Raw genomic sequence first — 120,009 nt, forward strand, 5'->3', positions numbered from 1 at the left:
GCAGGCAAATGTAGTCATAATATTTTATTTACATTACACTATAATATAGATATTTATAAACACATAACTCCACTCCTATGCCTAAACCTAATCAATAATATATCAACAATATAAGCAACTAAAAGTATGAAATATGTAAAAAACAGATACAGTTGAGGGCTTTTCACATTTGAAAACGTTAATTTTAGAATAAATTCTAAACCCCGGGTAAACAGAATCCTGGTTTATCCTGTTTCATGTTTCACAGTGTTCATACTTCACCCTGGGTGAATAAGTACTATAGGCCTAATCCTGGGCATTCATGTTCCGATGTTTCACACTGTACATTCATAAACCCCAGGTTAACAATCTTATTTGTATATTTGCGGTGTCAATAATGTCTCCAGTTACACATGTAACCTCGGTTCCCTGAGATGAAGGGAATGAGACATTGTGGTAAATGCTTTTGGGGAATTCCTTCTCCGACAACCTAGTTGAAGCCCTTGTATAATAATGGCAATCTTATGATTGGCAATGGTGTTTGAGCCTTGGCCCTTTAGGAGCGCAGTTTGCCTATATAAGCAGGTACGAAATTTCTTCCGAATTGTCTGACTGAAGGACAAGAACGCATCGCTCGTACCTAGAAACTCCGAAGTAGTAGTGCGGCCAGGTTTCGCAATGTCTCGTTCCCTTCATCTCAGGGAACTGAGGGAACATGTGAAACCAGAGACGTTCCCTATCGATTCAGTTCACTCAACATTGCGGTAAACACTTTTGGGGAACCATCACGCCACACTACATGATGTCATACCCCGAGAGATACACCAGGCATATCTTAAAGTGTATGAGTTAATGAATAACCCCACATGGTGAAAACCAAATGGAAGTTAATCTCAGCCTGGGAATCTATATGAACCATATAAATACACACACAATCTAAATTTAACCAAAGGTACGGAAAGGAAATGTATTCCTTATTGAAAGTGCTTGTGACTTCTAAGAGGGGTAATTTCAACAACAGCCTATATCAAATCAAATCAATCAAATCAAATCACTTTTATTGTCACACAGCCATATACACAAGTGCAATGGTGTGTGAAATTCTTGGGTGCAGTTCCGATCAACATAGCAGTCGTGACAGTGATGAGACATATACCAATTTACAATAACACCAAATTAACACAGCACAATTTAAAGTCTAATATACAAATAATTACACACAACACAATATACAAATAATAACATACACTGTACAGTATACAATACACACAATATAGATACACATTATTCAATAAAAAAAGTATATATTAGTAGTATATATAGAATGTACAGTAGGTTGTATAGTACTGTATTGACATTCAGGCTGACGGTTGATAGTAAGTTGTTAAGAGAGAATATAATATAATAATATAATTTATGACAGTCCGGTGTGAGATATAAGAGTAAGAGTAATAAAGTGCAGTGCTGATGTATTTTGATCGTGGGAGATCAAGAGTTCAAAAGTCTGATTGCTTGGGGGAAGAAGCTGTCATGGAGACGGCTGGTGCGGGTCCTGATGCTGCGATACCGCCTGCCTGATGGTAGCAGTGAGAACAGCCCATGGCTCGGGTGGCTGGAGTCTCTGATGATCCTCCGAGCTTTTTTCACACACCGCCTGGTATATATGTCCTGGAGGGAGGGAAGCTCACCTCCGATGATGTGTCTGGCAGTTCGCACCACCCTTTGCAGGGCTTTGCGGTTGTGGGCTGTGCTATTGCCGTACCAGGCGGAGATGCAGCCAGTCAGGATGCTCTCTACAGTGCAGGTGTAGAATCGTGTGAGGATGTGGCGGTTCATTCCAAACTTCCTCAGCCATCTCAGGAAGAAGAGGCGCTGATGAGCCTTCTTCACAACGACTTCAGTGTGGATGGACCATGTGAGCTCCTCAGTGATGTGGACACCCAGGAACTTGAAGCTGCTGACTCTCTCCACTGGTGCTCCATTGATGGTGATGGGACTGTGTTCTCTGTCTTTTCTTCTGAAGTCCACCACAAGCTCCTTTGTCTTACTGACGTTGAGGAAGAGGTTGTGCTCCTGACACCAGTGTGTCAGAGTGTGCACCTCCTCTTTGTAGGCTGTTTCATCACTGTCAGTGATCAGACCTACCACCGTCGTGTCATCAGCAAACTTAATGATGGCATTGGAGCTGTGTGTTGCCACACAGTCATGCGTGTACAAGGAATACAAGAGTGGGCTGAGAACACAGCCCTGTGGGGCTCCAGTGTTGAGAGTCAGTGATGAGGAGATGATGTTGCTGCCTATTCTAATCACCTGGTGTCTGCTTGACAGGAAGTCCAGGATCCAGCTGCACAACGAGCTGTTTAAGCCCAGAGCCCGGAGTTTCTCATCTAGCTTGGAGGGCACTATGGTGTTGAATGCTGAGCTGTAGTCTACAAACAGCATTCTTACATAAGTGTTCTTTTTTTCCAGGTGGGAGAGAGCAGTGTGTATTGTAGATGCAATGGCATCATCAGTGGAGCGGTTGTTGCGGTAAGCAAACTGCAATGGGTCTAGAGAGAGAGACAGCACAGAGCAGATGTAATCTCTAATTAGTCTCTCAAAGCATTTGCTGATGATGGGGGTCAGAGCAACAGGACGCCAGTCATTTAAGCAAGTTATTTTTGATCGCTTTGGAAAAGGCACAATGGTGGATGTTTTAAAGCATGTGGGGACTACAGACAAAGAGAGGGAAAGGTTGAAAATGTCCGTAAAAACACCAGCCAGCTGGTTCGCACACGCTCTGATGACGCGGCCCAGAATGCCGTCTGGGCCCGCGGCTTTGCGGATATTCACCCGTCGGAGGGATCGGGTTACATCCGCTACAGAGACAAAGAGTGAACTAACCTCTGTAGCTTCGACCGCGAGAGCTCTCTCCACGAGGGCAGTGTTATTTCCCTCAAAACGAGCATAAAAAGTATTTAGCTCATCCGGGAGAGAGGCAGCAGTGTTCATGGCGGAGTTTTTATTCCCTTTAAAGTCCGTGATGATGTTAATTCCCTGCCACATGCTTCTAGAGTTGGTGGTGTTAAACTGTCCTTCAATCTTGTTCCTGTACTGGCGTTTTGCTGTTTTCAGAGGGCATAACTGGCTTGTTTATGCTCCTCCGCGTTCCCGGAATTGAAAGCGGAGGTCCGCACGTTAAGTGCCGCGCGAACATCACTATTTATCCATGGCTTCTGGTTCGGATAGATCCGTGTTGTTCTGGTCGGAATGACGTCCTCCACGCACTTTCTGATGAAACACATTGCGCTATCAGCGTAAAGCTCGATGTCGTCATCAGAGGCGGACCGGAACATCTCCCAGTCCGTGTGATCAAAACAGTCCTGTAGTGTAGAGTCTGATTGGTCCGACCAGCACTGGATCGTTCTGAGGGTGGGTGCATCCTGTTTCAGTTTCTGCCTGTAAGCGGGCAGAAGCAGAATGGAAGAGTGGTCCGATTTGCAAAATGGTGGGCGGGGGAGGGATTTGTAGCCATCCCGGAAGGGAGAGTAGCAATGGTCCAAAACCCGGTCCCCTCGTGTGTTGAAACTAATGTGCTGGTGGTATTTTGGTGCAACTGATTTGAAACTGGCTTTATTAAAGTCCCCGGTCACAATGAACGCGGCCTCAGGGTGTGCGGTTTCCTGCTCACTTATACTCCCATACAGTTCCTTGAGTGCCCGGTCTGTGTCGGCTTGTGGCGGGATGTACACAGCAGTGATAATAACCGCTGTGAATTCCCCCGGTAGCCAGAATGGTCGACACAGAAGCATGAGAAATTCCAGATCAGGAGAGCAGAAAGACTTGATAGAATGTACGTTCCTCTGATCACACCAGGATTTGTTGATCATAAAACATACACCACCACCTCTGCTTTTACCCGAGAGGTCTTTCGCTCTGCCCGCTCGGTGCACGGAGAACCCCTCGGGAGTCTGGAATCCCCGCAGACATCCAAGTTTCCGTAAGGCAGATAATGCAGCAGTCCCTCGTCTGTCGTTGGAAAGAGATCCGCGCTTTCAGCTCGCAGAGCTTTGCACGGCGTCTTACTCTGATGAGAACGCCGGCTCTGTTTCCCCTTTTCCTCCTGCGTTTCCGCGTCCGGACTGCCCAGACAAAGGGCTCCACTTGCGTGTTTGTAAACAGTGGGTCGGCATTGAGGAATTTGAAGTCCGGTTTACGGTGTGAAATTGCTGAACCAATGTCCAAAAGTGTTCGTCTGTCGTAGACAATAAGGCAGACAACATCCAAGACAAAAAACATAAGAATTGTGAACAAAACAAACAAAATAATGCCATGTTGTGTCGGAGCTCGCAATGCAGCAGCCATACTCGGCGCCATCTTGAGGGCACAAAAGGTATAGAGGTGGCTGTACCAAAATATACATATATCTGGTAGCCTGCCTGTAATAAAAGGGCCTGGGCTCACCTGCTGAATTTTGTCATAAGCGCTCTGGACAGAGAGGACTTTGGAAGAGATGGATGCCACGTAGTGTTTGTGACGACCAACCTGCTGCAAAGCATATGTCTTGCAAGGACACACCATTTCTCTATGCCCATGAAGAGGCCATGCCTCTAGTTGAATGCGCTTTCACACCAACAGGGCAACTCACGCCCTGTGATTCATAAGTGAGGGCACTCGCATCAACAATCCAATGAGAGAACCTTTGCTTGGAGATGGACATGCCTTTTGTGCATCCTCCATAACAAACAAAGAGCAGATCCGACAGCCTAAACTGGCGGGTGAGCTCCACATACATGTGTAATGCCCACACAGGGCATAAACAAATGCACTGACTGCTCCTCATCCGAATTAAACGATGGGGGAGAGAAGGCTTGTAAGTGGACCACCAGAGCCCCGAAGGGTGTGGATAGAACCTTAGGCACATAGCCTTTCAGGGTTGACGGTGGCTTTTGAAAGACCCAGCCCAAATACCAGGCATGAGCTGTCGACTGACAGCACCTGCATATCACCCACTTGTTTAACTGAGGCCAGAGCCAGTAGGAGTGCGGTCTTAAAGAACGCACACACAACTCAACAATTTCCAATGGTTCGAACGGGGGGGCTCATGAGCTCCTTCAGCACCAGGTTTAAATCCCTAGCGGTGATTGTAGAAGGGCGAGGGGGTTTAGGCGCCTCGCTTCCTTGAGGAGCTGAAAATTAGAACAGGTCTGCCCATGGAGGAGCTAGTCTCCAGGGCATGGGATGCCAACATAGTTGCTACCTAAGCGTTGATGTGGTGAGATCCGTGTCCAGCCGCTCTTGGAAGAACGCGAGGATCTCAGCTATGGAGCTGTTCACTGATTCTTCACCACGTGAAGAGCACCAATTTGTAAACACACGCCACTTAGCGCATAGAGGCGTCTTGCGGACAGCGCTGTAGCTTGCAGAATGGCATTCACCCCAGCGGAGCACATGATTTATGTAAGCTACCACTGTCATGTTGTCCTATCGAATCAGAATGTGGTGATTCGCTACCTCGGAATGCAAAGCTTTCAAGGCTAAGAGACAGCTAGTATTTCCACACGACTGAAGTGCTAGGTGCCGAAGGCTGGTCACCCGTCGCACAGTGCGCCTTAGCCTACACTGAACGCACCCATGATTACCACCTTTTGCCAGTTATGTCAATGCACATGTGCCCCTGGCGCCAGGCATGCCGACAGCGTTGGAAATATCTCATGTAAAAGACCTAACAGTGCGATGATGGATACTTTTTGCCCAGTCTGACAGCCTGGAGTAGTACATTTCTGTGCTCACACAACAGAGCCTCTGATCGGGCTAATAATAGCCCATCTTAGAATTAGTTCAAAATGCGTACGCCGCTCAGGTTCAATGGAGCAAGCGCTGCATCAGTACACTTCGAGAGTGTGGAGAACCAAGGAAAGGACTCTGAATTAATAAGCTGTTCCCTCTAATGCAATTCTCAAAACAGCCTGAGACAAGGTGCAAATCGTACATGAAAGTACATGTGCGTCCTTTAGATCAATTGACGCAAATCAGCATGAGGGTGGATGCGCAGTAAGATCTGTTTCTGAAATACCATTTTGAATGGGCTCTTTGCGAGTGCACGAAGCGTCTTGATCCTAAAATGGGCCGAAGCCCGCCGTCTCACTCCAGAACGGAAGACATCGAGTGTAGAACCATTGTGTGTGCCGCAGTTCGGAACAATCTCTATCGCGTTCTCTGCAAGGAGATTGTGAGTTCCATAGATGACCGAATGCCGTAAGCGAGATAACGGGTACGTCGGCTCACTCCCTAGAGGAGATAGATCGCCGCTTGCCACCAGGAAGTGGTTGTGCACAGAGTGAGTGGATAAAAGAAGCATGAAGGGCTTCTTGTGTATGCACCTCATGCAGTGCAATGAGCGCTTTTCTCTTTGAGAACAGCCTTTATTTAAATACAAAAAACAGAAGCAACATTCTGTGTAATATCCCAATCCCGACAAACTCCGGCGGGGAGGCGGAGAGAAATGAGAATTTTTGTGTGTCTCATGAAGGCATCATGAGCGATTTTCTCTTTTTTGTAAGAACCTTTGTGTATCATCCGGTGAGAAGCGTGTAGATGTCTCGCTGAGGTGAAGAACCCGAAGCCGGTGGCAAGGTGGAGAAACTAGAGGGTGGCGGGTGAATCTTTCGCTGCAGGCGCTGAGAGTCCAGACTGATCTCACTGTGAGATCGGAAAGAGTAGGTGGACTTTTCTGTGATCTAAAATCAGCATATACTAACCAAAATTCGGAACACTGCCCCATGTGGCCAAAGCGGTAAGTGTTCTTGGGCGTATGGTCACATGGGAGTGCCATTTTCTGGGTGTAATGTCCGCGAAGTGAGTTGTTTTCTGCTGTATCGGCACATATGAGGAATGCCTGTTTTACCCAACCCAACCCAAACCTATCCCTAACCTTAACCATTAGTGTATGAAAAATGTAATGTTAGGTGTGAAAATGCAATGTCCGCAGCACCGCCGTCACTGATAATGCGAACGTGATTACTCCCTGGTCACAACAGGATTCGATCCACAGTGTTCCCCGATGACGTGACGTGCATCCAGATATGACACGCTTCTGGGTGTGGCACGGGGAAAGTATTTGAGCTGGAGCCTTTGCAGACATGTCTGTGAGGACATGACGGCGGTCCATGAGTCGGCATAATGCCACCGATCCAAGTGTATCGGAACTATCGGAAACAACATGCCGAACTCCTGTGAGATTATATTGGAGAGTCAGTAGAAGAATGTCCTGATGCGTCTGCAGGGAAGTCCCGTCCGCTGGAGGGTATCCGTCGATAGAGATTAGAGGGCTGATCAAGATGAGATTATTGTCATACTCAAGACGAGACGATGTCGGTCTTGAAGGAAGAAAATTCTGAAGAAATGGTGATTTTGCACCGGCTTATATAAGGCAAATGTGCGCCTAAAAGGGTGGGGCTCAAACAGCATTGCCAATCATAAGATTACCATTATTATACAAGGGCTTCAACTAGGTCGTCAGAGAAGGAATTCCCCAAAAGCATTTACCGTAATGTTGAGTGAACTGAATCGATAGGGAACAATGATTGGACGAATACAGCTGCTCTTCTGTGGAAATGTCGCCAAGCAAATCAGCTCAGTTTGTCTTTCGTCTTCTGAAATCTGCCACGAAAACACATAATACTGTCACTTTATCACAGCAGTTATCGCGTTTGCCATCACACTTTACCAGTTTCCCTTAGATGGAGAATGAAAACAGCGTGTGAAATTTCAGCAACTGTACAAAGTGCATGAATATTAAATTAGGTAAGTACTGAGGCTTTATATGATTAGTTGTGCTGCTAAACAACTTTCTGAAACTTTCTAACACCACATCCTTTCACACTCCAGAGCAGGGTTTCATAACCCTGGGTAAAAAGCTGTGCAAACCCCCTTTCAAAAGTGGGGTTAAAAGGGAGTTTAAATAGAGTTTATATTGACGATAACCCGGATAACAGTGGTGTTTGAAATACATTTGCGATGCCGTTTGTCTCGTATTTTGGCGTCACACATCCATATTGCTGAGAATGTTTCACAAATCAAGAGAAATTGACCTGAAACACACACATCTTTCACGCGAGTTGTGTGAGATATTGGCTGTTGCTTTACATACAAATCTGAATTTAAACTATCCAGAACTTGTAAAATTAAGTTACTGATAAACAAAGAGCAATTTGAAATTTTATCACCAGTGTACTGAAATGTTTTTTGCCCTCTTTTTGACATTACCATTATAAACATTAAGCTCATTATAATATTTACCATTGTTTGATCTCTTAGAGAAGCATAACACCTATCATTTTAGAATAAATAAGCAGAGATCAAAATTATCAATAACATTTATTCAGCTCTATTAAGCTTTAATCAGGCAGCAGTTTAGAGAGGGACATCTAACAAAACTATAAAGAAAAGCTCTCTTGCAGGAGAAGCAGAATAATTTGGAGCATTTTGATCTACTCTCTCAGTTATTGAGCCTAGAGTAAAATTTGAGTTTCGCTAGAGGGTCAACAGCACAAGTACTTTGAAGTATTGAGAACTAGTACAGAAAAAATATATCAAAAGAAGAAGTCTAAGACAGTCTACATCACATCTGTTTAGAAAAAATGAAATGCAAGTTTATTATAATCTCAAACATGGTTGAAAATGAAATTTTTTTTTTTTTTATAACCCAAATTGCTAATTGCCTCATCTCACTTGATGTTTCTTATTTCTTCTTCTTCTTAAGTGTTTGCTCTCGTACTGTAATAGATTGTGATTGACTGTTTTTGCAGTGTGTTTTGGCTAATATGGTATGAATGTCTATGAAGGCAGTCAGAGATCAAGGTCATGTACTGTACAAAGTTTTATGGAATTTGATGGTATTTCCAGGTTTTTCACGATGTTTTACAATGCATCCAAACACATTTTAGATTCTTGTAATCAGACTACCTTTACTGACTTTCAAATAAGTTAATTACGTTTAAGTACATTACTGCACTATAAACTGTTTCATCTTCATTTTGATCCTCCATCCTGGCAGACATAGAAATAATAAATAACAACAGTGATAAAACCAAAGGCATTATAATCACATAGGTTAAATGTGTGATTTCTTTTATGTTTTCACATTCACTATCAAAAATTACTTCCATGATTCCCATACTTTTTGACCAATCAATTTTCATGAATTTTCCATGACATTTCCAATAATTTGTGACTACTAAATAAGGACTTTGTTTGTTTTGTTTTTTAATTAAAAGTTTAGGCCTATTCGCTTATCAATCATTCCGAGCAACTTGAGAACCGGTTTGACCAATTCATTGATTAGAACTGCCTCAAAAGAATAATTCACTCACAATTCAGACATCACTAATGCTTGCAAGTTTTACTGTCCACAAGAGCAAAATTTAACAGATAAGCCTGGAATTATTTTAATTTTTTTATTGTCTGATATTTTCAGGTTTTCCATGACCGTGGAACACTGGACTAGTACATGTGGTAAAACATCTCCATAACTACAGGTCAGGTTACAAGATGCACTTATGAAGAAATATGTGGCTACAGCGTTTTGTGTTTTGAACACTCACTCGTTTTGGTTCTTTGGGTTTGATGTTGACGGACATGTATTGTACTTCTTCATCCTGCAGTACGTCCTCTGCTTTCTTCAGGCATGTGTGGTCTATGTGAGTGACTGTGCCAGTCTAAAAGCAAAGCATCAAATTTAATATTAAATACAGTTTGTAATAAAACATGTTTTAATGTATAACTTAAATGTTTTCTTCCTCTTTTAACTGACTTAATGCCTTATGTACATCATTTACTGTACAATTACAACTTTCTGAATATCTTCATGAGAGGAAATGCCATGAGTTAATATTCATTAATATTCAGTCTATTAATCAATGCAGTTGTTTGGAGAGATACAGTATGTAATGATGCGTTAAGGATAAAATCTGGGGTCGGTCTCCTTCCTCTGGTTTTTCTTGATTTTTTGCTTTCCTACTAATTAAAAGCAAAAATTATATTTAGGCATAATTATAAATAGCACAATTTGTAGATAGTGCATAAAATATATTTGATGATTCAAGGAAAGATGTTTGATTCAGAGAGAATATTTGCAGATTTAAAAAGTTTGAGTTTTATTGTTATTTAGCAGAGGTATTTTATTTGAAGCAGTTTATTTTACAGAAATCACAATGATGATAGGGATCCTACAGTAACTTCTCTCCCTACAAGCAGTCAACTCTGTATCACAAGCCTTAAAGGAGCTGTAAGCGATTTTTTCATAGAAAAGTATGCAAAAAGTTTTACTACTCCCTGAAAGATATCATTGAAATAAGTGTTATATCTCACCTGTCTCTGTGTCAGCTGTAAACAGCAAACAAAAATGTGTCCACGGCCTGCGGTCTCTGATGCTTTCTGCCTGTCAATCATTTTGTAAGTTCTCATATTATTGTAGTTGCAGCGAATTCTTGAGGTTTAATGCCATTTTATGCCATGTTGTTCATAACAGTTGTCAGTTGAGGGGACTATTTGGCTGCAAATGTTTTTGAGAAGCGCTTCTGTCAATCTCATATCTCAGTAAAGCTCATCTGGTATCTTTGGAGCAAACGGCTAAAATCACTTACACCACCACAACCCAAGGCTGTAACCACAATATACATTGAGGGGGACAAGTCCCCTCCAATGATCAGATATGGCCAGATTGTGCCCCCCCCCCCATAACTGATATCCTTGTTGCTGTTCTGCTGCAGTCCATTATGCACCGCTGTCTAATTGTCATTAAGTTGTTGCAGGAATAACATAATGGTTTAAAAAAAAAAAAAAGTTACGTTTTTAGCATGCACATTAGTCCAACACCGCTCGTCAATGTCACTGAGATTTTTAAGAAAAATGAATTCAAACTTAAACTGAGCGGGAACCTCGTGGATTATGCCAGCGCCATGCAGCACGCACGCATCACTGTCAGAGTGTTAGTGTCATGTAAGATGTCATTATATAATTAAACATGCAATATTTGCCCACTATTTTATGACTGAAATGTTGTACCAACCAACTGTAATTTCCAATGGTGCAAACTATTCACCATTTGGCGAAATTTGCCATTTTAAATTAAAAATATGTCATGTACAGGGCCGTTTCTAGGCATAGGTGAAATAGGCGGTCGCCTAAGGTGCCATCAGCAGGGGGTGGATGGGTGGGTGTCAACGTGTAAGCCACCCTCCCCAGGACCGACGAGATCACCAATGATGAGTGCGCTCTTGTAGACAGGAGTGCCAATAACAAAATCGCAAGAAACGGCGCTGGTCATGTACAGTACGTGATTCGGATGTTATTCATAATTTTGAATGTGAAAACATTAAACGAGCAGTTTTCAGCATATCAGGCTTAAGATAAAGAGCAAATGTGTGTATATTGTAAAGGAATTGAATGAATGTGGGTATCTGGTAAGTTTCTGAAGGACATTTTTAGAAAATTCCCTTTCATTCAACATGGTAAGACCCGTCACTTGTGGCAAGGACAGTGTCATAAATTTTTAATGCAAATTGTAACGGACTTCACAGTAGGAGGGAAGGATGACACAGGGAACCGTACTTGTGAATATCCCCACGCACACACTTCACCCTCACCCTTTTGGTTGTGCCCAAAGTCTCATATTGAACCAAGCGTTGGTGGATAGTGGTTTGATTACAACCCGTGTCCACCAAAGCAGTACCCCCCTTGACTCTTACCGGTATCCGGTACGCTCCAGGCCATTTGGGGGCAGCCTGCGGAGTGTCGGGGATCCAGATCCCCAGCTCCATCACAGGGCATTGATCCCGGAAGTGTCCCAGATCCCCACAACTCCAGCAGACTGACCCAGGTGCCATGCCTGCACCTGTGTCAGCGGACACCTCCACCTGAGGGGGAGAGCGGCGGGGCACTGTAGATGCTGGGGTGGTGCAAACCCCCGCACACGGGGTACTGGCTGGCGGGACTCCTCACCTCCGTGGGGCAGGAACGGGCTCTGGGGAGAGAGCAGAGTGAGAGAGAAGAGGGGAGGGGTAGAGAACGGGAAAAACATAGGGGGAGGGGAGAGAGAGTGGGAGAGCTCTTCCGCCCTAGGGTACGGCGCCATATGGTCCTCCGCCAATCGTACAGCCTCCTCCAGCGATGCCGGGCAGTGGCACTGGACCCCCTCCGCTGTTCCTTGCGGTAGTTGATGGACGAGCTGCTCCAGTACCACCTGGTCGATCACTCCCTCGATGTCGCGATCCCCTGCCAGCAGCCATCTCCGGCAGGCGTCTCGGAGTCATTGGGTGAAGGCAAACGGGCGGCCGGTCCTCTCCAACTTCATAGAATGGAAGAGCTGGCAATGTTGCTCTAGACTGCGGCCAACCCGCTGCAGGATGGTCTTCTTCAGATTTTCGTAGGCCAGCAGGTTAGCCGCCAGCAGTTGTTGCACTGTGAGCTAGGATTCCCCGGACAACAACGGGAGAATTGGTCACGCGGCCAGCCTCAGATCTCAGCAGTGCGCTCGTAGAGCTTGAGGAAAGCTTCTGGGTGATCTTCCCCCCCCCCATCTTCAAGAGCATGGGCGGGGGCATGGGGCTGTGTCCTGGCTGAGAAGGCTCCGGATCGCATGCCAGTCCTCTGCTTGAGCCCGAAGGATCTCGAAGAACCGGCGGTCTTGATCTTGCCAGAGCTCAAGCAGGGATTGTTGGTGGGACTGGTGTAGGCCAGCGAGGGACTTGAGGATCACTGCCAATGGGGAGGACTCCACGGGGCGTACTTCCTCCGACTTTATCCCGGGTTTCGGCACCAGTGTAATGGACTTCACAGTAGGAGGGAAGGAGGACACAGGGAACCGGGTTTCTCCAGTCACAGGTAAGTCTTTTTAACGGTCAACTTTCCTGGGCTTACAGCTTCACAATAACTCCTCAGCGGGACTCTCGATCTCTGATTCTCTCTCTTCGGATGGATACTCGACCATGCCCCCGCTGCCACATAAATATAATTAGGTAATAATTTAAAATCAATTTAAGATTTTCTAAATAATTTCTTTGTCTTTAATTCTGAATTTTGTACATCATCCCCTAAGAGTCTTTTAAAAGAGATTTGAGTTTTTATTATGCGTATGAGCAACCAGATATAGGAATAGTTTACCTAAAAATTAACTTTTACTCACCCTTATGTTGTTCAAAGCCCACATGCTGTTACTTTTTCTTGGAACATAAAAATAGATATTTTAAGCAGCTCTGTTCCATAGAATAACAGTTTATAGTGAGCAGGAGCTGTTAAGCTTCATAAAGGGCAAATACTATAAAGCTTAATTAAAGGTTCAGTATAAAGACATCATAACATTAGTCCATATGTGTAATGAGTCAACGGAGTTGAGATCCATGTGCAGCTTTTAATAACAATAAACGCAGTAATACAGACAGGTAGAGGTAAATCACCAGGCAGTCCAGAGGGATAATCAATAACCAGGTAAGAGGTCTGGGCAGGCAGCAGACAATCACAGGTTAAATCAAGATAAACAAGGCAGTAATAGTAGGCAGGCAGCAACGGATCAAAAACAGGGTAAACAGTCCAGGATAATACACAGGAAACGCAACAAACTCAGAAAACATTCAGAAATGACAACCTGGGCAAAACAAGACTTAACAATGACAGTGAGTGAGAGTGAGACTTAAATAGCTGAGTGAATTGGAAACAGGTGAACAGGTAATCATTGACAGGTATGGGGATTATGGGAAATGGAGTCCAGAGAGTTAAAGTCAATCTCCAGGTGATGGAGCCCTCTGGTGGTGAGTGGGAGGAACAACAAAGGCGGGATTCATGACAATATGACACATGCATTATATTCCAAGCTTTCTGGGGCCACGCAACAGCTTTGTGTTGTATGGACTACTTTTATGGTATATTAATTAGTGCTCAATATGAACTGTTTTTGTATATAAAAGAGCAGTGTAAATTCTTGAAGAAAAGATTGTGTTAAGATTGTACTGGGGGAAAAAACACAATGAGGGACAACTTGAGGGCAGTAAATAATTTTGTGTATTTCTTTTTGCTAGACAGCTGACAGTCATGTAATTTTACAGATACATCAGTGATGAAAAGAAATTCAAATTGTATTTGTCTTTTCTTTGAAACAGCACAAAAAAAGAAAAAAAAAGAAAAAAGAAAGAAAAGATGGCTGAAACAGGCAAATTTATAGCAATGTAGACTTCTGTGTGAAAAAAAATATATATACAATTTTGGGCCTTTATCACATTTAAAGCCTTTATTCAGAAAATTACTGCATTCAGAGCCTCCACCACAACCACATTACTTTAAAACTCATATTAAGACTCTTACAGTATTTCAGGGCTCTTCAACTACTTTCTTGCGGGGTCCAGATTATCCAGATGAAAACTTGGCGGGGGCCAACATTTTCCCCATATTTATCTTAGCTAACACTTTCATCGCAAGTAACATGTTACTTAAAAAAAAAACATAATAACGTTTATTTATTCATATTAAATTAGTCACAGGGTATACTGTATATTGAATTATATTTTTTAAGGTCTGGCCAGCTTTTTGTGTAGATAATCATAGGGAAAAGAAACAAACTGAGTTGATGCTGTTCGTGATTGAGAGGACTGACTCACAGCTGTATAAAACCAAATATAATCAGTATATTTGCAGGTTCATTTTCACGTTATCATTTTTTCCCAAGCCCTTCAGACCCTGAACAGATGAGACAGGATCGTTTGACACTTCAGAAATTGGTGAATAAAAGCAAACTTTTCAGCGTATTTCCTTTGAACGTTCAGTTTTCATAATCGATTGCTTTTGTTGCCTGAAATGTGCAGTGATAATTTTTTACATCTGAAGATTTGACCGCACTCCAACAACTAAGCAATTTTATATAAATACATTTGATTGAAAACGACGCTATAAAATGCTCACATAAACGGTGTGATCCATGTAAAGCAAAGCAGTGTAACTAAACTATCGCCAGAAAAGCTTAAACGCGCGGTCTGGTTTGCACAACTGCCGACGGCTGGATGCTGTTGCATGTGCCAATGAGCGTTGTTAAACTCACCGCTGATTGCTGGGGCTCGCGCCTAAGAACGCCGAGTTTTGTACAGAGAGCGCTCTGGCATTTCAGATGGCGAGACAGCTTGATCAAAAATCAGTCAGTGAATATTACCGCTGTCATGATGAAACGAGTGAAGCTAAAGACACACCAATAATCCAAAATGTTGTGGGCTCAGAGCAATATTGTTATTGAAAGCAAAATAAGACAGCATTTACTCTAGTGGTTCTCAACCTTTTTGACTCCAAGGCCCCCAGTTGTGGGAGAATATATTCGAAGATAAAAAATAAAATGATGTTAATGTGTTCATAATATGTTTACCAGTTGAGCATACCTTCAACATTAAGTCTAAATTCTTCAGTTAGAGTTGTTTTATAGTTTCTTATAGAACAGGAGTAATTCCCAGAGTCTTAAGAAGTTAAACTGCTGAAGGTGAGGATGGGATCTGATTGCTGTATCGGCTCACCATTCTCAAACCACTGAACTTCAGTTAAGTTATCAGAGCAGTTGACTGTTCATGTCAAATTCAAAGATTCTCCAATATTTGTGGTTCCATTTTCTTTTGACCTGGTCATGGACACTTTGAAATCGAGGAAACACCAAGAGCGATACCACATGGAAAACAAATGGGATGTTTCTTTTCAACCCAGTCTCATGAAAATCCATAGATTTTTTATGAGTTGGCTATTTCGTATGATTTCGTACGATTACATCACGTGCAAATGCCTGGATGTCTTAGTATGAACTAAGAAAGCACGAGTTTCGCGCATGAGGCGTTAAGGACATGCTTATTAATATTATGCCCTTACCCAAACCCCTTATCTAAACCTAACTGATCAGTAGAGTGTGTAAACATGATAATTAGCTGTTGTGTGTGACAGAAGCAAGTAATTGTCCGGTATTAGATGGAAACGATGTCCAGCGACATCAATGGCTGTAGTGAAAGTCGTACGAATTCATACGAGTGCAGTCGTACAATATCATACGAATTAGCCAAATTTATAAAAGTCGTATAAATCCTTATGATTTTGCCATGGGAGTGTGTAGTTCTTATATTAAAAACAAATGCATTAAAATGTAGAGCTATTTTTGAGGAGTAAACCTTTTGTAGAGAAATTTACCTTTACTGCAATATTCACTCCATGTTCTCCTGTCCAACAGCATTTTTCAAAATTGGTAATACATCTGAATTTATACACTTCAGCACTTGTAAAATTAATATTACTGATCAACAAAGAGCAATTTGAAGTTTTATCACCAGTGTACTGAAGGTTTTCTGCATTTCTTCACTATTATAAACATACTGCCCATTTAGATATTTGTCACTGTTTGTTCTCATTGAGCATCACAACACCTGTATTACTGTTATCTGTTTGTCTTGTGGATTTGTAAAAGTACAGAGAATAGTGACATTGGATCCCCTCACAACACAGATTGGATCAGGATACTCCACATTCCAGACAGTACTGAGAACACCTGGAGAGCACAGTAAGTGTTATTGTAATTACTGATCTTCCATGACTTCGATAGATGACATATTTCCTATAGTACTCATTATAATGTATATACTATACTGTGTATATTATCAATGAGCAGAGATCAAAATGATTATTTTCAAATATTCAGCTCATTCACACTCTATTTTAAACCACACAATAGTTTAGAAAAGGAATGGACATCAGACAAACTAAAAAGAAGAGAAAATCCCTTCTTACCAGGCAGGAGCAGAATGATATTCTGTTGCATTGTAATACACCCGCAGTTATTTAACTTGTAATCGATGTTTCAGTGTTGTTAAAAAGGGCACAAGTATTCTGATGTGATAATGAGAACTAAGTTCATTACATGACAAATAAACAAATAAAAAGAATAAGTCAGAAGATGTTACTTCCATCTGTTTCTATGTTATATACTTTATTTTGTACTATGAAGTGAAAATGAGAACTAGTACAAAACAACATTTTAAAAGCAGTCTCTTTTAATATTCTATGTGTTTCTTTTATATATATATATATATATGTTGTTGCTCTGGGAAATCCACACATCATTTAAGGCAAAGGTTATAAAGCTATTTTATTCTTGTAGAAATAATTACATTATTTTAGTGTAAAAGTTTCTTTGAAGATTTTTCCATAAGAGTCATCCAGGTTGAGTCATCCTTATGGAATTTCAATTTACTTAAATGTGACCTGAAAAATATTTAGAGATGAAAATAATACCCTGATTGAAAGAATACCCATATGACCTCATCTTCAATAATTAATATAATTAAATAAACAAATAATAAATTAAACAATGTGTCAATAAGCATGTTTTTTGTTTGTTTCCAGAATGTCTATTAATTAGATCATTTTAATTAAATTAATTAATTTCTTCCACTTTATCATTTACAAATTATCTTTTATGAAATGTATTAGATTGAATTTACCCCTGTTGTTAAACTGTTCTGTGATCTTGGATTGTATCTTGGGTTTGCTCACATCTCTCATTTACTGCCTGAAAACTTTGACCCCAAAAAACATGTTGTCCTTAAAATGTTTTTGGACATCAAAGTATTTGGACACTTAAAGCTGAAGTATGTAATTACTGTGACACTTGCACTCCTGAATGGAATTGCAAAAATAAACAATGTTTTCAAAACAGCTTTTTGAATACACCCCTCAACTGCCGTTAAGCGAACAAACAAATAGCCCCGCCTCCAGTTAATGCCATTGGTTGAGTAATGTCGTTGGGGCGGGTCTAAACGGGTCTCTCAAAACAAACGCAGGAATTTTTATAGCTCCACAGAGACACAATGTTTGCAGTTTTTGAGAAAATTAGCCTATAAATGGCTTGCTTACTTGTATCTGCATATTAAAGGTGCTGTAAGCGATTTTTCATGGAAAGGTATGCAAACAATTTTACTACTCCCTGAAAGATATTAATGAAATAAGTGTCCTGAGATATCTCACCAGTATCCGTGACATCTCTAGACACTGTAAACAGCAAGCAAATATGTGTCTACGGTCTGTGGACAATGACGCTTTCTGCCTGTCAATCATTTTGCACCTTCACATAGTATTGAAATTGCAGCGAATTATTGAGGCATAATGCCACTTTTATGCCATGCTGCTCATAATAGTTGTCAGTTGAGGGCGCAATTTTGCTGCAGTTGTTTTTGGCAACAGTTTCTGCTTGTGTCGGTCTCCATAAAGCTCATTTGTTATCTTTGGAGTGCAGAGTTTTGGTAAAAGGGGGTGTGGCTAATCCAACAGCACAGTTTGTGGAAATTACAGAATGGCTAAAATCGCGTACAGCAACTTTAAGCTGGGATAAGGAGAAAGTATTTTAAAACTGCAAAAGTTACATACTTCAGCTTTAAGTCACAGTTTAAATGTATGAATGTCATTGCATTAGAAAACAAACTATTAAAGTAAGTGTCATATGCAAACAAATGATGTTAGAGCTTTTCTCAGAACTAACTTCACTCTTTTGAGCCTTTTTTCAAGGACTTTTAAAGCTGAAGTGTGTAAATGTTTTGGTGTTAAAATACTTGATCCTATCGCAGCATAATATGCAGAGACAACTATAAGTAAGCCATACTATAAGTAAACTATAAGTACTCTGTTTGTTTTGAGTGCCCCATCCAGCCTGACACGACACAACAACACTGACTGAACCAGTGTTGTGAGTTGGGACTATCTGTTTGTGCAATCATAAAACAGCTTTTATAAGTTACTGATACTGTATGATTGGAGTCTTCATCTCATGTGAGTGGTCATGATTTTATCAAAATTATAATTTATTTTTTTGAAGCAAAACTATTATTATTATTTTTTTTATGAGGAAAACATTACTAAGTGCACCTTTAACTAGTGATTTTTAGTGGATGTATGAAGCCAGTACCCCTCAGGTATGCACAGGTGTTCTAGTAGAGTAATCACAGGTGTAATTTTGTCACATTAACTAACTATGTTTAATGTTTAACATACAAACAGTGTCCGAGTATTTTTGGTCTGCATTTTGAAAAGTATACTGTATGTAAATATTTTTTTTTTTTTTTGTGAAATGTGGTGGTTGTGCTGTATTTCTTTAAAATAAATGCCACCTAGTTTTATATTTTAAGTGTGGCTTGAGTGTCCAAACCCCTTTTGGGGCCACTGTACATATACTGGATCTTCTCTGTTGAATATGAATCTTTCCATTGGTCACTGTACTATAGACATGTTTCACTGATGCTCCGTCCTGGTAGACCGATAAATAAAAGATTAAAAAAAAAACCCTCATAAGGCATTAAAATCACACAAATGTGAAATTAATTTTTCACATTCACTATCAAAGTTATTTCCTAGTAAGCATACTGTATAACTGTAGTCAAATGTGGCGAAACCTCTCCATAATTACTGGTTAGATTACAAGATGTATAATATGATATATACTGTATATTATATGTGGCAACATACTTAAATATTATATGTGGCTACAGTGTTTTGAGTTTTGAACACTCGCTCTTGTGCTGGTCCTTTAGGTTTGATGTTGACAGACGCATATTGTATTTCTTTATCCTGCTGCACATCCTCTGTTCTCTGTAGGTTTGTGTGGTCTTTGTGAGTGACTGTGTCAATCTAAAGCAAACATATAGCACAGATATTAAGCACTTGTATATGCTGTCTTAACAAATAATGGTCACATATAACAGTCATCTTTCTTCCTCTCGTTAGAAATACTGATGTAATACCTAGTTAATAATTCCAGTTATTTTTAATGTAGATTTTCTGAATAATTGCATGAGGAAATGGAATTAATAAAGAAAATTAAATCTATAAATCAATGCAGTTCAAGACATTTTTTGATGTGTTTGCCATTTTTACTCCCTACAATTGAGACATAAATATAGAACATATAACTACATAAAACACTAAGCCTTGATGATGATGTAAAATAAGTTCTACAAAGAGATCTATTTTGCAGTGTTTTTTGCAGAGTGTTGCAATGAGAATTTGTTAAGGATCAAACCTGGGTTCTGTCTCCTTCCTTTGGTTGTCCTTGATTTTTTGTTTTCCTACTCATTAAAAGATAGAGCTATACACTGCCAGCAGTTTGGAAGTTTGGAATAATGTCCAGATTTTGCTCTTATGGAAATACATTTTTATTCACCAAAGTGGCATTCAACTGATCACAATGTATAGTCAGGACATTAATAATGTGAAAAATTACTATTACAATTTTTTTTCAGAACTTCTTAAACTACTTCAAAGAGTTCTCATCAAAAAATCCTCCACGTACAGCAATGACAGCTATCCAGATCCAGATAATCAGGTGACATTTCACCCCACATTTCCTGTAGCACTTGCCATAGATGTGGCTGTCTTGTTGGGCACTTCTCATGCACCTTACAGTCTAGCTGATCCAACAAAATCTCAATGGGGTTAAGATCCATAACACTCTTTTCCAATTATCTGCTGTCCAATGTCTGTGTTTCTTTGCCCATTCTAACCTTTTCTTTTTCTGTTTCAAAAGTGTCTTTTTCTTTACAATTCTTCCCATAAAGCCTGCAACCCTGAGTCTTCTCTTTACTGTTGTACATGAAACTGGTGTTGAGCGGGTAGAATTCAATGAAGCTGTCAGCTGAGGACATGTGAGGCATCTATTTCTCAAACTAGAGACTCTGATGTACTTATCCTCTTGTTTAGTTGTACATCTGGCCTTCCACATCTCTTTCTGTCCTTGTTAGAGCCAGTTGTCCTTTGTCTTTGAAGACTGTAGTGTACACCTTTGTATGAAAGTTTTTTGGCAATTTCAAGCATTGTATAGCCTTCATTCCTCAAAACAATGACTGACTGACGAGTTTCTAGAGAAAGCTGTTTCTTTTTTGCCATTTTTGACCTAATATTGACCTTAAGACATGCCAGTATATTGCATACTGTGGCAACTCTAAAACAAACACAAAGACAATGTTAAGCTTCATTTAATGAACCAAATAGCTTTCAGCAGTGTTTGATATAATGGCAAGTGATTTTCTAGTACCAAATTAACAATTTAGCATGATTACTCAAGGATAAGGTGTTGAAGTGATGGCTGCTGGAAATGGGGCCTGTCTAGATTTGATCAAAAATGACTTTTTTTTTTTTTTCAAATAGTGATGATGCTGTTTTTAACATCAGTAATGTCCTGACTATACTTTGTGATCAGCTTAATGCCACTTTGGTGAATTAAAGTACCAATATCCTTCTGAAACAGCAAAATCTGTACATTATTCCAAATTTTTGTCCGACAGTGTATTTACAGTAGGTTATTAACTGCAGAATTTATTAATTATTATTTATTTACAATTTATTAATGTTATAAATATATAACTGAATACATAAATAATAACAATACTATAAATGTTTAATACAAAAACATTTTTGTTGGTTAAACAACTTACAGACCAAACCACTTAAACTATCTGGTCTCCACCACCAACACAACATAATTTTCTCTCTCCTCCAGCTACACAAAATGCAAAACTACACACTCCCTAAACCAGTTTACTGTAAGATGATTTCTGTATTTCGCCAGAGCTCTTAGGTTGTATCTAAATCCATTAGTATTGTCAGCTATAAACAAAACAAGAACTGAAGAAAGAACCCACCTTGTTATGAGTATCACAGCTGCAATGATGAAAAGTGAGAATTAAGACACATCGATAATCATGAATGTTGTGGGCCCAGATTAATCTATTTAGGACCACAAAAAATTGCATTTACTCTGAAGAATGTACAACAGATCATACATCTGTCAAATATGAATGTAATTGCATTGATATGATTGATTATAATATTTACCAATGTAACATACAGTACCTTCAATATAAAGTCTGAATTCTTCAGCTGTAGTTGTTTTAAAGTTTCTAAAAGAACAGGAGTACTTTGAATTGACATGCTGAAGGTGAAGATGGAGTCCGAGTAGAAAGAAAGAAAGAGATGCATTTGAATATGTGTTGAATAGCTAGCTTTTTTATGTTATTCATTTAAGTTATTATACCAGTTATAGTGTTACTGATACAATCTAGTATTTGTTATATTAGGGGGTCCTTTTCTGAGTTAGCCGCTGTCAAAAGGTTGAAAAATGAAAACTACATTTCCCAGAATCAGAATCCAAATCATGACGTCACTTCCTGAAACAGCTATCGCTTCCTGTATGGGTGTAAATGGATACATGATACAGTCGTTTAAGGCAGTAAAATTCAAAACAGTACGCCAACACTTATCTTTCCAGGTGCTTGAACGCTATAATACTATTTTACATTAGTCGGCTCAGCTAAATCGGCGGCTGCGATGGAGGCCGTGCCGCGAATGCCGATGATCTGGCTGGATCTGAAAGAGGCTGGAGAGTTTCAGTTCAGCCCGACTGTCAAACAGGTGAGGTATCAGACAGGCCTGATTGAGCCAAACACTACTGTCATTTATACAATACATAGTGAAAATATACAAAATAAGACGTTTTTATTGTAGATTATCTGCTTTAAAATCCAGTTTTAGTCCTTGATGTTGTTTATGCCTAATTAACTGGCCTGATTCTATTATTCTTGAACAAAAGTGGGTGGAAACCTTCATGAAACCGTTGTAAACAAGATGCACTTTTACCTTATTATGTTAAATATCTTGTTCATAATTGTCCGGACTAAACACGACTCTCGACTCTTTTGATGTCAAGTAGGAGTCGACCTTCATATACATTTGTCTAGCCAATATAACTTGACAAATCATGACCTTAAAGGGATAGTTGACCTGTGGAACACAAAAAGACATGAGGCAAACTGTTAGGAACTGACAGCCTCAGCCTTGGTCAGCATTCAGTTTCATTGCTTTTATTTTCCATACAATGAAAGTGAATGGTGACTTGGACTGTCATTCAGCCTAACATCTCCTTTTGTGTTTTACGGAAGGAAGAAAAGTCATACAGTTTGGAACCACATGAGGGTGAGAAATGATGACAGAGGCTTCTCTAACCCTAACCCCCATCTCTTTTAAGATCTGAAAAACATACCTGTGTTTATTTGGTCACCTACTAACCTAAAAACTAGCTATTTATGGGTTTCATCGTCACTCTGCTAGATAATAACAGCTGCAGTGAGTCATGGTTGCATGTCTTTTGCTTATTATGATTATTTGTTCCTATGCAATTGCCACAGTCCCTTTGTAAATATTGTTTACTCTATTCCTCCTGTTCTGTATTGAATTACATCTTTAGAGTAGGACATAAAACATATTTCCGTTTCCCCAAAATCCTCCAGGAAGTCAGGTATTTTTTCAGTTTGCCTCATGCTAGTTATCAGATCCATCACTAACAAACTAGGCCATAGGGAAAAAACCTTATTAAAAGGTGTTTGTTTATTTTATAGCCTATTAGGTAATTATGGTTAAAGTGTTGCCTGTAAACAAGACTGAAATTAATCTAATAATGTTTTGAGAGGGACATCTGCTATTGATTGATTGTTGGCTCCGTCATAGAGCTTGAATTTTTAATTTGCATTGTCTTGAATAATCATGTTAGTTTCAATCACCATTGTGTAAATCCAATGTATTCATTTTTGTGCTGAGCGTAAACTCCCTGAAATTATGCCTTGCTTTTTCCCTTTTCTCAGTTCATATTGAAAAACTATGGGGAAGATCCTGACAATTACAATGAGCAGTTAAAGAAACTGGAGCTATTGCGACAGGTGAGTCTTGAGTCGCATGAGCCTAAGCCCTGACTTCATTTACATTTATTTACACTACATTTAGATTAATGCATTTGGAAAATGCTTGACTCTGTAGATTCAAGGTAAATGTTTAATCAGTATGGGTGTTCTCTGGGAATCAAACCCATGACCATGCCAAGATTAAATTTGCAGGTATTTTTTTTTTTTTACATTTAATGCACTAATTTTGGGAGGAAATCTGTGGAATTCTCCAGAATGGATTTAAACGTGGTAAAATGATCATGCAATGAAAAGATGACCTTGGCATTGCTAGCACAATGCTTTACCAGTTGAGTGACAGGTAGATCATTCTTATCCTCATTCTACTTCTAGAGTGCTGTGAACGTCACACGAGACTTTGAAGGATGCAGTACCTTACGGAAGTACTTCGGGCAGTTGCACTATCTGCAGAGTCGCGTGCCTCTTGGATCGGGGCAGGACGCTGCTGTCCCTGTCTCCTGGTGAGGGCTCCAAACTCACCTACAAGATCCTTTCATGTACTTGCTTTCATTGAAATTCATTCTATTTTAACAACTTCCCCTATCATTTCTTTTTCTTTAATAAATAGGACAGAGATATTTTCTGGGAAGACAGTGACTCATGATGACATTTGCTATGAGCAAGCCTGCATCCTTTATAATTTGGGTGAGTTAGTACTAAATGGGCTGCATTGTCATTGATTGAAATAGCTGCTGTGTTGTTGAGAGAGTATTGTTCTAGATCAGGCTTGTTTCCTAATTCAAGTCATGATTCTCATGCCGTAGGAGCACTGCATTCAATGCTGGGAGCCATGGACAACAGGGTGTCCGAAGAGGTGAGCTGAAATGAGAAGACGAACCAATTGAAACCTCATGTGATTTAATGCTATGTTCACATCATGTCGGAATATTTGTGATTTTGAGTCCACCCTTATTTCGTTTGAAGTGTGAAAACTAATTTTTTAGTTTCCTACGTCATTGTTCCAAAGTACATGGTTATGGAGAGCGTTTTCGTAAGTCTCTGTTTTCTGTGGAGGAAACACCTTTCCAGTATGGATGAGAGGCGTAAATGTATCAAAATCAGTGAGTTTTCAAACAAAAGTGTATTAGTGTGGAGGTGGCTTGAGATAAGATTCAGAGATTCTAATCAGAGCTGTTCGTGTCCTCTGAGAAATTATTTGTTTCTATTTTAACACTCATAACCACAAAATGAAAACCCTATTTAGCCGTATCCAATATAATCAAATTAGACTGTATGATTAAGAAATTATCAATAGTTAGATTATAGTAAATATCAATAGTAATGTTATAGCAAGGATCAAACATAATTATGTAGAGGTAGCTACCAATGAAGTACCTTATCTGCTTTGGCTTGTTTTTACATGATGTGACAAATGTCAAGTGGGAGAAGTCAGAATTTTCATAGATTTCAAACCAGTTTGTAAATGTTCCAACAAATTTCCACTTTCTCAAGTTCAAAAAAGTGTTTTTTTTTCTAGTCAGGAACTTATAATTACAGTAATTCAGACAACTTTTCTCTAGGTTGCCAACTCTGACTTTTTCCCTCATTGTTTAGGGAATGAAAGTATCTTGCACACACTTCCAATGCTCAGCTGGAGCATTTAACTACCTGAGAGATCACTTCAGCCACAACTTCAGTGTGGACATGAGCCACCAGATCCTTAATCTCAACATCAACCTCATGCTGGTATAATTTCTGTTTGTCTCATATACACTCATATGAAGACTCATATTCATTTTTTCACATGTACTCCACTATGATTATGGCTAAAGTAAAAGTTCCAAATGTTCTTTTCAGGGTCAGGCTCAAGAGTGCCTGTTGGAAAAATCTATGTTAGACAACAGGAAGAGCTTCCTTGTTGCTCGCATAAGTGCACAGGTAAACCAACTTTTTTATTTCGTTTATTGTCAAAACATCCTGCTGGAAGTATGGTCGCTAGTTTACCATTTAGTATTACCACTAAACTTTAAATATAAATCATTTACAAGCAATCTTGACAGGTTTTCACATATTTCAAGGTGATGGTTTGAAGGTGTGCTCTAGACTAGCACGCCCATGGCTATATATGCCTTAATTGCTTGCAGAATGATGATAATATCTGATCGCATCTTCGCTGCCGCCTTCTCAGGTAGTGGACTATTACAAAGAGGCATGCAGAGCTCTGGAGAACTCTGAAACTGCCTCAATGTTGGGAAAGATACAGAAAGACTGGAAGAAATTAGTGCAAATGAAGATTTACTACTTTGCTGCAATTGCACATGTGAGTGATCTTATTAAAGCTGAGCTTGGATCAACAACAAAGCATGTTGGTCTCCTTAGTTTTTGACTTTGTTCAAAGCCATTCATACGAAATCCTCTTTCTATCAACAGTTGCACATGGGAAAACAGGCTGAAGAGCAGCAAAAGTATGGAGAGAGGGTAAAACCTTGTGTTTCCTGTTTTTTTCTCTTTCATTTCAGTTAGTGGCCATCTGTGGTCTTTGACATATTGAACTAGCTTCGACCTTACCTTTTGTGATTTAAAGAGTCATAGGCTTTCTAGGAATAGCAGTGAGACTAATGTTTCTTCTAGCTTCCATGTCTGGTTGAAACCACAGACTGTGATATTAAAACTAATCTGAGGATGAAATTGACCAGAAAGAACCAGGTGGTTTGCAAACCTTTGCATCTAATGTAACATTTTTAATCATTTTTTCAACAGGTTGCTTACCTACAAAGCTCAATAGACAAACTCAATGAGGCCATTAAGTTGGCTAAGAGTCAGCCAGACAGTGTACAGGAAGCCCTTAGATTCACCATGGATGTCATTGGGGGAAAGTAAGTGAACATAATGTATATGATAGTTTATAAATATGGTTAGTATCCATATTTTGACTTTATGACATTTCCTTACCTTAAGTCATTATTCCCCTTTAAAAACAACAAAAAAAAAGTTCCAGTAAACATTTGTCACTTCTCATTTTAGATTTAATTCTGCCAAGAAAGACAATGACTTCATTTACCATGAATCTGTGCCATCTTTGGATACGTTGACCTCAGTGAAAGGTATTTTGACCTCCATACATTGTAGTACGTGATAATTGCTGGGAGATGTCATTGAAAAGATTCTTGACTCTCTCCTGCTTAACAGGTGCCCCATTGGTCAAAGCCCTGCCTGTGAACCCAACAGACCCTAGTGTCACTGGCCCAGACATTTTTGCGAAGCTGGTGCCCATGGCTGCCCATGAGGCCTCCTCTCTGTACAGGTTTGTTTCAAGTTCTGTCTATTCTTACACATTTTACGTACAAAAACCTAAAAAATAAATAAAAAAAGATAAAGTTTGCCTGAAATAAAACCCTTCAACACATATTTTGTGTCACTCTCAGTTTCCATTCTGATGATTGTTAGTTCCCTTGTGTTATATTTTAATGGCAATTTTCATATTTTTTCTGTCAAATTTAAAGTGAAGAGAAGGCCAAGCTGTTACGGGATGTCATGGCAAAAATAGACAGCAAGAATGAGACACTAGAGTAAGTGCAATCAGCTTAACATATTTAATATATGTACACATAGACCGTATGTATCTAGATGTCTCAGATGTAATGTTCCTATAGACAGTTTATGGACTCTCTCGGTCTGGACCCAGACTCAGTGGATAACATGGAGATGTATAATAACATTCCCTCTGTGCTTATGGAAAAATGTGCAGCGTTGAGCGTCAGACCTGATACTGTGAAAAACCTCATCCAGTCAATGCAGGGTATGTGGCGTCACTTTACAGACCACTGGAACTGTACTTTTTTTTTTTTAAAGCTAGTTTATTTTATATCAGTAATTAAAGCTTTGATTCTTACATCAAATTGCGCCTCTCTATCATAAAATTGAGTTTGAACTATTAAAAAACCTCTTCAAGAAAGTCTGTAATTCAGCTCCACATACTGTTAAAATCTAATTTCAAATGGTGTGAATCTCTCCCCTCTTCCTTTGTCCTCAGTCCTGTCAGGTGTATTCACTGATGTAGAAGCCTCTTTACGGGAGATTCGGGATGTTTTGAATGATGATGAAGCAGGGGAGCGAAGCCTGGAGGAGGCTGCCGGAAAGCAGGCTGTACCCGAATGGCCCTCAACCCTGGCTGAGCTGCGAAGGGACCTGGAGAAGTATTTGGAAGCTCACGAGAAAGCCAGCTTCACCAACACAGAACTTCATCGGGCCATGAATCTGCACATCAGCAATCTGAGACTCCTTGGTGGACCGCTGGACACTCTTAGAGAGGCATTGCCAAGGCCTCAACTTAGTGAGGGTGGGTGTTTTGTGATGTCATAAGGTTCAAGGTTCACTTATTGTAATTTAGCATTTAGACAAATTTACAAAGGAGAAGTATTGTTTTACCAAGGAGGCCAAGGTTTGCAACACATGAACCTTGTAGAGTACAGGTAGCTGTTGAACACACTGAAAATCATGTTATATATATTTATGAGAGATATCATTTTCATTATTTTCAGATGAGGTGGCAGGCCTCCAGACTATGAAGAGGATTCTGGCTAAAGTGCAAGAGATGCGGGACCAACGAAGCTCCCTGGAGAAGCAGCTAAGGGACCTCATCCAGCAGGACGACATCACTACTGCTCTGGTCACAACTGAACGCACTGACATGAAGGTGTGTGCCTTGAATGACTATGTTTTAAGGAGACTGTATCAGAAATCTGGAACTGTGTATTATAGTTTAATGTTAATTGATCACTCACTCACTTCCTTGTAGAAACTGTTTGAGGAGCAGCTAAAGAAATACGAGCAGGTCAAAGTATACATTGATCAAAACCTGGCAGCTCAGGAGAATATCCTGAAGGCACTGACAGAGGCTAATGTCCAGTATGCCACAGTGCGTAAAGGCCTGGCAGAAACTGAACACAAGTAAGACTCGAGTGATATAATTTAAGTGTTGAACTTTATCATGAGCGATCAAGTTGCTTTCCATTAGAGAAACACCTCTAATGAATATAATTGGTGTCTGTTAACTTTTTTAGATGGAACAGCACTGTACAGATGCTTGTGGCCTCCTATGAGGCATATGAAGACCTTATGAAGAAATCTCAAGAGGGTAAAGAGTTTTATGAAGATTTGGAAGCCAAAGCCTCTCGCTTACTGGAAAGAGCCAAAACAGTTTGCAAGGCCCGAAAGGAGGAGAGACAAGTTATTACGGAAAAGTAACTAGTTTTTCACCAATCAAATCATGTTACTCATTCATATATTTCTATTCCACATAAACTGTAAAACTTGGAGTGTTCTTCTTTCATACTTGATTAATGCATACTAATTGAATTGCACAGCTCTTCTAATTTAACTCGGCTTACTGTCTGACAGAGAACAAAAAAAAAAGGCTCCCCAAAGACCCACTGCTCCCAAGCCACCCCAGAAGAAAGGCCAAAGTGTGGATCCTGCCAATTTAGATGACCCTGAACTTGCCCAGCTAACTGCTGCTATCCTAGCCCTTGGTGGGGATCTACCTGAAGAGCTACGCAGCATGCCTCCTGAATTTACCATTTCACATTCTAGTCATCCTCCTTCACTTTCCAGGGCCACTGCTAGCTCTGTTCTGAACTGGCCTGGAGCTGGCTCATCTTTAATCTACGAATCACCCAGATTTCCCCCAAATTTTCCCCCTCCTGAAGTTCTTGCTCAAATCTCCCACTTCCCATCACGTCACCTGTCTCAGACTTTTAGTCATAATCTTCCCCAACCTCCTCTGCCTCGGCAGCAGTTCCCACAGCTGCCCAATCCACAGTTGCTCAACCCTCAGGTTCTTCCGCCACAGCCTGTGCCCGGGTACTACCCTCCAACATCACAGAACCAATCTGGCCCACCCAGTACTCTTGTCCGACCTTCCACCACTACGGTGGATAGTGTGCAGACACCTATTCCTAGCTACAGTCCTGCATCTGCCCAGGCAGTTATGCCTTCCCCTGCCCAACACCAGCCTGTGCCTTCCCCTACCCCACACCAGCCCATGCCTCCCCCTGCCTCGCACCAACTGGTTCCACCTCCCATGCAATCAGTATATACAGCTGCACGTCATATGACACCCCATGTTCAGTACATGCAACAGCCTGGTGTTCCCATCAGCCAACCTCCACAGGCAATTCCGACCCCTCAGCAACAGCCCCAACTTCATTCTCAGCAGCTATTTGCTCAGCAAAGTGGTCAAAGCCATTCACAGCCATATTATCCAACTGTACCAGCTCAACAGCAAATGCCCAGACCATTGACTGGGCCTCAGCCTTCACAGCAAACACAGCCTCAATTCCCTCACTACATAGCCCAAACAAGACAACCTGGACCACCAAACTTTCAGCAACCTTTAATCCAAGGACAGTTTGCATCCAATATGCACTCTGCTTCAGCTGGCCATGTGCAGCCCCATCAGGGTTATCCCCCCGTCTCGTTTTTGCAGAATACCCAACCACCACAAATTAACACTGTCACCCTGGGTCAAATGCCTCATCACGGCTTACCTCCCCAAATGCCACCATCTTCCCAGCCAGTGCCCCCTGGGTCAATGCCACACTTACCCCACGTCAATCCGCAAATACCTTCGTCCTCTCAGCCAGTGCCTCCTGTGTCAATGCCACACTTAGCCCATGTCAATCAACAAATTCCCTCTGCTTCCCAGCCTCAAACACTCCCTGTCAATCAGCAGTTTCCCCGTGCTCCTCACCCTCAAATACCCCCATCTTCTCATCATTTTGCCTCTGCACCAAATATGCAAGTACCTCCTGCTTCAAAACATATGCCTCCTCCCCACCAGCCACAAATGCTTCCACCATCCACTCACATGTCACCCCCTTCTCATCCACAAATGCCCCCAGTCTCCCAATCACTGTCTCACTGCTCCCAATCCCAAGTACTCCCTGCTAATCAGTCTAACCTTCAACCTGCATATTCAGCAGTTCCTCCTATGGCTACTGTTCAAATTCAACCTCTGATACCCCATGCCCCACTCTCATCACAGGTACATATGCACCCCAGTACACTTTCTTCACAGCACCAAAACTACCCCCATCCTCACACCATTCCCCAGCAGTGTCCTCCAGCACTCCCCCACAATATCTACAAACCTCAGCAGACCATTCCTCCTGGCTCTGCAGCTATGAGTTATATAGGAGGTGTCCTTATGGTTCCCAACCAATCTGTGGCCTCTCCACAGCCTCAATCCCAGCCACCCACTTCACAGCCTTTAGCCCCACAACAGCTACCCCCGGGAGGCCCTGTATCTTATGCTATTCCACAAGGTGGGAACATACCAACTGGAACAATGCAGCATCCCTCAGCAGCTGTCACCCCAGGGCCCCAGTCTCTTTCTCAAAGCATGATCCCTCCATCCTCAGGAGCACCAGGGGCCCCACAGCCCCTAGTGCTGCCTTCTGCCCCATCACCTTCTCCCTCTCCTGGCCCTCCATCACTAAGTATGGTCACCCAGAGACCATCTCCTACTCTCACTCCAGTTGGAGGAACAGCTCTACCGCAGACCTCAGGAAAAGTCCCAACCCCCACTGGTCCCATGCCTCCACCTGACCCCACCCTATTTCAGCGCCAGAACTCTAGTACTGATGACTTGCTATCCTCCAGCCCAGAGAGCCAGCATGGAGGCACCAAGGACACTGCCAATGTCTTACTACCCACCAAAGCTGATCCTCAAGAAGAGCATCACAGAAAAAAAGCAGAGAGTGTGAGACTTATCCAGGGTGACCCTTACCAAGCACCAGAGAGGGTCTCAAAGCTCAGCACAGAGCTGGGGCAATTTCGGTCAACAGTCCAATCTTTGGAGCGTCCATCAGGGCAGGGAGGTCTGTCGGAACTTGACGCTCGATGGAAAAAACTGCAGGAGCAGCAGGAGAAGGATACTCGGCAACTCTCTATCGCCATTGCTCGCTGCTATACCATGAAGAACCGCCATCAGGATGTGATGCCTTATGACTCCAATCGAGTTGTTTTGCGTTCCGGTAAAGATGACTATATTAACGCTAGCTTCATTGAAGACCTGTCTCCATACTGCCCCCGCCTCATTGCAACACAGGCCCCTCTTACTGGCACTGCAGCCGACTTCTGGCTAATGGTTTATGAGCAAAAGGTGTCTGTAATTGTCATGCTTGTGTCAGAGCAAGAGTTGGAAAAGGTAAATATGATACCGTGACCTATTGCAGGATGAATCTTGCTAGCTTTTGAAACCATTTATAGTAATCTGCAGTGTTTTATTTTATTCTCAGCAAAAGGTGTTGCTGTACTTTCCATCGGAGAGGGGGCAACAGCTTGCCCAGGGACCAATCACTCTAACACTGACCACCCAGAAGAGTACTCCCACCCATGTAGAGCGTATGATAGGACTACAGTATCGGGACCAGAGTCTGAGACGCACTGTCATTCACCTACAGTTTACTTCTTGGCCTGAATTGTAAGTAATCATTCTTCATATATATTCAGATTCAGTACATTAAAAATGGCTACCCCTCAAAAGACTTCTAACTCATTTTGGTTGATTTTTTCCAAAAAGGGGTCTTCCAGAGAGCAAAAGCAATCTTATCCGTTTCTTCCAAGAAGTCCATGGACATTACCTACTTCAACGCCCACTACACACTCCAGTTGTAGTGCATTGCAGGTACCATATTTTTATATTCATGAATGACATTTTAGAAGACTAACATAAACAAACTGATAATGACAAGAAAGTAGACAGGAGGCATATGTACCATCTTTGTCTTTGTTTCAGCTCTGGTGTTGGTCGTACTGGTGCCTTCTGCCTTCTTTATGCAGCACTTCAAGAAATTGAGGCTGGCAATGGTATACCAGACCTGATCCAGCTGGTGAGGAAGATGAGGCAGCAGAGGAAGAACATGCTGCAAGAAAAAGTAATTCTTACTCTTTGTGAGCTATTGCATCTAGTCTCCGTCTGACAGAATATAACGGAACTTCTTTAAAAAAATCTCCACAGCTTCACCTCAAATTCTGCTATGAAGCCGTACTAAAACACACAGAACAGGTTCTGCAGCGCCATGGCATCATAACTTCCCCTTGCACCAAGACCCCAAACAGCACTGTAGTGAAGGTGACCTTTTTCTTATCTTTTTTAAAAATATAACAACACTGTTACTGTCTAACAAATGTTCTGTTTCTTTCTAGTCATACTCCCGACAGGAATCTACAGACATTGTTCTTGGTGCAGACATGCCTATTAGCTCCATACAGGCCACCGTAGCTAAACTAAGCATTCGACCACCGAGTGTTGACCACGAACATGAGCCCACCCAAGACCAGATGCCCTCTGCTTCTGAAGTGCCAAGCATATGGGACCGAGAACCTACAGATATGTCACTTCAACCTTCTCAGGACCCTCTTTCTTATGAGACTATGCCTGACTCCATCAGTTCTCCCCTCTCTTGCACCTCCTCTCCAGGCAAGACACTGTCACCTCCCAGTGATCAAGGGAATGGGTTCACTGGGTCCACACCTGCCTCCCCCATCTTAAATCACCATCCGTCTACTGAAGCAGCACCTCCTGCCCCCTCTTCGCCCACTTCTTCATCTCTGGACCTGCTGGCTTCTCTCACACCTGAAGCCTTCACGCTCGACAGCAGCCATCGAGGCAAGCCGCGGATCAACAAACAGAGCTTCCTTCATCCACAGGAGGGCAAAGGCCTTCAGGGGCCTCCAGAGGGCGACGATCCGCTTAGTAGCTTGGATCCTCTCTGGACACTCAACAAAAGCTGAAACAACACAACTTTATCTTTTTTCCAGCAGGCATTCCTCTGTGAGCTCTTTCTAAACCCTGTCCAAACTACTCCATTTTTATGCTTCTTTGTCTTCATCATTTTGTGTTAGTCTGTCTTCTTGTGTCCTGATAAGTCTTTTCAGATTCTTTCAGTGCTTTTCCGGCCTTGATCCTGCTGTTTCAGGTTACGTTCTGTAAATCCAGTCGTCACTCAGCATGCTCTCCTAATGCCATGGTTTTTGTGATTGCCTGTAAGGTGCCTGAGGTTTGGTTCTTCTTTAGTGGGCCTATGCTCTTTTAAACCAAAAATGCTGAGAATGAATACAGAGTGATAAAAACTGATAGACATCCATATTATTGTTGCTCTGTCATTATCTGCTCGCCCTTTGCCCACAGTGTCGCACTGTGGGTTGTATATTATTAGTCACTGCACTTGTCTTGAATCTACAGTGATCTGCAATTTGTATGTAGGGACAAATCAAAGCTGGTGATGAAAATACTACTTGATATGACTTGATGTACTCGTTATACTTAAAACACTTACATTTCTGAATAGTCACTTCAGAAATCATAGCATTTTTATGAGTTGATTCTAACTTGCCATTCTTTGAACACTGTAAATAAATCTTAAAAGTCAGTATACTGTAGCCTTTTTGTGTTTGTTCTTCAAATGGAGAAATATGAAAACTAGTTCTATGACTTTTATTATCTGTATCATGCTGTCGATTACCAGAGAAAATTTTGACTTATAAAAACAAAAATCATGTTTACAATAAAGCACCTACTGTGGAAGTCTATTCCCGAAATATTTCTTTAATTAGAGATGAAGGAATTAGACAAGAAAACAGAGAAGGTATCAAAGCCCTTTTATTTGCAAATTAGTACAAATGTTTTTTCATGTGTTAAAAATAGAACAGAGCATTAGTTACATCCTCTACTGTCTGCTTACACTGTATAGTGTATTTGAGAAAGATGGAGAAGAGGGCAGAGCAGGCCCAAAAAATGTCACAAAAAATATTTACACCCAGTCATTCTCTGCCCCCTCCCAATCTTAATAAACAGTCCAACATTCAGGCATTTCACGTCACATAAAACATCATCCACTCCATTTCTACATCAGCAGCAATAATTTGTAAGATACAGCAAGATGAGAGCAGTATTCTACTTTAATACTGCACACATCAAATCATTTCTAGGAACGTGCTCTTCTGGGAAGGGAGAGAGAGAGAGCGAGAGAGTAGTGAAATGAACACAATGGTGCTATTTCACTCCTCTCAATATACAAATGGCTGGCTTGTATTTGACAGTACCCCTGCCAACAAGGAAGTGATGTTTTTCAACGATTGGAAATGATTATAATCCATTGTCCTGTCCCAATACTTTGTGATCATGTGGTTAATGATTAATCTCATCTGATGCACTAAGAGCAAGGTGGTAAAAATATTAGTTATGCTCCAACCACTCACAAAATTAGTTCTGTACTATTACAAGCTGCTATCCATACATGTGTTCTGTATGGTTCTTTAGTGACAACTGTTCACACAATATCACTTCATGAAAATAATTGCTTTTGACCATTTTTCTTGTTTTTAAACAACATTTGATTGTTGTTGCTCTACCTGTTTGTCAGAAAATCAACAGGAAGGTTCAGCCATATCAATGCCACAATTATCGCATACCCAATGAAAATCATATGCAGAAGGATACATGAAGCAAAACCCTCAACAAAACAAAAGACCAAAAGTATTACATGGTTTTAAGAATGTAGTTTATGAATTTAACTTATTAAACACCAGTTCTAATCAGCATTATCTAACATTTACATTAATAGAACATGACTAATAATTGACTCAAGTCTTTTAAAGCCATTTGCATTTCTATTTATTTAAGTTGACATAACCCACATAAACAGAAAAATGGCTAGAAGATGATTTTCCTTGTTTCCCCGAGCGATCGCAAATCTTTTACAGTTTTGCAGCCAATAGTAGTAATTTGCTAAATAATCGTCAAAATAAAAACTGCAGGGGAAATTAAGAGTCCAGTTATTAAAAATAATAATCATCCTATGAAACCCATAATGTTTTAAGAGTGTTGCTCCAATGTGGTGTTGTGAAGTGCAACACAAACCACCTAAAACTGCATTTTGTCAGAATACAAAATAAACCATGTTTATATTAGTATCTCAGTGCTTTTTAATGTTTATTTAAATTTCAGTTCTAACATGTATTTGTCCTGTCCCAGTACTAGCATATCCATAATAATATATTTTTTTAATTGATATTATTTTAAACACAGGCCAGACCAAATGCCTGCATTTGTGTGGGTACTGCAAGGCTGGATTTGATTAATTCGTTTTTCACCATATATGCCCATACAGAGCCACAAAAAATACATTAACAACTAATGGTCAACATAATCTCAGTGAAACCTGTAAACCACTCATGACTCTACAACATAAAGACATTTAATGACAGAAAAATAAGGAAATATACACATAAATTTATTTTAAAAGCAGCCCTATCCACCACTCTCCTGCACAAAGGGGAATCTAGCCACTGCTGCATTTAGATTAAAATTACTTTGGGGTGATTTGTAATGATGGCTGGAATACAGGTTGAAATTAACAGTATTAAAGTTCATTAGGATTTCAGTCCAGGAAACAGACATAACATCATGGCATGGGCTGTATCAAGGATAATTTCTCCCATATGTTTAAGGCAGGATTGGAATGACAACTATTGCCCTCTCTTTTCAATGGGTACCCATCTTGCTGCCCTATGAAGGGAACATAAGACAATGGCAAAACTTGCCTCCTGTCTGTCAGTTACTGACTTAATCAATTTAATCATATTGTTAAGGTGTAAGTTAGTCAAAGCTTTTTAATTTGTATATTAAAATTTATGACAACGTCTCCATTTTAACTTATCTATAAGTCAAGTTTCATACAAATTGTTAAAAATTTTGACTAATAAATAATTGATTTTAATATTAAAAACCGACCCCCCCACCCCAGAGATTCAGATGCCTACAGTATGCATTTCTGACAATCTGGCAAACACAACCACTCACAGAAATGTGTAAATCTCACGAACCAATGTCCTTGTCATATTTCACGCCAAAGTCAAAAAAATAAAAAAATAAAATAAAATAATATATATATATAAATCTCTTTTTAGGACTATTAAAATTGTTTCATTGTGACATTCTTTTTACAGTGAAGCCCCATTTACAATTACTGAAATGCAAAACAAAAACTCATTCTCATTACTGTAATACATTAATGAAAATCATCCTGTCTAGACACAATGATTTAAAAAAAAATAAGCATAAAGTACATTCAGTACAACAAATACTACAATGATGTATACTTACAAATGTACTTAAATGCAGTTTCAAATGTAAATTATTGTATTGAGAATATTTATTGTGCATTACTGTAGGCTACAATTGTGGCATTGTTTTGTCATGAAAACAATGTCACAATGCAAAATATCTTAAACGTCCCTAAAAATATACTTCATTTCTTAATGCAACATATAATTTCTAATGTTTTCATTTGAATATGGGGTGAAATATGACCCGGACTGTTTCCATAAGATTCACGTAAACACTAATTTAAACACAGTTGCACCCAAAGCAGCACTCAATTTCTTTCAGCAGTTTTGCTAAGAAAAATCTATGCTTTTTGTTCATCACAACAACCTTTCTGTTACTCCTCTCCCTTTACCCTGCACACACATTATTGTGAACTCTATTCTGAACCTCTAGCTGTCACACAGTCACGAGTTACCGAGCTTGACAGCACTGCAAACTCACTGTGAGATTGCTATCTCACTCACTCACTCACTCACACCTTACAACCTTTCACAGCCAGCAGGTTTTGTACTACTCTCAAGTAACTGTGTTGAGAGTAAAACTTTCAGAACATTCTGTATGACTGTGCCATGTTCTATTAAAAGTACAAAATGCTCTGATGGAGCAACAGAGGTCTGTTAAACAACAAAAGATCCAATCAATGCTTGACTCTTCAGATGAGACAGAAGACCTCAACAGTAACCGCTCTCTCACTACCAAGTAGAGAGGACACCAGAAACGACAAAAATAGCCGTTCACGTCTGCAACGAACCTGCCGTGATACAGGTTAAAGGGCGAGTGCTTACGTGCAGACCATTCTTTAATTTTTTCAAAGAGCTAAATCTGTGGGCTGGTGTGTATATGTGCATGTCTGTGTGTTTTCAGTCCAGTTTCTCCAGAACAGAGGGCACGTAGACCAGGCTGAGCTCACTACCAAAGTCACAGACTATGGCGGCATTGTCCAGAACCAGAAGCTGCCTGACACTCTGGCCCTCGCTGCTTTGGCCCAGGTACACCGTCTGCAGCAAGTCCCCATAATTCAGGTCCCAGAACGACACACATCCTTGGCCTCCCGTCACCAGCAAGCTTTCAGAGATCACCCCCAGACTGGCCCCACATCCTACCTCCTGAGACACGGAGAAAAGAGAAAGTGTTTATTGGATAGATAACCACACGATGGACTACTATTTCATCAGCTTTTCTTCTTTTTATCTCTTCTCCCAAGAGGAAGAAGCTCAACTGTAGCTTGCCAAGCTACAATTAATTTATCATTTAAAGTTGTTCAACTAGAGTCAAGATAACCTTTTAACCAACAAAACCACATAACCAAAAATCAGCTACACTACAAACTACTAACAAAATGTAGCTATATTGTAAATACAGTGAATCTATTTAATGGGGCAATATTGTTTAATTATATAACTGTTATTTATAAATTTCTTAAATCAGCTAGTTTAATTAAGGTGACATCATCACACTTTAACACATAAAATGTACGATAATTATTAGTGACTGACCGTTATTTCGACCAGGCTGATTACTTAGCCAATATGCACGATATATTGGCGACATATCTACACTTGTGCTCAAAAGTTTGCATACCCTGGCAGAAATTGTGAAAGTTTGGCATTGATTTTGAAAATATGACTGATCATGCAAAAATTACTATAAATAAAATACTTTTATTTAAGGATAATGATCATATGAAGCCATTTATTATCACATAGTTGTTTGGCTCCCTTTTAAATCATAATGATAACAGAAATCACCCAAATGGCCCTGATCAAAAGTTTACATACCCTTGAATGTTTGGCCTTGTTACAGACACACAAGGTGACACACACAGGTTTAAATGGCAATTAAAGGTTAATTTCCCACACCTGTGGCTTTTTAAATTGCAATTAGTGTCTGTGTATAAATAGTCAGTGAGTTTGTTAGCTCTCATGTGGATGCACTGAGCAGGCTAGATACTGAGCCATGGGGAGCAGAAAATAACTGCCAAAAGACCTGTGTAACAAGGTAATGGAACTTTATAAAGATGGAAAAGGATATCCAAAGCCTTGAAAATGCCAGTCAGTACTGTTCAATCACTTATTAAGAAGTGGAAAATTCGGGGATCTCTTGATACCAAGCCAAGGTCAGGTAGACCAAGAAAGATTTCAGCCACAACTGCCAGAAGAATTGTTCAGGATACAAAGAAAAACCCACAGGTAACCTCAGGAGAAATACATGCTGATCTGGAAAAAGACGGTGTGGTTGTTTCAAGGAGCACAATATGACGATACTTGAACAAAAATTAGCTGCATAGTCGAGTTGCAAGAAAGAAGCCTTTACCACGCCAATGCCACAAAAAAGCCCGGTTACAATATGTCCGACAACACCTTAACACGCCTCACAGCTTCTGGCACATTGTAATTTGGAGTGACTAGACCAAAATAGAGCTTTATGGTCACAACCATTAGCGCTATGTTTGGAGAGGGGTCAACAAGGCCTATAGTGAAAAGAATACCATTCCCACTGTGAAGCATGTTGGTGGCTCACTGATGTTTTGGGGGTGTGTGAGCTCTAAAGGCATGGGGAATCTTGTGAAAATTGAAGGCAAGATGAATGCAGCATGTTATCAGAAAATATTGGCAGACAGTTTCCATTCTTCTGAACGAAAGCTGCGCATGGGACGCTCTTGGACTTTCCAGCACGACAATGACCCTAAGCACAAGGCCAGGTTGACCCTCCAGTGGTTACAGCAGAAAAAGGTGAAGGTTCTTGAGTGGCCATCACAGTCTCCTGACCTTAATATCGTCGAGCCACTCTGGGGAGATCTCAAACGTGTGGTTCATGCAAGACAACCAAAGACTCTGCATTACCTGGAGGCATTTTGCCAAGACGAATGGGCAGCTATACCACCTGCAAGAATTTGGGGCCTCATAGACAACTATTACAAAAGACTGCATGCTGTCATTGATGCTAAAGGGGGCAATACACAGTATTAAGAACTAAGGGTATGCAGACTTTTGAACAGGGGTCATTTCATTTTTTTCTTTGTTGCCATGTTCTGTTTTATGATTGTGCCATTCTGTTATAACCTACAGTTGAATATGAATCCCATAACAAATAAAAGAAATGCGTTTTGCCTGCTCACTCATGTTTTCTTTAAAAATGGTAAATATATTACCAATTCTCCAAGGGTATGCATACTTTTGAGCACAACTGTATATATAACTGGGAAAATCAAAATATTAATAATAGTGCCGATAATTTAATTACCTTTGATATTTTCACAGATAATTTGTGAAGGTTTATTTTAGGGATGTGCAAGACTAGTTGCCTAAATGGTTCTAATGCTGCTAGTTGACACTGGAAATATAAGTCGGTCAATATTTTTCCCCATTATTATACTGTTCAGCTTTTTATACATTTACTTTTGGCTTTATATTATTACAAAGGCTGCACTTAAATTACTGTCATGCTAATGTTACACATTTTAAATATAATTGATAATACAAATATTATAAAAAGAAAAAAAAAAAAAAAAAAAGAGGATATCTGAAGCAGATGTATACAAGTTTTAATTTCACCGCATGCTGCGCATGCTTCCTCCCCCTCTTAGGAAGGTATGTCCTCTTGCAAGACCAGCAAAGTACCAATGGAAATCACTTTAGTGGTGGTACGGGAAGCGGATTTCCGAAATGTTGGCTTGCAAGTCGCTATGGATGTTTTCACATTTGAGTCTTTGAATCTGTGCATGCATGCAAGTTATTTTCCTGTCGAGCTGGCTTTTTCAAGCGCAGGATAATCAACTCAGGTGAGTCAGGTCCCGTCTTTCACTGTACCTTGTTGACATGTTAATTTTGTTAATCAAAACGCTTTTGAGTAAGTAGCCTAGAAAATGACTATTTTAGGCTAGGTATGCATTTTTTTTACCCTGCTGATCAAAAAGGCTATTTAGAACGATGTGCCGACTGCTTAATTGGTTAAACTCTTTTAACATGTAATGTTTAGAACTGTGGGATTGCAAATTTAAATGTCACTATAAGATCAGGTGGTCTACTGTCTTACATATAACATCACATGAAAAACTAAAGTGGCAGACATTGTATTGGGCTTCGAAGGTATTTGGTATCATGATTCTTTGAGATCGTCTGCACATGGGTGCATCCTGTTTGTCCACTTGAACAAGCATATATGTGAATGAAAACTAGTTTCTTATGTAACTAAGGCTATCACCTTTGGATGTGATGACCCTAGGTGCCCTGGCCCTATTCTGTAAATTAGTGGGCATTGTTCTTGATTCAATCAATGTCTGAGTCAAATGTAACTGCATTGCCATAGGTGTGGACCCTTGATTATTTCTATGATAATTAAGTTGTCTGAGTGATGTAGTTATGCTAATTGTATTAGGGCTAGTAGAATTCAGAGTCTTCACCCACTGGATGCTTTGTAACCACCTGGAAGTACTGCCTCCTGAATGCCTATAAAATACAATGTATGCCTCCCTAAGTTCGACTTGATGACTGCAGCGTGAGACAGCACGTTCTGACGTGTAGACTGATGCTCCTGATCTTCTACAACAAAGAATCCTGCTGAAGCTTTTCCTCTCTGAGAGTTTCCAACAGAACAATACATTAGGTTTATTGTACATTTCTCAGATGCTTATTTTTTTCAATCCTAGCCATCAAAACTCTTATTGGTTAACGTACTTAACCGAACAGCTGTCATATTAGATCACAGACTAATGCACATCATGAAATACATGCAACTTTTCAGCACATTTGCTCTCTCTCGTAGATTTGGCTTACCTATGAATTATTTTCAATAATGTCCTGACTGTTTTAATATGTTACTTTTACTTGGTGATTTACGTTTAGAACAGGCAGTTAGGGTTACTATATTGCTCTATTACTTGATGATAATGCAAGTCAAGCATGTCTCAGATAAATGCCCTTTATCAGCAGAATTTAACATCAGATTTGGCTGTTGGAAGCGTTTTAAATGGGTTGCATAAACACCCAAGTTTTTTGACGTTTTTTGAGGGTTTCTTTATTTTAAGACTAGTCGACTCCAAAATTTTAATTTAAACGTAATTAGTCATTCCGCACATCACTAAATTATTTGCTTGCGGCTGAGAATCTCTGACTGCCTACGGCTTCTTTCCTTAAGGCAGGGACTTGAGGAGTCTCAAGCGATGTGTGAGTGAGAGAGCCATGCTTATGTCATTTTGTGAGGATTATTTTAATTTAACTCAAATGACTAAAGACACTAGTTTGTGAATGAAACATATGGTGCTTGTTGTATTTTACGAGTTGAGACTTTTCTAACGTTATGACTCATGACTATTCAATCTGTATGATGCTTTTACCTATTCCCATTATGATTATTGGGATCACATTTCATATATTGTGTAATGGAACCATCACAGATAAACACTGTAACAAGCGTCTGTAAATGAGACACGCATGAGCACAATGCTCGCACATACATAACACACTCAAACCACTGCTGCACCCACAGTCTGGCTTCTTGCATAAATATTACACCATGTATACCGAGATTAGGGTTTGTACTGTGTTTTGTTGTCTAATGTTCATTACATGGTGTTTATCACCTCATTTGGGGTTAATGCATTATTACATCTGTTAGAAGTTCTTTATTCTCTCTTTGTGAGCGAGTCATCAGGATAACCATAAACACTCATATAAATGGGCACCATACAATTTATGCAAGTGTATTGTCATTTATTTCTCATTAAAATCAGCATACATCTGTAATATAGGCACATTTCTAGTTAATGTTACATCCGCCAGACCTTAAATAGCAGCAAATCTAAATACCAAGCTTTTACGTGTCACCTATTTTTCAAATGAGAAGCTTTTAAGGAATTAGCTAGCAGTTCCAGGTTAAAGGATAAAAATTAAAATGTAATTGAAAAGAATATATGTATCGTTATCAATATCGGCCACAATGAGCTGTAAATTATCGGTTATCGATATCGGCCCAGAAATTTCATATCGGTCCATCCCTACCAATATTTGTCCATTTTGACATTATTGGCATCGGCCGATAACAGTGTCCACTTAGGTGATAAATTGACCAGTTGTCCCTTGTGTCAGTTCCAAAATATACTGACTGCCTTGTCAATGGAAAATAAACTATTTCTGTTTTAATTTAGTTTGTTTTTTGTGAATTTTAAGTGTTATTTTAATTTCATGTGTGCCTCTCCTTTGCTGTCATTAAATTGTATTATATTACTTTATGCATTTTATCAGTCACCCTGGTGTCTCTGTATCTGTATCTGTATTGGCATCGACCATTGAAATACACATAACTGAATTGAAAACACAGTGATAAACAACAATATTTCACACACCTGTTGTATGGAGTACAGTTTTATGCCTGTGCTACGGTCCCAAATGCAAATGAGGTCATCCAACCCACTGCTTATGATACAGGAAGTTGTGCAAACCAATGAGGTGACATCACCACGATGACCATACACGTGGCTCACCCGGCTGCCTGTTAGGACATCCCACACACAGATGGCACCATCTTGGCCACCACTGGCTAGAACCATGGTCTACAACACAGCAAAGAAGAACATAAAATTATCTTTATGTTTTGAAGCAACATTATTCTTTGGACTATAAAGTGTTGAGCAGATGGGGAAAAGTACCATGGTAGGGTAACAAAATCAGAAACAAAAGTAATGTTTGTATGATGCGTTTTAATTTAATAATAAAAAACAAAAAAGCCAGAATTGAACAAGGTGTATGTGTGTGGTAGAGGTGTAATACTGACCTGGTCTATGTAAATTGCAGTAATGCCACCTGAGTGGCCCTGCAGGGTGAAAAGACAGCAAGAGTCCTCCAAACGATACACCTTCAAGAGAAAAAAAAACCACAATAAACACCAGACTTAAAGGTGCACTTAGTAAGATTTTAGCTGGCTTTTACTTGTCCCATTGGTCTCAGTAATACTTGTGGTTTTAGACTCTATGCTGACCCCCATTGTCCTGGATACTGGAAATTTGTTTATTAAATGGTGCCATTTTGCACAAAAGATTTTAGTTTATCTTCTATTTTGTTACTTTAAGTCTATATTTTTCTCCGTCTTGTAATACACACATCACTATTATGGACATTCTTGGATTTAATCCAAACTGCTGACCACCGTATGCTCACTCTTGGAGTTTGATATTTTATTTTGTTTACATGTACTTTTATGTTTGAGCATTGCCTGAAAGCACTTTATAAAGTAAACTTGTTCTTATAGTCATTATTAGTGAAAGTAACTCAGTCATTTGCATGACACAGTATCATGTGCTGTCAACATGGCAGTGCCCATGAGGGGGCAACCCGCACCATGTACAATTAAACGGCTTTATTTCATTACTGATATGACTGGAGTTTTATTCTCATGCAAGTGTACATCAGTTTCAACATATTTCTAAATAATGCTATTCAGGTCTGTGTATAAAACTTTTTAATAAGCAAAAACTTACTTAGTGCACCTTTATGAATGAGTTAATAAGAGTGCAAGAGTAAAAGTAAAAATGCCATTTAAAATCGATTATGTATGCAACTGTAGAAAGCCATTTGTTTTTGTGATTCAAACTTCATTGAAAAAAAAATCAACTTTGATTGATTTAAAAACAAAACGGTCACGTAATAAGCTGCCCACTATCCTGAAACAAGATCTACCAAATGGGAATCGTGGCATGTTGGGTTGTGGTGAGTTTTTGCAGGCTAGCAGAGGTTGACTAAGAAACACTGGCATGGAAGTTAATATGTGATGTTGTAGCATTAAAGCATAGAACACAGTAGTGGTATTTTCTGGCAAGAAAAGATGCTAAAACCCAGACAATTACATCATTCTCCCAGTATACAGTGCTGTGTACACAGGCACTTGTTTTTCCTCATTTTTGTGTACTGTTTTGCTTTGAATCAAATGTTGTAGTGTTGCGATCCATCTTGGAGCTGGTTGGTTTTGTTCAAGGCTTACAATTTTTTGGAAACAGGGATAAACACTTTGTGCTCATTGGATGTGTGTGTGTGATGTCTCTTACCCTGACTGTATGGTCCTGGCTGCCGGTGACCACCCTGCCAACAGCAGCTTTGAGCACAGTGATGGGTTTCTGGTGGGCACACTGCACAGAACGTGTCAGCTGACAGCTGATCACATCCTCACTGCTGTAGCAGGGGGAGGGGGGTAGACTGCCCCGGCCTGGAGGCCCTAACACACAAAATATGGGAAACACTTAAAATCTTCACTTGGACCTGAACTCTTTGTGTAACTGTGTACCATAAAAATTTGCTTAGTTCACAAATATTTTGCTAGACCCACCACGATACTGTAGCAACCCAAGAGGCTTGCTGATCTCCACCGTGAAGAAATCCAATGAACCATTCAAACGGGCCGCCACAATTCTGTAATTTAAAACAACACTGTCTGAGGCTGAGACTAGCAGAAGACAAAAAAATATGTTGGGTGGTTGGGGTGTAAAACTGGTGTGTGAGTTAGAATCCTCAACTGCTGCAAGTGACTGTACACCCAAAAATGAAAATTGTCATAATTTACTTATTTTCATGTTGTTAGGCAGAATGTTATCCCCAGTCACCAATCACTTTCAATGCATCTTTTTTTCATAGAATGAAAGTGCATGGTGACTGAGGCTGTCAGTCCCTAACATTCTGCCTAACATCTCCTTTCCTTGATTTACGGAAGTCATACAGGTTTGGAATGACATGAGGTTAAGTTTGGGTAAACTATCCCTTTAAGGTTGTTGTGAAATGCACCTGTTGTTAAGGAAAGCCAAGGCAGTGATTCCTGATACTCCATCTTCATTACTGCACCGTAATGATCCCTCTACTGCATCCCACAACTGATAGAACAGAGAGAGAAAGTGAAGGTAATGACATGAATAGCTCAAGATTGTCTTATTATAAAAACCCTCTTTCTTATCTATAGCTCACCTCCAGTTTGCCACTGCTCTGGCCTGTGGCAATGAGGTTGCCCCTCAGCTCCATGGCCCACACTGAGCTGTCCCAGTCTCCACTGCTCTGCGGGGGGAGCTCTGGTGGCAGGATGGGCTGGTCTCTCAGGCTTTGTCGTCTTTGCCGAGAAGCCGGGGGAGAAGGTGGGAAAGCCAGTGTGGGTGAGGTCTCATGCTCCTGGTACGCCTTCTCCACCAGTTCCCCGAAGTCAAAACCAGAGCTGCTCACAGACTGAGATGGGGGCAATGGGCCGAAGTTGGTGTCAATGAGTGGGGTTAGGTCCGGCTGGTCCCCAAATAGGGCAGGGCGTGTAGTGGTGGTCCTCCTCCTTATTGGGAAAATATCAACATCTGGCCCAGATTCCCGAAACTCCGCCCCCAGGAGACCATCAGCTTCACAAGTACTCAAGTGATCCCAGCCATCACGGTGCTCCCAGCAACCACTGCTGCTACTGTTTCTGCGCAGACTGAAAATGGATGAAAAAAGATGAAACATATAATCTCGGGTAGAATATACTTACACTTTATAATATACTACTGTTTTTTGGCCAGTGAAACAAACAACTGGCAAATTACTTAATGCTGATACATTTTTTTGGTACTAAGATGCACTATTAATTATGGTGCCACAAAGAGATAATGGTATGCAGTGAATGTAGGATGGCATAATTAAGTTAATCCATTTCCTTACCTGTTGTTGGGTATAACAGTAAGACAGTCTCCTGTCTGTGCATCCCAAACACGAATCTGTCCCACCAGACAACAGCTGGCCAGCAGCATGCCATCACTGGCCAGACACTCGATGTCCTATGGAGAGATTCCAGAGGTTGTCTGTATTTCTCAGAGCGCATTTATCTTTGCAGTAATTATGGAAACATTTCAGTGTGCGTCAACTTGATTCTCACCATGTTGTGGCCTCTCAGCAGCAGGGGGGAAATTTCGCTGATAGGAGGCGAGTAGCCGTACTCGTCGCAGGGCAGATCTCCACGGCGACGACGCCCATGAGGTACCCCGTTCTGCCCGTAGTTTCGAGGGCAGAGTACTCGATATAGACAGAAGAGTAATAGCACTAACACCACACCGGCGAAAAGTCCAAGAGCCGCCACCCTGCACAAAGACGAACACACATGAAAACCAATTATATTAGTAAAATTCTTCAGATTCAGAAGAATTAGAAAAACTGTATGAACGGTCACCCTCTAGAGTTGATGATAGGAACTGCATGCTCCCATTGCTTAAAGAAATAGTTTACCCAAAAATGATCATTTACTCATCTTTATGCCCTCTCAAACTCATATGACTGGCTTTATTCCGTGGAACACAAACAAAGATATTTTGATGGAGATATGATGAATTTATATCAGTACAATGCAAGTCAATGGGGTCCAAAAAGGACACAAAGGCATCATCAAGGTAATCCATAAGCATGAGGTTTAATCAATGTCTTCTGAAGTGATACGATCCGTTTTGGGTGAGAAACGGACCAAAATATAACTCCTTTTTCACTGTAAATCTTGAAATCTGCAGTCAATCATGATTTGAAGCTCATATTTCTTCAGAAGACATGGACTAAAATCACTTGAGTTGTATGGATTACCATTATGCTGCCATTTTGTCCTTTTTAGATCTTGAAAGTGATGGACCCCAATAACTTGCATTGAATTGTATGGACAAAAACACATCATATCTCCATCAAAATATCTTAGTTTTGTGTTCCGCAGAAGAGTCATCCAAGTTTGAGACAGCATGAAGGGGAGTAAATGATAAGAGACTTCTCATTTTTGGGTGAATTATTCCTTTAAAGGTGCAATGTCTAATTTCTGCACTATTACTGGCACCAAACAGAATTGCAGTTTGTAAGATGCCTAACACTGGAACACTTGCTCAACCAATGGTGTGAGTTAGGGGCAGGACAACCTGTTTATCTGAACCAATACGTCTAGAATACCTATAGAGAGAGCTGTCCATTAACTTTCCCGTTCAGTATTTAGTAAACATTATTTCTGGAATTCCATTTGGTGTCACTAGTGGCACAGAAATTGCACGCTTCACCTTTGATTAATTTGGCAATCAATCAATATAAAGCTTGCACATGAGAACATGCAACTACCAAACAAGTCCATCTTGAAATTCCAGTCCTCCCACCTCCACAAATTGTGACTCAAGTGAACATTACATGTAGAAAGTTGAATTATGTCTGAGCATGTTCACTCATTCTAGATCAATCTTTACATAGTAAATGAAGCACAGAAAACATGACCAGTGTCAAGAATGTAAGATCTGAAACTCCAGGCAAGCATTACTAGGAAGAGCCAGGTTTTAGAATGAGTTGACCTACATCAATGATGTGTATCTAATGACCATGAATGTCACATAGATAAGCCTGACAGACCTTGGAACAATGACCTTGAACACCACAATCACACCACACAAAAGTGCGTTTATGAGAGACTATTATTCATTTCTGCAATCACATCAGTGTGACATATAATGAGAAATGAATGAGAGCTCTGTTTTTTAATCAATGGCAATTGTGTATATTTGGCTAATTGCCAAATAACATGGTCATAAACATAATTCAACATCAAGATTCTAGGTAAAACTGGACATGAATGTCTGAGGGAAAGTGTATATTTTAGTTGCCATAACTGCTCACCATTTCTTTGAAGCTTTTCACCAGTTTCAACCACATTTTAGCTTTATTGTTCACAAATGATGGTCCTGTGGTATGACAAATTTGTAAAAAATCAAATATGCATGCTACGGCACAGGATACTACTGACGTAGCTTGAAATTTCATGTCAACTACTCATATACCATGTATAGATGAATGAAAGACATAAAGTGCCCTTTTAGTTAAAAGAATATTTTGACTGGGAGGACTAAAAGTTCTTGACATTTGTTCACAATAAGACCACAAAGGGGAGCGGTGAAACATTTCCGATAAAAGTAATTGAGCAACTAGATCTTGACAATGAATGACTACTGTTCTATACTGTCTGTTCCATAAATAGAAGGAAAGAATAGAACAAAAGGAGTTAATCATCACAGCCCTTGAGTTACCCCCCAAACAGAGTAGGAGTTTTATTCAATAGAGTGGAATCTATTCTATTACTTATTCTCATACGACTGGAATTTGTTTTTACAACTTTGTCGCCAAACGGCACCACGTTAACACTTCTACATCTTCCGAAGAGTAGTGATTGCCCATGCAAAACTTGCCGCCACAATTCTAGGGTGTTGTGATTGTTGCCAGGGCATTTGCAATGCAGTGTTACTAGGGCACTCTGGGTAGCTGCTAGGTTGTTGCTTACTGGCCCAAAAAAGCCCACTATGATATTCTGGTACCAAGATATAGAGCAACCAGGAGTGCCTTGCTCTGTGGTACAATGGTGATAATTCATGAATTGCTTCTTGTAAAGTTCAAACCTGCAACCATTTGGTTACAAGACCAGATCTTACTACTACTACTACTATGTCAAGATTCTCACATTTGGAGAATTCCCAAATAGCAATTGCTGAGCCTCGAGCTGGCTGAACCACATTCTTTTTTCACAAGGTGTCAGTTTGTAAAAGGAGGTATGGATGCCCATAAAAGCTTCAGTGTAATACTGACTTGTAGAGTGTGAGATCTGTCTGCAGATCGGAGGTGTTAAGGCTGGGGGGAGGAGGGTGGTGTGTATCCTGTGGGTGGCGTGTGTCTATGGCCTCCTGCGGGCTGAGATGCAGCGTGACGGGGATGACTGGCAGGATGCTGATGTACCTGAGGGCATCAGAGGGGCATACACTTTAGCATTCAATATAAAGACATTATAAACAAGTACACTTTTTTCCAATTACTAATGAGCAGCCTCCATTGGCGAACGAAGGCTGTTCAAAAAGGTCCCCAAGGTACCTCGTTTTGGCCAAATAATGCAACATCCTATGTATCCTTTGAGCTCAGAGCAAAACCAAGAACAAAGGATTTTAAATATACCTTTATTTCATTTAACGCTAATGTAACTTTTTCCAGTGTTAAAATACTTCCATCTATCCCAGCTTAAATGTCAACAATACTATAATTAAGCCATTTATAGTCTAATCTTCTCTAAAACTGTAAATACTGTGTCTCTGTGGCACTATATAAATTCCTGTGTTTGTTTTGAGAAACTCGCTACGACCCACCCCAACATCCTTACTCGACAAATGGCGTGTTGGGGGCAGGACTATCTGAACAACTGAGGACAAGGGGCATATTCGGAGACCAGTTTTGAAAACTGTTTATTTTTGCAATTCCATTCTGTGGCTCTAGTGTCGCAGAAATTACATACTTCAGCTTTCATACTGAAAAGTATAGATACAAAGCAGCTACATCTGATTAAAATTGTTCTATTTTACTCAATATTTGTGTGTGTTATGTATTTTTATGCTTATTAAAGCATTGCGTTATTAGCTTTCCAAATCAGTCACTTATGAGGCTCCAAGTTAGGATGCTGCCTAAGCGGTGATTCACACCAATCGCGTCCAAGTGGTAAAAAAGCTAGAAGCAGCACAACGATTCGAATAGAACACAGGTGACTCGAAACGCAAAGTTCTTTTAAACTTGACACGGTATCAAAAAGTGTTGGGCTTCTGATGCTGGAAAAACAGCGAAAAGCTATGCAACTGCAAAAACATCCATCTAGCACGTTTTTAAATAGAAAAACAATTGTACAACAGCGTATACGGATGCAAAAACGTGTTCAATGTGAACATATTAGAAGGCAGCTGCTTGTGTATGCAGTAGACAGTGATGCAGCTCACTAGATATTGGAATGTGAACCCTTGGTTTATCATAAGGAGAGAGAAAAAAAGTTGCGTACCTCTTAGCCAGAGTGATATTGTAATAGCTAAACAGTGAGGGCCAGTGTCGGAAAGAAAGCCGCCTCCACAGCTCCTCATCCTCAGAGCCCCATGTGATGGGTGGGCTGGACACAGGTGCAGCTCCTGGATGGGGTGAACGGTGACCCTGGGATTGGTTCTCAGGTAAAGGGGTGGGCTCAGGGGCAGGAAGCACACTCAGTGTGCTGGTTGGGTCTCCACCAGGGAATACTGGAGCTACACCCAGATGAGGAAGCCCCGCCTCCCCAAGAGGGCTCTGTTCTGACACCTGGGCAGCAAGGAAAGTCCTCAAACCAGCAGGATCCGTGTAGACCAAAATCCCGATCCAGATCACAGTTCCTACCTAGCAAATAGCACAGAAAACATTTAAATATACAATATTTAAAATGCAATATTTCGAAAACATGCAATAAATACGCAATGTGCCATCTTTACCATAATGATTCGTTGTGCCAGGCGAGTACGGGCTAAGAAGTACACCACCCTAAGCCTCTTGGGCAAGCGGAGGTTCCTGAAGGCTGGAGCCTGCAGGGTGATCGTGTGGGGGGAGGGACGAGGTGGGGGAGGCGTCTCCCGAGGACGTAAGGGGCCTGGTTTAGGAGGTGGCATCCCCGCTTCAGCCGGGAGACGCCTGTTCAGATCAGCCAACTGTTTGTGTGGAGACGTGCAAATAAAGTTTTTCAAATCAAGATACTCATATGAAGTAACTCATGATTCATGTGTTTCTCATGAATTCCAAAATGACCCTAGTATGGGTGGTTCTCACCTCCATGCGGCGGATATCAATAGACAGCACAGTTGTGAAGAAAAACATCTGGAGGAAGAAATCAGACACCAGACCAACCACAGCAAACAGACAGAACTCCTACACAGATGTCAACACACAGATAAAAGGGGAAAAGTGTAAGGTTGTTGGCCATTACATGACTACCACCAAAAGAAACTGCAGATCATTTTTCTTTTCTATAGCAGTTTTACCTGAATTGCTGGTACTAAAGTAAAGTATCCAATGAGAATGATGCCTAGCTCAGTGGCCATATTCTTCATGATGGACCAGCTCTCATTGCTTAGACCTTAAAACAGAATCAAAACATCTGATAATAAAAACTAAACAGACCTTTGAAGAAAAAAAGAAAACATCTCGGTTATGTATGTAACCTTGTTTCCCTGAGATGAAGGGAACAAGACATTGCGTCACTGAGCTGATGCTATGGGGAGTGTCCTTCTACACGACTTAGTTTAAACCCTTCTACAATAACACCAGGATTGGCTACACTATATGACATAACCCTCCCAGAGAGGAAACATGATGCCGCAGTCCCGGATGGAGACCGACATGAATATGCCGCAAGTGAATGTCTTGTAAGGACACATCGTTCGTCCATGCCCATGAAGAGGCCATGCCTCTAGTTGAGTGTGCTTTAACACCAATTGGGCAATTTGCACCCTGTGACTCGTAAACCAGGGCGATCACATCAACGATCCAGTGAGAAAGTCGTTGCTTGGAGACTGACATTCCTTTCGTGCGCCCTCCATAGTACACAAAGAGCTGGTCAGATAGTCTGAACTGGCAAGTACACTCAATGTATGTGTGTAGCGCTCGCACAGGGCATAACAAATGCATGGCCTGTTCCTAATCCGAATTAAATGGAGGAAGGAAAAAGGCTTGAAGGTGAACCACCTGCACTCTGAAGGGCGTGGTTAGAACCTTAGGCACATAGCATTTTCTGGGTTTGACTTTGGCTTTTGAAAGATCCGGACCAAACTCCAGACATGAATTGTCGACTGACAGAGCTTGTAAATCACAGACCCGTTTTACTGAGGCCAGAGCCAGCAGTAATGCAGTCCTAATAGAAAGCCCATGCAATTCAACAGAGTCCAGAGGCTGGAAGGGGAGCCCCGAGCACTTTTAGGACCAAAGCTAGGTCCCAAGTTGGAACTTTAGCTGGGCGAGGGGGATTTAGCCGTCTCGCACCCCTAAGGAACTTTATGATTAAATCATGTTTGCCTACAGAGGTGACGGCTTCAGGTGCATGATACGCAGCTATAGTTGCCACATAAACATTGAGCGTTGATGGAGTGAGCCCTGCGTCCAATCGCTCTTGAAGAAATGTAAGAATTTCAGGTATGGGGCAGTTCACTGGGTCTTTGCCATGTGAAAAGCCCCAATTAGTGAACACATTCCATTTCAGTGCATAAAGACGTTTCGTAGAGAGCGCCCTAGCCTGTAAAATGGTGTTCATAACTGACACATGCAGGTTCCACAGCTTGGGCTGGGGATGCCAAATTGTGCCCTGTGTTTGAGAGAGGAGATCAGTGGTATTTTCCATGGAGGACTGTCCAAAATCTCTATCATTTCCTGACTGATTGGGCCACTTTGGTGCAACCAATAGAATCTTTTCCTTGTAGTCTTGGACTCTGCATATGACAAGAGCGAAGGAGGCACACCGGGGGAAATGCATATTTGCGTTTCGCAGGCCATTTGTGGGCCATTGTGTCCACTCCTAGCGGAGCTTGGGACTTGGAGTACCAGAGGGGACAGTGGGCGTTCTCTGCGGAGTCAAATAGATCAATCTCTGCTTTGCCGAATATTTCCCAAAATCCTCAGGACAGTCTGAGGATGAAGTCTCCATTCGCCCGGCATCGCCCCTTGGCAAGACAATAGGTCCGCACCTTAATTCAGATGGCCTGGGACATATGTCGCCTTCAGGGAGAGGAGATGACATTCACTCCACAGGAGGAGGTGACGTGTCAGTCTCATCAGTGGCAGGGAATGAATTCCTCCTCATGTTGTCTGAGTGAATCAGAACATGATAATTTGCCACTTCAGACTGAAAAGCCTTCAAGGCTAGAAAAACAGCCGACAGGTCTAGGCAGTTAATGAACAACACACTCTTCACACCTGTCCAGGTGCCGAAAGCAGGGCGTCCATCGCACACCACCCCCCAACCACTGTTGGAAGTGTCTGTGGTCACCACATTCCACCTGAAAATCTGCCCCAGCATGACACATTGCTGGTAGAAGGCAGGAGCTGTCCAAGGTGTTAGAGCAGCTAGACAGTGGCAAGGTATGGTGATGCACATGCACCCTTGGTGCCAAGCATTTCGTGGCACACAGTGCTTGAGCCAGCACTGAAGAGGTCTCATGTGTAAGAGACCTAATGGAATGACGCCAGATTCCGCCGCCATAAGTCCCAATGCTTTTTGAAACCGCTTCAGTAGAAGTGTCCTCCCCAGTTGAAATGAGACAAACAATAAAGAATGGCCTGAACGTGCTCACTCATGAGATTAGAGACGGACTTCCAAAAAGGAGATTTGTTGGCTGGGGGAGAGTGTGCTCTTCGCCCAGTTGACATAGAGGCCCAAGCTGTTTAGATGTCGGAGAAACAGGTCCCGGTGCTGGCATAATAGAGCCTCTGATTGGGCTAGTAATAGCCAATCGTCCAGGTAGTTCAAAATGCGCACGCCGCTCAGTTTCAGAGGGGCGAGTACCGCATTGATGCACTTTGTGAACGTGTGAGGAGCCAGGGACAATCCGAAGTGCAGGACTTTGAATTGATATGCAGTTCTCTCGAACGCGAATCTCAAAAACATCCTGTGATGTTGTACAATTTGAACATGAAAGTACGTATCTTTCAGATCTATTGACGCAAACCAATCGTGTGGGTGGACGTGCGATAAGATCCATTCTGAGTAATTATTTTGAACGGGCACTTCGCAAGTGTGCTATTCAAATGTCTCGGATCTAAAATTGCAGAAGCCCGCCATCTTTTTTGGGACAAGAAAATAGCAGCTGTAAAATTCTTTGTGGGCTTGACAATTTGGAACAACCTCTATCGCGTTCTTTGTGAAAAGATTGTGTATTTAAGCTCGTAACAACGCCGCGTCTTTGGACGGGACTGTGGACGACAGAACACCGTTGAAATGGGGCCTCAGACGTGAAAATTGGATCATATAACCAGTGTTGGGTGTAACGCAATAAAAGTAACATGCGTCATGTAATCAGATTACTTTTTCTGAGTAACAAGTAATGCAATATTTTTTATTTTAGACCGTAATATCCGAGTTACTTTTAAATAAAGTAACGCGTTGCTTTTGTACACCTCTACTGTCCCTAGAAATCAAGAGTAAAAGTGTGCAAACTTAGGGGAGGAGACGTAGTGCATGATTGGCAATGTTGTTCTATAGAGTGTGAGGCCAGAGACTATTTAGCAGATAGAGATGAGTCACTTCTATTTAAATGAATGGGAGAAATTGGAACGCCCAACCAAGAAGCTCTAGCACCCAACGGTCAATGGATGTAGAAAGGAAGTCCTGCCTTGCAGGTAAAAGAGTCAATCACTTTTTAGATACTGACATCGCCTGTCAATCAACTCGCTAACGCGCATGCGCATTTCGTGTTTTATATTAACATGAGGTCAACATTTGGTTGAGTGAAACACGGTTGATTCATGTGTTCATACACACTGCATTAAAATAAAAAATAAAAATTTAGAAGACTAGTCTTCCACTGGCCACAACATGATACACAGGGTGAAATACTCTCTCAATTCACTGACAACTCCCTGTAACTGGGAGAATGGGATGTGAAAAGCTGAATCTGGATCAGTGACTCCAAGCAATGTTCTACATCAATTGTGTACGCAGAGAAAATGTCCTAGTTTCTAAAAAGATTCTAAATTTTGTTTTATAATAAACAAGTAATTTGATTCATGAAACAAACTGTTTTTGTGACATTTTGGTAGCATTAAAAACGATTCCATTCAAGTTGTATCAATATGCGCCTTTGAAGTTGGGGCACCGTGGATCAACCCAAAATAAGCGTGCACTGAGATGACTTCAGTGAAAAATATTAATTTATTCATCAGACTTATTCCTTGAACATGTTAGACTGACATTCTCCACTGAATTTTATCCTGACTTCTGAAGAACATCTGAAGTTGACTGACTCTGGCATTGTCGATGGGCACCGCATATGATGACATATACAGTTGTGCTCAAAAGTTTGCATACCCTGGCAGAAATTGTGAAATTTTGGCATTGATTTTGAAAATATGACTGATCATGCAAAAAACTGTCTTTTATTTAAGTGCTCCTTGAAACAACCACACCATCTTTTTCCAGAGCAGCCTGTATTTCTCCTGAGGTTACCTGTGGGTTTTTCTTTGTATCCCGAACAATTCTTCTGGCAGTCGTGGCTGAAATCTTTCTTGGTCTACCTGACCTTGGTTTGGTATCAAGAGATCCCCGAATTTTCCATTTCTTAATAAGTGATTGAACGGTACTGACTGGCATTTTCAAGGCTTTGGATAACTTTTTATATCCTTTTCCATCTTTATAAAGTTCCATTACCTTGTTATGCAGGTCTTTTGACAGTTCTTTTCTGCTCCCCATGGCTCAGTATCTAGCCTGCTCAGTGCATCCACGTGAGAGCTAACAAACTCATTGACTATTTATACACAGACACTAACTGCAATTTAAAAAGCCAAAGGTGTGGGAAATTAACCTTTAATTGCCATTTAAACCTGTGCACTTCACCTTGTGTGTCTGTAACAAGGCCAAACATTCATGGGTATGTAAACTTTTGATCAGGGCCATTTGGGTGATTCCTGTTATCATTATGATTTAAAAAGGAGCCAAACAACTATGTGATAATAAATGGCTTCATATGATCACTATCCTTAAATAAAAGACTATAAAATAAATAAAATAATTTAAATTAAATTAAATAAAATTTGCTTGATCAGTCATATTTTCAAAATCAATGCCAAAATTTCACAATTTCTGCCAGGGTATGCAAATATTTGAGCACAACTGTATATATATATATATATATATATATATATATATATATATATATATATATATATATACGTATACACTCACACACACACACAATATTACAATAGCTTATAAGGATACAAAACACCTGCCGAAGCGCTGCGGGGAATCAGGATGCTGAAGCGGTCTGTTCACCAGCGAAGCCTCAAGTGGTGAGGCGGAGTAAACATTCGCCAGAATGTCTTCTCATTACCATGAAGATCCTGCCCGCTGACTCATGTATGTCGACGGCGAAGTAGTAGAGGCTTCTAGACAAGAGATGAATCGCTGTCTTGAAGGAATACAATTCTGAGGAATGGTGTTTGCGCAACTGCTTTTATTCCAGACAGCTTCGCACCTAAAAGGGTGGGGCTTAAACACCATAGACAATCCTGCCGTTATTGTAGAAGGATTTCAACTAGGTCATGTAGAAGGACACTCCCCATAGCGTCAGCTTAGTGATGCAATGTTAAGTGAACTGAATCATAAGGGAACACATCTGAAGTTGGCGTGAACGAAAATAAGGCGATGGGGGAGGGAAGTACTGTCGTAAGATTGTAGACGTGATGTTACATTTTCACATCCCATGCTTTCCAAAGTTTCTGGTCCACTGTAATGCCAACATTATAGAATTTCATGAGAACAGATTAGACACACACAAAATTGCTGAAATTAAATGGACACTTATTTTGCTCAAAATTTTATCTTATTTTATAATTTTAGATTTTAGAATCGACACAAGGGGGAACTAACATTTCTGTTAATCGGCAGAACAGGTATTATTATGTGGCGATGCCAATAATCTCAAAATGGCCAAATATCTACCAATTAAATTTTCTCTGGTCTATTGGTCCATTGCTACATAACAGGTATGACATAATGACCACTGTTCTTTCCTCAGTCTCATTTTCATTCACGCTTTTTAAAATTAAATGTGGCGTCTACCTTGACAAAAGGCCGTACAAAACACTAGGTCACAAAACTATAATGAACTCATTGTGACAATGTAGAGGACTGCCTCAATCTCTGACCTTGAGCAATGCGCAGCTTGACTTCAAGGTCGACAGGAGTTGACACAACAGACTTGGTGAGGACAAGGACATTCTCCAAACCAATTACCACCACTAGGTATGGGAAGATCTCTCTGCAAACAAGCAGTAGATAAAACAAATAAATATTTATGAGTCATAAGAAACAGAAGACACCAATATGGCCAGAAGATCTAAAAATGTTTTAATAAATGCTTCATATAAAAATTACACAAATTTGTAAATAACTGAATGAACATGAGGACGAATTTAAAGGCTTGCTCTAGAGAGAATAAATAATCCATTTATCAGGGGAATGAAAAAAAATTCTCTAGGTGATCTGAAAGAATGTCATTTGCTGAGACCTGACCTTCTGAAGGTCTGCTGTAAATTGGATCAATATGGTGTATGCTTTTGGCCCAGATTTTGTGTATGTGTTGATTGTAGCTTGACCCAGTGATCCAAGCCTAAATTTGTTTGGACAGACTTAGCTCACATCACTATGACTGTAAATATACTGTATGTGCAACCTTATAGGATGCTGGAGAACGTCCCTGCCAATGCAAACACAAATTCCTCTATAAACCGTAGCAGTTCCTACGACACTCTGCCATTATTATCAGTTACACATCAACCTGCCACCCAGATAATACATTAAAATTTTGATAGGAAAAAAAGTCAAATAGTAAGGGCAACTAGTTTATCTAGATTTACACACACACACACACACATGTGTGTGTGTGTGTGTGTAAATCTAGATAAACTAGTATATTTTATTATAATTTTTTTAATTTTGATATTTTTAGTTGAGCTGCTTTAATTAGCGCACTGACAGCTTGCAGTGCTTTAGCTGTTAGACAGTTTGCACTGTAAAGTCATTGGTTGCACTTTTAAATCCCCCTTAAAGTACTGAAACTCCTTGCAATGTTTTTGAGTGTCCCTCCACTAACAATGAGTTAAGATGCTGTGCAAAGTTAAAAATATTCCAACTTGTCTTCATTTCCCTATACTCAGATGTGCTCAATCTAGCCCCCTAAGAAACTTGCTGATTGGAGTGAGGTGAACTAGAAACCATCCTAATTATACAGGGATGGGCATCCATAAGACAAATTAGTCGATCAATTGTTCGGGCAACCCAGTGTCTAGTTAAATTTGCAAATATATAGCTTTGCATATCCCTAATCAGGTCTGTACCTGTCGTATACTAGAGCACAGGACAATTCTCAAGGTGTCAATGTATGAAGGTAAGTATTGGCTAAGCTCTTACCCTCCATTAAGTGTGGGCGTCAAGCCAAACAAGGTGCAGAGTCCCACGGACATGAGCAGAGAGCTGAGAACCGTAACCACAGCAGCCAGAGCCAAGCCCCATTTGGACTTCACCATGTCGATCTTTCCTGTAAAGTGGGAAAGAGGGATCAAGGGAGAGTTATGAGAAGAATTAAGGCCAAAACATACTCTACACAAGAACATAAATGCAGATGTTCATGCTTGGCCACCTTATTGCCAACGTGCGTTCCGGTTGAAAATGCTTAACATGCGCTCTTACGTTACTGTGGCAATATGTGTTACCTTCAAACGAGTCTGGTAAGTTGCTATAAATATATTGACTTTAACTTGTTCAGCAATATTCGCTTCAAACTGTTGTCCCACCATGACAGTGGTTGACTTGAAAGAGAAAACTCACCGTAGAAGCGGAATGTTCACACTAATTTCGCTTTACCGCCCCTTGAGGCAACACTGAGAATGCTATGCGTAGTTGCGTTGTTTTATCAATTGTGGTCGGACACATTTCAGAACGCAATGACACATGAAATCGAGCTTGTGTCACAAGTGTTCACATGCTTGTGTAGAGTATATTTTGGCCCTTAAGTTTTGCCAAAAGCATTTTACAAGAACAATCCCCATGTGAGTGTGTGTGTGTGTGTGTGAGTATCAAAGAATGAATTCTTGATTGCTGTCAGCGCTACAGTAGTTCCACAATAATTATGATCAATCATGCCATTCCCATTAAGCAAAAAACCTGAATGGATACAGATATCTTGATCATAAAAGTAGCAGTGGTTTCCAAATGGTGGGTTGCGACCCAAAAATGGGGTTCTGAGATTGTTGCAGAAAGAAGAGGGGAAAACTATGCTATAATTAACCGCAAATAACCCTTTAATATATGCATGAAGTATTGCTAAAATATGCTTATCAACTTCTAAAAAAAACACTCATATCTTCATATACCCAAACAAAATTAAGGTTGTGCTTCCAATCAGGTATCATGGCATGCCCTCATTGAAAGTCATTAACAAAACTATGCAAGGTAAAAGACAATACAACCAGGCTACAACCTCCTTGGGGTTTACAGTATCTCGCCATCTTTGCAGATGTTGTGTGATAGCTAAAGCTAAAAGATGCTTATTTTTTTTTTTTTTTTTTATACATTCTCTAAGTACTTTAACAAAGTACACTTTTTATGACACAATAATATTCTAACATAAAAATCTAACATCTTTTATCAGGGCAGAGCAGGAAGGTGTTTTTTTTTGTTTCCAATTGAGCAAAATCAATCTACGTGCTAGGAGTGTGACAAATGCATGCACATTATATAGATCTTTTGACAATTCCACAGTAATTTCTGACACCGAAAATAGCTAAGATTGTGTCTGGGTCTAGTGGTTTTCCCAACACCTCTGATAATAATTGGAAGACTGAAATCCAATAATTACAAATATTAACACTTCCAGAACATATGTCCCAATGAGCATCAATCACATAGTTGGTCCACAGATGAAAACCTCTTAAAGAGCTTTAGTTCAGACAGATGGAGTCTATGTAAGATCTTGACTTGTATTAACCCATGTCTAATACACGGTGAAGAAGAGTGATGAACCTGTTCTTGTGCTCCATCCCACTGCCAATCTGTGACATCTATTCCAAGGTCCTCTTGCCATGCCACCCTTACATGCTCTAATGAAACCACACTCCAACTGTGATAATTTATTATATAAGCTTATATTTATATGATGTAAGCTGGGATACACTGGAAGAGAAATAAAAATTTGGTAAAAATATTCATTTCACTGTGTTAATACGGCCTGCTAAAGAAATGGGAAGATTGGACAACTTCTTAAAAATGTGTTAGGTATGTTCGTCCAGCCTCAGAAAATTATCTTTAAAAAGCATAGAGAAACATTTAGTTATAGTGATCCCTGAGTATTTGAAAGAGTTTGTTACTTTAAAAGGGAGAGAGGAAAGAGTTTCAAGTTGGGCCTTGGGATTGATCGGAAATATAACGCTCTTAGAAAAAGGAATCTTATCCTGAAATTTTCCCAAATTAATCTAAGATTGACATAATGGTTGGTACTGATTTTAAAGGGTTGGAGATGTATACTAACAAGTCATCAGAATATAACAATACTTTGTGTTCTTTTCCCCCTCTCAATATCCCGCTATAGGTTGCAGATGTACGTAGAGAAATTGCTAAGGTTTCTATGGCGCAAATAGAAGGGGTGAAAGAGCACAACCCTGTCTCGTAGAGCGACTAATTGAAAATAACTAGAATTGTTACTGTTTGTTTGTATAGGAGCTTGGGGGTGGACATATAGTAGTTTAATTAGTGAAATGAAATTAGGACCAAATCCAAATTTTGCCAGTGGTATAGAGGTAATCCCACTCAACCCTGTCAAAGTCCTTTTCTGCATCCATAGAAATAAGTACCTCGGGTTGACTGGGGTTGGGATTTGGTGTATAGATAATATTTAATAATCTTCTAATATTAAAAAAAGAGGCGGCGACATTTGATCCATAGAGATCACAGACGGAAGAACATTTTCAAGACGAGTGGCCAAAACCATGACCAGTATCTTGTTATCAATGTCAAGAAGACTGATAGGTCTGTACGAACTAGGGTCTAAAGGATCTTTACCTATCTTGTGTATTAAGGAAATATTTGCCTGGTAAAATGTTGGTGGTTGGCAGCCTTTTTCAAGTGATTCATTAAAAACCTCTAAAAGCAGTGATGAGATTTGGTCACTAAAGGTCTTAAAATCTGATGCAAAACCATCCGGACCTGGGGCTTTAGAACATTGCATACTGCGTATCGCCTGATTTATTTCAGTAATAGTTAGCGGTTGTTCCAAAAAATCCTTATCTTCCATATTTATGGACAGAATATTAAGTGTTTCAAAAAACGGCTCCATACATGACGGGTTATTAGTCGATTCTGAGGAATATAATTTGATATAAAAAATACATGTATATAATTTATTTCTTGTGGGTCAGAAGTAATTTGTCCCATCTCTTTCCTAATTTTCGCTATCAGTCTTGATGCTGCTGCTTCTTTAATTTGCCGAGCAAGGAGTTTATCAACTCTTTCTCCAAGTTCACAGTATGTAGCTCTCACCCGAGTCAGAAGACCAGTCGTCTCTGAGGTAGAAATTCTGATTAAGGTTAATTCCGAATAAGAGTGATGGAATGGTGCTAAAAGTAATATTTTCATTGATTTGGGAAGGCAAATCTCCATGGGTCTATTATTTTAAAGGTTTTCAGAAATGCTTGTAGCAATTTGGCTGATTTAGATAGGGCCACTGTTCTGTTTGAAGATCTATCCAAGGATGGGTCTAATACAATGTTTAAATCACCCCCCATTATCAATTGGTGAGTGTCTGGATTAGGCAGGATGTTCAAAATTGATCATATAAATTGTTCATCATCTACATTGGCAGCATAAATATTAACTAATAATATTGGTGTGTTATAGAGTTTTCCTGCTACTATAATATAACGGCCCTTGGAGTCAGGAATAATTTTGCAGTAAATTGTATATTTTTCTTTGAGTACAGCTGTACCTCTAGATTTAAAATTGAATGGAAGATTTGTTCCACCCACCTTCCACTTAACCGACCCTGGTCTTTGTTCTTCATACAGTACTGTGCAAAAATTTTAGGCACTTGTGAAAAATGTTGCATAGTGAGAATGTCTTCAAAAATAATGCCATAAATAGTTTTCATTTATCAGTTAACATCATACAAAGTCCAGTAAACATAAAGCTAAATCAATATTTGGTGTGACCACCTTTGCCTTCAAAACAGCACCAATTCTCCTAGGTACACCTGGACACAGTTTTTCTTGGTTGTTGGTAGATAGGATGTTCCAAGCTTCTTGGAGATTTCGCCACAGTTCTTCTATCTATTTAGGCTGTCTCAATTGCTTCTGTCTCTTCATGTAATCCCAGACTGACTCGATGTTCAGTGGGGGGCTCAGTAGAAGCAATGCCATCTGTTGCAGGGCTCTCTGTTCTTCTATTCAATTAGCAAAAAGAATGGTTGGGAGTCTAAAATGTATATTTCCTATTGACACTAAAACTGAAGAAAGAAATAACCATCTTAAGAAAAATAAAAAATTTGTAAAACATCTTATGTGCTTAAGACTTTTGCAAAAAGGCAACGTGTAAACAAGCAAATTCAGTGTCTCTTGTAAAAAGGCAATATCTGCTCCTAGTCTCCCAAGATGAGCTAGTACATTACCCTGCTTTATAGCTCCATTAAGCTCTTTATAGTTCCATGAGATAAACTGAACTCAATTTTATTTTTTTTACAGCGTTTACTTTCCTGTTAGCCAATGGCCAGAGACTCAAGAAATTACAGTGAAGAGCAGATCTTGGAGAAAAGAAAAGCCAAAACTTGCTTTTCCTAACAACCTCGAACAACTTGAACAATAACCCCATCAGTCTCCCTCTGATTGAAAATTACACCAAAAAAACCAGAACAAATAGAGAAAACCCTTTTTGCCCATCATACATTCAAAAAGATGAGTAACAACACTTGACTTACCACTTAGCTCCTTTCTAAAAACATAAAAAGAAAGTCTGCTCTTTAGACCTATTTATACTCTTATTTCTTTTGTTTGACTTTAAAGGAGACACTATGCAAAATCCACTTTTTTTTTTACATAATTATGTGTCACCTAGTGTGTGTAGACAACCAGAAAATATGGTAAAAGACCATCCCCTCGTTTCTTTCCTTTCCCCATCAATAAAAATACAGTGTCTCCGAACGAGCCGTTCAGGTTTGCAGCCCCTTATGACGTCAAAAGGGGAAAGGTACCGCCCACGGCTGGCAAAGAGATCCGCCCGAGTAGCTTAGATCCGCCCTCATTAAAACCTTAGCGAGCAGCGCGCAGTCCGCCATATTTATCTCCTCGCTAGAGCTCGGACTGCTTAATCAACGATGGTCAACACAAGGCTGGACTTGCTTTAAAGCTAAGGATCAAGGATGGATCGATACCCACTCTCCGTGACTTCAGATTGGCAAGTCGTAAGTTTTGCACTTTATACTTTTTTAATGTTTGCAATTTGGCTTTCTGAATTTGCTTGTTTGCATGTTGCATGAAAAACGCTTGTTGTGAAAACATTGTGCTTTGTGTAATGTAGCAACTAGTCCCTAACTACGTTATTCCATAACAATGAAGCTGTAGCTCTGTTTCGGTTACATTATAAACTGATTGGCATCCTCCACAGTCCCGCTTGAGTGGTCATGCAATGAAGATTTTCCATGTAATAAAACTGGTTATTTCAAAAACGATTATGAAACGATAGTGGTATCTTCAACAACTATAGCTGTTTTTCATATTTCATAACTCTACCTTTGTTATGCGCAATACAGTAAGATGATTGACAGTGTGTTCTCCGTGTTATTTGCATTGTTGTCGACGGGGTATCCATGGCACCAGCAGGAAAGGCACAGCCCACTTCCAGAAAGGAGTGTGGGGAGCAGCAGCTCCTTTGCATTTAAAGCTACAGACACTAAAACAGCCCGTTTGGAACAGGGCTACAAAACAGGGGTATAAAGGCATGGTAGTATAAACGATCTGTGAGGTATTTTGAGCTGAAACTTGACAGAAACATTCTGGGGACACCTGAGACTTATATTACATTGTGTAAAAAGGGATATAATATGTCCCCTTTAACATAATTCAGTGCTTGAGTTACAGTTCTTTTCACGAGGATCTCGAATAATATTTACTTAGTCACTGAATAATAAGAATCCAGAAATAAATTTTCTTTGCATTTAAGAGTCCTTGCACAAATGCTGAAAATGAAATTAGGCATCAGGTCTCAACTTACCAGTTAGTCTGGGTGTTTTTAAACCTGATCACTCGGTTTAGACTATACAGTTAAGCGATCTAGGATTGAGTTTTCTTCTCAATACATTTGTCAGCTTCTCAAGGGTGTTCAAACATGTACCTGAGTCCATCTACAGTGATTGCCAGTTTGGCTGGATAGAACAAACTGTAGTTTATCCCGGTGATAGCTTGGCCTTCACTGGGTTGAACATGTAGTTTTCCATCAGGCAAGATGTGCACGGGGGATCCATTGTAGTAGAGATGGCCTTTATTTTATCACACATTATAGATTTTTGCATATATACAGTGAAATTCTTTTTTTTTCGCATATCCCAGCTAAGCTGGGGTATTCCTGGATAGTTTCAGGATTTTGTCTTTGTCGGAGTAGTAATGAAAACAAGCAACTTGCTCTGGGCCTCTCTCCCAGTTTCGGCTTTGGCGCATGAGTTCTGTGCATGCAATCAACAATCATAAGGGAATCTCCCAGGCCTTCGGCTTCAAATAGCTCCAATAGGAGGTCTTTGATTAATCGAACCGGGCTCCCCATTCCTTCTGGGACCCCTACGAATCTCAAATTCTGCCTCCGACTAAGATTCTCCAAATCCATAAATGTTTCATGCATTTTCTTGTGTTCTTTGGCCATGGTATCGGAAGAATGTTCTAGTGCTGCCACCTGGTCCATCATGTCGCTCAGCGTTTCCCCATCTCCATGCACTCGCTTGTTGACTCGGCTTGCACTTTGTGTAAGGCGGCCAGTTCAGGGAAAATTTACTCTCAAAGCGAGCGTGTGTCTGCTTTCATCGCTTCTCGATTCTTTTGTATCTCCAAATGTAGATTTTCAATTTGCGACTTAATATCCTTTATCACGGCCTCTCTGTGTGTATGGACTTCCGTTCTGAGTGTGCTCAGTGAAATGGGTGAGTCCGCCTCATGCGTGTGTTCGTCCATTTTTCTCTCATTGCTTTCTGCCTTCGTATTACGCTGGATTGTCGATTTGAACTTTTTTTGCACGAGTTCTGTTTCTGTTTTTGGATGATTGGTCTAAAGAGCAATAATCACTTATTTGCTAGAGGAGCTCCCTTCTCTGCTGCTTACTCAATGCGGGCGGAAGCGGAAGTCCTCCATTTCACTGTATTTTTAAACTGACCCACCTCTATGGTACATTACTAGGGATGCACGATATAACAGGGAAAATCTAAATATTATCGCGCCGATAATGGAATTACTGCCGATATTTTCACTTATAATTTGTTACGGTTTATTTGCTTGTGGCTGAGAACATCTGACTGCCTGTGGCTTCTTTCCTTCAGGCAGGGACAGTAGATATCTATACATACTTATATTTGTGCACACAGTGTGAGTATTCTGATCTTATTATTTCCATGCACATTTTCCATCTCCATATAAATTCTCCAAACCATATTAAGTTGAATGCTTATTGGATTCAATCAATTTCAGGTGATATGTATTTGTGTAATGAGGGAGGGTGTGGTGAAAGTGACTAACACCTTTATATCAAGGTGTGCATAATTATTAGGCAGCTCCAATTAGCCTATCAGAAGCTAACTGGCTAATTACCTAAAGGCTTGACATAATTTTCTGGAAATTTCTAAGATGCTTAAAGGCACAGTTAACTTAGTGTATGTAAACTTCTGACCCACTGGAATTGTGATTGTTTCACTTTTAATTGACTATCTGTCTATAAACAATTGTTGGAAAAATTACTCATGTCATGCACAAAGTAGATGTCCTAAACGACTTAGTCCAAAAAGATAGTTTGCTAATATGATATCTGTGAAGTGGTTAAATTAGTTTTAATGACTTCAACCCAAGTGTATGTAAACTTCTGACTTCAACTGTATCTTATTTGTAGGGCTGCCCCCTAATAGTCGACCAAACCTTAGTCGATGAGAAGAGTCTTGATTGACCAAGTTTTGATTGGTCGGTTGGTCGCAGAAAAAAAAACTCCACAGGAAACCGACGAACACTGGTATTACCGCTGGTTGGACGCTAGGTGGTACTATGGGGTAATTTTCGTTAAGCAGGATTAGGGTTAAGCCAACACAAAAGCCATTTTTATTTATTTTAACTAAAAATTCAAATGAAACTGGAAAAAAATTAAGTGCAATTAAAATGTGTGTAAAATTTTTGAAAGATGGCTTTACAACAGTTGTGAAGGGCAACATCTCTTTGGAAACTAACCTACTTCTATCCGGTTGGGTATTGTCCGGGAAAATACATAATGTGTGTGAATAAATTAGTTTTGTTCCCTCCTTCACGATATAGACAGACAGATAGATAGATAGATAGATATCGCAATATCCAATTACATCGGCAACACCCGGACTGAGGGATTGGTGAATATTCTTGATTTAGTGATTTTTGCATTGAAAATGTAATTTATTTAAAAAACGAAAAACATATCAAATACATTTCTAAATTAAAATTGCACTCCGAACGAAACGAAAATGCAATTGAAACAATGAAGTGATCGAAAAAATTATACAAGTAACCACCTTTCCATTTACCGTCAGGCAAGTATCCGCCTAAACATGCAGGCGGAAAATTACTTGCACAAATTGAAGGCATAAAAACAATTATAAATGTAAAAATAATAATTATGATGATGATAATAATCACTGAAATATAAATCATGGTTCGAGGTGAACGTGTTTTTTGTATTATTGTATTATTTTACAGGCTGCAGAGTTGTGGTCACAATGAACTGCTCTGTGGAAATAAAATGAACTGAACTCAAAACACCTCCTGAGCTGAGACGTCTGAGGTCATTTGCAGCACATATGGACAATACTGTTCTTGCAAAAAAAAATTCAGAAGATAGAAACAAAGAAAGAGTGAGAACCTTTTACATGCGCGTGTTCCACGAAACTGCACGCCTCCATACAAACAGCATGTCATACATGCGTATTGATGGCTTTTCTGTCATCTGTTCTCAATAATAGGCTATAATAAAGTGTGTTCTTCAAGTGCGTGTCTGTGTGTCTACGGGCAAATTATTTGTAATATTAATTTTATAATAATAATAGCCTAATAATAATAATTTAATACATTAATGGGAAAACGAGCCAAATATCATCTTGACATCTCAAAGGCATCCGCTATTGGTGATCACTCTGACCATCGTCGATCCCCGAGTTCATCGTCTGTCGAAACAACCCTAATGTGCATTCATCTCTATAAATTAAAAATGTTCAGACAGTCTCCTTGCTGGTTTTTCTGACACATTCAGAATAATTACCACTTTTGCCGGTGTTGCTGCGGCTCGCTTTGTGCGTGAGCTTGTAAAATGTATATTTTAAAGGCTTATTACGATTTAGTATTTCTCTGTAATGTAGAACTGTGTTGGCAATGTTACTTATAACATTAATATAATAATTAAATTAATATCATAAACGTGCAACAAATAGTCGACTAATGGCTTAAACTAAGGCCTACTAGTCAACTTGGAAAATCTTTGGTTGGGGGTATCCCTACTTATTAGCAGGGGCGGTTCTTGGGGGGGAGGGGGGGGGCTAAATTGGAGTGGTAGAATGGTAAGAGTGGTATTTTCGTTTTCCATCCCACTGAGAGTTCAGTGAACCCACATCATAATGAATAGACCAAACAAATCATATTTAAACACAACATCAATGCATTATGACTTTTAAGTTCAATATTTATTAAACATTCACTTATGGTTCATAAGAGATCGTCTGATGTAGCCTAACATTAATTTTTTACAAGTATTTTACTGCATTAGTCATTCTAAAGAACAGCATGGCAACATGGCTTAAACTGTGCTAAAACGTCACTGGTTTCCAAGTGTTCAATGCAACTGCCTTGCATGTTCTGTCTTAAACACTTGTTAAAAAAACATTTACACATTCTAAAGACTGTAAATTGTATGCATAACTTACACTTTAATTGAATTAATGAATGAATACTTGGACATCTCCGATGTTTTAGTGCTGTGGGTGGAATTTTCAGACGGTCCCTTACAAGCGCTTGTTAATGACAGCCTATCGGAACATTTTTAGGCATAATTCTCCAGCTACAACAAGTGTTGACTGTTTGAGTTCAATGTTTTATGCCTGTATGATACAGTCATATGTTCTTTAACCTAATTGTTCTAATAATATCGTTGTAAAATTGTCGGCTCCAGAGAGCGCAGGTAGGAGAAATTGAATGTCAAACAAATAACGAGCCAACAACATCTGGGGATAAGGTAGAAGTTCAGCGTTAATTTTGCATCTTTGGACCTGCCAGCTCCAGTTTGAGTTCTACCTGATGTGGATTATACATATACACGCAATTTCCTACGTTATTACCACGAAATCCGATCTGGATTTGATTTTCTGCCTTATGAAATGCACCTGAGCCCAACTCATTAGAGATTGCTCTTACTTGGCACGCATTCATTATAAAATATTTTTTGTACGTGTATCTGTCGGGTTTTCACTTTTGGAACAACATACAGTGCACACTTATGTTATTAATAATGAGTTTTTTTTCCCACTGTCTTTAATGTTTTGTATTGTACAGTGCAGAAACAAGACAAATGTAGTGCAACAAGTTTGAAAAACAAACAATGAAGCGACACTGATTTGGCACGCAGGAACAGATGTGAAGAAACTGGTATGAAGAAACAGCAGCTAGTGTTAGCTGCTGTTTCTTCATACCGGTTTCTTCACATCTGTTCCTGCGTGCCAATTCATCAGTGTCGCTTCATTGTTTGGTGACCATTTACAAGACCTGTACATGCTGATTATAGCCTACTGACTAAATTCTAACCTAAAATCTTGATGTACATTCATTTTTTACAAGTATTTTACTGCATTAGTCATTCTAAAGAACAGCATGGCAACATGGCTTAAAGTTTGTGGGTAAAACCAGAATGGCAGGGTGTATTGACTTATTGAAACATTCTTCATGAGCCTGTTTGTTTACACCGATCAGCCACAACATTAAAACCACCTGCCTAATATTGTGTAGGTCCCCCTCGTGCCACCAAAACAGCGTGAATCCGCATCTCAGAATAGCATACGGAGATGCTATACTTCTCACCACAATTGTACAGAGCGGTTATTTCAGTTACCGTAGACTTTGTCAGTTCAACAAGTCTGGCCGTTTTCTGTTGACTTCTCTCATCAACAAGGCATTTCCATCAGCAGAACTGCCCCTCACTGGATGTTTTTTGTTTTTGGCACCATTCTGAGCAAATTCTAGAGACTGTTGTGTGTGAAAATCACAGGAGATCAGCAGTTACAGAAATACTCAAACCAGCCCATCTGGCACCAACAATCATCCATGCGATTATCTAATTAGCCAATCCTGTGGCACCAGTGCAGTGCATAAAATCATGCAGATATGGGTCAGGAGCTTCAGTTAATGTTCACATCAGCCATCAGAATGGGGAAAAAATTTGATCAGTGATTTGGATCGTGGCATGATTGTTGGTGCCAGATGGGCTGGTTTGAGTATTTCTGTAACTGCTGATCTCCATCAAACACTAGCTTTCTCTAGTCTGTACTGTAGGTGCCCAAATCATGCAGTCAGATTGACCACATATTTGGGAAGAGATGATTTCACGCTGTGGTAAACACAATTCAAGGTCCAAATCAAAGAAAAACTAGAAGCAACAAGAACAAATAACACAGGAAGAAGAAACAGAAAGTTTTGGTGGGGATGTTGCTTACGTGTTGAGAAGTAGATATAAGCGAAGAGGATGATGTAGGTGGTGACTAGAGGGATGAGCTCAGCAATGCCGATTTCCTCTTTGAAATGGACATGCACCATGTGGTCCTCACGTAGACTGCAGTTCACTGAAGGGTGAATCTGTTTAAGATGGGCTCGGAGGCTGGCTACAAACCTGCCCATGCCAAAAACACAAACAAGATGCTTGACATTTGTTGGAAGCAACAATGTTTTTGTTGCTACATAACAATATTTAAAAGAAAAATATATTTTTATATTTTCTAAGAAAATGTGAGTTATGCTTTGTTGTGCAAATGTTGCCACCACAATGCTGGGATGTTCTGGGTTGTCAAAGTGTTGTTATGCGGTTACTATGAAGTTCTGGGTGGTTGCTTAATGGTTACTTATTAGCTGAAATCAAAGGATTCCACCCCCAAGTCTATGTGATATTCTGGTCTATTGTTTTTTGTGTGCTAATTTTATCATCAGCCAGGCAATAATAAGTCCAATCGCTTAGACAAGTAATTTAGGGCTGTCACGATTACTCGATTAAAAAAAAATGAGACAAATCGAAAATAAGGTGGAAGTGATGCAGTACACGGATGAGGGTCCGAAAACATAAGAGGTGCAGCTGTGTGAGTGCACTTCACTTTAGATTTGAAAAACAATGCAGGACCTGAAAAACCATAACATCACTCAAAAATAAAACTTTTCACAGATGATGCGCAAGAGAAGGCGAGCCATACATTTTGGTGCGGGACACGCTAAACTCAGCAATAAACACATTGGAATGCACTCTAAACCTATTTATCTACACAATCATTTGCAATATAGGCTTTTATGACATATCATGAAATAATGTAATGACAAAGATGTCTATTGGACTTGATTAAATTTACACATGCAGTAACGGATGCACAAACACTTATTTTCTGCAAATTGTAATTTGTGTTCCTTTCTGTGTAAATGAATTAGTATTTGAATGTAAATGTGATCTTCCTCCTCATGTAAATAAGATATTTATAAAGATTATATTTGTAATAGTTCGCAAAGCCCCACTTCTGATAAATGTTATAGTTTATGGCCATTATCAGAGGTAAAACTTAATGTGGGAACCCAGAGAACTTTATTTACTGAAGAAAGCTGCAGTTCAGTATGCTGTCAGTCAAAGCTCAACGTGAACCGTTAAAGCCACACAGCTGCGTGTCTCGCACCCCGCAGATGCAATTTTAAACGAGCTTTCCTGAGAGAGCAATGGCTAGTCTCCAAATGTGAAATTATTAACAATGTTTAATTAATATGGCACTGAATGTCCAGATGAGTAAGGGTATTTTACGTGGGACGTGGCAGTGGACAAGCTTGTGCAATATGTATAGTACGTAACGTGCAACAATGCCAGCAACTGCAGCTCAACGTAAGAGAGTAAAAACATCTCTCTCAATGACGTGATTACTGTAAATAGTGTATTTCATGTTGCATGTGTGATAGTTTCAAATAAAATAGCTTTTATCTCCATTAAATAGTTTAACCATGAATAGAACTCATCCTCAATAAACAAGATTGGTGGGCAGATGTGTCTGAAAAAATAACATTTTATTTCCATGGCCTGTTTTACCATATTTAAAGGTGCAATATGTAACAATTTTCATGTAATATTCACCTATTTTTTTTTGCCAATGTGTGAACAGCTTGTACCGCAACTTAAAAAATGAGCCCTTCCCAGACTTCCTAGATTGCCTATTAAAGCCTGTAGACTGATTTTCATACGAAGGGAGCGAGTCACTTTTGCCGGGAAAATCCAAAGGATGTGACGTTTATGTGTGCTCCCGAGAGCCTTGCCTCAGACAGTAATAGCTTCTCTTCCGCTATTCAACAGTGACAACAAACTGCAACACTAGGTAATGTTATCTTAGAGATGGAATCCAGCAAACGTCCGGCTCCTAGCACAACACCTACTCCTACACAAACTCAGAGTAAGCCAAAAAACAAACAAAAAAACATTTATCTACTGAATCCCATCTGGATAAGTGGAAACGTGATCGTGGTCGAGCGAAAACTAGAGTGAACATCGGCAGGGCATTTGATTACTGGAGGGAACTTCGTTCGGTTTTGGGTATCAAAACCGACCCTGAATTGGCGTTCTTCTTATTGGACAGGTAAGCTTATGTAACTGCAAAGCATGTTAAATATAGTGCCATAAGGATTGATCTGTGTAATTTTAGCTAACTTGATCTTGCCTGCTAACGCTGATGAATTGTAAGCTACCTTACTTCATAACTTTCAAATAATTTCAACGATATTCTCTTTATACTAAAAGTCAGGTATACAGGATAAATTTAAGCAAATACGCTGGTTTCTTGATCACTGTACAACATATGACATACAAAACATACAATAGTGCAACATAACTGCAGTGCAACAGTTAACTGTCTGGTATAGTTCGGTAGTGTGTAGCTGTATGTGTGTATCATTATGCTAATGTTAGCTGATAAGTAGTTTTAGTTTAGTCTCAAAGTTTGTAGTAAAACAATCATAACTGTGCAATTTTAATCATGCTACCTCATCTGTCAGCATGATGCTGGTGAATCACATTCAGCCTCTTTGTACGTTACATCATTGTTTTGGATGCTCGCTCGTGTCCCTATGGAGTGTGTGCACGAGCAACAGGTAGCTGGCTGCAGTTCACTTAACGGCCACAGGTGTAATAACAAGGGTTTCTGAATCTTACATACTGCAACTTTAATTTTTAAACTGAAATGGGTAGACAGTGTTTAAAAACAAAAACAAAAACAAAAGAAAAGGTGGGCACACCTGTAGTAGCCAATCTCTGTCAGCTTAAATTATATTGGCTAAATCTTTTTTATTTTATAGATCTGTTTTAGATAGGCTTTTGAAATGGTTTGCACAATTGTTTTGATGTTGTTATTCAATCATAGAGTGCATCAAAACTTAGACTAATGAACGCAATTTATCTAAACGCGAACCTTGCTTCATAGGTGCTTAGTGCAATCGTGATGGTGTATGTCACCACTCTCTTCTTGCTGTACAAGCTTACACCCGTCTGCTTCCCAGGGACACCAAAGAGCAAGTCTGAAAGGAACAAAGCAATGATAGGGTGAGTGTACATGTCCTCAATAAAGAGCAGGTCAAAATTAAATGTGTTTAATGGGATAGTTCACCCAGAAATTAAATGTCTCATCATAATCTCACACTCATGTTGTCTGACCTGTATGGCTTTCTTCAGTGAAACACAAAAAGAGAAGTGAGGCAGTATGTTCGTATCAGTCACTCTCATTGCGTCGCATTTTTTTTTTTTTTTCCATACAATCAGAGGTAACAGTGACTGAGGCTAATTCAGATGTCAGAATTTTCATTTTTGGGTGAACTATCCCTTTAAGGCATTTCTTGCATTTTACCTCTCAGGGTGGCTGAAGTATGAAGGCCTTTGGGTTCATGTTGGTGGACTGTCTTCAGGAGGTCTGGATCTGCATCAAACAGGTCACGCCGATTCTGCCAGTAGTTGCCAGGGGAGACCAGCAGGCAGCCGTGCTCAGGAAGAATAGCCTGCATGCGCCGTAACCCTGGCAACAGGTCCGACACCTTCAAACACAGAGCCTCCAAACTTCTAAAGATGTGGAAAGAGGGTGGAGGGGGAGGGTAGGGTGGAGGAGGAGAAAAGAAAGAGGTTTTGAGAAATGTATGATAACAAGAAGCAAGAGGGTGTAACAAAATTATTCCAAGTCCCACACTGTAAAAATTTCAACCCACTGAAATTTAAAACTTTAGTTTTATTCTTACAACCTGCTGTGATAAGTTGACTGCACTTTATCAGTCACTTTACATTTAAAGATAGTTAATAAAAAAATGAAAACTCCAAACCGGTATGACCTTCTTTCTTCTCTTAAACACAATAAGAGATGTTAGGCAGATTGTTAGCCTCAAGTCACCATTCACTTTGATTGTATAGAAAATAAATGATGAAATGAAAAGTGACTGAGGCTAACAATGCCTGACATCTCCATTTGTGTTCCATGAAAGAAAAATGTCAAACAAGCATGGAAAAGCTTTGAAGGATTAGTAAATAATGACAGAATTTTTATTGCAATTATTAAAGTTAATTTTTTTGGTGAACTATCCCTTTAATTACTGATGAAGAAAATTGATTAGAAACTCTGAAAACTCATAAAAATTTTGTATACATGACAAAAATTACTGTTACAAGTTAAAACAAGAGAAAAATAGTTTTGTGATAACATAGAAAAACAAAAAGAAAAACAACCAAACAAGCTAAAGCGAAGCTGTCAAGTGAAAAATTTCTACCTGTCTGTGTAAACATGATTTCTGATCTCCTCCAGAAGACTGAAAACACGGCCGAGGGGAGAGCGGAACACATCCACAGGAACCAGACTGTTGTCCCACGGCGAGACTGCTGCCTTCACCAACACCTGCTGGATGTAGGCCACTGGAGGACCCTGATACTGCAAAAAGAGCAGCAATTTGACAGCTTTTGCAAGCACCCTAATCATAGTCTACAGAAATGCTGCATGTTTTAATATAAGCATGACCGTGTGCCGAGGTAAACACATTCTACATTGTCTACCAAACAAGCATTCAATCTTACCCAATCAGGTCGCTCTGACAGGTCAACCTGAGACTCATGGGATGGGACTGAATAATCCCGTACTCCAGTGGTGAACTCTACAGGCCCTGTTCCTGGCAGAGGCAGCTTCAGCAGAGGATAACTGTTTAAAAAAAAAAAAAGAAAAAAAAAAATTACAGATGAAAGTATGAGGCTAAATATTTATATTTTCTCTGAAATGGCTTAAAAGGGATATTCTTTTCAAATCAGGGAGACATTATTTTTGACAGCTACTATTGTCAAGATTCAAAATGTTGAATGCAAGAAGTAAAATACAATAAAACAAAATCTTGTTTTAAAAATAAAGACATGTTTTCACACTGCTTTTACTAAATGAACATAAGGAAGAATGATAGTTAACCATTTACATAGTAATAAAGACCAGCATTTAAAGGGGACATGTCATGAGGAATCACATTTTCCTTGATATTTTGACATGTCTACTATAGTTCTGTGAAACTTCCTGATTTCTTCTATTTTTGTGTATTTTTCATACTAAATTGTTTTAGATCTTCAAACAAGATATAACATAAAACAAAGGCAACTTGAGTGAACACAAAATACAGTTTTCAAATATTTCTTTTCTTTTTTTTTTTTTTAAGCAAAAAAAGTTCGCCAACACATCACCTATGTGAAAAACTAACTGCCCCCTTAACTTAATAGCTGGTTGTGCCCCTTTTAGCAGCAACAACTGCAACCAAACGCTTCCGATGATGAGATCAGTCTCTCACAACGCTGTGGTGGAATTTTGACCCACTCTTCTTTACAGAACTGCTTTAGTTCAGCTGCACTGGAGGGTTTTTGAGCATGAACTGCCCGTTTAAGGTCCTGCCACAGCATCTCAATTAGGTTCTAGTCAGCACTTTGACTAGGCCACTCAAAAACTTCAATTTAGCTTCATTTGAGCCATTCAGAGGTGGACTTACTCCTATGCTTTGGATCATTGGTTTGCTGCATAATGCAGTTGCGCTTGTGCTTCAAATCACAGACTGATGACTGGAAGTTCTCCTACAGGATTTTCTGGTAGAGAGCAGAATTCATGTTTCCCTCAGTTATTGCATGTCGCCCCAGCCCTGAAGCAGCAAAGCATCCCCACACCATCACACTACCACCACCATGCTTGACTGTAGGTATGATGTTCTTTTTGTGGAATTCTGTGTTTGATTTACGCCAGATGTAACGGGACCCCTGTCTTTCAAACAGTTCCACTTTTGACTCATCAGTCCACAGAACATTCTCCCAAAAGGTTTGAGGATCATCACGGTGTGTTTTGGGAAAATTCAGACAATCCTTAATGCTCTTCTGGGTTAGGGTGGTTTTTGCCTCACCATACTTCCATGGATGGCATTTTTGGCCAGTGTCTTTCTGATAGTGGAGTCATGAACAGTGACCTTTATTGATGCGGGAGGGGCCTGCAGTTCCTTGGATGTTGTCCTTGGCTTTTTTGTGACTTCCTGGATGAGTCTTCACTGTGCTCTTGGAAGAATTTTGGAAGGTCGGCCACTTCTGGGAAGGTTCACTACTGTGCTAAGTTTTCTCTATTTGGAGATATTTGCTCTCACTGTGGTTCTTTGGAGTCCCAGAGCCTTTGAGATAGCTTTGTTACCCTTCCAAGACTGATGTATTTCAATAACCTTTTTCCTCATCATTTCAAGAATTTCTTTCAACCTTGGCATAGTCTGCTACTGACCTTTTAGCCAACTTCATGCTTCTGAAAAAGTTATATTTAGCTGATTGACCAGGGCTGGCACTAACCAAGCCTGGGTGTGTCTAGTCCAGCTGAACCCCATTATGAATGCAGTTTCATAGATTTGGGGATTTAGTAACTAAGGGCAAATAATTTTTCACACAGGCCCAGTTGGTATTGGATAGCTTTTTTGCTTCAATAAATAACATTATTATTTAAAACTGTATTTTGTGTTTACACAGATGTATTATGTTAGATTGTTTGAATTTTTGAAACAAATTAGTATGAGATATACACAAAAACAGAAGAAATCAAGATTGGGGCAAATACTTTTTCACAGCACTGTATAAAATATTTCTACTATAAAAACATACTGTAAATTTCAGAACTCAAAAATGAATCCCCAATCCAATAAAAGCATTTATTGAAACCAAGCTGCAAAAACACCTTGTTCTCTACTTCCACTGCTTCCCCATGTCACTAGGGGGCTCAATAATTAATGACCACTTCTACAGCACAAAAACATCAACACACTTTAAATCATCACACCCTTAGCCCCGCCCACTGCCGCTCCATTCGAGCGAGAGCAGGACAGACAGGCCAATTGTGGCCTACTAAATATCCCTGAACACCAAAAGAGACCCATCTGGACTATTTTAAATTATTTCTGTATATAAACATGCACTAGACAGACGTCTTTGACCATTATCATATATCTCGCAACGCTTTTAAAAGACACAGTGTCAAGTTACAACTCTGGAAAGGAGACATCACTCTGTTTAATTCAGCTGCTCTACCTCTTGCTGTTTTGAGCACAAACGTGTCCTGGATGTGTTCTTTCACCCTATTTTTAATTGTTGGTGTATGAAAACATGCACAATATGTGCATCTTTGACCTTTTTGATGTGCGCCTCAGTGCAGGATAAGTTCACCGTGCTTTGGACTATGTATGTGTACATATCAGAGTGGATTGCTTGTGAACCAGTCACAATATGATTCAAGCTTAGCAAAGGAACTGTTATTGAAGGATGGAGCAGTTAAAAACACTATTGGATCCAATCGTTTGGCTGTCAACAGACGAGAGGACTCACTTTTTTATATGACAAATAGACCATACAAGTGCTGTAACAAATCAGATTAGAAAGAAGAGGGTGGGGAGGTGGGAAGTGTGCAATGTGTTCTTTTGCATTTTTTACAGACAGTAAACACCCACACAGGTGCAGTAGTAAAATGTGGTAAACTGCACCACGAGGGAGCACAGATCAATATGACTAAGTTGTCATCTGCTCTTTCATCAGGCTAGCCAGGTTTAAGAGGGCTAAGGTTAGATGAATATAGTTTTTTACATTTTCTGAAGAAAATATGAATGCTTGCCCGGTTGCTAAGTTGTTATTGCTATGCGGTTTCTAGTTCAGAGAGGTTCTACTGGCTTAAACTGTTCTACTCTGTGGACCTGCCTGCGGGTCCAAAAGGGGGCGCTATGTCGTGAAAAAAGTTTACGCTTAAAATGTTTAAGTCTCCGAAAACATAAGTCAAGCATATGTGGTATTGTTTAAAAGCTTAGAATCTGAACTTTTCATAGATAACCATCACTTCTGCATTTGTTACATAAAATAATAAAAGGCCTGAAAACATTCATGTTTTCTGAAAAAATTAGACCAATTTTTGACAGCTCCACAGTATGTGTAAATAGTTTTTAAATTTGAGTGTGAAAAATGTCAGGCTGCAGCTCAAAAATGGCCCAGAGTTGAAGAGGTTAAGTAAAAAAACAAAACACTTGCAAATCTCTATGTATAATATTCTGCTCTCAAGATATAACTCAAGAGCCTCCTTCATTGTAAGTGAGTGGGATTTTTGTTGTTGTTGCAAGGTTTTGTATTAGTGTGGTTAGAATGACCATTCACAATAACCTAGTTTCCATCCACTTTTTTTGCTGTTTTGTTATCGACAAAGTGAAAAGGAGTTAAAACAGAATTTGCCGTCTTCTGCTTGTTTCCATTCAAATAGCCTTTTATCGATAAAAATGGTATGCGTGACGATTTCATGCTTAAAAAAAAAGAAAAAACAACACTTTGTCGCATACGTTTTGGTTTATCGCAAAAGAAATCTAACCGTAAGCCGTTTCTATACAGAAATGTGCGTATATCGCTAATTGTGTACCTTTCGCCTCCAAGATGTCCCTAATTTTTTTCCCCCCGAAGTCTTTGTAAAATGGAGAGAGTATTGAGACAATTCATTAAAATTAGCCAGTTTACTGTCATTTTAATTTCACAAATAAATGCAAATCACAAGACGAGGAATTGCAATCAAAAGGGAGCAGTTGCCCTTCTGATAGGACTGTAATATTGGTCCCGATGTTGTGCCTATCGCAGGTTGCCACCGGTTCCGACCCGAAAGCGAATCGCCATAGCCCTGTTCAAGCTGGCAGCCTGCACCAAGTAGTGGGGGAAACTTTTGGTCTTAGTATAAGGACCATCCATCGATGTGTATATGCTGTGTGCACAGCTATTAAAGAAAAACTGATGCGGTGTAATATCAGGGTTTATATATATGATACATTCCTGATATTCAATATGCTATTTTGAACAATCATCTTATCTAAAGCATTGCCATCACAACTGCATAATGTCCCGCATATTTGTCCAGCAACTTTTAACGACCAACTGAACTTGATTGTCATCTAAAATGTATTTTTGCGTCATAATGCATTTTACATTTTCTGAAGAAGCTCAGCAAATGCGATCCGACGTAACGAGGGTTAGATTTAAAATATTTAAAAGGTTCAAAAGCTAGTTTTCTAAAAGTGAACTGCATTGGACAAATAGTTCTGATCGTTTATAGTACTGAAAAAAAGTGTAGAACATTCTAAGAATGTCATTCAGCCGACTTTTTTCATCTACAGAACAGGGTAAGGCTAATTTAAGTTTGTGTAAAGAAAAGTATATAGGCCTAACAATATTATTTTTTGGTTTGGTCATTTTTTATTTAATGCTTTATTCGTTTGGCAATTTGTTTTATTTAATAGAGGGAATTTTGCCAGCATTTTTTCTAAAGCTAAACAATAATTTTATAGAATCGGGCTATGTTAGTGTTCCAAAAAGCACATTGACATTAATTTAAAACATTTGTGCACAGAAATTATGTTTTTTGTATTGTGGGCTAATTCCATGACTGCCATCTATTATTTTGAATGGTGTGGAAAAGCAACTTTAATAAATAAACGGATGACTACCGCGATTACATTAATCGCAAAGATTGACCATTCATTTGTTCTCCATGCTACTTGTCGATGACAGGTGCATGATACGAGATATTTGTGTTGGCACTCCTGTTAAGTGTCATGACGCAGATGTGTTTGCAGCATCGGATCTGTGCAGGTATGCCATTACGACCAATCCATAAAAGTGCGCGTAATGCTTAATGTACAATAAATTATCTTTCAAGGACGTATACCTTGTTGTCATGATTAACACAGGCTAACGATTGGGGCAAATTCTGTCAAGTAACACTACATTTTTGCGATACGGCCAATTTTCTTGCCAAAAAGTGTTTCCAAACAAGTTTTTCATGACATTTGAAGTATCGACATAGAGTTTATGCGATAGAGTTAAATGGAAAAATATTATGTCGACACTTTTATCGATAATTTGCATTTGATGCGCTACACCTTTTGTCGCAAAAAACCCTTGGATGGAAATATAGTTAATGTAACACAGCAAAACCTTCCAGATAGATGATCTGAACCGACCCTGCTCCTAACGAAAGGAAATCTGTCAATCTTCTTCCCTTTAAAGTGCTTTAAAATTCACGAATAACCCCCAACCAAGCCACCAGGTCGACAGTATGTGTTGACGCAGAAAGAGGAGCACAGTCTAATTAAATTGAGGAAAAAAAAAAAAACACGACACTGTTGACATCAGGGAAACAGAAAGCTGTTATGCAAACTACATTACATGTGGAATAACCGAATGTGCTTAAAAGGTAAACACACTGCCACAGAACACATGATTCCTTCCTGAACAGGGCTCAACCTCTTTCATACTTTTGAGAAAAGTCAATTTTATTGACAAAACATTTGAGCAAACAAAATATTCCTTTGTAGCTTGTGTCACCCGCATGAGTCCCACAGCTCAATGTTTCGGATCAATCCTACAAGCAGCTGGAGACACTAGGCTGTTCTCCGAGAGAAATTCAATTTCAATTTTTAAAAGTACTTTATTAGCATGATTGTGTTTACATACAATATTGCCAAAGCATTACTATACAAAACAGATAATGACAAGACAAAAAATAATAAAACAGTAACAAATAATAATAAAAATAGAATTAAAATAAGGTGCCAGGCAATGAATAGAATAAAATAAAACATACACTATACAATATAAAATAAGTATTTAACAAGACATTATGAACATAAAAAAAATAAAAAAATACTGTGACCGAAGTACATTAAGGCAGTGATTGGTTTCTGAGGGTTTGCAGCTCAAAAATGAATTTTGCTGCAACTGATGCATGATTGTCCTCCCCCAGTAAAACCTGCAATTGATCTGAAACTCTCTCGCACTCACACTTTACTGCTGGTATTTTGTCCTTTAAGTGAAGCACTAGGCTCTATAAAAATGGCTCTATTCATATATTCAATTAACATTTTGCTGACAGAATAAGAGTAGGTGATCAGGCATGAGAAAAAAGTTCTTCCCTCATTGTGTTCTAGTTAGTTTGTGTTTGTGATCCACATAGTCCTCCTGGCATGGGAGCTTCATGACTAATCTTGCCTTCGAATCGAACTGTGAAGAGCAACCCACTACAAGCCAACTTCATTCCTCTGTTGCCCTCTCTCATTCTTTCAGATTCACACCCCAAAACACCCACACATGAAACCATTCTCCTTTACTGTAATTAATTTGTAAAAATAAGCTCCATTTTCTTACCCTGGTGAGCCCATATAGTATTTCAACAATGAGAGCATTTATCTGAGCTGTGGGCCTAGTGGCAAGTGTGGCATTAATGTGGCAACAGCAAGTTAAAATCTAGCTTGCAACATTTTCCAACCCCTTATTTTCTGTGCTCTCTCCATTATTTTATCAATAGAGTGCAACAGTGCCCGCCCACTTTTTCAACCGTTTTGGTTGCGGTTACATATTTTTCCATAGCGATTTCATAAAATCCAAACCAACTAGCTCCGAGGTGAATCACAACATTACAAACTTCGATTTGAAGCAAAAAAAAAAACACATTTGAAATCACACAAAAAGACAAAGGAACAATCCTGTGTACTTAATGTCTTTAATGAGGGAGTCCCACGAAGCATTGCAAATGATCTAATTGAATTAAAAATGACGGAAAACTAAAAAACTTTTGATTTAAAGTTGTTTATAAAAAAGAAACAATACTGTATATTTTAAGCTTATTACAAAATACACAGATACATACAAATGTATAAGCTGTTTGAGAGCAGTGGCGTGTGGTGGACTTTTGAAATGTTATTAACGTGTTAACTTCGACAGCACTAATCACAATAGATTACGTAGAAAGTAGACCTATTTAAATCATATATTTTTATAAAGTCACATACTTGCACATACACTCACTGAGCACTTTATTAGGAACACTATAGTCCTAATAAAGGGACCAATGTGGTCTTCTGCTGTTGTAGCCCATCCGCCTCAAGGTTTGACGTGTTGTGCATTCTGAGATGCTATTCTGCTCACTACAATTGTACAGAGTGGTTATCTGAGTTACTGTAGCCTTTCTGTCAGCTCAAACCAGTTTGGCCATTCTCCGTTGATCTCTCTCATCAACAAGGTGTTTCCATACGCAGAACTGCCGCTCACTGGATGTTTTTGTTTTTGGCACCATTCTGAATAAACTCTAGAGACTGTTGTGCATGAAAATCCCAGGAGATCAGCAGTTACAGAAATACTCAAATCAGCCCGTCTGGCACCAACAATCATGCCACGGTCAGAACACATTTTTTCCCTTTCTGATGGTTGATGTGAACATTAACTGAAGCTCCTGACCCATATCTGCTTATTTTATGCATTGCACTGCTGCCACACGATTGGCATATTAGAAAATGTCATGAATATGTAGGTATAAAGGTGGTCGTACTAAAGTGCTCAGTGCAACAAAATATATTTCAAAATAGTACAAAAATGGCTCTATTCATATACATGTAAAACATTTCTTATCAAAGTGGAATTTAAATAGGATATGTTGCCTAGATATATAGCCAAATATGTGAACTATAGTTTTATATAGTATATGTTGAGTTCATTGCCATATATCAGATTCCTGTAAGGGAAGGCATATGAAATACCTTTTATCTTACACTAAAATAAGTGTAAGTGTATACAATAATTATATTTTTGGTATGTTAATATTAACAGACTATATTAAATCAAGTCAGAAAACACCACTGTTTTTGAGTGTATGGAGACTGACTCTGTTGCCTCATTGACAATGTGTCACCGGAGTAGGTGGTCATTGCAGAGCTCTTTTGGCACTCTTTGTTTGCCGCAATTCTCTGATTGGTGGATCTTTCTCTGCAGGATTATGGGTAGCTTAGTTATTCACCAAATTCACCAGATTTAAATGTAATCGTTTAAAATCAATTACCCTATGGAAAAAATTAATGGCATTTTTACATCCGGAACCAGACAGTCGTGCTCTATAAAAGTGGCAAAACCATGACAGCAGACTCACCAGCAGGTCAGAATGCTGGCAGAGGTAAAGAGAATGATGGGGACCGGGTAGGAGGCACATAGCAGGCCGTGCCGGTAGAAGGCGGCTGAGATGTTCTGCCGAAGTCGCTCTCTCACCATCATCCTGGGGTGAGGGGTCAGCTGATGGCCATCGAGTCTGCGTGTGCGGCCAGGGTGAGGGCACCGGCGGGCATCCAGGGATCTGTGTAAACATAGCAGGTACACGTGTAAGCATTGCCCTCTGTAGTCAACTGAAGTGATTGCCGGACAACAAGGCTCCTTCAAGCTGTGACCTATTTGTTAGTGCATGCGAGTCAGATTTGTTGAGCTGTGTTGCATCTGTGAGAGATGCAGGTTCAAATTCGTCCCTCTCAGCAGAACCAAAGTGGCTTAAAGCCCCCATAAAATGGTCGTTTGTGAAGCAAAATCTCTCCATAAAGTTTTAAATCCAAGTCACACTGATATCTGCAAGCCATTCATGTATTTATATGTGAAATTTGATAGTTATGAAACATTTTTGCAATCTGAAAATGATCACTCTCTGAGAACATTCTGGTTATAAAGAGGACACTTGGTTGGGAACAAGGACTGTATCAAGAGATGAAGAAACATCTAACTAAACTACCTTGCTGATAACATTAGTTCATCCTTAACAAAACCTAATTTACTCAAGTTAACCCTTTGCCTACAGGAGAGAATATTGGACTTTTACACTTTGAAAGCAGAGGGTTCAAGATTTTTTTTTTTTGGTTTACTGTAGGTCTATGGCTTACAAAGAGCTTTTTTAGCCAACTAGTGCCCTTGTGACTACATCATTCCTCCCAGGAATTTACCTCCTGAGAGCCTACAGTTTACACATTTCTATAAATATTCCAAAAACATGACACACACAAGCAGCCTCACAGAGAACGATACACAAATACACCCAAGTTTGTGGACAACTTGCATTATGGCATGATGCAAGAGATTTTGTAAAAACAGACTGAAAGAAGGGAACTACAGTGTGGCAATCACTTTGCAGAAGAAAGAAATTAACTGATTTTATTCAAAGTCATTCAAAAGACACCTTGTAAAAGCAATCAGATGGTCGACTAGTTGCCCAGGTATTGGATCCATTTGGGGTTATTTTACCAATGAATTGTCCAAACTAAATTTGGGGTTGTCAAGCTCCAAAAAGGACAAAAAAGCACAATGAAAATGGTCCATATGGCTTGTGCCCTATATTTCAAGTCTCCTGAAGCCACATGATAGCATTTTGTGAGGAACAGGTCGAAATTTGAGTCAGTATTCAATAAAAATTTTCCCCTCATCACAGCTCTCAATTCTCCATTATGTATATTTAAATGGTGCATCAAGATGTGTCGAGTTCTGATGTCAACGACGCCAAAAGCATGTGCATGTGTAATAACCAATCACAAAGTAGCCCATTCCATTTTTTTCATTGTATGGAAAAGAGCAGTGTAACCATTCTGCTAAACTTCTCTTTTTGTACTCCACGGAAGAGCCAATCAGACCCAGGGTCTCTCTCTTTAACACTACACATTCTCAAACTCCCTCCCTCGTTCTATTACGGAGTCTGAGAGGCTTACAAAAGAACAGAGTCCAGAGACACTGTTCAAAGATTGAACATCCAGGCAAATACTACCATGGAAATGGGCCAATGATGAAAAACACAAACAGACTTTAAATTCTTGAGAGATTGTGCATGCATGGGCTGGCAAACACATGCGACAGGACCAGTTTGCACAAAGTAACATTGTTTGACAGTATGGTGATAGCCTGACACCTGATAACTCTTTCATGCGTGCTGGACTATAAATTTTTTAATGCAAAGTTATTGCTTGGACAGGACCAAGGATTAAAGATAACATAGATCCCAGAAGCTACCAATTAAAAACTAAAGCCCTTTTCACACTTCAAAAGCCACTGGAAATTGTCATTAGCCAGGAAAATATTATGTCAGTACAATATCCTTAATGTAATTGTACATAAATTTCACCACACTGTGAACATAATATTCATTTTGCAAAAAAATTAAAAATAACAAAAATATAGCAATTCTTTCAAATCAAACATTGCACTTACAAATACACTTTTTCATATTGCTCTCCAAAATTAAGGCATATAAAAACAAGAAATGTGACTATAAAAATCACTATTAGGTCTATGTAGTGCATCAAACCTAAGATCAGGTTTATGGCACTTCCACTGAAGCTGCAAGCTGTCAAGCTTCAACAACCTTCTTTTAACTGGCTTTATCTCAGCATCGGAATGTCCCACTGTAAATTATCCACTTGTAAATCTACTGCAAAAAACCTGCAGAGATATTTGAGAGTTTAGTTGGGTCCCTGTTTAGAGTCACTATAAAAAAAGAAAATGTCTTAAATCAATATGAAAGAATATAAGAGTCCAAAAATGTCAAATTGTAAAGCCATTTTCTCAAAATATATTTCAGTAAAACAGGAGATAAAGTTAACGCAAATGGAACTAGGTCTTTTGAACTAATTTGACAGGTAATTCTTTACAAATGTATAATTTTAGGCAAAAATATGAAACAGAAAAAAAATTAATAAAAATAAAATATATCCTCATGAGACCCCGCGTACACATACGTGGATGTTGTATTTTGGCTTTGCTATACACAACGCGTAATTTCATTTCGTTTAAACCAACTGATCTCAGTTCTGGAGACTCAGTAAAGGGTTAAACTTTTGACGTACGGAGTCATGTGACAAAACAACATGAAGTCGATCACAGAGTAGTTTGTCTTTGGGAGAAACGGCAATAAAACTACATCTGGTAAGAAACCTAATTAAGTTTTTACATTGAAACCTGTTTGAATCAAAAGATTAGAGTCTCTAGTTTCATCCGATATGCCATTTTGAAAATGTTAGCGATTTATCACGAAATCCTGATAAACACAATGTACAGTATAGTGTACAACAGCACAAGGCTTTCATTAGAAATACTATATTTAATGTGCAATACAGAAAAATGCTGCTTTCAGAGGCTTTATATGGAGTTAGGATGAAAATACAGTACCTTTCGCACTGCTCTGAGACCAGTGCAGACAAACAGCACATTGGAGGTTAAGTCATTCACTAAATAGGGAGCATCCTATATCTTTCCTATTAAGCCAAGAGCATTCAATCCAAACTTCCCATCAAAAGCTCAGTTTCAGGCTGCAGATTATGTTTGAACCAGTCAACATGTTTGGCAGACATGGGACAATGGTAATCAGTACTTCGATTCAGAATTTATAATGTATAATTTTAATTTAACATGGTTGGCAGTAATTGGTCGATACTGGCCATTGCTTGTATCAGAATTAATTATGCTAATTTCTGATTGGTAAAATTGGCTATCACTTGTTTGACAGTGCAAATAGAGAATATTGAGATTTTGTTGCCAAAGTAGAAAAAACATTGTAACAAAAGTCAAGTCAAATAATTTTTGTGTGTATAGTTTTTTTTAAGAGGTCAACCAATATATCGGTTTTGCCGATTAATCGGCACCGATAACAGATTTCTGGAACTATCGGTTATCAGCAAAAATCCACACCAATAGTTTTTCCCCGTTCATCTGGGAAGGGTCTGTCGTTATACAGTATGAGAGCGGCCTCTAGAGGCAAAATAAAAACTATCACTTCACTGATGCCTTGTGGTGTTTGTTTTGACACGTGAGACTACACTTTGCATGGAGCGGAACACTTCAGATGCGGATTTAAAACATCAACAATGAAAAGGTATGAATACAGTACACTAGAGTACATGTTGTCAAATCATTATAAAGTAATTAGTTTGTTGACTACATGCTGCATTAGTAGAGAACAGCGGTATGTTTGCCGACAAGTCTGAGAGGATGCTAACATTAAAGCTAACCTCAAGTGGTTAGAACAATGTGACAAAAATACATGTAAGTCCTACCCAAATGTTTAAATGTCACGACTGTTACCATCCATTACCATCTATTTGCATTAGTTTATATCCAGCTGGTCACGTTTATGCATTTTTTAGCCAGCTAAGTTGCACATTTAAAGCTAGTGACGTGAGAAAGCATATTAACATCTTCATGCAGCCGAGAGAAAAGTAAAAACCAGAAACGCATCTGATTTCAATTAAAAAATGTTATCCTCACTGTAATATGATGACTTCAGATCGATCACAGTCTTGCTTTAAAAAATGCTACACCCAGCACAACAAATACAGTTTAACAGAAAGCAGGTGTCTCAATATGCTTTTAAATTTCTTTTTAATTAGACACATCATCTAAAAACAGCACTCCTGCACGAGACGCTGAATAAACAAAAACAAAAGGAAACAAAGACGTTCGTCTAGCACGCGTTTACATAGAAAAACAAATGGATGGTTGAAAAAGCGTTCGGTGTGAACAGCCCTATAGTTCGTGAAGGTCTTTGGACATTGCGTCTTGCTCTCTTATAAGCGTTTCTCAGATTAAACAATGAGTTGTTTAAATGCTTTGTCAGGAAAGATGTTCAACTTGGAAATGTGTGTCTCGAGATCCTTGCGTTCGGTTCCAGTCTGTTGTTTTTCCATCTGTTTGAACAGCCCCTGGCCTGGGCCCATAGTCTGAGCCGCTTCACCACCGAGTTCAGCCAAATACCACTGCTATCTGTGAATATTGCTACTCTACATACAACTGTACTGAATAAAAAACAATGTGGTATTTCGCTGTTATTATGAAGCTTGAGTCTGGAGTAGTAGGAATCAGTGCAAGTGTAACACCATGTAAACAGTCTATTGAACCGTTTTCCCCCCTCATTTTATTTTTGGCATAACATCTGAGAATATGGACTGACTAAAACTTTTTATTTATTTATTTTATGCACATTAGTTGAAAATGAAATGCTCTTTTTAACAGCCAGGATAGGAATGTTCTATGCAATAATAGAACGGTGCTGAATGGTTTATATATTTATTGTGCCCTCTTGTGGACTAAGGAAACGTCAATTTAAAAATCAGCTGACTTTAAAATTTGAATATTAGTTCATATATATTCATATTTATTTCATTTAAAAAAGTACTATACATTTTCATGGTTCAGTCAATACTGTTTATTTTTTTAATAAAGTTCAACCCTATTTTACTTTGTGTTATTTTTCATTCAGTATCAGTTTTATAATCTATCGGTTGATTAATCGGTTATCGGCAGGTACTGCCCAACTTAGTTATCGGTATCGGTAAAATCCACTATCGGTTGACCCCAATACACATTGTTACAATGCAGCTTTACTCTCTAATCATCTCTAATATCTGTAATGTCTCCAAAAAGATGGCTTCCTATAGCTTGGTATTATTTAAAATGTCACATATGTGGACATAAATTTTTAGGAAAACCTTTTGCATGTTTATTAAGTGCTATTAGTTACAAATCAAAAAGGGAACTGTAATATTCACACAGCAGCCATACTCGAGTCTCAGGAGGATATAGAGCAAATATTTCCTCTGGAAATTATACAGCATGTAATAACAGTACGTTTACACTATAGTTTAAACATTACTACAGATTCAAATTGCATTTATATCAGTCAAATTCATTTACCCTACACTTACAACACAAACTGCATTTAAGTCAGACAGTCTTACAGTTCATTTAACAGACTAAGTAATACCCTTACAAAACAGTACTGTGGTGGTACCATGTTACAGTGATGATATCAGGTGATAATATCATGGTACTTCGATATTTACTACGGTATTAAATGACAAAAATATTCACGTACTGGTATTTACATGATACTCCAGGACTACCATGATGCTACCATGGTACCATGTATTTTATTTTGGTGCATTAGTTAGATACTACCGAGCAATGCAATGGAAAGGTGCTTATACTGTTTACCTCTGCTGTTAATGGAACAGTAAATTAAACTCTAAATGAACTACTAATATAGTTTCACGTAAAGCTAGCAGTCACTAACAATAAGTTTAACAGTAGTCCTGTTAACTCAACTGTTATGTCTATGTTTACGCCATATCGGTTTCATGTCCTTCATAAACCTTTACATACTGTTTATTTGTTATGTTTTCTCGTGCGAGCTGGAGATTAACCTGATACTTGTTTCCATGGCATTAACTTTAGCCGAGCTGCTAACGTTTTAGCATTAGCAACAGCTCATGTGTGAAGCACCTGCTTGTTTTTCCTTTACAAGCTTTGCGTAGGAATACAATAAAGATAGTAAACCAGCCGAAATACTTAAATATCTTTATTGTGGCGGCACGATATACACGCGTGTGTTGAAAGCGGGTTGACAGCTTGTTACTTAAACAGCTATCAGTAACACTGAACACTAGGGGCCCTGTCATGCTTCTCGAAATGCTCTTATTTATCTATATAAACACAAACCAAAACAACATCGCTTACCCCAATGACAGGTTCTGCCCTTCCTCTCCGAGGGTTTGTTTTAATAGTGAATAGGCTCCTATTAGATTCCAGAGGACAGGTGTCTGGACGTCTCTACTGATCTGCCTGCATCAGGTCAGCTACTGTAAACCACTAACCAACGTGACCCCTCAACGTCAACCTGCAGTGAACTAAAAACGCGTCAAACTACGAGCTCTACTGGTCAATGGGGGAAAAGACAAGCTTCTCAAACGCGTGTGACATCTACTGGGAACATGGGTAATGACAAGCTACATTACAGTGAGTACAGTGAAGACCAGTATTCTCTTAAAATGAAATTATCTTCTCTTAAAACAGAGCGAGCAGTGCATGAGAGCAAGATACACTGCAGGTATTTGTTTACATTATATGTACACACGCAAGTGCTTGTGAATTTGAGCACAAGCAGCAGAAACTGTAAAATGTCTGTCGATTTTGTTAATATAATATGCACATAATTAAACATGTATAAAACAAGTATTTTTGTTGTTTTAATTAATAACTAAAAATTGAAAAATAAGTTGTACCGTTATAGTTATAATATGTTGATTAAAACTTATAATGTATAACACTCCCAACAGCTCCCTGGTGGTCTAGTGGTTAGGATTCGGCGCTCTCACCGCCGCGGCCCGGGTTCGATTCCCGGTCAGGGAACGGCATCTTTTAAATCCATAATTTGGAATTCATAAACACTTTCCAAATCTTAAAGGGGTCACGTCAGGTATAACATTTTCCTTGATATTTTGACATATAAGAGGTATTTCTACTATAAAACAACATTAATTTCAGAACTCAAAACTTAATCCCCAATGCAATAAAATCATTTATTGAAACCAAGCTGCAAAAACGCCTCATTTTCTACTTCCGCGACTTCCCTACCTCATTTTGGGACTCATGACCACCTCTACAGCTCAAAAACATTGACACCTACTTAAAATCATTGCACCCTTGGCCCCGCCCACTGGTGCTTTAATTCATAAACTGAGAGAGGACAAACTGTAGCCTAACTATTCCTGAACACCAAATGGGACCCATCTGGACTATTTAAAATTATTTTTGTATTTAAACATGCACAGACAGACATCTCTGGCCACTTTTAAAAGACAAGGTGTCAAGTTACAACTCTGAAGAGAAGCTATTCTCTGTCATTCAGCTGTTGCCTCTTGCTGTTATCTGCTCTATTTTTAATTGTTGGTGTTTGAAAAGTGCTAGATGAACATCTTTGACCATTTAGATGTGTTTCCAGTGATGTGCATTTCAGTGCAGGATGATACTGGAAACTGGATGTGTCTTCAACGTATTTCAGTGTGGATTGCATGTTTTTTCGGCTCATATCAATGTGGATTGCTTGTGGACCAGTCATAAAACAATTCAAGTTTTAGAAAGGCACTGTTATTGAAGGATGGGACAGTTAAAAACACTTGGACCTGATGCAAAACAGGAACTAAGCAGTTCCATTTGAATATTTCAAATGTCATAATTGTTTGATAATTTATGGTGCTGACATCCTTTTTACACCAGGCATGTATCTTGATGTAATGCAACGGCTTGAGGCTGTCCACACCGGTGTGTCAACACTAACTTTCTAAACCGTTTGTGTTGTTGGCAGTAATAGCGCCAGCGCGTGCAGCACAAAATGGAATGGGACATCGGTTTACTGTCAGCACAACATGAAGCTCAGTAACGGACGCTTTCTATGGTAGACAGCATCATTGATTATAATGGATTCTACTGCTTTTGATACAATACGACTCTTGCATCCAGTGTAGATAGGGTGCGAGTGTTAACAGTTGTGCTTGAGATGAATGGCTTAATATATTCAGATGCAATGTGTTGGATGTGCACTATGTGAAACCCCTGAAATGTAGTTTTATAATGTTGTGAAGCTTGTTTATTCTCCTCATATTGAGTTTTAAAAATGGCTGAATTTGAGGGGCTGCACGATTTAGTTAGCCAATCAGAACAGTGGGTGTTTACGTTGAAGTTTTAAGGAGGCGCTTATACAAAAACAGAACGTTTCAGAGGGCCAGAGACAAGGTGGAAAATTTCATATATTACTAAATTATGAATGTTTTAATGGAAAAAAAACATTAAAATTATCAGTGAACCTCAGGGAAGATAATAAAACTAATATATATATATATATATATATAAAAGGAGCATTTCATGACCCCTTTAAGACCCCCTGAAGCTAGCGTGCACCCACTAAAATAACAGCTTTAACAATTTAATATAGAAATTTAAGAGCATAACAACACCATTAAGTAACTAAAAAACTAAATCTTAAAGCTGATGTATGTAATTTCTGCATCACCAAATGGAATTGCAAAAATAAACTTTATTTTCAAAACAATTTTCTGAATACGCCCCCCTATCTGCCGTTGGTCAAACAAAGAGATAGTCCCACCCCCAACTCACGCCATCAGTTGAGTAATGTTGTTGGGGCGGGTCTAAGCGGGTCTCCCAAAACAGAGCAATTTTCAAAGCGCAACAGAAACACTGCGTTTACAGTTTTTGAGGAAATTAACCTATGAGTTGTCTCTGCATATTAAGCTGGGATAGGAGAAAGTATTTAAACACAGAAAAAGTTACATACTTCAGCTTTGAGCAATTGACATCATATAATACTGTGGAAAAAAAAAGATACTGTGGAAAAACTTAAAGACAGGTTTAATTTATTACAAAATACACAAATTTAGGTGTTTGGTTTGCTACAACAGTTTTGTGAAACTTTACCACTGTGAGCAATAACTGATAATTTACACTTACTACTATGGCAATTTTTCAATTAATGAGGTTAGTTTTGCAGTAGTGCAACAGATCAACCTTGATTCCAGTCTAATCACAGAACCTACACAGATCCATGGTTATGAGTAACATGACATATTTGAAACATATGTGATCTTTGAGCTGTATTTAAAATACAATAAGAAAAAAAAGAAATCACATAAGAGCATATTTACACAAACAGACATATGGATATTAACTATGAAACAGATTAAGAAAAGGTCAACCAAAAAGGGTAATGCTTTTTATAAATTTGTATTACAATGCCAAATTATTCAATTCAGTACAACACTAAAAGGGAAATTGTTTCTAAATGTGTCGCTTTCCTGCATTCATGACCTCAGAAATGTAGCCCAGTTCTACTTGCAGCTGACAGACCAATCGAACAAGAGAAAACATACTTGGCGGGTGCTTTCTAAATATATTGCACACAATATCTTGGTAACGCCACGTCAACAATGGCAATGCAATTGCAATCCACAGCCAAGACACTCAATTATGACCTTTTTTTTTTTTTTTTTTTTTTTTAAAAGAAGAGTGTGAGAGTGTGTGTGTGTGGGGGGGGGGGGGTCACTTTTAAAAATTTGCAATATTTGGTTAACAGATAAATAAAAAGGAAATTCATCAAAATCATGCTTTAAAGACTTTTAAAAAAATTAAAAAAAAATTTAAAAAAAAAAAGAATTTGCTGGAAAGTAACTAAAAATACAACGTGAACAATGTAATGAAAACTGAGTTTTCATAAGCTATCTTCACACATTTCTTCCTTTTAAATCAGGCATTTTCTTCAGGATATCAGCTGGAAAAACAAGATTTTTTTATCCTCTCATGTTCAAGGACAACAAATGTATCAATGTAACCTAAAATCTGGACTAATATTTTGATGGTACTTACGCTTTTAACTGTGTCTTTGATAAACTCCTTTCTGCTGGTAAGATCAAAGTGAGGATATTTGTCATAAACCTAAAACAAAGAAGTCAAAGATTCCATTAAAATCATATGAAAGGCATTCTCAAGGTTTCATGACTCCAACTTTGTATTATAAGAAAGTTGCAGAACAATATGCCATCACAGCATACCTGTCGGCAGAGCTGCTTCATTGTCACTTCCTCCAAGTTTGCATCTTTGAGGAGATCCTGAATTGTCTCCTTCAAATGGTCATCGGTTGGTGGCTTTTTAACTATCTTGATCAATGGCTGATCATCATCAGAACTATCACTTTCATCTGGAGGTAAAAATACAGCATGTCAAACTAAACAGGAAGACTATAAGGGGCTGTTCAGTCAGAACGTGTTCTTGAGTTAAAAAAATAAAAACAAGATGTGCAAAGCAGAACGGGGTCTTGAGACACATTCTTTTTAACTTGGCACACTGCCAAAAAATGGGGCTCTTCTGCACAACAAAAAAGACATCTGTATAGTGCATGTTTACATAGAAAAACAGGTCAAAAAATGTGTTCAGGTTAAATGGCTCCTAAGATAGCTTAAGGTTTCAATACTTTGGTAATATTTAATGATTATTACCTTTGCACTTGCTTTCTTTCTTTTTCCCCCTATTGCTACTGCTGTCGGCTTTCTTGGTTTTGGGGACAGGCTTTGCTGGAGCTTTTCTCTTTGCCGCAGGTTTCTTTGTCTAGGAAAATAGTGAATAAAATGATTCAATCAAATCCAATCACAGAACCTCAGGGTTACAGCAGGAAAGAACAGTAGGAAAGAAAATCAAATCATGTATACAGACATATTGACGTAAACCTAAACATATTCCTAGAATATCAGAAGAAAAAAAAAGTGTCAGAAACTTTGCACTTGTTCCTATGGTGTCAGAAATGTAATTTGTAAATCTAACTTGTTAGATGACTTATAAACAGTTTTCCAGCATATGGAAAAATCAACCATCTTAAATATCTGGCGGAGTCATTTCAAATCTTTTAAAGGCATTGTAATCAGATGGCACTCCAGTAAGCGATGATTATTAAAGCCAGAATTTATTTTGCATTCATGACAAAACAAGCAAGACTACAACGGAAGTCCAAAACAAAAATCTCTATCGACTGGTTTTGTGACACTACCTAGACATTCAGAAAATATATATGCAATTTTATTTTTTAAGTTACAAAATACTAGTTGCATCCAACCTTTTTTAAGTCTTGATCACTGTTCTCTTCATCTGATGCAGACTGAGCAGTCTTTTCATCAGATTTCTTTGTGGCCTTCTTGGAGGGATATTTCTTCTTAGAAGATAGCTGTTTGGATTTTAAATTGGAGGTTGATTTCAAAACAAGCAATTACGCACTGTATGATTGTCTTTCATAAACTATAAACCATAAATGTGTCAGAATTTATTGATGATTTGTCACATCTCCACTAGCGAATTCAGTAGTCTCTCAAAAACGTAAAAACAAAAAAAAACAACAAAAAAAAAAAAAAAAACTAATTTCACTCACTTCTTCCTCGCTGTCTTTCACAGGAGCCATATGATCTTCCTTACTGTCATCATCATCATCATCTTCCTCATCATCATCTTCCTCTTTATCAGAAGACTTACTGTCACTGTCTTTACGTTTTTGACTCACTGTTGCTGACTTCTCAGTGCCCTTATTTTTCTCTTTTCTCTCCTCTTCATCATCATCATCATCATCACTGCTGGAGTCACTGACAATAGCTTTGGACTTCCCACTTTCGACTTTTTGTGTTTTTTTACTCTTGGATGAAGACTTCTTTTCTCTTTTGGCATCTTTGGTTGTCTTCCTCTTTTTTTTCTTTATAACAGGCTTCATAGGATAAAAAAAAAAAAACATAAGAGTGAATTAACGGAGAACAAATGGCAAATCAAGTAACGGCGCAAACATACTCAATTTGCGCGGAACACACTTTGCATAACGCAATTCCACATTTTCAGGCCAATTAGTGGAGCTTAACTTGTATCATAGGTCTAGGGAAAAACATTGATTTTCTAATGCATCGTTCATGATCTTCATCTGGACATTCTCAATATCGATTCTTAAATCCCAAGATTTATTTTTTACTCTGAGGCAACGCTCTACAATGTGAATAAATCACTTGCATATGCGACCAAATTTTGCACCATTGCACCTGTGATCACCGGCTGGCTGGTAAATATTTACATTTCACTCATCAGTGATTTACTACATTTGCGAAGACATTTAGCACAGAGATCCTTTTATTGCATGTTGAGAGTAAAAGTTTGTTTTGACTCCTTCCATGTAATATGTCTCCAAAGATGAGATCCACAAAATCTAATTGTCATTGAATAACTTCTTTTAATACTATTCCTGTTCTTTACAGTCAGTTGCTGATCAAAAACAACAACAATATTTAATTGTAATCACACATGTTTTGGATGAGGTAAAACTCTCGCTGATGTGCGATCAACTGAAACACTGAAACTGAAAATTAATAGTCAAACTATAAACTACAGACCAACACAAAATAAGTATCGTTTGAATGCTTAGAAGCTCTACTTTCCAACGCGTGCAGGCATTATGACTAAAACTGAACAAGTGCTTTGAAATTTGCAGACAAATCAGAAGTGTTATGTTTTGATAATGTATAAAAAAATTTGCACTTTAAATATTTTTGCAATCAGTAAAAACATCAAACAGCCATGTGTCAAATGTTGTTGAAAAAAATAGTACATTTTTGGCTAAATTTTGTGTGTTTTTCAGCTGTTTATTAGGCTGAGAGACTCAGAATGAATCAATCTATATCTTTAAAAAAATAAATAAAAGTTTTCTTTACAATGATACCAAATACTTGACCCTCTTTGTTTTGTTTTTTGTCGAGTTATAAGCCTTTAATTTTGGGTATGCCACAAAAACAGGAAATCTTTAAAAACACCTTCAGAGCTTAAAGGGTTAAACCCGACACAATCCTTTAACTGTACAGTGACATAAAATCCTGATTGTTGTTTTTCAGAAGAAAAAAGACAGTATCAAGCATTTTACCTTCCCTGAGTTAGTTGGACATACAAGAAAGTTCATGATCCTCTCAACAAGAACAATTTGCGTTCCACTCCTCTCCAGATCAAGAGTCTGACATATGGTTCTGAGCAGTGATTTGGGAAGCCTGCCACACAGACAAAACTCATTTACCACACCCATTCATCAACCAATGAGAAGGCAAGAAAAACATGCATCACATGGATTCAATTATGGATCATTTGGTATTATTGTTCGGATGCATCACTTCTAGTCTTGAATTCTCAGTGATATACTGTATAAACATACTCCAAAAACAGGGTTTCTGCAGGTTCATGAAGATACACTGCCTGGCCCCAAACAAAGTTGCAGTTTGGATTTAAATAATCAGATTCTAAAGAGCCTATGATTGGATCATTATTGCAGTGATTAATAAGTTTCAGCTGGCAAAAATTATTTTAACCCTAACTGATGCAGTGTGTAGCTTCTCATTTCTTAAACAACCATGTCGGAAGATGTATCCTGTGGTCGTGGAAATTTTTTTTACTGCGTTTCAGAAAGGTTAAATTACTGGCCTGCATCAAGCAAAAGAAGCAACTAAGGAGATTGCTGAAATAACTGTAACTGTCCAACGCATAATTAAAACCTGGAAGGATAGTGGTGAACCGTCAGCTTCACGGAAGAAATGTTGAATGGCGCATGGTGATGTCACATCCTAAAAAAAATAAATAAAAAAGACAGTAGAACTCACGGCTACATTTAATAGTTAAAGAGCATTTCCACACGTACAATGAGCATAAAGATTGGACTGTGGAGCAACGGAAAAAGGTAATGTGGTATGATGAATCCAGATTTACCCTATTCCAAAGCGATGGGCGCATCAGGCTAAGAAGGGAAGCGCATGAAGCGATGCACCTGACATGCATAGTGCCCACTGTACAAGCCTCTGGAGGCAGTGTTATGATCTGGGGTTGCTTCAATTGGTCAGGTCTAGGCTCAGCAACGTTATGCGGCAATAAAATGAAGTCAGCTGACTACCTGAATGTACTGAATGACCAGGTTATACCATCAATGTATTTTTTCTTCCCGGATGGCACGTGCATATTTCTGGATGACAATGCCAAGATTCATCGGGCTGAAATTGTGACAGAGTGGTACAGGGAGCGTGAGGAATCATTTTCACACATGAACTGGCCACGAGTCCTGACCTTAACCCCATTGAAATTCTTTGGGATGTGCTGGAGAAGACTTTACGGAGTAGTTCGTCTCTCCCATCATCAAGATCTGAAGCGAAGATCTTGGCCAAAAATGTATGCAACTCTGGACGGAAATAAATGTTGTGATGATGTATATGGTTGTTGAAACAATGCCACGACGAATGTGTAATCAAAGCTAAAGGTGGTCCAATGAAATATTACAGTATGCTACTTTTTTTTTTTTTTTGGCCAGGCAGTGTACATTTACTACCACCTAAATGGAAATGTAACAGCTCTCAGAAACAGACATTGTTTCATCTTTTAGGACCCCAAGCAAAGTTTAGGTATAAGGCCTCAAAGCTCTGTTTGAGTGGAGTTCGGGGTGGGTCTACCTGTTTGTTGAAAATGGAAGGTAGGGTGTGTTTTGGAAAGTCTTTTATTTGCAATTCAGTTTGATGCCCCTAAAGGCGCAGAAATTACACACTGCACCTTATGAGAAATCGATCACAATTATTTATTAAAAAAATAATTAATAATTAAAATAGAATTTATGAGGAGAATTTATATGATTTTTTTAAATTTATTATGATGAATTTATAAAGAAACATGGAAATTTATGTTCAAGTTTCTATTGTAGACTGCTATACCTGTAAACTGGGGAAAAGAATTATGTTTGCTGCCACAATGCTTCAGGTATTACTTGAAAGACATTTTTAACATATCCATTCCATTGACTGACGTTTAGGACACTTTACGAGACATTATTAATTGTCCAAATGTGGGCTTTCCAACAATAACATGCTGCCTACAAAAAAAGATTCGACATTGAATTATTCCTACTGTAGATTATGTTGAGAGGAAGATGATGATATGCCTTATTTGTTTTTTGGTATTGTCCTTTTGTTGCTTCTTTATGGTCCAAAATAGTGAATTGACATGCTGCATTTGATATTACATTTCCCAGTGAATCCATATATGATAATTTGGGGTGATCATACTTGATATAAAGGTTTAAGTCAACCTGCATTTGAAATGTATTTGAAGTAATAATGAACAGTTCAAACTGGTAGAGAAGACATGTTTCTGAGAAAATTGACAAAATTAGTGAAGTTATTTGAAGATTAATTGAGAATAAGGTTGTTCATTTCATGGTAATATATATTCAAATGACCTTTTTATGTATAGAATTAAAGGTGCATTCAGTAATTTTTTTGCTCATTAAAAAAAGTTTAACTCTTAAAAACATGAATTGTAATTTTGCAATATATGTAGGAAATCATGACCACTCACATTAAAATGAAGACAAATCAGTAACCTTATAAAAGCTATTTTATTCTACATGGAGAGGGATCGCACATGGGGGCTGCCATGTTAGAATCACATGACCAGCTAATACTACTCGTTTAATTTCACTTTTACTCACTGAATAAAGTAATCATGGCTGACTGTGAATACTACATTTCTACAATGGCATCTGAAACTGAAAACTATTGATTATAAATTATGATGCATCCAAGCAGCTAGGTGTCAGTGTAAGTCCAACATCAACCATCATAATGGAGATAAAATGTGATCTCAGTGATTTGGACCATGGCATGATTGTTGGTGCCAGATGGGCTGGTTTGAGTATTTCTGTAACTGCTGATCTCCTGAGATTTTCACGTGCAACAGTCTCTAAAGTTGAATAGAAAATGGTGCGAAAAACAAAAAACAACCAGTGAGCGGCAGTTCTGTGGATGAAAACGCCTTGATGAGAGATGTCAAAGGAGAATGGCCAGACTGGTTCGAGCTGACAGAACGGCTACGGTAACTCGGATAACCCCTCTGAACAATTGTAATGAGCAGAATAGCATCTCAGATTGCACAACACGTCGAACCTTGAGGCAGATGGGCTACAACAGCAAGAACAGAAAACAGAGGCTGCTGTGGACCTACTATTTGTGTACCTTAGCAGAAATCCAGATTTGTCAGACCACGCAATGTTTCACCAATCATCAACTGTCCAGTTTTTGTGAGCCTGTGCCCACTGCAGCCTCAGTTTCCTATTATTCCTATTATTATATTATATTCCTGTTCTAAGCTGACAGCAGTGGTACCCGGAGGGGTCTTCTGCTTCTGTAGCCCATTCACCTCAATGTTCGACGTGTTGCATGTTCAGAAATGCTTTTCTGCATAGCAATGTTGTAACGTGCGGTTATTTGGGTTACTGTCACCTTCCTGTCAGCTTGGACTAGTCTGGCCATTGTCCTCTGACCTTTGTCATTAACAAGCTTTTTTCAACCACAGAACTGCCACTCACTGGATGTTTTTGGCACCATTCTGAGAAAACTCTTTGAGACTGTGGTGTGTGAAAATCCCAGGAGATCAGCAGTTACAGAAATACTCAAACCAGCCCATCTGGCACCAACAATCAGGCCACGGTCTAAACCACTGAAATCAAATTTTTCCCCATTCTGATGGTTGATGTGAACAGCTCCTGACCCATACCTGCATGATTTTATATATTACACTGCTGCCACACGATTGGCAGATTAGATAATCGCATGAATAAGTAGATTTACAGGTGTACCTAATAAAGTGGCTGGTGAGTGTATGTAACTGTTGTACCTTTAAAGTATGTTATAGCTTAAAGTGTTTATTTATTTTAATGTTTTTTATTTTGGAAGAAAGAAAAGCTGTATGAATAGTGGTCCAAGTATTACATAGATTGTTTTATATGCATTTAATTTCTTACTGTATTTTTTTTTTTTTTGTGATTACATTTTTGTTGTACAGCAATGTGATATTAAACAAATAAATAAATAAAAATTAAGTATATTTTAAATAAAGTTCTGACCTTGCAGAAACCCTAAAAAAGCATCAAAGCGGTTAAAACGACTACCTTGTCACCTTTTCCTTCTTTTTGTTGTAAAGGTCACTGTCAGCCTCAAAAGGGAACCCATTAAACAATCGAAGATTTTTCCGTAGTGATGATGCCTGTAAAACATTTAGAAGCACAAATTTTAAAGAATAACATGTTGTTTTTTTTTTACATTTACATGTTAAGTGAGTTTCCCAAATAAAGAGCTTACAGCTCCAGGTCGATCATACAGAATCTTATGCAGAGGTTTGAGCAGAGGGGCTTTGAGCTTTCCAATGGAGTGATTAACCCGTGCAATATCTCCAAGTTTGGCACCTTGTCCTGTGCTCTCAATCTTAAACTTTTCCTTTGGTTTACTCGTCAGTGTTGCAGAAAGTCTCTGGACCCCTTTTTTCTCCCGTTTTCCTTCAAGGATTTCACCCTGGTCTGGAAAGAATTACACGACAACAGAAGGACAAAGGTGGGAAACTTTGGTTTAAAAATAAAATAAAAATAAGAAATCAAATACCCATGTGATTTAAGTTAGCCCAATTCACTTTCTGTCCTGAAGAAAATGGGTCTTTGAGCATTTATATTATGAACCAGTTCTGAAGTCCTTCCAATGCTAAATGCTATAAACAACATTTCTTTAAAGAATGGGTTTGGCACATGAATTGTGATGTGAACTTACACATTTTGCTTTTGGGTTTTCCTGATCCATCATCCAATGTACCCATCTCTTCCTCTTTTGTGCTGTTTTCATCCAAAGAATGATCCTCTGCCTTGACAGTTTCCATTGCTTCACTCATGTTTGGGGTCTTTTTAGTTGCATCCTGCATTAGATGAATGGATATAGATACATTTTATCAATAAATTAAATTTACGGCTGTAACTGGGTATTACACCTCCACTGGTACTACATTCGTCAAATTCAGCTGCATACCACCAGTAGACGTTAATTATGTATCCCACACTCTTTGACTAATACATTTCCATGACCTTTCCAGACATTTGTGATTAGAGGAAAAGGATTTCCAAAAAACATTTTAATTTAGATTCACTAATTCACCGTTTTAATCAATTCAATAATAGTTCATTCAGATCGATTTGTGAACGGGTTTAATCGACTCAATGAAAAAGAACCGACTCAATAGAACAATTGGCTACGGCTTACGAATATTACTCTAATAGAATCTAGCCGCTGAAATATTTTAACAGGAACTTACAACTATATAACTTTTTATTTACTCCAAGCATTTTCTACGAATTTTAAGGGTTTATTAATTTCCATTACTTTTTCAGGCCTGGAGAATGCAATTTTAAAATTCCTATAAATTTCTACTTTCCATGTGTCATCGACAGCGCGCGCTGATGCTTCAGAACAAATTTGGCGCGTGTTTCTTTCACAATTGTATAAGCCAAACAGACTCTAATAATTCCCATGATATCAAGCTATTACCATATGCGAGGTAAACTAGATAAGTACAGTGCTATATGTAAAATGTATAATCAAACATATGTACGTAAACCACACTTACATCCATACAGTAAACTCTAAGCTTTAAAGCGGCACGAGCCTGATGGCAACATTGCTTATTTGTCCCGCACACTCGCTCACAAAAACACATTTAAATTTACATTAGCTGCAAACCACAAGAAGTCCTGCATTTACGCAAGTACAACACAGTGGAATATATATATATATATATATATTTTTTTACAAATGGTAAAACCTCAATAAAACCCATGCACTCACACTTTATAAACATACTCACTGTATGTTGAGGCTTGTGTTGAAGGTGCGCAGTAAACATGGCGTTTGAAAAGAGAGGGCGGGTTGTCACGTGATCACGCGCGGACTCTTATAAAAGCACAAAATGTCGCAAAATATTTATACACTGGTGCGTAGGCATTAAAAGAATGCACATTTAAATAAGAATATAAAAATATTAATTTTAACATATTAAATGAAAATATAAAACTGCCATAAAATGAAATAAGGAAATGAGGAGCACAATTTTCATCAGTTTACTGTGAGCTTTAAATTTGTTTGTATTTATTTTTATTAAATTCCAAAATAACATAGGAAAGAGAGGTATATAGTCACATTAATAACATAACTAACATTGCCAGGGAAAATAATTTTACATAAATTTCAGTTACTTTATCCATTTTTCTATTTGGAATTTTCAAGGAGGTTTACATATGATTCAATGTAATTTGCAAAATGTGAGAAATTAGGTTTACAAAGAGCCTATTTTTTCCTTGTGTATATAGTATTTTCCCAGTAAAATAATAAAATGTACTATATATTGTCTTTTACATTTCAAAATCTCATCTTTAAAATAAAATATCACATCAAACACACATTTTTATCACATATCCCAATTTTCTATCAACATAAGTATCCAAATTCTTCCAAATCAATCTTACGTAAATACAATTGTAAAACAAATGAAGAATAGTTTCTTTCTCCAATGCACAGAATTCACAAGTATAAGAAATGTTCAGTTTATATATTTCCAATGCATATTTGGCCAGATAAATCCTATGCAATATTTTGTATGATACTTCTTTAACTTTGTTATCAATACAACATTAATTTTGTATTTTACATGATTTGTCCTAATATATACTTCCACTGTGAGATTTAATTGAAATGGTAAAAATTGGTAAAATTGAATATTTACATTGTGATATTATTTTCATTATAATTAAGCAAAATATCTCATTGTGGGATGAAATGTGGCCTTGAATTGTTCTTGAGAGGTTTCTTGAGATTCACCTAAATTTATTTTTATGCATATGCATTTTCTTAAATGTCTACATACAATGTCCAGTACTAAAGAACAGTGTCGGTAATGTAAAATCTTGGCTCAGTTATCAGTATTGTGGTAATGATACAAATACTGTTGTGCTCAAAAGTTTGCATACCCTGGCAGAAATTTGTAATTTTGGCATTGATTTTGAAAATATCATATTTTATTTAAGGGTAGTGATCATATGAAGCCATTTATTATCACATAGTTGTTTGGCTCCTTTTTAAATCATAATGATAACAGAAATCACCCAAATGGCCCTGATCAAAAGTTTACATACCCTTGAATGTTTGGCCTTGTTACAGACCCACAATGGTGACACACACAGGTTTAAATGACAATTAAAGGTTAATTTCCCACACCTGTGGCTTTTTAAATTGCAATTAGTGTCTATGTATAAATAGTCAATGGCTGTGTCTCCTTTGGAGGGATGCGTCCTCCGGAGGTCGTGTCCTTTGAAGGCTGCAGTACACAGAGTGTCCTCCTTTAAACAAGTCTCATTTAAAGAGACGGCCTTCATAGGATGAATGGAAACGGAATGTAACATGGTTGCTATGACAGCACGCCACTCTTTAACAAGCAGGAGCACTTTGAGTGAGAAGGGAACAAAGTCCCTCTGGAAGGGAATGCATGAGGTACATTTTAGGAGAGTTATAATGATGTAGAGAGAAAAGAAAATAGATTTTACAGGTGTACTTTTAGTCTAATACTGTATTTTAATTATATATTAATATAATTATACATATTATATACTCTGCACCCATCTACTGAGGTACTTCAACTTGGGAATTAACATTACTTGCGTTTGAACATCATATTTACGGGCAAATTGGCATTAAGACATTTTTAGACATTTCCGTTGAAGCAAAGAATTGTGGGTTGTGAGTGCCCACGAAGGATACACCTCATGCATCCTCCGAATTCCTGTGAAAGAAGGTCGCATTTGAAGGCTGCATTCGAAGTGTCCTACTCGCTTTTCTGAAACGAGACAGCCTTGATGACATATGCGGCCGACAAATGCGACCTCCGGAGGACGCATCCTTCCAAACGAGACACAGCCAATGAGTTTGTTAGCTCTCACGTGTGGGTATGGGAGGGAGATTATATAATTGGATACTAGACTTTTTTAATCAGACAGGAAAATTAAAGTCAAGGTTGGGGAGGAAGTTTCTAAGGACATTGAAATTGATAATAGTATCCCACAGGGTAGTGTAATCAGTCCAACACTGTTTAATATCATGATAAATGACATTTTCTCAGATCTTTAAGGCTGTATCAAATCTGCATTATATGCAGATGATGGGGCTATATGGATAAGGGGAAGAAATGGAAAATTAAGAGAAGCAATGAAGAAAGTGGAAAAATGGTCATATAAATGGGGGTTTAAGCTGTCAATGAGTAAGTCCTACTATGATATTTACAAATAAGCAAAAGATTGATGTTGAGAAGCTGACACTATATGGGAAGTGGAGAGGGTGTCTGAGTTTAAGTACTTAGGACTATGGCTAGATGATAAATACACATGGAAAGTGCATATTAAACATATAGAATCAAAATGCAAGAAAGTAATACATTTACTAAGAGCAGTAGCTGGATATGATTGGGGGGCTGATAAGCAGTCACTAATTGATACATACAGAGCTATTATGAGATCAACAATTGATTATGGATGTATAGTCTATGGAGCAGCGGCTAAGACAATACTACTAAATAAAGACAGATTACAGTATAGAGCTCTAAGGCTATGTATAGGAGCCATAAATTCAACCCCCATTAATGCTGTCCTAGTAGAAGCAGGTGAAATACCATTGGAGATCAGAAGAGAAAAATAATCACTTACATACTGGGTTAGGTTAAAAGGATGTCGAGAGGAAAACCCCACAAAAATAACAATTCAGAATTGTTGGGAATATGACAAATTTAAGAGAAGTGCATTTGGATGGATATCGAAAGGAAGAGCTAGTGAATATGGCTTGGAGGCTATAGAGTTCACTAGGACTACCCCAATTATTAATATTGCACCATGGATTTATCCAGCAACAGAAATAGATATTAATATATTAGAGAAGAAAAGAGAATGGCAAATGAATGAAGTGGGTAACAAAGCAAGTTTATATGTAAGAAATAAGTATTTCAGCTACCTTAAAATTTACACAGATGGGTCAAAGAATAAGCAAGGGAGTGTGGGAATTGGTGTATACATCCCTGAATTTAAAATAACCATAGCTAAAAGTTTTCTGATTATTTATCAGTGTATACAGCAGAATTAGTGGCAGTCATAATAGGGTTACAATGGGTTGAAAAGGTAAACCGGATAGGGTGGTTATATGCACTGATTCAATTGCTGATTTGGGAAGCATCCAATCGAGGAAAAGTAATAGGGAAGATCTTATCATAGAACTATTTCAAAGTTTGTATAGGATCCACAGAGATGGTACTGATGTGCAGTTTTGTTGGGTGCCAGCTCATGAGGGACTGAAAGGAAATGAGGGTGCTGACTTGCTTGCAAAAAAAAAAAAGCTTTACAAAAGGAAATCTCAGTATCAATTACATTAGAAAAAGGAGAAGGGAAAGCCCTGATTAAGAATAAAGGAATGGAGATTTGGCAGAATAAGTGGAATGAAGATCTGAAAGGAAGGAATATTATAAAATTCAAAAATCAGTTAAAGATATATAAAGAAAAGAATAGAAGAGAAGAGAGGAAATAATAATAACAAGACTCAGATTAGATCACACAGAATTAAATAGTACATTGGCTGTTCTAGGGAAAATAAATAGTAATAAGTGTGCTAACTGTGGAGATGTTGAACATGTCATTATGCATTGTACCATATGCAGTATGAATCTGATAGAAGGAACTTACATGACAAAGTAAGAGAAACAGGACGGGCGTGGGCTCTAAAAGGGGTATTGGGAACAGAAGGGGAGGAAGAAGTGATAAGAGAGGGGCACTTTTTACCTTTTTAAAAAGCACAAGATTGAATAACAGAATATGAGCTAAGTGACGTTGTGATACACACTCTTGTACAGTAGGGGGCGGTATGCACCTTTAAAGTTGTTTGCAACCCGCCAAAAAACGAAGAGAAGAAGAAGCTCTCACGGCTGTGTCTTGTTTGGAAGGCTGTCCTCCTTTTTTTTTTTTTTTTTTTTTTTTTATTGAAAAGAATAACAAATTTACAAACAAAAAAGGCATTAACAAACAATATTAACCATTTACAGTTCTCAAAAGGCAGACATAGTTAACAATTATAATACGTGACAGCAATAAATTTAAATTAAATATAAAGTAATAGAGAAAAAAAAAAAAAACATTGAAGAGATACGTATTGCAAAGGGGTATCAAAAAGCTATGGGGTACTTAACTCGTTGAAAAAGTTGGCTACTGTAATAGCTTTTTCATTTGAAAGGGTACCAAGAGATGTGGCAACTGCTTTAAGTTCATTAACAAAGTAAGGAAAGGAAGGAGGGGTTTTTAAAAATCTGCATTTGTGAATAAAGTATTTAGCAAGTTCAAAAAGGTTATTCATCAAATAGTGTTGTGAACAATCTTTCTTAAGTACACCAAACTTAATTTGTTTGTATTCAAGAGGATTTACACATGTAATAATACATGACATTTTACTATATAATTGGGACCAAAATCGCTTGGAGTAATTACAGTCAAAAAAGATATGCTTAGTGGTTTCAATATCAGTTTCACAAAATTGACAAGTGTTTTCTCCAATATCAAACTTTGATTTAAGGAATTCTTTAGATGGGTATATGTCATTCATTATTTTGAAATGAAGTTCTTTCACTTTAGGGAGACTTGGAAAAGTAAGATAATTCAGTCTCATTTCCTTCATCTCTTTCGGGTTAATATCTTTGAAAATATAGTGACGTTTAATTCGATTTGGATTAAATCTACCAATGAAAATACTTCTAATATATTTGTTGTTACACTTATGATCTCTAATAGACAAATTACCCAGACAAAGAGATGGGAGAGCGAATGTCACAGAATAGTGTGAAAGAATCCCTTTTATCAGTAGTATCATGTTTTTTGGTATGGCATTTATAACTGTATAAAATTCTTTAGGGTGACATACAAATCCATGTTTTGAACAAAAATCATTGTAATTGAACACATTACCAGAATTGTCCATCATATCCAATAGGGAATAAATATTATATTGAACCCAGTTTTCATAAAATAAAGACTTGTTATGGTGTACAATAAAACGATTGTTCCAAATACAAGTTTTATGTGGACTAAAATTGTGAGAAAATGCTAATTTCCAATAAAGGAGAACCTGCTGATGGAATGCAGATAATTTAAGAGGCAATTTGGACAACTCAAAGTCACATTTAATCAAAAATTCCAAGCCACCTACTTTCCCAAATATTGAAGAGGAGACCGTAAACCAAAGGCTGTTTGTATTACAAAGAAATGATCTTAACCACTGAGTTTTTAAAACACTATTCATTATCTGTAAGTCAATAACATTTAATCCGCCTTCTTCGTAACTATGAACTAAATCATTTTTGTTGATATAGTGATGCTTATTTTTCCAAATAAAGTTAAATATTGCAGTGTTACATTCTTTTACTAAGTGAGGTGGAATAGCTAAGGAGGAGGCTGGATAAACAAACCTAGAAAGTAATTCCATTTTAGTAAACAAGATTCTTCCATAAATTGAGATATCTCTTTGTATCCAAAAATTAAGAATATTTTTTGCTTTTAAAAGATTGTTTGCAAAATTTTCTTGGATGTTTTGATTGCTATCTCTAGTAATAGTTATCCCCAAATATTTTACAGATTTCTTTATTGGTATATTACATAAAGAGTCTAATTCACTATCATGAATTGCAATTAACTCACATTTATTTATGTTTAAGTACAGACCTGATGCCTTGGAGAACAGATTAATTAATTGGATAACTTTTACAATTTGATGTTGGTCCCTTAAAAAAATCACCGTAACATCAGCTAATTGGCTAATACCAATCTGTCTTCCAAATACATTCAATTTATCAAAGTTACTGTTTTTGTCTATCAAGACAGCGAGCATTTCTACTGCTAAGATAAATAGAAGAGGGGAAATGGGACATCCTTGTCTAATTCCTCGAGAAATATTAAATCTTTGGGACGTCCCAAATGAAAGTGAGATAGAACTATTGATATCTTTATATAACATTTTTATAAAATAAATAAATTTACTGCCAAAACCGAATTTTTCAAGAGTGTAAAATATGAAATTATGTTCAATTGTATCAAATGCTTTTCTAAAATCTAAAAAGAGAATATAGCCGTCATCCTCAATCCATTCATGATAGTCTAAAATATCTAGAATTAATCTGATATTATTATGTATTGATCTGCCTTTTAGGAAACCAGACTGCGATTCACTAATTACCTGGTTTAATTTATTCTTGAGTCTATCGGAAAATATATGAGCTAGAATTTTGTAGTCACAGTTAAGTAGAGTGATGGGGCGAAAGTTATCTATATAAGGCTGTGTCCTCCTGAGGTCGCGTTTGTCGGCCGCATACGTCATCGAGGCTGTCTCGTTTAATTTTTTTTTTTTTTGTCTTTCTTTGTCTTATTTTTTATCTATTGTCAATGCCTTTTATGTATATGCATTTACATTTATACAATTGTTAACCTTTATGCATTCCCAATAAAAATAAATAAATAAATAAATAAATAAATTTGAAACGAGACAGCCTCGATGACGTATGTGGCCGACAAATGCGACCTCCAGAGGACGCAGCCTTCCAAACGAGACAGCCTGATGCACTGAGCAGGCTAGATACTGAGCCATGGGGAGCAGAAAAGAACTGTCAAAAGACCTGCGTAACAAGGTAATGGAACTTTATAAAGATGGAAAAGGATATAAAAAGATATCCAAAGCCTTGAAAATGCCAGTCAGTACTGTTCAATCACTTATTAAGAAGTGGAAAAATCGTAGATCTCTTGATACCAAGCCAAGGTCAGTTAGACCAAGAAAGATTTCAGCCACAACTGCCAGAAGAATTGTTCAGGATACAAAGAAAAACCCACAGGTAACCTCAAGAGAAATACAGGCTGCTCTGGAAAAAGACGGTGTGGTTGTTTCAAGGAGCACAATACGACGATACTTGAACAAAAATGAGCTGCATGGTCGAGTTGCCAGAAAGAAGCCTTTACTGCGCCAATGCCACAAAAAAGCCCGGTTACAATATGCCTGACAACACCTTGACACGCCTCACAGCTTCTAGCACACTGTAATTTGGAGTGATGAGACCAAAATAGAGCTTTATGGTCACAACCATTAGCGCTATGTTTGGAGAGGGGTCAACAAGGCCTATAGTGAAACGAATACCATCCCCACTGTGAAGCATGGTGGTGGCTCACTGATGTTTTGGGGGTGTGTGAGCTCTAAAGGCATGGGGAATCTTGTGAAAATTGATGGCAAGATGAATGCTGCATGTTATCAGAAAATACTGGCAGACAATTTGCATTCTTCTGCACGAAAGCTGCGCATGGGACGCACTTGGACTTTCCAGCATGACAATGACCCTAAGCACAAGGCCAAGTTTACCCTCCAGTGGTTACAGCAGAAAAAGTTGAAGGTTCTGGAGTGGCCATCACAGTCTCCTGACCTTAATATCATCGAGCCACTCTGGGGAGATCTCAAACGTGCGGTTCATGCAAGACGACCAAAGACTTTGCATGACCTGGAGGCATTTTGCCAAGATGAATGGGCAGCTATACCACCTGCAAGAATTTGGGGCCTCATAGACAACTATTACAAAAGACTGCACGCTGTCATTGATGCTAAAGGGGGCAATACACAGTATTAAGAACTAAGGGTATGCAGACTTTTGAACAGGGGTCATTTCATTTTTTTCTTTGTTGTTTTGTTTTATGATTGTGCCATTCTGTTATAACCTACAGTTGAATATGAATCCCATAAGAAATAAAAGAAATGTGTTTTGCCTGCTCACTCATGTTTTCTTTAGAAATGGTACATATATAACCAATTCTCCAAGGGTATGCAAACTTTTGAGCACAACTGTATGTGATTAAAATATGATACAGAAAACATGTATGATAAAAAATAAATAAATGCAGTCCTCCATAATACGTGGTTATGTGATTGGCTTATTTTACTGATTAACAAAACAACAGATCAAAACAAGGCTTGTAGACTGGTTATTGATGTAATTATGCAGTATGGTTGCAGAATGGTTCCTGGAATTTAGAGATTAAGGGAACATTGAGAAAACATTATGGGAACCATTGTGCACAACCTACAACCGACATTCTGTTTCTGTATAGAAAACGTTCCTGGATAACCATAAAAGAACATTCCGTTCTGGGAACCAACAATAGTAGTTGAGTAGGCTTATGTATGTTTTACTGAAACTCAGAAACTGTTCAGATGCAATGCTGGAAGAGGGATTTTAATACATTTTTTATTTAATTCGTTTCACAAAATGCAATTTAATTTATCGAAGATACTTACCGTATAATGAACAAACGAAAATGTGTCTTTAACATAATATCATGAATATCTCCAGCTCTTCAGGTGGTGGCAGCAGTAATTTCACTAACACCAGGGGGCAATATAAAAGAAGCTACTTCAGTATCAGATTTGTGTCTGTGTGATCTCCTACTACATAAATATATTCCATGATTCCATCGCACTGTTAATGATTCAGTAATTACTCATCCATCCATTAAAACATCATCCATCGATACAATGAGATCAGCAATTTTGAAATCCCCTTGCAGATTGTACACGTTTTATCCCTCGTGTTGCTGTATAAGATAGATATAAGGTATTATGTTATAAATAAGATCCTTATTCTTTGAAATACATATTTTCAAGCTCTTTGTCCAGAAAGACTGCCAAACTAATATCTTGAAGGAATATTCCGGGTTCAAATTAAACTCAGTCGACGGCATTTTTGACATAATGTTGATAACCACAAAAATGTATTTTGACTCAAAAATCTTGGTTACAATAAAACACTTACAATGGAAGTGAATGGGGCCAATTCGTAAACGTTTAAATACTCACTGTTTCAAAAGTATATGCACAAGACGTAAACAATATGCGTGTTAACATGATTTTAGTGTGATTAAATTGTTTAATCTTTTCTGTATTAAGTAATATCCAATATTACAACTTCGTTGCCATGACGACGTAACACTGTAAACCCTAAAGGCGGTTTTACACCGGACGCGGTGGGCGGCAGGCTTTGCTTGCCCTTGCCTTCTCGTTTGGGCGTTTTCCATTCACACGAGAAGCAGTGTGAACGTGGCAGAAGAAGTGCAATAATGCCCCCTACTGCTTCTGCTCAGATATTGGGTCTCAGGGGTGATTACGGAAGAGCGGGACACAAACTAACACTTTTTGGTTTTCTTAAGTTTGTGTAAATGTACTTAGGGTTCGATGTATTTTTCTTTTTTCACATTCATTTTACACGTGTCTATTACACATATGTGGTCTTGTTTCATGAATACAGCGTATACTTTTTTCGCATTCTACCTCGAAAAAAAGAAAGTGAAATGTTACAACGTGCCCCTTACATTTTCAGCCAAAAAAAACAAAAACAAAAAAAAAACAAAAAAACAGTTTAGTATGTTTTTTAAGCGATTTAAATTATGGGGACACTAGAAATGTCCTTATAAACCACATTTATAGCATAATACCCTAGTAATTACCAGTTTGTAAATCTAAAAAATTGTCCTCGTAAACACCCCCCCCCCCCCCACACACACACACACACACGCACGCACGCACATGCATTAAGGGGAATTATGTAAATTACATATCTGACTGCATGGAATTGCATTGGAATTCCTAAAGTTTTTTGTAATTGGGGCACATTGTAATGCAGTGTTACAAAGTGCCCCGTCGGCGCAACTGGGATTTAAACCTGGCTGGTCACTTCTGCTGGCTATCTGAGAATTAAAAGACTATGTAATATGCTAGCTAAAAGATTGGAGATTAAAATGATACCAAGTTTGCCTCATTTAAAAAAAAAAACAAAAAAAAAAAAACAGTAAAAACAGATGAAAATTTACTTTCATGTGAATTTTTACTTTTGCTACTTTAAAATTAACTTTTGGCGATATCTTCCAAAGTTTTTATTTTTTTTAAATTTTCCGCAATTTTTTTTTATCTACACAGTGTTGATATGGCAACAAGTAAACAAATGAAGTTTCGTCTTACCAGCGTGTGTGGAAACGTTTAATCCACATGTGTCATATCTAGCCCCGCGTTAGTTTGTGCCCCGCTCTCCCCCTACTGTAAATTTTGCATTAGTTTTCATGTAAGTTATTGCACATAAATAAATTATTTCTCCCCCCCCCCCCCAAAAAAAAAGGAAAAAAAGAAGAAAAAAAGAAAGAGTTATAACTAAAAATATTGTAATAATAATAATAATAATAATAATAATAATAATAATAATATATATATATATATATATATATATATATATATATATATATATATATATATATATATATTTAAAATAATGTAAAATTATATCAAGGTTAAATAGCTAAATAATATAATTGTACGTATTGATGGCGTATTGCCATCTGTCTCCACATTTAATGAATTCCGCATTTTCTAATGATGGGAGAAACAGACTGCATTACTTTATATTTCTATTGCCAAATTGATATAGTATAAATAACATCACATCAGTCATTAAAGGTGCATTCAGTAATTTTTTCCTCATTAAAAAAGTTTAACTCCTAAAGACATGAATTGTAATTTTTCAATATATTTAGGAAATCATGACCACTCACATTAAAATGAAGACTCATATCAGTAACTTTATAAAAGCTGTTTTATTCTACATGGAGAGGGTCCACACATGGGGGATGCCATGTTAGAATCACATGACCAGCTGAATACTACTCACTTAATCTCAGTAACAGTCCTGATATTTGACACTTTTACTCATTGATTAAAGTAATCATGGCTGACTGTGGATACTAAATTTCTACAATGGCATCTGAAACGGAAAACTATTGATTTAAATTTATGCAGCATCCAAGCCACTAGGTGTCAGTGTAAGTCCAAGATGACATAAAGACAAAAGTTATTGAGTGCACCTTTAAAAAGGGAGGGCTACAAATTAACATTAAAAAACCCCAAAACACTTTGCTAATAAACCGCCTGGGCAATTGTATTTTCTGTTTATCTAAAGTTGACGTTTCAAGTTCAAGTGGTTTTTTATTGTCGTTCAACCATATACAGTTAGTACAGTACACAGCGAAACCAGACAACGTTCCTCCAGGACCATGGTGCTACATAAAACAACATAGGACAAACACAGAACCACATGAGACTACACAGACTGAATAAGACCTACACATTCCTACATAAAGTGCACGTGCAAACGTGTGCAAAAAGTACAGGACAGTACAATAATTACTAAAAAGGAAACAGGACAATAGGCACAGTAAGAGACAGTGCAGCGCCGACCAGTACACATTTCTAATCTGAGAAGTGCAAAAAGATGACACTTTCTAAAAATACTGAATGTAAACATAACATATTATGAAATAGTGTTCTATGGACATAGCAGTTATTGAGGTAGCAGCCAAGTATAAAGTGACAATGAATTAAGTGCAACTCTGGACATGTGCAAAAGTTGGATGGTGTACAGATATGTGTGTGTGTGTGTGTGTGTGTGTGTCAGTCCAGTCTCTGAGTATTGAGGAGTCTGATGGCTTGGGGGAAGAAGCTGTTACACAGTCTGGCCGTGAGGGCCCGAATGCTTCGGTACCTCTTGCCAGACGGCAGGAGGGTGAAGAGTTTGTGTGAGGGGTGTGTGGGGTCATCCACAATGCTGGTTGCTTTGCGGATGCAGCGTGTGGTGTAAATGTCTTTGATGGAGGGAAGAGAGACCCCGATGATCTTCTCAGCTGTCCTCACTATCCTCAGCAGGACTTTGTAGTCTGAAACGGTGCAAGTCCCAAACCAGGCAGTGATGCAACTGCTCAGGATGCTCTCAATAGTCCCTCTATAGAATGTGGTGATGATGGGGGGTGGGAGATGTGCTTTTTTCAGCCTTCGAAGAAAGTAGAGACGCTGCTGGGCTTTCTTGGTATTGGAGCGGGTGTTGAGGGACCAGGTGAGGTTCTCCGCCAGGTGAACACCAAGGAATTTTGTGCTCTTGACGAGCCGTCGATGTTCAGCAGAGAGTGGTCACTCTGTGCTCTCCTGAAGTCAACAACCATCTCTTTTGTTTTGTCCACATTCAGAGACAGGTTGTCGGCTCTGCACCAGTCCGTCAGCTGCTGCACTTCCTCTCTGTAAGCTGACTCATCGTTCTAGCTGATGAGACCCACCACGGTCGTGTCATCGGCGAACTTGATGATGTGGTTCGAGCTGTGCATTGCTGCACAGTCGTGAGTCAGCAAAGTGAACAGCAGTGGACTGAGCACACAGCCCTGGGGGGCCAGAGTGCACAGTGTGGTGGTGGTGGAGATGCTGTTCCTGATCCGGACTGACTGAGGTCTCCCAGTCAGGAAGTCCAGGATCCAGTTGCAGAGGGAGGTGTCCAGGCCTAGCAGGTTCAGCTTTCCAATCAGATGCTGAGGAATGATTGTGTTGAATGCTGAGCTGAAGTCTATGAACAGCATTCGAATGTATGAGTCCTTTTTATCCAGGTGGGTGAGGGCCAGATGGAGGGTGGTGGCGATGGCGTCGTCTGTTGAACGGTTGGAACGATATGCAAACTGCAGTGGGTCTAGTGAGGGGGGCAGCTGGGTCTTGATTTGCCTCATGACGAGCCTCTCGAAGCACTTCATGATGATGTGTGTGAGTGCGACGGGACGGTAGTCGTTGAGGCAGGACACTGAAGACTTCTTCAGCACAGAGACGATGGTGGTGGCCTTGAAGCACGTTGGAACGACGGCGGTGCTCAGGGAGATGTTGAAGATGTCGGTAAGAACATCCGCCAGCTGGTCTGCACATCCTCTGAGCACTCTGCCAGGAGTGTTGTCTGGTCCAGCAGCCTTCCGTGGGTTGACTCTACGTAGAGTTTTCCTCACATCAGCCGTGGTAAGACATAGCACCTCGTCGTTGGGAGGAGGGGTGGTCTTCCTCGCCACCATGTCGTTCTGCGCCTCAAACTGAGCGTAGAAGTCGTTCAGCGCATCTGGAAGGGAGGCATCATTGTCACAGGCAACTGATGTTGTCCTGTAGTTGGTGATGGCCTGGATGCCCTGCCACATGCACTGCGTGTCGCCGCTGTCCTGGAAGTGACTGTGGATTCTCTGGTCGTGTGCGCGCTTTGCCTCTCTGATGGCCCGGGACAGTTTGGCCCTCGCTGGTCTTAGGGCTGCCTTGTCGCCTGCTCTGAAGGCGGAGTCCTGGGTCCTCAGCAGCGCACGCACTTCCGCAGTCATCCACGGCTTCTGGTTGGATCGTGTGGTGATGGTCTTGGAGAAAGTGACATCATCAATGCACTTGCTGATGTAGCTGGTCAATGATGCTGTGTATTCATCCAAGCTGGTAGAGTCACCATATGTTGCAGCCTCCCTGAACATGTGCCAGTCAGTATTCTCAAAACAGTCCTGAAGAACAGAGATGGCTCCTGCTGGCCAGGTTTTCACCTGCTTCAGAAGCGGTTTTGTGCGCCTGACGAGCGGTCTGTATGCTGGGATCAGCATAACAGATATGTGGTCTGAGTAGCCACATATCTGTTTGTGTAAACAAGATCCAGCGTGTTCGCCCCTCTCGTTGCAAAGTCCACATATTGATGAAATTTAGGGAGCACTTCGCATGGTTGAAATCTCCGGCGACAATAAACAGTCCGTGGGTGAGCATTCTGCAGTTCGCTAATAGCCCCATACAGTTCACAGAGCACTTCCTTAGCATTAGCACTGGGGGGAATGTAAACTCCAGTTATAATGACAGTGGTGAATTCCCATGGTAAATAAAAAGGTATGCATCTAACAGTCACAAACTCCACCAGCGATGAGCAGTAGCTAGAGACTAGCATATAGTTCTTGCACCATTCCGTGTTGATGTAAACACACAAGCCACCACCGCGAGTCTTACCGCACAGAGCTGCATTTCTGTCGACACGAAACGAGGCGAGCCCATCTAGCTGAATGGCGGCGTCCGGAACTCTGTCGCTGAGCAACGTCTCCGTGAAAACAAAGCCACAGCAGTCTCTAAACTCACGCCGCGTAGTCTGCTGGAGTCGGATGTAGTCCAGTTTATTGTCCAGGGAGCAAACATTTGAGAGCAGGATAGACGGGAGAGCCGGCCGGCTAGGGTTTGTTTTTAGCCTAGCATGGACCCCCGCCCTCTTGCCGCGCTTCCGCTTCCTCGCACACCGCTAATGACATCCCCTCCCCCGGCCACCGGCATCAGGCGACGCCAAGGACTGGAGGCCTGGTCTCCGCAGCAAGCCGAGTTCGCGTTGCTTCTCCTGAAGATCATCATGCAGCTTGGTTGTTGCATGATTCTTGTATTTGAGCAGTGTCTGGCGATGGTAAACACGAACACCGGTTGCTCCGATGTCCATGTGCCATAAAAGTCGGACTAAGAAACAAAAAATAGCACCATTTTGGATCCGGAGCGGCCGCTGCATGCTACTGCGCCGCCATCTTGGATCATAACTCAGACTCCTGCTGCAGAAGTGCAGTGGCGGATTTAGGCATGGGCGACGTTGGCAGTTGTCCAGGGCGGCATCTTGTGGGGGGGGAGCGGCACTAGGCACGAGGGGGCCTTCCACTACAGTTACAATTTAAATAATTGGTATTTAGAATACAGTTACATTCAAAAAGTATTTTGATTACTAAAGAGATTACTTTGCATTTTATTGTAATTTGTTTCAGTGGCGGATTTAGGCATGGGCGACATGGCAACTTTGAGGGTGTGTTGAAGCGCCATACAAGCTAGAACCACTATTGATTTGTTTCATTTAATATTTAATCCTTTCAGATGGAAAATATTTATACACATAAATGATGCAATCCAAAGTGCATTTGAACAGTGGTGAAACACTTTCTTATGATGTGTTACATTCATACGAGCAGACAGAGAAGTAAGTTTCATTAATTCATTGTAAGAGTCCTATGGCATGCCAGTGGTGGACAAAACTTGATAAGAAGACTGAGCCATTATTATCAGGTTTTTAAATACAATCTTAATATTAATCAACTTGCTGCTGTATGCACTTGCATGTCCATCCTCAGCTATGGACTTTGTTTTGAAATGTGTGGGAAAACCTATTTGAATGGAGCGTAGGTTTAAGGGCAAAGTTGACCCACCCACGACGAATAATGCGTGGTTTGCTTTTTTACGTGTTGTGTGCACACATGTGCAGATCTCGTGACGACAAAGACTTTGATTTTTCCAGAAGATTACAACGCATCTAATTGTTGTTACCTGTAGTATTAAAGTCTGTAGTTTGTTGCCTAGCAGCGTCTGAGTGTCTCCTAATTGGTTAAAACAGAGATGATTTAGCAGAGATGGGCCACTTCAATTTAAATGAACAGGAGAAATTGAAACGCTCAACCAAGGAGCTCTGGGCGCCCTACGGTCAACGGATGTCCCGCCTTACAGCTAAAAGAGCCAATCACCTTTTAGATACAGATATCGCCTGTCAATCAACTCTGGAAAGCGCATGCGCATTAGCTGTGCTATCCAGGAAAAATCGCATTTTTTTTTGCGAAATATGAGGTTAAGAATCCAATTTATGTTTCCAGTATCGTCAGATTTTATCGCTGATGTGAAATATGTTCTTTGATCGCAAAATTGACCAGCCGTTTTTGAGATTTCGGTCTTTCTCCATTCAACTAGATAGGTGCTGCACTGTCATGAAATAGCCTCCCGAGAGCGTTCCAAAGATGGCCGACAGTGGACTGACTTGCTAGAAAGACTTTGGTTAAAAGCTCACGTTCCCTCCAGAGCGCTTTAAAACGCTCGTGAAAGGTGCATTAGAGAGCGAAGAGAAGTGTAGCGAACTCTCGTGAAGCTGAGAAGCGTTTAGCATCAGACGTTCTTTGCTGCAAAGATTTTGGATTTGAACCTATTTGCAATATGCATTTCAGCTTATCCACATCTTTTAAAGTTGGAACAGAGCAAGAGACAGGGATGGATCCAGCTCACCTTTTACAAGCGCTCTCAATGTAGGCTGCCTGTAAACTGAAGGTGGGTGTCCACTGTTACTGTTAGACCAAAATTATGCACCATGCTTTTTGTTTTAATATATTCCGAGTTATTATTTTATTTATTTTTTGGTATTCAAAAATGTAACAGTAGTCTATGGTCTATATTTACTTATTTATATTTTATTTCATGTTCTGTCTCTAAAGTCGTTTAGAAAGCATCACTGTGTCCAGCACTAAATAATAAAATACATCTAAAATAATAAAATAATCAGTGGAAATGCATGATTTTGCAAAGGCTTTATGGGTCAGATAAAGTGATGGATATTCTTTGAATTGTATGAAATATTATTTTATACTATTAATATTGATATATACATTAATTTTGAAATTGATCTTTTTTAACAAAAGCCTTTCAGTATAATAATAGTAGAGCTTTTTAGTTCTTTATGACAATTTTTAATTTCAGAACATTTAGATGAAGTCTTTACTTGGCTGTATTTTAATATTCTTGATAATAGGGATGCAAACATTTTGGCCTATATAATACTGATTTCTAAAAAAAAATTATATCCTGATACAGATAACAATACCGATATTTTGCCATCAGATTACAGGTTTCTTTAGGAATTATGCTATAAAAATTTAAAAAGCTTTTTTACTGTCTTAACAATAAATAATTTCCATTGAACATGAATTGGATCACAGGCCAAAATTTTAAAGAGAGCCACAATGAAAGATAAATAGAAGATTAAAAAAGATTAGAAAATAAATAAATAAATAAATAAATAAATATGATAGCAAGATGACTGATATGAATATATATATATATATATATATATATATATATATATATATATATATATATATATATATGTGTGTGTGTGTGTGTGTGTGTGTGTGTGTGTGTGTGTGTGTGTATATATTGTACTTCTGCTGACTGAAACCCTGACTAAAGCGGTGAATGCAGACTATATTTTAAAACGCAGCCTTTTAAGGTTTAGTAATAACGAAAGGACATACTGCGATTTTAATTTTACTTCAATCAAGCATGCAGCACTATTGGACATCATACCGATGTCCCAGAAGTCAAAGTCTACTGGTTTCAAAGCGTTTTAAATGGTTCCTAGTCTATAGGTCAGCGGCACTTTCACAACTGTCACGTCCGTTTCTACAGTTTTTTCCACATTAACGTGAAAACGAGAAAGAATAAATATTAAATATTACGTGTTCTTAGGAGTGCCAACCCTTCTACATATTGTGGCTATTATAATTTCTGAATTGTGCATTTGAATTCACAGAGTTTTTACAAAGTGTGTTACTAATTAATAATTAATCAAACATTGTTTTTTCATATCTGTATTTTCATGCTAATAACCAATATGCCGATATAAATGATATTTTAATTTGGTCAATAATTGGCCAATAAATACATCAAATTCAGCGGATACATCGGTGCATCCCAAAGTGATAACATTAAGTTTGTAAACAAAATGAACAGTTAAATCTAGGTTTACACTGTAAAATGTTTTGTCACTTAATCTAAA

The 120,009-nt window shown here is 39.0% G+C and overlaps 3 protein-coding genes, 1 non-coding gene and 1 pseudogene across 6 annotated transcripts; 2 read left to right on the forward strand and 3 right to left on the reverse strand.

The window, feature by feature from the left end:
- Positions 1–6,533: 6,533 nt before the first annotated feature.
- Positions 6,534–16,786, reverse strand: LOC127454549 (uncharacterized; annotated as a pseudogene).
- A 5,425-nt stretch (positions 16,787–22,211) lies between these two features.
- ptpn23a (protein tyrosine phosphatase, non-receptor type 23, a) lies at positions 22,212–34,120 on the forward strand. The gene is made up of 24 exons (XM_051720346.1): positions 22,212–22,422; positions 23,649–23,723; positions 24,078–24,205; positions 24,313–24,389; positions 24,509–24,558; positions 25,299–25,430; positions 25,542–25,622; positions 25,873–26,004; positions 26,115–26,162; positions 26,445–26,560; positions 26,709–26,788; positions 26,874–26,988; positions 27,188–27,253; positions 27,338–27,483; positions 27,718–28,023; positions 28,226–28,380; positions 28,483–28,634; positions 28,748–28,927; positions 29,085–31,893; positions 31,985–32,169; positions 32,269–32,373; positions 32,485–32,623; positions 32,707–32,820; positions 32,895–34,120. The coding sequence occupies exons 1-24, from the start codon at positions 22,339–22,341 to the stop codon at positions 33,480–33,482; spliced, it is 6,063 nt and encodes a 2,020-aa protein (XP_051576306.1). The 5' UTR covers positions 22,212–22,338; the 3' UTR covers positions 33,483–34,120.
- Positions 34,121–34,332: 212 nt separating this feature from the next.
- On the reverse strand, positions 34,333–89,897 carry LOC127453722 (sterol regulatory element-binding protein cleavage-activating protein-like). The gene is made up of 23 exons (XM_051720347.1): positions 89,749–89,897; positions 83,366–83,566; positions 74,956–75,076; positions 74,655–74,812; positions 73,751–73,959; positions 73,319–73,424; positions 70,337–70,509; positions 58,798–58,924; positions 57,534–57,646; positions 51,662–51,756; positions 51,450–51,548; positions 51,119–51,331; positions 50,665–51,026; positions 49,440–49,586; positions 46,729–46,930; positions 46,515–46,630; positions 45,804–46,290; positions 45,627–45,712; positions 45,175–45,257; positions 44,897–45,063; positions 43,630–43,710; positions 43,202–43,408; positions 34,333–37,964 (listed from the first exon to the last, which is right to left on the reverse strand). The coding sequence occupies exons 2-23, from the start codon at positions 83,485–83,487 to the stop codon at positions 37,719–37,721; spliced, it is 3,720 nt and encodes a 1,239-aa protein (XP_051576307.1). The 5' UTR covers positions 83,488–83,566; positions 89,749–89,897; the 3' UTR covers positions 34,333–37,718.
- Positions 89,898–90,348: 451 nt separating this feature from the next.
- Positions 90,349–90,420, forward strand: trnae-cuc (transfer RNA glutamic acid (anticodon CUC)). Its single transcript has one exon. It is a non-coding gene; the product is annotated as a tRNA-Glu (tRNA).
- A 2,004-nt stretch (positions 90,421–92,424) lies between these two features.
- dek (DEK proto-oncogene) lies at positions 92,425–102,366 on the reverse strand. 3 transcript variants are annotated; one of them, XM_051720350.1, is made up of 11 exons: positions 102,301–102,366; positions 101,217–101,358; positions 100,758–100,972; positions 100,568–100,662; positions 96,518–96,638; positions 94,997–95,323; positions 94,688–94,795; positions 94,077–94,185; positions 93,633–93,778; positions 93,448–93,516; positions 92,425–93,352 (listed from the first exon to the last, which is right to left on the reverse strand). In XM_051720350.1, exons 1-11 carry the CDS (start codon positions 102,337–102,339, stop codon positions 93,341–93,343), a joined length of 1,383 nt encoding a protein of 460 aa, XP_051576310.1. In that variant the 5' UTR covers positions 102,340–102,366; the 3' UTR covers positions 92,425–93,340. The 3 variants fall into 3 exon arrangements, with proteins under 3 accessions (XP_051576310.1, XP_051576311.1, XP_051576309.1); XM_051720351.1 differs by having other exon boundaries at positions 102,282–102,335; XM_051720349.1 differs by lacking the exon at positions 102,301–102,366 and adding an exon at positions 102,064–102,202.
- Positions 102,367–120,009: the final 17,643 nt, after the last annotated feature.

This window comes from Myxocyprinus asiaticus, chromosome 16 (assembly GCF_019703515.2).
Source record: "Myxocyprinus asiaticus isolate MX2 ecotype Aquarium Trade chromosome 16, UBuf_Myxa_2, whole genome shotgun sequence".
NCBI classification, from domain to species: Eukaryota; Metazoa; Chordata; class Actinopteri; order Cypriniformes; family Catostomidae; genus Myxocyprinus; species Myxocyprinus asiaticus.

Excerpts from the sequence above, each read along its gene's own strand:
- ptpn23a (XM_051720346.1), top strand. The coding sequence starts at position 22,339 with ATGGAGGCCGTGCCGCGAATGCCGATGATCTGGCTGGATCTGAAAGAG. Across the intron at positions 22,423-23,648 it reads TCAGCCCGACTGTCAAACAG|TTCATATTGAAAAACTATGG; the intron begins GTGAGGTATCAG and ends CCCTTTTCTCAG. Across the intron at positions 23,724-24,077 it reads AACTGGAGCTATTGCGACAG|AGTGCTGTGAACGTCACACG; the intron begins GTGAGTCTTGAG and ends TTCTACTTCTAG.
- LOC127453722 (XM_051720347.1), bottom strand. The coding sequence starts at position 83,487 with ATGATGGTGAGAGAGCGACTTCGGCAGAACATCTCAGCCGCCTTCTAC. Across the intron at positions 51,549-51,661 it reads CTTTAGTACCAGCAATTCAG|GAGTTCTGTCTGTTTGCTGT; the intron begins GTAAAACTGCTA and ends ACATCTGTGTAG. Across the intron at positions 46,291-46,514 it reads ACTGTTATACCCAACAACAG|TCTGCGCAGAAACAGTAGCA; the intron begins GTAAGGAAATGG and ends ATCCATTTTCAG.
- dek (XM_051720349.1), bottom strand. The coding sequence starts at position 102,153 with ATGTGTTTTTGTGAGCGAGTGTGCGGGACAAATAAGCAATGTTGCCAT. Across the intron at positions 100,973-101,216 it reads AAAACCCAAAAGCAAAATGT|ACCAGGGTGAAATCCTTGAA; the intron begins GTAAGTTCACAT and ends AATTCTTTCCAG. Across the intron at positions 100,663-100,757 it reads TGTATGATCGACCTGGAGCT|GCATCATCACTACGGAAAAA; the intron begins GTAAGCTCTTTA and ends AATGTTTTACAG.